This window comes from Maylandia zebra, linkage group LG20 (genome assembly GCF_041146795.1).
Source record: "Maylandia zebra isolate NMK-2024a linkage group LG20, Mzebra_GT3a, whole genome shotgun sequence".
NCBI classification, from domain to species: domain Eukaryota; kingdom Metazoa; phylum Chordata; class Actinopteri; order Cichliformes; family Cichlidae; genus Maylandia; species Maylandia zebra.
Window position 1 is genome coordinate 13,471,207 of NC_135186.1, and position 121,896 is coordinate 13,593,102.

General features: G+C 41.2%; 2 protein-coding genes across 9 annotated transcripts; one reads left to right on the forward strand and one right to left on the reverse strand.

Annotated features, from left to right (window-relative positions):
* The first annotated feature begins 41,766 nt into the window (after positions 1-41,766).
* LOC101471640 (carbohydrate sulfotransferase 11) lies at positions 41,767-62,183 on the forward strand. Of its 4 annotated transcripts, none has more exons than XM_004570014.3 (4): positions 41,767-42,293; positions 58,590-58,669; positions 59,060-59,224; positions 59,346-62,183. In XM_004570014.3, exons 1-4 carry the CDS (start codon positions 42,200-42,202, stop codon positions 60,024-60,026), a joined length of 1,020 nt encoding a protein of 339 aa, XP_004570071.1. In that variant the 5' UTR covers positions 41,767-42,199; the 3' UTR covers positions 60,027-62,183. The 4 variants fall into 4 exon arrangements, with proteins under 4 accessions (XP_004570071.1, XP_004570072.1, XP_012779808.1 ...); XM_004570015.3 differs by having other exon boundaries at positions 59,063-59,224; XM_012924354.3 differs by having other exon boundaries at positions 58,593-58,669.
* Positions 62,184-62,435: 252 nt separating this feature from the next.
* On the reverse strand, positions 62,436-104,516 carry LOC101470785 (solute carrier family 41 member 3). 5 transcript variants are annotated; one of them, XM_076877961.1, is made up of 11 exons: positions 104,354-104,516; positions 101,686-102,011; positions 85,139-85,246; positions 81,129-81,200; positions 80,668-80,812; positions 79,263-79,409; positions 77,323-77,467; positions 75,723-75,802; positions 71,035-71,169; positions 70,291-70,439; positions 62,436-67,024 (listed from the first exon to the last, which is right to left on the reverse strand). In XM_076877961.1, the coding sequence occupies exons 2-11, from the start codon at positions 101,995-101,997 to the stop codon at positions 66,851-66,853; spliced, it is 1,467 nt and encodes a 488-aa protein (XP_076734076.1). In that variant the 5' UTR covers positions 101,998-102,011; positions 104,354-104,516; the 3' UTR covers positions 62,436-66,850. The 5 variants fall into 5 exon arrangements, with proteins under 5 accessions (XP_076734076.1, XP_076734074.1, XP_004570067.3 ...); XM_076877959.1 differs by having other exon boundaries at positions 101,686-102,041; positions 104,354-104,515; XM_004570010.5 differs by lacking the exon at positions 104,354-104,516 and adding an exon at positions 103,510-103,656 and having other exon boundaries at positions 101,686-102,041.
* Between the last annotated feature and the right edge of the window lie 17,380 nt (positions 104,517-121,896).

The following is a 121,896-nucleotide window of genomic DNA, read 5'->3' on the forward strand; positions in this document are numbered from 1 at the left end:
TGTGTCACTGAAAATGTCTGATGGTGTAAAAAATAAAAGAGCCAATATGCCAAATGTAAATATCTGTAGTTAATATTAACTAATATTACCCACCATAAGATAATCTCAAGTTTAGCAAGGCTGTGTTTTATCAATTATGAACAGAAAGGGGAAGGTTTTCATGTTTCATTGGTAAGAAGTATAAAAGACATACATATGGACAAATTAGGTTTAGACTGATGTGTAGTCCATATTCCACAAGATCAATTAAGAGGCATTTCCACTGTAAAGTAAAAACTCAAACAAACTAAGACGACACAAAACCAGAAAGAGTAACCTGTACGAACATGTACCAAGCTTCTCTATTATATTTTTGCTGCAAATATTGTACTTTTGTACTCCATACTATTTCTTTTAAAGCTTTAGTTACTTACTATTTTGCAGATAAATTGCAATATACCCAGGAATAAAAGAAATAAAAATCACCAAGAGTTGCAATGATTCACTAACATAAAGAACATGAATCTGAAAAGTGCTTCTACATAATGAGTACTTCCTTTAAATACATTTTAATTATCCAACTCATGCACTACTAAAGTACTTAAAGAAGATTATTTTACGTAATTAAAAAGTCTAAAAACTTTGTTTTCCTACTTTACAACAAACGGATCCAACACACAGCCTGAAAATCATGTTTATGCTTTTTGATGCCTGTCACTGATTGAACACTGAGGAACAGTTTTCACCACCAAAGTTACTAAAGTCACAGCTGTGGTCTACTACAACAGCTGGGGAACAGTCTGTTGTACCTTTGTGCTTCTTCAGGTATTAAAAACTGTTTATTATTATGCTTGTGGGAAAAGTGAACTATAGAAAATACTTTTATTATGTATTCCGTGACTGCTGGCTTAACAATATAACGGGTTCTCCTTGGCATAGCACAGTAATACTTGTAAGAAGATGTAACACTTTGAGGTAAGTATTGGGTTTAAGAACAGTGTGTCAAACATAAGGCCCGGGGGCCAGATTTGGCCTGGACAGCTTTAGAACAAGGGAAGGAGAGGTATACATTTTGGACCTTTAGCTGTATTTTTTCACTGATAAAGACCTCCACCAAGCAGTGTTGCCAACTTAGCGACTTTGTCGCTATATTTAGCGAGTTTTCAGACCCCTTAGCAACTTTTTCTCTAAAAAAAGTCGCTAAAAAAAGACGTGAAAGCGCGTATCGCTTTTACTCTCAACAAGCAGTGGGTGCTGTAACGCAGTCAGTTCTTCTTTTACTCTTATGCTGTTTTGTGGATCACATGGTTTTAAACTACTTATTTAGCATGTTAGATAAATTCATTATTCTTAGTGAAGATTAAACAGAACTCCTTATTTTCACTAAGTGGAGGCACCGCCAACATTAAGATTTCTAAGTACAAAGGTTAAAACTGGTTAGCTATCGTTTCTCCTGTTTACCAATAAAATAAGTAACGTACCCAGGGCCCCGCTCAGAGTACTATCACCATCTTAACCGAGGGTTAATCCAGAGCTACTTGAGTTGGGTGCTACACTTATAAACACACACAAAGTAACTCCACCAGAGTGCCTATTTCGTGTCACTTTTGCCGGTCCAAGCCGGGGTAAAGGAGCAGGGTTGGAATTGTGACATAAAAAAAAAACAATAATTGCTAAAAGAAATTTAATTTGTAGTTCTAAATAAACTCTAAATGCATTTAGGACGTTTTTTACTCACTTTATGTCTCTTCCACGATGTTATTTCTCTCTCCAACAACATAGGTTAATATTAGATTAGCATGACCAATTATGCAAATTAGGCAATGACGTCATTTAGCGACTTCTAGCGACTTTTAGGACAACCAATAGCGATTTTTTTTCCCCTCCTTGAATTGCTACCTTATCGTGGTGGAGGGGTTTGTGTGTCCCAGGGATCCCAGGGGCTATGTTGTCTGGGGGCTTTTGCCCCCTGGTAGGGTCTCCCATGGCAAATTGGCCCTGGGTGAGGGACCAGACAAAGAGCGATTCATAAGACCCTTATGAAAAGGACACCGAGAGAACAGTTTACCCTGCCCGGGATAGGGTTACCGGGGCCCCGCCCTGGAGCCAGGCCCGGGGAGGGTGCCCGAGGGCGAGCGTCTGGTGGCCGGGCCTTAATCCATGGGGCCCGGCCGGGCACAGCCCGAAGAGGAGACATGGGCCCATCCTCCCGCAGGCCCACCACCCGCAGGAGGCGCCATAGGGGTCGGGTGCATTGTGTGCCGGGTGGCGGCCAGGAGCGGAGGCCCTGGCGGACTGACCCCCGGCTGCCAAGACTGGCAATAGGGACATGGAATGTCACCTCTCTGGTGGGGAAGGAGCCTGAGTTAGTGCGTGAGGTTGAGAGGTACCGGCTAGATATAGTCGGGCTCACCTCTACACATGGCTTGGGCTCTGGAACCAGTCTCCTGGAGAGGGGCTGGACTCTGTCTCAGTCTGGAGTTGCCCCTGGTGAGAGGCGGCGGGCTGGGGTGGGTATTCTAATATCCCCTCGGCTTGCTGCCGGTACGTTGGGGTTTTTCCCGGTGGATGAGAGGGTTTGTTCCCTGCGCCTTAGGGTCGGGGAACGGGTCCTGACTGTCATCTGCGCTTATGCGCCAAGTGGCAGTTCAGAGTACCCAGCCTTCTTAGAGTCCCTGGGGGGGGGGGGGGGTGCTGGAGGGTGCTCCACCTGGAGACTCTGTTGTCCTGCTGGGAGACTTCAATGCTCACGTGGGTAACGACAGCGAGACCTGGAGGGGCGTGATTGGGAGGAACGGCCTCCCTGATCTGAACCCGAGCGGTGCTTTGTTATTAGACTTCTGTGCTAATCACAGTTTGGCCATAATGAACACCCTGTTCGAACATAAGAGTGTCCATAAGTGCACGTGGCACCAGGACGCTCTAGGCCAGGGGTGCCCAATCCCGGTCCTCGAGAGCTACCGTCCTGCAGCTTTTAGATGCATCCCTACTCCAACACAGCTGAATCAAATGGTTTGATTACCTCTTCAGCATGCCATCGTGTTTGGCAAAGGCCTGATAACAAGCCATTCATTTGATTCAGCTGTGTTGGAGTAGGGATGCATCTAAAAGCTGCAGGATAGTAGCTCTCGAGGACTGGGATTGGGCAGCCCTGCTCTAGGCCGTAGGTCGATGATCGATTTTGTAATCGTATCAGCAGACCTGCGACCATATGTTCTGGACACTCGGGTAAAGAGAGGGGCTGAGCTGTCAACTGATCACCACCTGGTGGTGAGTTGGATCAGGTGGCGGGGGAGGACGCTGGACAGACCTGGTGCACCTAAACGCGTAGTGAGGGTGTGCTGGGAACGTCTAGCAGAGGCCCCAGTCCTTCAACGCACACCTCCGGCAGAGCTTCAACAGCATTCCGAGGGAGACTGGGGACATTGAGTCCGAATGGACCATGTTCAGCGTCTCCATTGCCGAAGCTGCTGCATTGAGCTGCGGCCGCAAGGTGGTTGGTGCCTGCCGTGGTGGTAATCCCCAAACCAAATGGTGGACACCAGAGGTGAAGGGAGCCACCAGGCTGAAGAAGGAGTCCTATCAGGCTTGGTTAGCCTGTGGGACTCCGGAGGCAGCCGACAGGTATCGACAGGCCAAGCGGAATGCGGCTCGGGCAGTGGCTGAAGCAAAAACTCAGGTGTGGGAGGAGTTCGGAGAGGCCATGGAAAAAGACTTTCGGACTGCCTCGAAGAAATTCTGGCAAACCGTCAGACGTCTCAGGAGGGGAAAGCGGTGCTCTACCTGCACTGTGTATAGTGCTGGTGGAGCGCTGCTGACGTCGACTGAGAAAATTGTCAGGCGGTGGAAGGAATACTTCGAGGACCTCCTTAATCTCACTGACACGTCTTCCGAGGAGGAAGCAGAGTCTGGGGATGAGGGGAATGACCCGCCAATTTCCGGGGGCGAGGTCACTGAGGCAGTTAAACAACTCCTTGGTGGCAGAGCCCCTGGTGTTGATGAGGTCCGCCCCGAGTTCCTGAAGGCTCTGGACGTTGTAGGGCTGTCCTGGTTGACACGCCTCTGCAATGTTGCGTGGAGATCAGGGGCAGTACCTGTGGACTGGCAGACCGGGGTGGTGGTCCCCATCTTTAAGAAGGGGGACCGGAGGGTGTGTTCCAACTACAGGGGGATCACACTCCTCAGCCTCCCTGGGAAAATCTATGCCAGGGTGCTGGAAAGGAGAGTTCGTCCGTTAGTCGAACCTCGGATACAGGAGGAACAATGCGGTTTTCGTCCTGGTCGCGGAACACTGGACCAGCTCTTTATCCTCTCCAGGATACTTGAGGGTGCATGGGAGTTTTCCCAACCAGTCTACATGTGTTTTGTGGACTTGGAGAAGGCATTCGACCGTGTCCCTCGGGGTGTCCTGTGGGAGGTGTTGCGGGAATATGGGGTGTCTGGCCCATTGCTACGGGCCATTCAATCCCTATATAACCGTTGCAAGAGCTTGGTTCGCATTGCCGGCAATAAGTCGGACTCGTTCCCGGTGGGTGATGGGCTCCGCCAGGGCTGCCCTTTGTCTCCGGTTCTGTTCATAATTTTTATGGATAGGATTTCTAGGCGCAGCCAAGTGGCGGAGGGCTTTCGCTTTGGTGGCCTCAGAATCTCATCTCTGATTTTTGCAGATGATGTGGTTCTGTTGGCTTCATCGGGTGAGGGCCTCCAGCTCGCACTGGAACGGTTCGCAGCCGAGTGTGAAGCAGCGGGAATGAGGATCAGCACCTCCAAATCTGAGGCCATGGTTCTCAGCTGGAAAAGGGTGGAGTGCCCACTTGGGGTTGGGGATGAGTTCCTGCCCCAAGTGGAGGAGTTCAAGTATCTCGGGGTCTTGTTCTCGAGTGATGGGAGAAGGGAGCCGGAGATCGACAGACGGATTGGGGCTGCAGCTGCAGTAATGCGGACGCTGCACCGGTCCGTCGTGGTGAAGAGGGAGCTGAGTGTAAAAGCGAAGCTCTCAATTTACCGGTCGATCTACGTCCCTACCCTCACCTATGGCCACGAGCTGTGGGTAGTGACCGAAAGAACGAGATCCAATCCAGTAATTTAGGTCAGTATCGGACCCATACGTAATATCGGATCGGTCCATCTCTAGTGTCTACACTATCTTTGGTTAGAAACGGGGACATGTACTTCCTGGATGATGGCCTCACTACTGCCCCTAGAGACTGAAGAAAATGATGCATGTACTAAGTGTTAGCGCAGGTGTTTTGAGTGAACCCATTGTTGTTTTGTTTTTACTAGCTTTGTATCGCTATGCCCTGAAGAAGGCACACCAGATATTCTCTTTTTTTATGTTTTATGTTAGAATTGTGTTCTCAGATGTTCACCCACCGTTGGAGAGGTAAGAGCTCCCTTTCTGATTTTTTTTTTTTTTTTTGGCCTTTTTAGCCCTTTCTGTATTGTGTGGGATAAATCTAGAAATTAGCAAAAACTAAAAGTGCTTTCCTAGCATTATTTTTCCACAAAAAAAAAAAAAGAAAAAATACTTGGCTTGATCCCACATAATGGCTTTTCCTTGCACAACATAACTTTTAGTTGTAAAGTCAATTGGTAAACTTGATTTATTTATTTTTTTTAATTATGTGTTTGTCTAGTTTTGTTTTGTTTTTTTTATTGGTTTTGTCTTAACTAGGGGTAGAAAATGTAATGCGTTGATTGTGATTAATTAATGAAAAAAAATAACTAGTTGAAAATAGAGCAGGGCGATATGGCCAAAAATATTTATCACGATATATATATTTGAAAATTTGCGATAACGATATAACCGACGATATAATTGATGCGAGACAAAATACAACTCCACAACATTACTAGCGCAAAAAGACAACCTTCCATTTATTTTCACTTAAACAAGAAGCTGGTTTTTATGTACATTAAAGCTTTATAAAAATGTAACAGTGCAAATGCAAATTCCTTGCTGAAAGTTTAACCAAAAGGCATTTCCAGTAGAAATGGGCTGACATATCCTGAGCATAACCATGTATAATATCCACTGAAGTTAAAAAGAGGTGCTTTGCAACATTAAACTGCAGTGTGCAGTACGCATTTTTCGGACCATAAGGTGCACGGGATTATAAGGCACATTAAGCGAAACAAAGCAGTCAGATAAATCAAACTTTATTAAACTCATTCTTCTTGCTTCCTCCACTTCTGTACCATTGATTCATTAATGTTGAATTCTCTGGCAGCTGCTCTATTCCCATGTTGTTGCAGTATATTAATGACTAACCTCGTATTGTGGATGGATTATCTCAGTTGTTCTCCTGACTGAAGTTTGGTCCGTTTACAGTATCCTGCCATGCGATTGCATTTGTCTCTAACCATGAAGAACCTTCACGTTAACTTTTATAAGTGGAAAAGTGTTAGTGTTCGTCCTCCAGCTTCACTGTTTATGTTATGCTAACATAGCTGTGTCGCTAGCGATCACGTAGCACATCATTATATACCAGCTAGCCCAACTTCAGTAACCCTACAAACGTCACTGCTGTTTAGTTTCCTGTCTTCATTTATGTTGGAAGTGATAGCAGAGCTGTACGTTTGATTTTTTTCAGAAATCTCTCCGTCAGAACATGCTATATCATGCTTAGGTAACTAGCGAAACTAGCGAGCTAACTTCCGCTAGCTTCCTGCTAACTTCTAACGCCGTTAAATGTAATAACTTTTGTTTTCATGGATGCCTGGAAGTTAAACTTTATAGTTACACCTGGTAAAGCAGCAATGCTGATCGTTTTATTAAAGATGAAAGAATTTAGACAGTTTTTAACTCTAAGTGATGCTGCAGTGTTGTTTGACCTGAAGTATACGGAGTTTAGGACCCAGATTACTCCCAGATTTAAGAGCATCTTAGTCTGACAAATATGACAATAACAACGGCCGCTTGCATGTTCTGCAAAAAAATGTGCTTTGTTGTGTATCTGACGGACAAACACCAAACCAGTTCCACATCACTGAAGTTGCACCATTTTTACAAACCAATTCTGGTTCATCTGTTTCACTCAACAATCGGCCATGTGCGTATGAAAACAAAGGCACTGCGCATGCGCGTTTTACTCCCATTCTATCGCGATATTTCATTTTCCTATCGTTGCCTAACATTATACCGGTATTACCGTGAACGGTATAATATGGCCCAGCCCTAGTTGAAAATAACAACTTCTGCCACTTCTGTCCCATGTGAGTGACTGTTCTCACCTGCAAGTCACATGGTAACAAAACGGAGAGTTGCCTTGAGCTCTGAAAATGTGTACAGGCTAGTTTGTCTAAGTAACTGGCTGAAAGAGATGTACAGTAAATAAGAATTGAGATATTGTGAGTCCAATGGGTTTTTGTTTTTGCACTAAAATGTTTGATGGTAACACTGTTTTAACCTAATGTACAAAATAATTTTGGCTAAGGTTACTCAGAGTTTAAAGGTGAAGCTATTCAAGTAACCTTTTATGTTTTTGTCTTTTTTTTTTTTTCAGAAGAAAAACTGCACTTTGTGTTGAAATTTTAATTATTGTTATTTAAAAATGATACCATTTTGAAAATGTACTTAAAGTATTTAAAATAACACTTTATTTTAAAGTCTGTTATAAAGTCTGTTTCTTTTCTCTGTTTTGCATTGTAATGCAGTTTAAATGTTTTTTTTTTTTTAAATTAATAACCCTTTGGTGCTTTGGGGCAAATTTTCTTGTGCGATCAAATGTGCTTAATTAAGATTAATTAATTATGAAGCCTCTAATTTATTTTTTAATCAAGTCCCACCCCTTATCTTAACATATTTAAACAAACATTTGACAAAAAACAACAATATTTTCAATATCTTTTTTTTATTTTTTAACCGCTATTTTATTTTACGTATTCAGAGAGGGGCCCCTGCACCAGTGCATGTATGCTTTTTTACTACTTTGAAATGATCATGATACACACCAATTTAAATGATTAATTTTAAAATAAAATTATTAAGCTTTTCCTGATATCTTTCCTTTTACGTAAAACGACAGAAGCAGACCGATACGGACTGATGGTGGGATTACAGCAGAGGGCAGAACCGATGAAGGTGTGCAGGGTGAGAATGGAGAAAACAGCAAAACATTGATACAGTTGTAATTTTCATCTTTTACCCATCTTATTCTTTCTTCCTATTTTCATCCCAGTCTATCCTCTCTGCCTCCCGGTCTTCCTTCTTGTCTCCCCATCTTTCTCACTTCTCTGGGACTTCTTCACTCTCTCTATAATGCTCTGTTTTCCTCCTTGTCTCCACTCTGTCTCACTATCTTATTACCTGTCTTTCACTCTGTCCTGGGTTTTTCCCTTTTTTCCCCAGTTTACTAGAGTTGTAATAGTTTTGTGTCATATGATTAGTTTTCATTGTTATTTTGTTTTGACTTTTTCTTTTTAATTCAGTTTAGTGTAATTTAGTTTTCAGAGGGTTTTGGCTTGTTTCAGTTTAGTTTTCATTTTTAAAAAGTGTACTCTTTAGTTTTTATTATTTCAGTGTTACTTTCAATCTATTTCTTCCTTCCTCTCCATTTCTTTCTTCTTCTTCTTTTGTCCCCAGCTGGTGGTCGGCAGGGGAGGTCATCCACGAAGTGTCACGCTTTGTCCTCCAGTGAGCGGCGCGCTGCTGCAGCAGAAGGCCAAACCATTGGAGTTGTCGCTTCTGGATCAGCTGTTCCAGACCTGACCTGTCTCTCTTCCTCACTCGCATCTTGTCTTATCCGCTTCTTAGAATTCCTCTCCGCCTTCTTTCCTTGTTGTCCATCCTCTTTACATGTCCTTACTTCCTTTCTGTTTTAATCCCTCCCTGTATTCCTGTTGTACTTCGCTTTCTAAATGTCTTCTTCCCTGAGTGCCTACAATTTCCTGTCCTTCTGCTATTCCTGTCTCCCTCTCCCCTCCCTCTCTCTCTCTACCTTTTTCCCTCTGTGTAACTTTCCCTGTTTTATTCCCTCTTCCTATCTTCCTCCCTCTCCTCATGTGTTCTTCCCATCTGTCTCTTTATTCTTTCCTCTCTTCTTTCCATTTTTCTCACTCCCGTTCTGTTTTCTTCCCTCTTCTTTTTCGGTCTTCCTCCCTCCCTGTACTCCTCCTGTTATCGCCTTAGTCTTCCTCACTCTTTTCTGTCTTCCACCTTCGCTCTTCTCGCTGTCTCTTCAGTTTTCATTTGTTTTCCTCTCTATTTTTGTTTTTCTTCCCTCACCTCCACCTTCCTTTTTTCCGTTTTTCTTCCTTCCTCTTAATTTTTTCATTTTCTTTCCTTCCTGTCTCCCTCCCTTCCTTCCTTCCTTGTTGTCCTTTTTCTCTACATGTCCTCCATCTTTCCATCTTCCTTTCTCTCTGTATTCCTTTCATCCTCTCTCAATTTCTTCCTCTCTGTTGTTCATCCTCTCTGGTATCGTTGTCTTCCTCCCTCCCTTGTCCTCTTCTTCTCTTTGTCTCTGTTCACTTCTTTTTTTGTTGTCCCTCATCTCTACCTATCCTTTTTTCCTCGCTCCCACTATTCCTGCCGTCCTCCTTGCCTCAATGTTGTCTTCCCTGTCCCACTGCCTCTCTTCCTTCCTCTCTACATATTTTTCCCTTCCTTCCTTGTTGTCCTTCCTCTTGTCCTTTGTCTTCCTCCCTGTATTCCTTTCATGCTTCCTGTCTCTGTCTTCCTCCTTCCTTTGCTCTTTTACTGTCTCCCCCTCTTACTCTCCATTTCCTTCACTCTCTACCTCTCCCTTCCTTCCTTGTTGTCCTTTATCGATACCTGTCCTGTCTGTCTTCCTTCCTGCATTCCTGTCATTTTCCATCTCTTAATGTCATCTCGTTATTTTTTTTTTCCCGTTTTCATCCGTCTTCCTCTCTGTCTTTGTTTTCCCTCCCTCTCATGTCTTCTTTCCCGTCTTTCTCCCTTTTCTTTCATCTGTTCTCTCCATTTCCCTCACGTCCGCTCTGTTTTCTTCCCATTTTCTCTCTTCCTGTTTACCTTTTTTTTTTTCTCCCCTCATCTCTGCCTTCCTGTTTATTCATCCCCTTCTTTTCTTTCCTTCCTATCTCCCTTCCTTCCTTGCTGTCCTTTTTATTCTACCTGTCCTCCATCTTTCTTTCCTTTCTCCCTGTATTCCTTTCATCATCCCACTCAGTTTCTTCTTCTTTGTTGTTCATCCTCCCTGTTATCACCGCTGTCTTCCTCCCTCCCTTGTTCTCTTGTCTTCTCTGTTTACCTCTTTCCTTGTTGTCCTTCGTCTCTACTTATCCTTTCTCACTCACTCCCATTATTCCTGTAGTCCTCCTTGCATCAATGTTTTCTTCTGTCCTACTGCCTCTCTTCCTCCCTCCTTCTTTTCCCATCTTCCTCTCGCGTTTCTCTATTCTTACCCCTCTAATCAATTTTAAATCATGCTTTTTATTTGTTCTTGTTTCTAATGTCTCTGTAAAGCACTTTGAATCACCTTGTTGTTGAATTGTGCTATACAAATAAACTTGCCTTGCCTTGCCTCTATTTGTCTCCCTGTATTCCTTCTTTTCCTTTTGTCCTAGTCTTTGGCTATCCTTAGTCCTCCTCCCTCCCTGTATTCCTTTCATGCTTCCCCTCTGTCTCTTCCTCCTTCCCCTGCTCTTTTACTGTCTCCCCCTCTCTCTCAAATCCCCCCACTGTCTTACCTCTCCCTTCCTTGTCCTTCATCTCTTTACCTCTCCATTGTCTTCCTACCTGCATTCCTGTCATTCTCCGTCTTGTCTTTCATAATGTCTTACCTGTTTCTTTATTTCCTCCTCTGTTCTTTTATTGTCTTCCTTCACTCTACCCACATTTTCCAGTCCTTTGACAATTCCTGTCTTCCTTGCTTTCTTTGTCTTCCCTATAATTTTTGTTTCCCACTCTATTTTCCTCCTTGTATTCCTGCCTCACTTCTCTCTCAATGTATTATTTCCCAGCTTGTTTCCTGCATATCTGTTATCCTCCTTCTCCAGCTGTCTTACTTTCTTTCTTCTTGTCTTCTCAGTTTTCATCTGTTTACTCCTTTTCTCACTTTTCTTTCCTTCTTGTTTCCCCTCTTCCTTTTTGTCATTTTTCTTCTTGTCCTCCCTCTTTCTGTTTTCCTTCCCTCCCTCTCTCATGTCTTCTTCCCAGTCTTTCTCTCTTTTCTTTCATCTGTTTTCTTCCCTCTACCTCTTTTTCTGTCTGACCCTCACTTTTCTTGCTGTCTCCATCTGTTTTCCTCTTTCTTTTTTTTGTTTTCTCCCCTCATCTCTGCCTTCATGTTTTCTTCCTCCCATCTTCATTTATTCATTCCTTTCATTTCTTCCTTCTTTCCTCCCTGTCTCCCTTCCTTCCTTGTTGTGTTTTGTCTCGACCTTTCCTGTCTGTCTTCCTTCCTGTGTTCCTTTCATTCTCCATCTCTTAACATCCTGCCCTGTCGCTTTGTTTCCATCCTTCCTTGTATTCCTGTCATCCTCCCTTTCTCAGTGTCTTCTTTCATCTTTTCTTTCCTTCCTGTCTCCCTTCTGTCCTTGTTGTCCATTGTCTCTACATGTCCTCCATCTTCCTTTCTCTCTGTATTCCTTTCATTCTCTCTCAATTTCTTCCACTCTGTTGTTCATCCTCTCTGGTATCGTTGCTATCTTCCTCACTCTCTTCTTGTCTTCCTCCTTTGTCTCTGTTTACTTCTCTTTCCTTGTCTTTCATCTCTACCTGTCCTTTCTTCCTCGCTCCCATTTTTCCTGTCTTCCTCCTTTCATCAATGTTTTCTTTTTTCTTCCCTGTCCTACTGGCTCTCTTCCTTCCTCCTACTGTTCCATCTTCTGTCCCCAGTCTTTCCTCCTCCCTCCCTGTATTCCTTTCATGCTTCCTCTCTCTTCCTACTCCTTGCATCAATGTTGCTCTTTTACTGTCTCCCACTCTCTCCATTTCCCTCACTCTCTACCTCTCCCTCCCTTCCTTGTTGTCCTTCATCCTGTTTGTCTTCCTTCCTGTATTCCTGTCATTCTCCATCTCCTATTGTAATCTCCTGATTTTTCTTCTCAGTCTTCCTCTCTTTCTGTTTTCCTCCCCTCCCTCTGTCCTTCCCTCCCTCTCTCTCCACGTCTTCTTCCCCTTCTTTCTCTCTTGTCTTCCATCTGTTCTCTCCATTTTCCTCGCTCTCGCTCTGTTTTCTTCCCTCTTCCTCTCTACCTGTCTTCCCACTTCTTAGTTTTCTCCCTGCCTTCTTCTTTCCTTGTCCTTCATCTTTCCATGTCCTGTCTTTCTTTCTGTTTTCATCCCTCCTTGTATTCCTGTTATTCCCCCTTTCTCAGTGTCTTCTTCCCTGACTGCCCACATATTCCTGTCCCTCCACTATTCCTGTCCCCCTCCCTCTCTCCTTCTCTCCCTCTTTCCCTCTCCCTCTCTACCTTTTTGCTTCCCTCTTCATATTTTCCTTCTGTTTCCATTTTCCTGTCATTATTCTCTTTTCTTACTTCTCTCCCTGTCTCCTCTGTTTTCCTCCCTGTATTCCTTTCTTTTTGTCTTCGTCTTTGGCTATCCTCAGTCTTTCCTCCTCCCTCCCTGTATTCCTTTCATGCTTCCTGTCTCTGTCTTCCTCCTTCCTTTGCTCTTTTACTGTCTCCCCCTCTCACTCTCCATTTCCTTCACTCTCTACCTCTCCCTTCCTTCCTTGTTGTCCTTTATCGATACCTGTCCTGTCTTTCTTCCTTCCTGCATTCCTGTCATTCTCCATCTCGTAGCATCATTCGTCAACGTCTTTCATAATGTTTTTACCTGTTTCTTTGTCCTTTCTTCTACTTCTGCTGTTTTTCCTGTCCTTTCGCTACTCCATTCTTCCTCCCTTTCTGTCTTCTTCCCTGTTTTTTGTTTTTTTGTTTTTGTTTTTTTCCTGGTTATCTCCTCAGTTTTCTTCAGTCTTTTGTCTTCTGCCTTTGTTCTTCTTGCTCTCTTCTCAGTTTTCATCTGTTTTCCTCTATTTTTGTTTTTCTTTCCTCTCTTCCTGTTTTTCTTCCTCTATCTGTACCTGCCTCCCTTGATTTTAATCCTCCCTCTCTCCAGGTCATCTTCCTTCCTGTTTCTCTCTTTTCCTATCTCCCACTCTAAATGTCTTCCTCTCTGTTTTCTTCCCTTTTCCTGCTCCCGCCTTGTCTTCTTCCCCGTCTGTTTTCTTCCTTCTTTCTTTTCTTTCTCTTCCTGTCCTCTTCCCTTGTGTCGTCTCTCTCTCAGTATGCTCTTCCCAGGTTTCCTCGCTGTTGTTCTTTTTTTCCTCCTAGCACCTCTTTTCTATCCTTTATTCCCATCTTCTTCCCTCTTTCTTTTCTGTGTTAGTGTTAAAAAAAATTAGCTCTGAATGTTGTTGATTTTCTAACACTGACACTGGTGTAGAACATTTTCACACTCCTCAGTCTTACTTTAACACTGGCGATTTTGCTATCCTTTCTCTCTTCTTTCACCCCACCCCCCAATCTGTCGCGGCAGATGACTGCCCCTCCCTGAGCCTGGTTCTGCCGAAGGTTTCTTCCTGTTAAAAGGGAGTTTTTCCTCCCCACTGCTGCCAAGTGCTTGCTCATAGGGGATCGTTTGATTGTTGGGGGTTTCTCTCTAATAGGATCTTTAATTTGCAATACACACCTTGATAAATTGAAGTGAAATTGAACCAAAGCTAAAGTCTTCTAATTTGGACAGCCAACAATATACAATAAACTGAAATCAACGAAAACTCTTGGGTGCATTTTTTTTTTTCTTTCTAAGTCACTGTTCACATGGCACTCATGCAAGTTAATGACTGTGATGGAGGCTTTTGAAATTTCACATGCATTTTTGCCACAGAACAAGGACTTCCCAATTTGCCGCCATCACAGTAATGAACTTGCATGTATGCCATGTCAACATTTCATGTGCCATTCTCTTTAACTGACAAATACAACGTAGTTTATCAATTTTTCAGAGTGGTAGAATCTCCAATGATGTGATGAAAACGGATGTAATTGAAAACAAAAAGCTTGAAGGGCTGCTAATGTTAAGGGTTTTGTTTCTATTCATGTCTCCTCCTGTACGAGTTTCCTGATGTACTAAATTGTCCTTCCTCATGACACTGAACCTGTTGTTTATGATGCCATATACCAATAAATAACCAAATATGACTCATAGCATGACAGCAAATCTGTCACACACACACCAGTTTCTCATCTAAAATTTAAATCAGCCTCAGAGGTATGCTCCATCTTCGTCAGTGTTGTGGACTAAATCAGCCACCTCGATCAAAAAATAACAGTAATACGATAATAACCAATTTTTTTCCCAAGTTGTCTTTTAAAGGAAATTTAGACCAGTTCCAGAGCTTTGTTGTTTGTAGAAAACAATTATTACACTTCCTGGGTTGGTGTGACTTTTCAGTAACTGAGTGCTGCTCTCTTTCCCTTTGAAATATATCCTATGAAGCAGTGGTGCCAAAAACAAAACCAGCAGGAGCTGTTGAAGCTCGGAGAGTAGACTATTCAAATTTATTGGATCCAGTTCAACTAACAGCTCAGACCATTTCTCAGAAAAGTCAGAACTGAGCAAACCTATTCGGAATTAAGGATGCAGAATGCACAAGACGGCTTAGGAGCAGAATTATGACCAGATTTGACTTCACCTTCTGCACACTTTGACAGACATGGCTTTCTCCTTTCCTGAGGCATCCCTGGTGCCAACAGTGACCAAGTAAGTGGTGTCTGATTGGTTTCGGAGCAGAGTTCAGACTTCGTTCGGTTGGACATAGTGCAGTTTACCCCTGGGCAGGGCAGAATACTCAGAGTAACTCAACTGTCCCTGGCTGGAGAGGACCCCAGCTGACCCAAACACTAGTTTGTCCAGGCTCAGAAACTGTTAACACAGCTGGGCTCAGCACCTCTGGTGTGTAATAGAGACGAGAGCAATTGCTGAAGGAAAAGAAATAATATGAAGAGAACATGATGATTTTCACTTTGTTTTTTCTTCTTCACCAAACCATAAAATAAAATCTTTTACATGAGTTTTCATTGTAGCTTTTATTTTCTTATCATGGGCCTATCACAAAGACATATTCAGAATGTCAACAAAATTGACTTTACAGTGATGCATGTAGAACAGATAAAAACAGCAAATTTGAGAGACTGCAAAAGCCAATTAGAACTTTGACTTTTTATAGTTATAACAAAATTTTGAAAATGTTTTGTGCCAGTTGCAAAGCCCCACCAACTCTTGTCCGAACTGCAGTGAAGCGCATCTCATAGGGGCACGTCAGCCAGAACGGGTCGCCACTGCAGTGTGGTGGAGCTGGTAGAGAAGTGTCGGACGTGAATTTCTTCAGCTCTGATAATCTCTGTTGGAGACGGAAGGACATTATGTGCACATGTTGTTGGGGGCAGGTATCTTCTATTTTTTATCATTTATTTTTCCAAAGAGGAGGAGAAATGATGGTGACAGGACAGAAGGAGGCACTAAAAAGACCGTCGGTCAGCTGCCCACATAGACTCCCAGACTTTGGTGTCTAAATGCATTCACAGCTACAGCAATAAGACCATCTGAAACAGCCAACCCAGTGAGGCCCTGCAACAAAATAACAAATTCCACAGATGCGCTGTTATCTGCGATTAGATTCTATGCAACCCAGTAACGACTGATGTATTCCACCTTGTTCTACACAAGCCCTATTTTGTATTATGCATCATGTCTTACAGCTGCTGTAAAAATGCTGTAGTGACCCTTGTGAGCATTATGGCAGTTACCTAATCCATCCAGAGAAATGTGTCATCTTCCAGGTCTCTGTATACGTATAAATATGTGTGTGTCATGTTGGGTATAGCGCTAGATGGAGCAAAAAGAGATGGTGAATCATTAATCCATTAACAGATTGGCCTATCTCGTTACAGGTGACTCATACACATGCACACAGAGTGTCCCAGCTAGCTGGACTCCTGGTCTTCAGGAGCATGTTTGGTATTAGGGAGAAGCACAGAAAGACATGTAATACAGGATATAAGTGTTATTGTAGCCGTTTGAATGGAAGGGGGGTTTCTCAAAGCTACTGAAGTGTATGAGCAATCCAGCTTTGATTAGTCAATCAAGGTTCAATCAAGGTTCAATCATGAATAATAATTTTTCCCAATCGCTGTAATACAGGTATGTGCAGATACACAATTTTATTGAGCAGAATGTGTGTTGTGTTCAATCCAATAGCAATTCTTTTGTAATTATCTGTCATCCTCACTTTAATTCTTTAAATCTTTTATGTGGAACACACAAAGATGCTATCTATATCGTACTCACCAGTTATGGCATGCCGGAATTCCTTTGCCTGTAGCTCAGGAGGTAGACCGGGTCATCTGCTAATCTGGAGGATGGTTGGGTCGATCCCTGACTGCTCTAGTCTACATGCTAAATATCCTTAGGCACCAAGTTGCTCTCCCATGCATCCATTGGGGTATGAATGGGTGTGAATGGTAGATCGAAAAAGCATAGTAAAAAGTAATGCGTGAATGAGCGCTATAAGAACCAGTCCATTTACCATTTACTTTGTGATGATGCTCACATCATCAATGTACACAAAATACAGGCGAGTTCAACACCTGGTATTTGCCATGAACAGTGGACACGGCCACACCCTCGTCTCATAGCTGAGCCATCATCCATCAACCTAAAAAATGTCAAAAGGGACAACCCATGCTGTCCTCTTGTTGCGACCAGTGTTGGTCAAGTTACTTGAAAAAAGTAATCCGTAACTAATTACCGATTACTTCCCCCAAAAAGTAATCCCGTTACTTTACTGATTACTTATTTTCAAAAGTAATTAATTACTTAGTTACTTAGTTACTTTTTAAAAACACGATTTACAACCTGAATAGGTAATAAAGCGATAAATATTTCAGCCCAATTCTACTTTTTCTGCATAATCCATCATACAAAATGTAATCAAATGGAAAAGTCTCTTTTTAAAACTTCCCATATGGAAAAGATATATATAAATCTTATAAAGTTTGTACCTGTCTTGTGTGAAACTTGTATGAAAAGCATATAAGTGTGAAAACAGATATAAGATCCCTTGAAAAATTATATAATGAAACTTGTATGTTTTGGATACTTACTAAAACAATATATGAAAGTAATGAGAAAGTGGCCACTCTCATGAGTAATCACATATAAGTTTTTACTATTTCTTTTCCATATGGGTTGTTTTATCAGTTTTAACTTTTAACTTTATGCATCAAGCAAAAATGTAATTATATGCAACATTCTCTGACTGGAAGAAATTTGTTTAACATTTAAACCTATTTTCTGCACATTCCAGCACATAAAATATTTGTTTTTTTGTGTTTACACTCAGTCTTTCAAATAGATGCAAGTAAAACACAGCAGAAAATAAATAAAGTCAAAGACTAGCGGTCCTGTTGCTCTATTTTCACCTGTAAAGCAGGAGTTGGGTAGGCGGAGGTTTACCCTGGTGCAGGTGTGCCGCGGCAGTCAGTGGAAGAATCCGCGAGTTTCTCTGTGAATTTCCCATTACGTCGTAGCGCACTCGGTGCTTGCTTGGAAGTTTAGGGGTTTTTTTTCGCTGTAAAAGGAAGTTTTCTTCCCACACACAACGGACACTAATGTTTTTGTCACTTTTTATGGAATCAAACTCAAAATAAGGTCAGTACATCCACGCGTTAAACGCTGCACGCTCATACTCTCTCCCGTACTCGATATATGATCCATTGTTGATCTGCACACAGCTGTTGTCACAAACGTCGCACTCGCTTACGTCACTGTCATGAGACATTCTCGCAAAAAAATCACAGTTTTAGTAACTCAGTAACATAGCGTTCCTACGGGAAAGTAACGGTAATCTAATTACCGTTTTTACAATAGTAATCCCTTACTTTATTCGTTACCTGAAAAAGTAATCAGATTACAGTAACGCGTTACATGTTACTGCCCATCTCTGGTTGCAACCAATCAATAAATCCACAGTCATTCTTTTTTTTGGCCTTCTCGTTAAGCATCGTTGTTGTTTTGGTGCCTTCCTCCCAGTTACATCATATAAGTCAAGAAAAACTTGAGATCAACGTCTGGTCTGCCAGACAGCCATGTCACTCACTGTGCATCGTGAACAACCCAGTATGACTCCAACTCACTTCCCTGTCTTTGGTTTTGCTTCCTCTCTATTTTTCTTCTGTGCCCTCTTTGAATTCTGTAGAAGCAAATACCTTTGTTGGGGGGTCATTATTGGTTGAACCGTATGTGCAGACCACTACACACTCTCTGACAGAAGAAGTGGAGCGTCTTGAAACAACCGGGGTCTAACAAAAACACCCATCCTTACAAATGATGTAATCTAACTCTTATAAAATGCAACATAACAAAAGTCAATACAATCTCTGAAAAAACGATTTGGGGCATCTCATAACTGGAGAGCTGTGACATTCTATCACGCTAAACGTGGAAATATTAAAATTTCATTTTCTCTGTTTTGTTGTTTGTGACAGGCGGCTACCGGAGAATAATTCAACTTATTTCTATTGTTGTGACTCCGGCGAGGAATATGACAGGTTGTTTTTGGCAAGTTGCTAATAGAGTGCAGAGTGCAGTTTCAGCAGTGACAAGTGTCTCTATTTTCTGCTGCGAAGGGACACGCTTCCATTACAGATAGGACAGATCCAGATTGTCAAGGAGCCCAGGAAATATACACTTGCAATATGGAGCTATTCACATAAAAAGACTGTGAGAATACAAAAAAATAAAAGAAATCCAATAGTTTTTGTGGAAAAGAGTCCTAAGTGTGGGAAGTGGAGGAATCTTGCCACCTGGGTGTTTCTCTCTCTTGTGACTTTTCAGAGATTTGACACATTATTGTCTGTAAATGGATGACACCATAACAATGCAGCGGTTAAGAACCCCCACCTGTCAAACCGTTTTTTCTCTCTGCTGCAGCTTGAATTGAATCACTCTGAAATAAAGGACACCCACAAGAGCGGGCTTCCCTTTCTGTGGAACGGTGGGCGTAGCGATGACTCGGCCACTGCACTGTGAGCAAACTTCTTCTCCTGGGCTTTCACTGCACTGTGTAGCTGAGGACTTTGTGGGTAGACAGCCTGCAGCTGGTGGGCACTAAAGCGATACTTTGTAGCTGTGGGTTCTACAGCAACATGTGGGGTTGACCTTGTTTGACCTTGAAGAAGAGCTCAGATGTTCAAATTTTAATGGAGTGTTAACATGAACCCACTCTACACCCTTACATGGTTTTTATCAGAATTCAATGACATACACAAATGCCACCAAAAACATGGCAGCTACATGCAAACCGAAGTGGAAAAAACACTGTGTAGCTATTTGGCTCACTAAGGACTTAACTTAGCAAGCCGATTGGGAACGTACTACTGCAAGTCAAAAAACAATTGAACATAGTGGAAAAAGTGATATATTTCAAGACTTTTTTTTTTTTTTTTTGCCTGTCCCGTTTGGGTTTTTTTGCCCTCAGAATTGTTGTCTAAAGGCAAAGAAAGATGCCCAACGGATTTACTTTACCAAATTGACCATCCCAGCCTTGCCGTAATGGTCCATTTGATTCACCTTTTATTGTTTATTTTATTTTACCTTGCTGAATACGGGACAGACTTGACTGGGGAAAAGAAGGGGAGAAAGAAAGAGGGAAAGAGAAACAGCTGAGAAGAGGGACGGGGAAGAAGGGCAAAAAACAAAAACCAAGAGAATGAGCAGAGAAAAAAAATGCATATATCGATCACCTGGATCACCTGTTGAGAAAGAAAAAAGAAAACAAGCAGAAGAGAACAAGAGTAATAGAATAAACAACATCACAATGATATATGGGAATATGACAGTAAATACTAAATATTAAACATTATTGTGCAGCACATAAGATCAACAGAACACAGTGTGCTTTGAGGTAGGAGCCAAAAAGGGTGTAGTTTGTGGGTGTGATCACCCGTGTGTACACCTGTGAGCATGAGCACGCTTGTATTTAAAAGGTTCCTTCATGTAATGATCTGCTAGAGGGTGTGGGGGGGCTACTGCCCCGTCCTCCAGGGTATGAAGCAGGTATGGAGGAGATCAAAACTCCAGACATCCAGAGGCCCCCAGAACACAAGAGACCAAGGAAGACCAACAGAGGGGCAGCCGCGCCACTGTCCCAGAAAGAGCTGAGGAGAGTCCCAGATGAGGGGTCACTCAGCAGCCTCGGAGCAGAAGCCAGGGGGAGTTGCAGTGACGCGCCCGTGAGCTCCGCCGGCAGCCAGCCGTGCCTGAGTGACCGAGCCCCAGGCCGAGAGGCCGGGGGCACCCCACCTCCGAAGTGGCCCGAGCGAGCCCCAGGCTCCAGGCCCCGATAAGCAGCCGCCAAGGAGTGAGCTGGTGTGTACCTGGACGCCCATCCCCGGACACAAAGAATCACCAACGCACCGATGTCTGAGGGACATCGGTGTGCTGTACCAATGTACCTGCACATGTGATGTGACAATAAAAGTGATTTGATTTGATTTGATTTGATTTGATTTGACTTGATTTGATTTGATTTGATTTGGGAGTCCGCCACCGGCAGGGGAAGTGGTGGTAGGGGGAGATAGGCCTCCAAACCTTGGAGGGCCTGAGATGTCCCCAGAGAGGTGGCGTCTGATACCCAACCTGACATATAGACACAGACATACAGGCAGATACAAACATCCATTCTCACCCTCATGCTCTCATATGCACTCACTCCACACTCAACCAACGTGGAGACAGACATAAAGAGACGCTGTACACACGATCACACTCCCCAAGCGTACTCTACGAACCGGGTCTAGGTACCCTTGCCCCTGAGGGGGGAACTGCACCCAGACCCAGGTGGTGTTACCCTTTTCCCTGCGGTGGGGGGAGGCAGACCGCCCCGACTCCGCAGCAGCAGGAAGGCTCCACACTCCAGACCGCAGCCGGACGGCCAACTCCTCCTCCTAGCCTCCCCGCTCCAGCAGGCCGCAGAGAATGGGGGTGAGAGAAGACTCCAAACCTCCCTCCACCCGCTCATTGTAGTGTTGATGCATGTGTGTTCTAAGGTGCATTTAAAACCCAGGAGGGCATGGAGCTACCTGCCAGAGAGAAGCAGGTAAGCGCAATATCCCTCCTGCTAGCCCTCAATGTCTACGTGTATTTAAAATTGAGAGGTGGGCAGCGACGCCAGGGGTGAGGTGTACACCCTGATGGTAATTTGGACTCCGTGTATCGTGCCCACCCCCAAGATCCTATATGTATGTGTAATGAGAGTGTGAGTAATGTGAATGTCTAAGTTGTGGGATAAAATTGAGGCAGAGGCAGCCAGAAGGGGACAGAGGGGGGGTAGCCTCCTCTGCACCCTGGTGACACACCCCTACTCCACGGCCCTGCATGTGTGGGTGGTTGTGGTGGAGCGGGAGGAGGGAGGCAGCTAGAGATGGGGAGGGAAGGAAGGGAGGGGCAAGTGACCCCTCCCTGGGGCCAGCTCCCCCGCTGACCCCAGTAGGCATTATTTTCATTTTCAAAATTTCACATTATTTGAACATTCCATTTAGTATTTGATTAAATTGCAATTCAAACAGTATGAACAGTGTATAATTCACAGGGTGGAAGTAATTTTAATAATTTATTCTATGTGTTTTATGGTTTACTTTTATTAGTGTGTGTGTTTTTATGTTTCGCATGTTTTCATTTGTGGTGAAGATTTCGGACTTCTGCCCAACCCTGGTGAGTACAGGCTCCCATCATTACTCAGACCACAGTGAAGTGGCTTGGGCTAGTCACTGCCACTAGTTCTCTCAGACAGGCAGCTTCATGAGGGGGGACACTTTCCGTCCACTAAAACTTTTTTATTGGACTAATAAGGGGACTTTAATTCCTTCTTTTAAAGTATCGTTTTAGGAGGCTGTCAGGCCCTTGAATATTAAGACTTTTGGTTCAGTCACTGGCGTGAGCTCAACAGTTTTGGCTTTTGTAAAACTAGTCCTAGAGTGTGTTTTTGATATATCTGTTTTTTCCTGGCCTGGGCTGGTTTATGGCTTTATGGGTTTTATTGTTTAAATGTAAATAAATTACTTTTTAGAACTGCTGAGGACAATGGGTAAACTGCAGTTTCCATCCTTTCGTTTACCATCATGTGCATGCTGCTGCACCACAGAGGTAGTAAGCATCCTGGGCATTAGCCAAATGAATATCATCATCTCCATGTTGACAAAGTAAAGAATGTTAACAGCACCAATTCTGTCTAAATGAGACTGTAGTTTAACAGATTCAGTCCCTTGGGCTAACACCTATTTACTGTTTAAATGATCGTTTCTATTTGTCCTAAAATTGCTGCTGTTTGTAGATATTTAATAATATTTGAATTCTGCATAGGGCCTGGAGAAAAAGTCAAGCCTGTAGTCTCACAGTTGTTTAAAATGAAAACTTCCCAGCTAACAGCTTGTTGTCTTTCCTACCTAGCTAATGAAGTTAGTTAACTGATCACTTTACAAAACATGCATTAAACTTGCGTTAAATCGCCCAAAAAGTAAGTCAGTCCCTCGGGTCCCTTAAGTTAGTTAGTCCAGTTTACTCCAGAGCACATTGCTCTTCAGTTTGCAGCACACGGTAGTGGTTATGAAAATGCTGGCTCTCCTCTTAGCATCCTGCTCCATCTGCAATCAATCAAGACACTATGGGCCAGTTTTATGGGAAGTTAGTGAATAAAATCAAACTTATGAGAAAAGCTGCGCCCTTGAACCTAAAAAATGATTGCACAAAGAATCTTTAGGAAAGAATTTATGTGAGGTGAACTTGTTTTACTTTGACCCCTAGTCCATCTGCTAACATGTACAGAGCTGAGTTAATGGTCTATACTTCAAACAGACAGCAGGGTTTTACTTCATAGTTGTCAGTTTTTGTTGGTTGGACTAAAAAACATCACCTTACATTGCACTGCAGGATACCAACTGTACATGGTCGTTTTCACTGATTTCTGATGGAAACAATATAATCAACTGGTGCCATCTGCTGGCTGACATAGAATGTGATGTTAAAACACATATATACTCTCTATACTCTACTCCGGCTGTTTTATTTATGCCAAAAGAGTCTCTTTTTTCTTTTCTTTTTTTTAACCCTGGTGGCTGTTTTCTTTATGATCAGCAGAGGTCATAGTTTACCAACATTTATGACTGCTGTTGTAAACTAATCTGAGACCAGTCCTATAAATTGAAGGATTTTCTGTGAGTGTAAACAGATTTTTGTGTATTCTGTTAATCCAAATAAATCCCCATACAGTATCCTTCGGATTTTCCCAACTCATTATTAGCTCTCTTTTCTAGTTTTCAGCTGTTTTCTCAGTTAAATGGCACATGTGCCCATGTGTGCCTTTGGGGGGAAAATGTTGAAATCTCATGTTTCCTGCCTTATAAATCAGATTTACTGTGATGATATATGTACTTCTCTGTACTTTTATAGTCAAAACACATCTTAAAACTTTTATGACAGCTTTTCAACCACTAAAGGCAAAATATTCTTAATATTAAAAACATGCTCACAGCAACAGATCCAATGTCTGCTTCTCTTCTATTTGTTCAGCAAAGTAAGCGGATTTAAAATGGCACCATGCAGGTAACATTAGATGCAGACTTTTGTATATTTTGAGCCGATGCCTTTGCTTGCCGAACACTTTTTCCATATGTGACACCATCTTTTTTGCGCCACAGAAACTAAAGGTGAAGGTTTTGTCAGATGCAAAATGAAAACAAAAAAAATGTCAGCAGGTGATTTTTTTTTCACTTATCTAAAAATATGCACGTTGTCAGAAGGACAGTTGCCAAAATGGTGCAGACAAAGCTGCATATGCAGAAAATCACATGTCAATGTTTAACTGTGCACTGCCCAGGAGGTGTGGAAGTCATGGCCCAATAACAGCTGTGCTGCCTCACGTTAAAAAGCGACTGCAGAGTCTTCTTAATGTGGGACAGATGTGCTCAGTGACACTGCTGTCTATTCAGGCAGGGAAAACAGTAAATCAAAATGTATTAAGAGCCAATTGATGTGAAGCAAAATGTGTGGATTCCTTGCTCCTCTTGGCTGTTGAAACACAAACCGGAGAGCTATTTAGAAGTGTGAGGAGATGGACTGAAGTGTGGACAGATCCCTCATGACTGATCACCAGCTTTCTGGAGGCCACATGGAGTCTGTGTTGTGGTCTGTAATGTGTTCTGACTTTGGCTACTCAGCTAAAGTGCAGCCCTGTATCTTCATTCTGTGTAACAGTGATGTGTGGATCGATACTGAAATATCGATTCCTCCGATACCAGTCATTTATGTTCTAGAATCGATTCTCATATTAAAATATCGATATTTTAGTAATGTAGGGTAAATTTGTAGTTTATCATTAAGAGGAACAGAGTGGAAAGAAACTATACCATTTGGATTGTCTACATTGGAAGGAACTACTTCCTCTTCCGCCTTTAATAGTCGTGTGCGAAATACAGCTGTATAAATGTGTTGCAGCCCCTTGGCGTGCGCACTCACAACAATGGCTGGGTGTAAATGGAGTAATGTGTGGACGTATTTTACCTCCACAAACAGCCAAGATGCGGTTTGTGATACATGTGGCAAGAAAGTGAGGTGTTCTGGCAACACCATTTACCTCGTCAAACACCTCAGAGTAAATCATATCACAGAATATGACGAGGCAAACTGAAGACGAGGAGAGGGACAGGTGCTGCTAGGGCGAGACAAACGTCTCTCGAGGAGTCCTTTAGTGCTGCAGGCAGGCAACATGCTCAAATGGCACACAACTTCAGTTTTCTGTATGATAATTCTGCATTATTAAGTGATAAGAACAAGTAATCTGAAGTCCTGTAATCATTATGAATCTATAATTTGAGATAAAATAAAGGATAAAGTTAAAAAAAAGTTTTTGTACAAAGTATCAGTATCAGATCAGTATCGCTGATACCACCCTGAATTTTACGTGGTATCGGATCGGAAAGCAAATCAGTGGTATCGCACATCACTGCTGTGTAATACTGTGTAATACTGACAGAGAGTGATCAGGGAAGCTACCAGCTAACCGCGTTTAGTTTAATGAGTACTGGAGCTTTTGCTGAGTAGTTGATGGTGTCTGTGTGGAACAGGAAATTGGCTGGTGCCTGTAATGCTCAGCTGGCACATGATAGGACAGTACTATCTGCAGATTCAGTTTGGAAAGCAATCTTACTTAAATCTCATCATCTCTGTAACAGAGTCTACCGGGATTGAGTGTTTAGGATGAGCAACAGTGCCTCCTGGTGGGGCAATCCGATTCCTGCATCCACTTTTAAAGGGAACCTGTTACTCCCATTTCCAGCTCCATGTTTTTCTTTGACTCTACTACAGCAGATTTGCATGATTCACAGTTCAAAATAATCTTTATTTGTCGAATATTGGCTGTCTGTGCATATAGCTAACACAGCTTTGTGCCTGAGGTCACCTGATCTCAATGTCAACATACAGAGCCAAGAGTACAAAAATCTATCTCAGAAAATGTTTAGATCTGAAGTTTGATCAGTGAGACTTACGATGACACTCATACAGAGGCTGACTTCATTATTTGAAATTTGGTAAAAGGACCTCATCTCTTCACTGAGCCTCACCGTGCACATGATGTGCCTGATATCATCGTGTTATTGATGGGCGCAGCTCTTCCTGTGGTAGTAGAAGTGCTGAGCGGCAAAGCTAAGATGATGCGAGATAGAAGGCTGAAACACAGAAAAGCATCCACATCTGAGTCTGGTGCTCTGTGAAACCACAAGTAGATGTGCTATTATTGTTTTTCCAGACTTAGCAGAATTTCTTTACCTTTTTTTTTTTTTTTTTTTTTTTTAAACAACCATGATCAAGAGAACTCGATACAAGCGTTCAAAAAAGCAACACGAGACAGCTTTCACAGTTGGTTAGGTTTAGGCACTAAACTAGCTTTTGTCAAATGTGTTAAAAAGACTGCAAAAATAAGGTGTCATGAGGGATTCAACAGTTAGTCGCTTTTACCTTTTTTTTAGCTTACTTTACAGTTTGATGTTAATTTCAAGAGCCAACAGTGACAGCTGTCAAAGTTGATTCTGTGTCTTTTGCTAATTTAAATGTTTATATCTAGTTCTCTTGGTCTGGCTTGGAGTGTCTCGCAGTATTAATTAGACTCAGGGTGGCGCAGTGTGTCGAGCACTTTCTGTTACACCAGAGAACGACTCATCAGGTTTGCAGAGGTTATAAAATGGAGCACATTTGTGTGAGTTCTCTGCACGTTGTTGTTGTTGCAGTAGAAGCTGCAGTGAGGCATTTCCTGTGGTTGGTTTGTGTTGTGTTAAAAACTATAGTTGCAACTTGTAAAACCATCAAGTTCCAGAAGTGTTCATTGGGGAGTAGTAAACCTGTTGACCACAGATCCACTCTTCAGTCTTTTCACATATGCACAAACTCCAGTACTTGAATGATGGCATGTTTTTTTAACCTAAATTTTATAACTATTTACTAACTAATACTTACACTTTCACATACAAAAATTTCAACAGGACTCTGAACTCCTTTCACAGATGAGAGTCCTGACATATCCTATGCAAGTCCACACTGTAATCCATCCATCCATATTCTTCTGCTTATCTGGGGGCAGCAGCCTAAGCAGAGAAGCCCAGACCTCTCACTCGCTCGCCACCTGCTTCAGCTTGTCCGGGGTCTGCCCCAGGGCCTCTTCCCAGTGGGACATGGCCAGAACACCTCGCCCAGAAGGAGCCCAAGAGGCATCCTGGTCAGATGCCCGAACCACCTCAACTGTAATCAAATCAATAGAAATAAAATCAACACCGTCCAGCACTGAAGGTTACAAAATTTGAAACAAGCATATGTCAGCATTCGCGATGTTATTTTGTTGGATACCACCATAGGGTATAAATAGCCGTCCTAGAAGACAAAATTAGTTTCACTCCCAGGTCCCCCAGGACTGTTAAATATTTAGTAAGCAGTGTCTTGATGCATGCTCAACCAATCAGGTAAGGAAATCACAAAAAGGTGATTCTGTTCATCTGGACACGATGTTTTCAGTGAGAGAAACGTTTCATCACTCATCCAAGTGACTTTCCAGTCTCCGTCCCAGAATCAACTTTTTGATATTTAGTAAGCAGCAGGCAGGTACCTTAGTTCTCTATACAGACTGGGAGCCGGTGACCTGAATCCATACTGGAGTTTTTTGTATGGCCATGATGCCAAAAGTGTGGGTTGCTGCACCCCGGTGGACCACGAGAATTCATTTAACAAACAGGAAAATGTGATTTAAAAACTTTGAGAACATTTTATTTTATTGGAAAACAGGACTTACGTAGAGAAAATCTTTACAAAAGTAACATGGTGTAATTAATACAATTCTCTATCATTTTTCCATTAAGTACCTTTGGACTTAATTGTAGTTACTATTTGTTAAGGGTTATTAGTCCATGCCATAGCGTCCTCCTTCTCTCCTTATTAAGGTTCTCTGTTTATTCATTTCCTCTTTTATTTTGCTAATTCGTTTTCTCTTGTGTTTACTTTGACTTTAATTAGTCTCAGCTGATCCTTTTCCCCACCAGTTTCCACTTCTGTTGAGCGCACTCAGTGTGTCTTTGTGTATAAATAACCCGAGTTTCCTTTTGTCCCTTGCTGCAGTTTGTTATCCTTTGGCTTTTGCTGTTTACGTGCCACTGTGGATTTTGTGTCTTCTGTTCATCCAGTTTTGACCTAGTTGGAGCTTTGTTCTTATTCACTTTGTTTTGTCTGCGAGTCCTGCTTTTGAGTTTTTTTGTCACACCCATGACACCTGCCTTTTATCTTATTGTTAGCAGGACAGAATTTAAAATGCAAAAAAGTGCTGTTGGAAGAGCTCAACAACAAGCATGAGATTAAAATGAATGAATGAAAATAGGAAGGAAATGTGTAATAATATATTTGTGTGAATAAAAGGTTGGGTGTGCCACAGAAGATTTCCTGAAGTTTGGAAAGAGCTGTTGAATGGAATAAACCAAGAAAATAATTCATATTTGTTAGTAATATTCAGACCTGCTGTTAGGTGGGTTTTGGTATTATTTTTTTAGTAACAATGCTTTCATGTTGCCTTCAGCGAGACAGTGAATATTAGACTTTAGAATATTAGAACGTTCCAGATTAATACTAATGCTGCTATGCATGCTGGATGTGAAGGCAACTGCTTTTTTTGTTTGGTTGTTGTTGTTTTTTAGTAATTAAAGAGGCATTTCATGCATTTCCCAAATGTGAAACTTCTTCTTTGACCAATGGTCAGACTTACACACTTTCACTGGATAAAGCAAGAGTCAAACTAGAAAGTTCTGCTTTTGTAATAGAAAGCAAAAGTCTGTTTGCGGCACTACAAAGAGGAAGAAGACTTTGAAGACAGAAATTGGCCAAATCAAGCTGATCCACGTAGCGTACCTGTGTCATGCCTCATTTGCATTTTTTTTTTTTCTCTACCCACAGTTCATGGTTTAATATTTGTCAGTTTCTTGTCTTAGGATATGGAAAGTAAACCCAGGAACAGAAGCAGCATCATGACCTCAGCTCTGTATCCTTATTTCATTTTTTTCTGCCTACCCTTCTGAGGTAGTTTTTCTCACCATGAGAGTTTGGCAAGAAAAAACGTCTGTCTGTAATGATTGAGTTTTGTGGTCATTTTTTCCGCCTTGAATGTAAAAAGAAATCCACATTTCTCTGTTTTATTTGAGCTACCATGGTGCCCTAAATGCCTCAACCTCAGCAAAGGTGGACTGTTTGGGCCTGAGTGCCACATGAGTGGATTTTTATACTCTTGGAACATTTCAAGTGGTTTCCCTGTGGTTAGACAACTCATTTGCAATCAATTCTCTGTGGTTTTACCTTTAAACTAGACTGAAGCAGGAAAGCCAAAGCTTTAGGAAAGGAAAGTCAGTAGCATTCCTCTGCCATGAGCTCCTCCAAATATTTGGAAACATACAAGTTCTACAATAATTTGCAGCGTCTGTGCCGATAAAGGACCAGGCATGCCTCGCTGCTCAGCTTCTCCTGCAGTGACCACGTGCAAAGAAATAATATATTACAACTTCTGCAAATTTGGTTGGATCAATTTAATTACAAACTCTGTGTCTTTTTGATGTGGTACTTTAGAAAGTACTCGGGACATGACTGCCAGGATTTGGGCTCTTATGTAGTCCTTCATGCATTTAACTAAGTGTGTGCTGCTGTAGCTAAAGACCAGCACAGATTCATTCTGTGTGACCTGCGTCTTGGTGTCGCTGTACACTTTGTTATTGAGGTGACAGATCAGCAATAGCACCAGTTTATAATGCTGCTTTGGGTACGGCATGGTGCACAGGCCATCCAGGGCATGCCACATACGAACCCAGTGTGTGCCCAGGCATTATAAAAACCCCACATCACACTGTTTAGATTCAATCTTATAATGTCTGCATGCATATGAACTGGCATTAGTAGATTTTACAGTGTTATCCACAGATATATGGTGTTATCAGCCAGTTGTAAGGTTTCTGACAATCAATGTTTTTTGCCCGATGTGGCTCAATAACATAAAATGGAACCACACTATTGCCGGGGAAAATAGAGAGCGAGGCTGGGGAATTTATTTTCCACTCCCAGCTGGAAAACAAAGAAAGTACCCTTGAAAGAGCCTTGTTTACATAATTGCCTGATAATTAGTGAATATAAGTGGAAAGATAAAGCTGTTAAGGAACATTTGCTTGTTCTTCTTTTTCCTTTTTTTTTCCCATTTAGGACTGCAAGATAATAGATGCTACATAAGAATAATGTTATATAAATCAATGTCTGTGAAGGTTCTCAGTCATCCATTGCAGTCTAAGGAGCTAGGAAAGAAAAGCATCTGGACATCTTTAAGTTTCCTGAAGACGTTTCACTTCCTATCCGAGAAGCTCTACCTAATCCTCGAGCCACACTCCTTTTCACACTTGGACTCATGTGAATAAATAGTGGTCTATGACCACCTTGGGGACACACCCATAGGGCTTAAATCCAGGACTTGCCACCAATTACTCTTAGAACTGAAGAAGCTTCTCAGATAAGAGGTGAAACATCTTAAGAAACTTAAAGAAGTCCAGACGCTTTTGTTTTCCAAGCTCCTTAGAGTATATAGTTTGTAAATATTACTGTCGTTGAACTCATGTGAGGAAAAATCTCTTACATTTAGGTTTAATGCTTGCAACTGGTCCTGGCATAGAAGGCAAAGTTGTCCGTGGCCAGTAATGTCTTCAAATACTTTAGCACAATGTTGTGTTCTGTGTTTGCTTCCTTACCGTACAAATGGTCCCACTTTGGGTGCATTTGTTTCATTAATGTGAGCAATATCTCTGAAGAAGTGTTTGTTTAATAGTTTCATCTAGCATCACCATCCCTTCTGAAGGCGCACATGGCTTGTAAAATGTTGAGCTCACATTTGGCACATACAAGTTCCCCAGTCGGAGAGCAACTGTTAAAAGTCACATGTTTGGCCAGTCAGTGTAATTGCATTTATTTTGTGCGGTAATGTTTTTTGAAGTGAGGTGGAGCAGATGCAGAGGATCTGTTGATTTAATCGTAAAATACATGAGTGCAATGGTTTGTGTACTCGTAGCCTCCAAATTACCCTGTATTCTTATTTTTAGTTTCACCTACCTTGTGTATCTAGCGTCTATAAAGCATTTTTCCACAAGTATTGCCAAAGGGAAATAAAAATTTCACAAGCAAATGCTATTCGTAGCTTTTAAAAGAAACACTGTAAAACGTGTCAAACCTATCCTTTCATTAAGGGTGAAATTTTCCTCCTGCACAACGCCAATCATCCAGATAGCAGATAATATACAGCGGCTTGCAAAAGTATTCGGCCCTCTTGAACTTTCCCACATTTTGTCACATTACAGCCACAAACATGAATCAATTGTATTGGAATTCCAAGTGAAAGACAAATACAAAGTGGTGGACACGTGAGAAGTGGAATGAAAATCATACATGATTCCAAACATTTTTTACAAATAAATAACTGAAAAGTGGGGTGTGCGTAATTACTCAGCCCCCTGAATCAATACTTTGTAGAACCACCTTTTACTGAAATTACAGCTGCCAGTCTTTTAGGGTATGTCTCTACCAGCTTTGCACATCTAGAGACTGAAATTCTTGCCCATTCTTCTTTGCAAAACAGCTCCAGCTCAGTCAGATTAGATGGACAGCGTTTTTTGAGCAGCAGTTTTCAGATCTTGCCACAGATTCTGGAATTGTGGAAAAGTTCAAGGGGGCCGAATACTTTTGCAAGCCACTGTATATATATGGAGAAATCTCTGTGCGCAAAGCTGAAAATAAATTCTGGGTACTGATGATCTTTGGGCTCTCAGACAGCACTGCAGTACAAACAGGCGTGATTCTGTCATGCCTCTGCAACACTTACCCTCAGCTGTCTGTGAATACATTTTGCTGTGCCATCCACACATCCAGGTTTAGGTTCTTTTAAAAGTTCAATAAAACGCTTGAACTAAAAAAAAAAAAACCAAATACCATTACAAGAAAGAATAAAATTGCATGTACAGTCATTACAATCATAAAAGATATCAAGTGTAAAAGCAGTAGATTATTCATACATCCAGTTGTACAGTAGGGGGAGAGGGGGCTCAAGGGAAGCTTTTCAGTATGCACCTGACTGTATTATAAAAGCTTTTCCCCAGCAGAGCGGTGCAGTATTTTAAAGCCCTGTAGTTCCTTTCTGAGGGCAGCAAGTCAAACAGATGATAAAATGGGTGAGTGCTCAATGACCCTCTCCGTCCTACAGCTTAGAAAGTCCTTATCCATAGTGCTTTGTTATCCAGAGCAGTTGTCCAGGCCAGACCGCATGAGTCAAACTAGTCATCAAGGCAGGACCTACAATGTAAATTTTAAGCTGTGGTTCAGCTTAAAAAGCTGAAGTCAGAGTAGACGCTCATTATGTAGGAAAAGTCTGACCTTTGGCTCTTTGATCGCAAATGGAGCAGATCTCGTGGGCTTGTAAGTTCCTTTTAGTGGCATCAGCGATGTTGATGAGTGGTAAACAAAGTCTGACTTGAAATAATTTTTGTCAAAAAACCTCACAGAAAACAGGCGTCTAAGAATACAAAATGTTCAGATTGTGAAAAAGAGTGGATGTTTAAAGCATGTGACGTGTTGTGACGTGTTACAGGAAAGGTATTTTCATGTGTTTCAGACAGGCCTTCTAAACACAAACTTAACAATGTGGTGTATGCTGTACAGTGCAGCGAGGAATGCTCAGACCTCTACATTGGAGAGACCAAACAGCCACTTCACAAGCGCATGGCACAACACAGAAGAGCCACCTCCACAGGACAAGACTCAGCAGTCCATCTGCATCTTAAGGATAAAGGACACTCTTTCGAGGATGCCAATGTTCACATTTTGGACAGAGAGGACAGATGGTTTGAAAGAGGAGTGAAAGAAGCCATCTATGTCCACTGTGAGTGACCATCTTTGAACAGAGGCGGGGGTTTACGACACCAACTCTCTGCCATCTATAAACCAGTTTTGAGATCCCTTCCCAGACGCCTTAACGCCCACTCACATCCTGGGCCATCTGACCTCAGGAATTCGCATGATAAGGTGGGGCCAGGTTTCACAATGAACTCACCCGAAACTCTGGCTGATTGGGACCCACGCCCAGTTTCACACCTTGGCTCAGGCGATTAGAGGATCATCAGGGGGTCCTTTTGTCCCTCTGTGGGGGGTCACTCCCACTAGGTTTAAATCTGGGACTCTCCACCATTTGACCTTAGAACTGAAGAAGCTTCTCGGATGAGAGGTGAAACGTCTTCAAGCAACTTAAAGAAGTCCAGACGCTTTTCTTTGCAAGCTCCTTTGACTACGATGACCTGGATGACTGAGAACCTTCACAGACCTTCTAAACTTATTTCCTTACATCTCAAAACTGGCTTATTGTACCTGCCTCTGCTGCATGCTGGGCTCACATTCACAGGCTATTTAGCTAAGCAGAACTCAGAAAGAAAAATGTTTTTATTGATTAGGTACAATACAGTTGGACTTAAAAACTCCCTTTTTCGACAAGAAGAAACCTTCTGCATAACCAGGCCCATGGAGGGACAGCCATCTGGGGATGAGAAGATCTCCATCCAGGTTATCCTCAGTAGGTAGATGGGTCAGTAGGTAGAGTGGTGGTTCCTTGATCGGAAGGTCGGGGGTTCAAATCCACTTGAATGGCTACCCTGAGGTACCCCTGAGCAAGGTACCATCCCTACACACCGCTCCCTGTGCGCCTAATTGAAAATTGCTTGCATTTAAAACCGCAAAGGGAATTCAAAAAAAGAAAGAGCTTTATTCAAATGTAAATAACTACAGAAAAAAAGCCAATAAAGTGCCTCTTCACCACAGTCAAGGAAAAGAAATGTTTTGCCTTGGATCTCACAAAGTGCCATTGAATCAAACTTGTCAGCTGACACTGGGAAATAAAAAGGAACAGAAGAGAATTATCTTTACTTACGTAATTACCCCACTGAAATTTCTGAAGGCCCCTTTCTTCCACTGACATCTTCTTCCGTAACACAATCACATTACATATGCAGTCAGACTGTCAGGTTTAACTCACCAAAGAAACTATCCATAACAAACTACTGACCAACAGACATTCTCGCATGCATACTCAGTAGGTGCTATGGCTTGATGTGAGCTAACTAACGTGCCCAGCGGGCAGCTTCATCAAATTGTTTGATGACCAAAAAAGACTGACGCGGCTTGGCGCTTCAGAGAGAGTCTGGTGTGCGGTGTAAAAGCCGTTATTTTCCATCTTCCTCAAGAAACGTCACATGATGTCTTGGTTTGTGATGGATGCTTTGCACCTCTCCAGCTGAGTTTCAGAAAGTGTTTTGGCATCTTTTGCCAGTACCACACTCTATTAAGATCTTTAATGATGGTTCTTTTTCTTTTTTTTTGCTGAATTTCTGCAATTTTAAACATGTTTTTCAGAAAACTTTGAGAAAAGGCACCTAATAATTCTTACCAAAAGTATCCAGGGGAGTTGTTTGCTTACTTTCCTCTGCATGTACCATTACACCCATAATATCTATAAGGAAATGAGTGGGCACACATCCACAATGAATCATGATTTCCATGGTGCATAATGGTTCAATTAAAGTGTTTGAGCAGTCTAATATTCTCCTATAGGGTTACAAAACACTCTCATCAGACAAAACAGAGTGAGAAACAAGACACCCAGTGTCACAACAACCAGGGCGGGCGTTCTAAATTTGGGGGTTGGGAGGGACTTCACACCAACTCCACTGACTTAAAAAAAAAAAAAAAAAAAAAAGATGTACTTTAACTAAATTTCATTGGTGCAGACTGAACCTGCATTACACTATTTTAAAACTTACTTTTATCATCAGCAGTTTGGAATTTTGCAAGAAGCAGCTTCATAATTAAAAATTCTGATGCTGCATTATTAACAGCTCAAAAGTATTCACTTCAACATCCCCCATCACCCCCAAAATGGAACTTTAACCAAAGCAAAAAGAAGAAAAAATGTTACAACTATACATATGTAAACTGCTATAGCATACAGTAGCATTAGTCCACACACACCATGAAGTCAAGCACTGATGCAATACAGGCAGATCAGCAGTTCCTGCTGCCAGCCAGTATCAGCTGATTCTCAGATCCTACATCCTTCCATACATCCAAATAGGAACCATGTCATGCAGGGAATCCAGTTTAAGGAGTTTTAGCCTACCCACATTAGCTGCACATCTGCAAGCTGCTTTGGAACCCACCTCCACTTGAACTCCTTCTTTAACAATGAAGATAACGAAATTGGACTAATTATATTTTTTGCCATTGATCCCTGCTATGTTCTGTACTGGGATCTTGCAGCTGCTCTTTCCACCTCATATTTCATGGGTGGGGTGGATCAGGAGGTACAGCATGTCATCCACTAATTGGCTGCTTCAATCTGCTCGCCAACGTATCCTTGAACTGAGCCCCAAGTTCCTCTCCAGTGTGTTCATCAGAGCATGAAGAATGTTAGACAGAAAGCACTGAATGTGTATGACTGGGAGTGAATGGGTTAAAGAGGCCTGTGCTTTAAGTGCTCCAGTAGAGTAGAAAAGCACTATATAAGAATCCATCCAATAGATAGATAATAGATGGATAACTCTTTAATGTCATTGCACAGTCATTCATAGTACAATGGTACAATCAAAATGGAAAACTGTCCCACGTCGGCACTACATACAACACAACACGACACAGTAACTTAACTTTGACACAGTAACTTAACTTTGACCATATACATGTGTGGAAGGGTAGAACAAAGCCTCCAAATACAAATGACTGCAGATGTAAAATAAAGACAAATTTTTATTATAGTGGTTCAGACTGAACTAATACTTTATTTAGACTGTTCATTTATCCTCATAGAATTATAAAACTTTACATATATAAATAATTTTCATAATACTGATCCACCAGGACCATCCATGTGACTGTAGTCAGTAGTGACTGATTGCTGTACTACTGCTAACACATTATTCTGCTTTAAACTTACCAAGTGTTTTGGGGTTTGGGTTTTTTATTTTGCTTTTTGTTTTGTTTTTTTACTTCAAGGCAGTAGATTTGATATAGATGGATTGGATGATGACCACCTTACTGAGCTAACTAGTCAACACAGTAAAGGATCACACTCCTGCAGTGGGGACAGGGGATTTACATGTAGATGTCCATAAATATCACAATGACAGAGTGATTTCTGGACTGGACCTTCTACATGGATACTGTGCCCGATGCATGTTTTGCCTTTCTACCATGACCGATTTTGACTGAGGAGATAACATAATAATAATGTTTGCATTTATATAGCACTTTTCGAGACCCTTAAAGTGCTTTACAATTCCATTATTTACTCACTCTCACATTCACACACTGGTGGAGGCAAGGTACAGTTGTAGCCACAGCTGTCCTGGGGCAGACTGATGCGAGGCTGCCATATTGTGCAGTAGGTGAAGAGTCTTGCCCAAGGACACAATGACCAAGACAAACAGAGCTGGGGATCGAAACTTCCGGTTACAAGATGAGCTTCCCAACCCCCTGAACCACGGTCACCCACACCATCAATGTTTCTGCCATATTTACTGGAAATCCCTTTCTTGGACCTCTTTTTTTAAGGTCCCATTACAAAGTATTTCTGAAACAAAACAGTATAGAAGGAAAATAAAGTAGTAAAAACAACAATCTCATTTGGACTAAGTATCAACTAACATTTTACCAGAGATGCATGGACAGCAGACAGTATGTAGTGCTGTATGGCAGCTCTACAAAATGCTCTCTTTGCCTTTCTCACTAATGTGGTTTGCTGCAGTATATCTGCTGCTATGAAACAAGCTGATAATATGTATTTGGTATATTACAGGCTGAGTTTGAAACACTCACTCAAAATCATGTAGTGGAAAATGTACCTTCATGTTGTGCAGCGCCCTGTTATTGTCTTTCAGTTTTAGAGTGCATGGCTCTACACTAGGCCGAATCATCCCAGCCCATCCCTGCACCGCAAACAGAAAACCACACGGAGATCAAAGCAATGGTAATGATGCTAAGGGCATGTTAGAAGGACAACTGCAAACGTTTACTTTCCTCAAGTCCCATCAGTCACTAATTAAATCAATTTATTTTAGGACTGAGATTCCTTCCAGCCTGCATTCATTTACCTGCAATCAGTGCACCCCAAACACAAAATCACCAAAAATCCAGACTTTCATTTCAGCCTGCTTGTTATTGAGACATTCACAAAGCCAAATGTGTTCACAGAGAATTATATGATAAGGGGGGAGAATGGAAGGCTTTCCTCGACACAGACTGTACATATTAACACAGTCAGCCCTTCTATTCAGCAGTTTTGTTGCATGTTGAAAATATAATTGCTATTTGTTTAGATATGTGTAGCTTGTGGGCGATGCACACATGCACATGGAGGTTTATGTTGTTGTTTCTGAGTGTAGACAGGATTGGAGAACATCTTTCTGACCATCAGTGCTCACATGTTATGATACTATAACTGTCTCCTCCCTGGATGTGTCTTCTGTCACGTTTTCATTCTTTCCTGTGGGACAGTTGCCCCTCTCCCTCTCTTTTTCTATTTAACTTCCATGCTATCTCTCTCCCTTATTTCAGTTTTGGCTAACGTATGTAAAAGTTATATATTTGGCTGCTCAGATGGAGTGCAGGATTTACAGAAGAACGAAAAGCTGTTTATCATCAGATCCTGACAAATCACAGTTCTGAAGTTACACAGTAATCGTGTCACCTGATCGTGAGTCCCATTAGATTATTGCAAACAGATTATATATTACAGATCAGAGAGAAGAAGGAAAGAAACACATTCAAGAGATTTGCGCTGTTGCAGAGCTGTATGCCTGCACTTGTGTTCATAATGGATCGATTTCTGATTAAAAATGAATACTGCAAATCCATCATCTCACTTTGGTTTTTGCATTGTTGCTATCCTTTGATGATCTGAAAAGAAAACTCCTGCAGTTGTATGTCTAATGAGGTCAGCTGCAAAAATAAGCGTCCATGCGCCAGATTTACTGACCCCATCCTGGCTTTAAAGACCTATGTTTGGGATTTCAAGAAGGGGCGCAGCATCAGTTTTTCTACAGAAAGTGGTGGGAACAGGTTTGACTGCATGTGTGTTTGTTTGTTTCCCCTTCATGGCACCAGATTTTGGGGGAGAATATTTAAACGAATCACATAAAGATTTGAAGCTTGCAATTTAATGTTAAATTTAACACACAAATAAAGCACAGAAAAGCTGAGAGTGCAGCGCCAAATCTTTGACTCAGTGACTCCTCATGCTGAGTGCGCACATACACACGAACCATTCAGCTGCTCCCTTATTTACAAGGGCTCGACACAGCTGGTAGCTCCGCATCTTTTGATTTGGCTGACTTTTACACCAGACGCCCTTCCTGCAATCCCCAAAGGATTTGTGTCAACTTCCAACCGGGTATCCAATCTGTCACTTTTCCTGTAAATGTGCAAACCTTTACAGTTGATTTGTGTTTGATTCTTGAAATATAACATTTGACTTTAATAAGTATCTCCAAATCATGCAGACCATAAAAAACCCCAGAGCGATTGATGCCAGTGACTCTGTAACAGTATCTTCATTAGCTCACGTTCATCTTTAGTTCTGACAGTAAATCATGTTTTCTGTTCTGCACGTCGTCCAGGTCCACTGTTATAGACAGAGTTCAGGCTTATATGGTGGGATAGTTTTCAATAATCTGGCTGTCCTCTGAATAAATCTTACACTCCACCTCAGTCTCAGTCCTCAGGACCTCACACATAGTGTCCAGCAGCTTCTGTCAAAAGACTTCCTCCATCCATCTAACCAATCCAAGGTAGTTCACCCTTAAATAAACCTCATATTGATTCTTCTTCAGCCACTTCCTGTTTGTTTCTTAACTGGTGCACTCCAGAGTACCTAGAGAAACCCACTCCAGGAATCTTCTTGCTCTGTGCATGCTAACTACCCCACTACCATGTCATCCTATTACAGATCTCTTGCCTGTCTCAGTGCAAGGGGTTACACAGTGTGAGAAATGGATCTGAACAGATTTGGGTTAAATTTGACCGAGAATAGCATTAATTTATAGTTTTCAGTTACGTGACCAACTTGCTGCCCTTGCAGGCAAAACACTTACTCCTTCAAATCAGCAAATAGTAGATAGTGGGCGGTACTGCAGAACAAAAGTGTTGTTTCTTTCGCCCGTCTGCAGCCAAGAGTATTTGGATCATTTGTCCATGGAGGAAAAATGAAGATATTAAGAGAAACTGGGAATTTTGTGGCTTTGGGATCAAAATTCTACCCCAGCAGCTTTATTTAAATTCCTAAAAGTGCCAGCTTCTCTCCCAGAACAGATGTTGGTGCGATACTCTACGCCCATCTGGCAGCAATAAATGAACATAAGTTGGTTAGTGCATCTGAGAGGTCAGCAACTATCTGGCATTATTGCTAAATTTAAACTCAAAGACATGCAAAGTATGGCTGGAGGGCAAAGGACCCTGCTACTGTTTTTGCCCTCCAGCTGGGCGTGTCCCACGAACTCTGACTTCATGTGAAAACTATGGACTGTAGTATCTCTAGAACAGCATAGATGGTTGTGTGTGTGTGTGTGTGTGTGTGTGTGTGTGTGTGTGTGTGTGTGTGTGTGTGTGTGTCTGTGTAATTTGAATCCCTTTAGGACAAGTAATCAAATTTCAGGTTTACAAATTGCATTTAGGGTATTTTTGCTGGTGTCAAATGTCAAAACAAAATTTTGCATGAACACAAGGTTTGGTAAATATTGCTCTAAATATCATGATGACAGCTTTGACTGCTCTTTTTGGAATCAATTCCAGCAATAAATGCAGTGTGAAATTACATATCATTAGTCAAACCTGTGTTTGACAAGTCAAAATATCTCCAGTGAAAGTAATTTTTTGCTCTTCATAAAGGAAAAGTTTTGGAACCTAAGCTAATTTGGTTTTCAATAGTTAAATGAATACACTGACATAACTCCCATACTGCAGTATTTTAATACATTTAAACCTGGCCTGCAAATTACATTACATCAGACTCTAAATTCATTTTTGTCCTCCTGATCATAGCTGTGGCCTTCACAGCATCAGTGCAAATACCAAAATAAGCAGATGGACACATCTTCATAGCATCTGCAGGCTATAAAGCTAGCTAACATGCAGTGCAATAGCCTTTATTCAGAACTTAAACCAGCATGCTTTTGCATATTTAAAAAAAAAATCAATAATATGTTCGAAATTAAAACTCTGTATCCTCTTAAAGATTGGTAATTAGCTGTTTCACCTGTTTTTATGATCGTTACTTGAAGCTGGCTTACTACGGCTTTATTTGCAAAAACATAAACAAAAGCACTTAGTGTAGTTACACACTGTTTATGACAATAAGTTGCCTGAAATGTTTGATTGACTGATATCTGCTATGCAAATCTGCAGGTGTGCAGATATGTGTCTGTAGCGATTATAAGTGGTGTGTCAGCTGAACTGAACTGAACTCAAGTCAGGAAATAGAGCCAGAAGAATAGAGGCATGAGCACGTCTTTTCTCTATCCTGAATACAGTCAAACGATGGGTCTCTGCTCTCTGAAGAAAAGTAAACTAATACTGCAACTGCGGTTATTAGTAGCAAATATCTGAGAGACTCTACGCTGTGTGGTAACACTTGCAGGAAAACAAATTTCTCCATACATGACCACAAACAATAGATTGAAAGTTTTAAAGATTAAATTAGAGAATGATAAAGGTGTTCTAGACGTGTTCCTCAGGCCAACTAAAAAAGCTCTGGCTGTAAGCAGCAGACATTTACCACAGTACTAGTTAGTGGGCTGGTGATGAAACTCTACTCCAAGCCTCGTGGGTGGTCAGCAAACCATGAATCGGGGAGAGTTGAGTGGTAAAAGCTAACATTGACCCCAAACAACCACATAATCTGCCAAACCATTCTTAACTATGCCTCTCTCATTCTCAAGTCTCAGATCTCTCTCAAGTGTTTCCAAGAAACCCAAGAGGCGCTGCACATTGTAGGCCTAATGATGGGCATGTGGGTAATTACAGCATTCTCAAATGTGGCAGCACGAGTGGTTATACTGCTCACACACCGACCTGGCACCTCCTCACTGTCTCAGTGTCTGCCACGTCTTTAGCCTTTGTTCGGGCTGGGTCCTGCCATAGATGTGTGCTGTTTGGAGTACTAAGGTACACTGCTGTGCTCTTTTTTTTGTGTGCATCGGCCTTTTATCTTGTTCGGGAATGAAAATGAGCTTTCTGTAGGGATGCTTTTGATAAAAATCTGTTTCGTTTATTGGACTCAAGCCCAGTTTCTATTTTCTCTTTTGATGATTTTATCTCCATTCTCTAGGTAACTAACTGAAAATATATCCACTGTAAAACTTGTAACACTCAACACACTGTACATGACATTTGAAGCAGTACTAGAACTCAGTAACTTCCCCGAGGCCTGATAGTTAAAAAGTATGTGTATGTTCAGAAGGGAAGTTTAACTAGAGTGTGAAAAAAAAAAACCTGGTGCAAAAATTGCAATTTATGGAACTCTAGATATTCAAATCTTGAGGTTCAAGAAGAGGATTTTAAAAAAAAGAAATAATTACAAGGAAGTTAATAACACATTCATGTATTCCATGTATTTTTAATACATGAGTTGTTATTCCTGGTGAAGTGATGGCAAAATACAACTCAGCCTCTTCACTATCTGTTTTGTATGTTTATTTAATCTGAGCATTTACGTATTCTTTTATTTATGTAAGTTTAGTGATTTTTTTATTTTGCTAAAAAAAAAGCCATTGAAGCTTTACTTGTTTTATCCAAATACTTCATTGAACTGTTGCCATTTATACACTAGTTGTAGTCAAAGACAGGACATGCCATGGCTGTAGTGCGATGTTGCCTTAAAATGCAGGTCGTAAGCCGAATAGAAACATTCTGCTAATTAAAAAAGTATATAAAGTTTAATGCGAATGTACTTTTTTCTGCCTGCCTTTTTTTTTTTTTACAACAGTGGGATGACACTTCTTCATTTTCATACAATACACAATACTGCGACAAGTATAACTACATTACATTAACTCAAAAAACCTCATCATGGCCAAATTGTCCTGTTGTCCCTGAATGCAGCATTGATGTGGGAGAGTACGCATGAGGAGAAGGGGGGTGTGACGTCATGGCAAGGGTACCCGGTCTCCAGTTTGGCGGAGGAGAAGTTTGTGTAGCTTCGACAAACTCTACACACCACAGGCGGGGGTAGCAAATAGAGCTAAGAAGAAACAGGACTGTTAATAACTTTTGGGGGGACTGTAATATCAACATGACATTATTTCCAATGTTATCTAAAGTGCCATTATAATTAATATTGTTGTTCTTGTTGTTTTTTTTTTTAAGTAGCGACCAGAGCGAAGTGGATTTATATCCTTGACGTTACAATTAACGGGTTTTATTACTGCGCTGTTGTTTCTCTCTGGTTGGGCGTTTGCTTCCCGTAATTAATGAATAGGTCCATATCGCTTTCAAGTGTCTCGTATCTGCCATCGGGCGGTCTCGCATGAACTGCGTAGAGGCAGCGAAGAGGGGGGGTCGGAGGCTCCGTCAGCAGAGCCGGGCTTCAGGATGAAGATGCCTCGGGGAGGACGCCTGTTTCTGGCGACGTGCCTCGGCTCGCTGTTCGTTCTCGTGCTGTACTTTCAGAGCATCACTAAACCAGGTAAGCCCACACATATATATTCCACTCACTGGGGAAACAGTGAGTGGGGTACTATTTAACGAACATTTTTTTAATGTATTTAGATACGGCAAATAAAACTGTGTTCGATATATTGTGTGGTTATCACAAGGAAGGAGAAAGCAGAGGGTCCGCACTTTATTGACGTTAGCTAAGCTAGCTCTTCTTCTCATTCGCTGTCGTGGAAAATATACGCTGGTGTAACGAGTGAAAGAAACTACAGATAATTAGGCACACACACTGGATTTAGGGTTTAGGGCAAGTGAATGACTAATTAATAGCGAGGAAAATACAAGTTATAAAGCTCTTCGTGCTTTTTGGTCTTGTGGTCTTGCTAGAGTCTGCATCCTTTGCAGTCAATTTTGCAAAACTGTGAAGTTTTAACGGTGGCATAATGAAGCGTGAATAAGCTCACATGGAAAAGGTGTAAGGGTTTGAAAGCCCTCTGCCTTTGGAGAGAGAACCCCCCCCCCCCCCCCCCCCCCCACACACACACACACACACACACACGCACACACAATTATACATACATACATACACACACATATTCCTCCACCGTGACTCTACTCTCCTCCTTTTACCTCTACTCTCCTCTGTCTTTGTTTGCTGGGCAGCACAGAGAAAAAGGACTGCAGACATCCAGGGTGAGGAGTAGGGGGGTGAAAGAGATGTCCAGATGATGGATTTGTGCCTTGCCATGCATACTGAAGTGAAGCAGCACATGCGCTTAGAGAAGAGGAAGAACAAATATTTAAATTGGTTTGTCAAGGAGAGAAAAAGCAGCAGAGCACAGAAACCAGACAAATCAGCTGTAAGCGATATTTTTGTGCAAGAGGATTTTCCATCAGTCGGTGTGGGGATTTTTTGTTTTTTGTTTTTGTTGAACAGTATCCAGGGTAACACTGCACGTATTAAGGAAATGGCAAAAGAAATAATCACATGCACCCCCTGAATATCAAAAAACACACACCTGAAACAAAAAACAAAAAAGCTTGAAATCACATTTTATGGCTTTCAGTAGCAGACACACAGACCACATGTTGCCAACTCCACAAGCAGCACACTAAAGCACTTTCATTGACCTCCCCCTTCCATCTACAGATTATATACCCTTACTGGTTGACCCATTGAGGCTTGGCTGCATTAGAACCCGCTAGTAGCAAATGAAAACCACATGAAAAGCAGGTTGCAGCCACAATAAAGAAGACTAATTAACTGGATGTCAGCAGAACATCTACTGAGCGTGAATTTAAAAACCGAGATCCAAGCGTTGTTTAATTTACCTTTTTCTGAAATGAAACAGGGCACAATCTTTAGCATCTTTAGATACTTTTCAGCCTACTCCCTTTAGATATTCATAAGGTATTGCATTTTTCCATAGTTCAGATCTGTGGTTCGATCCAGAACTCGTTCCATAAGCCCTGGTGTCACGAAGGATTTTGTGATGAGTAACCTTAAAGAACTGTTTTTCCTGCAGATGCTTAAGTAGAGAAAAAAATGGATTTAAGACCTGAAAACGTGATGATTAACACAAATGTTGCAGACAGTTAATGGGATTTCCATTGTGGCTTTGGTACAGTTACACTGACCATAAAGTCGTGTGTCATGGTGTCCTGGATCATCCCCGTGATTTCTGACAGATCAGTTAATAGTTTTATCTTTGTGCTGGTTTCCATTTCAGTTCCTTGTCTGTGTATAGTTGTTTTTTTGTTTCAGTATGTGCTTGGTCTCCCTTTCAGTGTACAGCGTATGCCTGTTAAAAATGAAGGTTAGTTCCCTATAGGGATTTTCCACTGGTACCTTCTCGGCTTGACATAAAGCAGCTCAACTCAACATTTCCCATTACTATCAAGTACCACCTAATGTGTGTGTGTGTACCACCTAATGTGTGTGTGTGTTGTTGTTATAGCAACATGGTCAAAATACCAGTGATGTCATTTGTATGTGACACGAATGCCAAAACAATGGAGGACGTCGAGGTGAAGGTACCTGCTGCTCATTGGTGGCGTTTTGTCAGACTTTGATTTTTGTGAAGGACATGCCCTCATCATCACTGACTTTAATCATTGATTGAGACTAGCTAATCAGTGGCACGCATTCTGTTGATGTCACATTTTCATATCTGCTCAGATCACTTGGATCCCCAGTTGAGCACTACTAACAAAGTGCCTGTTACCAGGTACTACCAGCTCATGGAGAATGCTTAAAAGTTGAGTCGCGTCGAGTTAAGCTGACCTCAGCCAACCCTTCTTTCCTTAGTCCCCCCCCCCACCTTGTTACCTTGAATAAGTTTACCTGTGCCTTACTGTCCTTCTCAGTTGTGTAGGTGTTTAGTCTGCGTTAGGTTATCATCGTACTTCTTCTTTTTAAGTTTCTCTACTTGTGAATGTAGAGTTTTTTTGACAACGTCACGGTTACAAAAATCTGGACTTCAGATGTGTAGCAGCGGGTTGGGAAACAGCTTAAATATGTTAGCAGCTTTGCCCCGTAGTTAATTTGCCATGTTTCAAAGTTGTTCTGTTTTGTGACTCAATAATATGTATCGAAGAACAGATTTATTGGGAGTTCAACTGTGTGAAAATGTTGGATAATTGAGGTAAGACAGCAGAAGAAACACAAACAATTGTAAACAGCTAACAGAAAGCTAACTGAGTTTATCTGTACTGAAGCACAAAGTAACATACACCCAGTACTAGGGTTTAAAAGAATCAGTACTCATGTATTAATAGTAATTTGATACTAAAATGAATATTCAATTACGATATTAAATTGCAACCACTGCAGGCAGACTTGCACATGGCTTCTTTTTTCATTAACAGCTGAAGTAATTAACGTTCATGTACTGCAGGGGGAATTTAGAGAGGTAAAGCTTCCATTTTAGCAGGTTAAGCAAGCTTAACCTGGCCACACGTTAACATTAGCAGTTTATTAGCAATTACCTGTTAGCCACATTAGCCATCTGTTATCATTAAAGTAGGGGCTAGCAGTGTGTGAGTCGCAGATAGGATATTGAGCAGTGGCAGATACACTGGCCAGCCACTTGGCTGTTTGGGAGCAATAGAGTTCTGAGTGTGGAGAACTAATCCGAGCAAATAAAGAGTGAAATTGAGAATAGAGCAGTAGAATCGGATGGTTTCAGGTTTGAAGAGCAGAGCTGAGGATGTAAAGAGCTGAAAACTGAGGTTGAGCAGTGTGAACGCTGGATGCCGGGAGATGTGGACAAAATGATAAACTTTAACTCTTCTGTTTTTACAATAATTTCTTTGAATTTATTTATTATTTTGTTCAAGTTCAAGTTCAAGGTTCTTTATTTGTCACATGCATAGTTATACAAGTATAACACACAGTGAAATGTAGCCTTACACGCTCCTCGACATGTGCAAAAATTGGGGGGGGGTGTAGAGGAAGAACATTATATATATATATATATATACACATACATATAGTATATACACTGGGTGAATGTGCAGTAGTAGCAGCAAGCAGGTGAATTCTGTACATTAATATGAATAGACATCTGACTATTTTACAGGATAGACAATATAAACATATTTAAAGTTAAAGGAATTGAAATGTACATTGTGCCTTGGTTTAGTGTCTGGAAGAGAGTCCTGTCTCAGTCAATTATAGATGATGTGAGCGGGCGGGTGTGTGTGTTTAGGGCACGGATGGCTTGGGGATAGAAGCTCCTCTTGAGTCTCTCTGTCCTTGCCCGGAAGATGCGGAACCTTCTACCAGATTGCAGAAGTTGGAACAGTTTGTTGCCAGGATGGGACGGGTCCTTCAGTATCTGCGCTGCTCTAGTCCGGCATCTCCTGGTGTAGGTGTCCTGAAGAGGGGGGAGAGCAATCCTGCAGCAGCGTTCTGCTGTACGGATCACTCTCTGGAGAGCTTTTTGGTCCTTCACACAGCTGTTCCCAAACCACGATGTCATGTTCTGTGTGAGGATGCTCTCCACAGCGCCTGTATAGAAAATCCTGAGGATCTTTGGAGAGACCCTGAACTTCCTCAGTTGTCGTAGGTGATACAGGCGCTGCCTAGCCTTTTTGGTCTGGACCTGAATGTGGGCAGCCCATGTCAGGTCTGAGGAGATGTGGACACCAAGATACTTGAAGGACTGCACCCTCTCCACTGGAGCTCCATTGATGATGATGGGCTTGTAGTCTCTGTGCTGACCCCTTCTGAAGTCCACCACCAGCTCCTTGGTCTTGCTGATGTTCAGCTGGAGGTGGTTGTCCTGGCACCACGATGCCAGATTCTTCACTTCATCCATGTAGGCCGCCTCATCATTGTTGGAGATGGCACCCAACACCACTGTGTCGTCAGCAAACTTCACAATGGTGTTGGAGCCGTGGGTGGCCACACAGTCTGAAGTGTAGAGGGAGTAGAGCAGTGGCGAGAGGACACATCCCTGAGGTGCTCCTGTGTTGATGGTGATGCTGTTGGAGAAGCACCTGCCCACCCTCACCACCTGAGTTCTGCCAGTGAGGAAGTCCAACACCCATGCACACAGACGGCTGTTAAGTCCCAGATCCCTCAGCTTTGTGAACAGTCTGCAGGGCACTATTGTGTTAAACGCTGAACTGTAATCAATTGTAGCCAGCTATGACGTCAATTTTAAAATGCAGGTAGTGAGCGGTTCAGCCTTTTACAGTATGCGCTATGTTTTATTTATTTATTTTTTAAAGCTTCTTCGTTTTAACATTACTAATTCCATAATTAATCAAAGGTTCATTTGTAACTTGTCTATAATGCTCTTCTTCTCCAGTCAAAAAACCTATTTAGATGTGTTAATACATTTTACACTAGTGGTAGGCGGATCGATCCAAATATCGATTTTATAGACACCAAGTCGTCATCGGTATCGGATCGTTACTAGCCTGGTGAGATTGATTCTTTAAGTTCTGCTCTTATTTGCAATGCTGTGCTTTCGGCAAAGACGAAACAGCCTGGTCGCCGGACTCGCCGCTCCTGTGTCAGCGCAGGAGCGGCTGTGAGGAACCTTGGGGTCACTTTTATTAAAGTATTTGGGGTATTTGCTTCAGCTGTGTAAAATACAATGCAGGTGCTTTTCTTTGTCCAGGTTTTATTTGTTTGATGTTTGAAAGTTCCTGAAAAGATGCAGTTTGTCTGGCTGTTTGACATGTAACATTCTGCTGTGTGATACCTTGGAATGAATTCTTTTGCAGAAATAAATCAATAAATCACCAATAATAGAGCAAAAGTGGGATGTCAGTCAGGAAACAAACCACACAACCAACAAGGAGCTTCTGTATTTAGCCTCACTATTTTTGCGTTTTCCCTTCGTTTTTGGAGCAGCTGATAACAGCACAGCTCTGAAAACACTTGCAGGCATGCGTTTTAACGTGAGACAATATGCCATTGATTATTATATAGATTATAGTTTTTAGTTGTAATGGTATATGATAACGATAATGGTATATGATTATAGACTTTCAACTTGTTTTCAGCTGGTTCTAAACAAAATTCTGGACCATAGCCACAGGAAATGCATTTACACACCAGGAGCATTTAACACACATTTTGACGAGATACTTAGTCTTAGATATTCTTTCTTGTATTTGACATCTGGATGTCCCCATCTGATTGTGATATCAGTGACAACAATGTGATCGGGTAGTAGAGCAGGGCGATATCACCAAAAATATTTATCACGATATACATTTGAAAATTTGCGATGACGATATAACTGACGATATAATTGACACTAGACAAAATACTTTACAATCCACAACTTTATTAGTACAAAAAAACCCATCAATGTATTTTCACTTAAACAAGCAGCTGTTTTTTATGTGCATTAAAGTTATATAAAAATGTAACAGTGCAAATGTAAATTCCTTGCAGACAGTTTAACCAAAAGGCATTTCCAGTGGAAACTGGCCGACATATCCTCAGCATAACCATGTTTAATATCCACAAAACTTAAAAAGAGGTTATACACACACAATACGGTAATATTATGTTGAAGCACAGTACGTATCACTCCGCGAGGCTCCTGCCTATGATAGCCGTAATGCTCCAACAATCCATCAAGCGGTGCGGCTTCATAGCTTAGCAAAGTCGTACTAAAACATTTGACAGATTTCGAGCACCGTGTACCACATAAAATCGGATTATAAGGGGCACTGTCGATTTTCAGAAAAATCAAAGGATTGATTTTAAGTGTGCCGTATTTTCCAAAAAACACGGTAATAACGACGGCCCGCTAGCATGGTCTACCAAAAATAGTGCTTTGTCGTGTATCTGACGGACGAAAGCTAAACCAGTTCCACACCACTGAAGTTGCAGCATTTTTACAAACCAATTCTGGTTCATCCGTTTCATTCAACAATCCACTTTCGCTCTTCTCATTCTCTGTCGCCGCCATGCTTTTTCCACCATGTGCGTATGAAAACAAAGGTACTGCGCATTAGGGCTGCCACGATTTGTCGACTAGTCACGATTACGTCGACTATCAAAATCGTCGACGACTGATTTAATAGTCGACGCGTCGTTTGAAACTTTGTACGATCACAAAAGACGCAGGAATAAGTGGCAGGATTTAAGAGTGTAATAACGGACTGAAACAGAAGATGGCAGGAAGAAGAAGAAGAAGCAGCTGTGTCCCAGAATTCATAGCGCGGCCCAGCGCAGTTTCCAACAATGGCGGCAGCTAGTTAGTTTTAATGTTACTCTTATTATTCTTTCTGGGTCACAAAATAAACGTTTAACATATTTTCAGGCGAGAATGTAGCTGTGTAAACCTCAAATATCTGCTCAGTTTATCAGGACACCACATATTTTCAAAAGCGCTCCGACGTTTTCGGAGACATCTGTTACCCACTAGCTCGTTAGCGAGCCGGGGGCTAGGCTCACTAGCGCCGTGAGAACACCGGACTCCCCGCAAATCGTTTTCAAACCCACCGCCGTCTTTCGCTACTCAGGTTAAATATATATGAGTCACTTAGATAACTTAAAATGTTATTGTTTGGCTTTTTTTTTTAGTATTTTATTTGTTCCTGAGTAAATCAGTTTGTCTGAGATTAAAGTTATAGTTTTTACACAGCTGAATAAACGTCAAGCAGACAACTGATTATCAGAAGTGAGAGATGCTGGAGAATATACTCCAGTGTCCTGTTATATTTTAGATAGCAAGGAGTTTATTAAACTTCACCGAAACAATCTGCAAATTTCATTAAAATTTAATAAACTATCATCTTGTCTTTATTTTTAGTTAGCACAGACCTTAAACACTTAAAGCTGTAAGCTAAAGATAGTTATATAAGAGCAGATGCTGCTGGTGCAATAAGCTGTAGTTTTACGTCTAATGGATGATGATCTGATTAGTCGACTAATCGCAAAAATAATCGGTGACTAGTCGACTATCAAAATAATCGTTTGTGGCAGCCCTACTGCGCATGCATGTTTTACCCATATTCTATCGCAATATTTAATTTTCTTATTGTTGCCCAACATTATTCACCGGTATTACCGTGAACGGTATGATATGGCCCAGCCCCATCGGCTAGTGACAAGATGATCGGATGGAGCACAGCGGCACCCATCAGCAGCGGCGTGCCTAAATTAGCTGGGGAGTTGTCTTAGCCTGTAGGAAGCTAACAGCAAAGTTTCATTTTGGAGGAATTTCTCCCTGACTTGATCACCAGGTTCTGTTTGCTGAAGTGTTTAATTTAACCAAAAACTGAGATCAAATGAGTTCTGATAATGATGCTTGATCTTGATGGTCTCACTATTCTTATGTTGTTTGTTTGCAGGTTTTTAGTTTGCTTACATAACCTGTTGCCACCAACTTAACTAACATTGTTTCACTACATCTGTCTCTGTGAGGTCCCCTCCACATGTGGCATGTGTGAGAGGAGAGGTGAAATGAGGTGTACTCAGAACAAAGAAAAAAAACAAGATGAAAAAAGAAAATGAAAGTAAAAGGCAGCCAGTCTAACAGAGTTGCGAAAAGACTATTTGTAATATATTTGTTGTTGTCCTTTTGTCATTTATTATCTTATTAATAAATTCAAGTTCCAGAAATTGATGCTGTCGGATTTATTTGCTTTTCTAGTTTTATTAAGTTAGGAAATTAATTTTTAAGTCGAGTCTGATGCTGCCTTACACACAAAAGACTGATTCATTTATCACAGCAAAAGGCAGATACATTTGTTACCTTAAGCCAAGGTTATCATATCAAACCAAAGCTGGATCTGGATGGTGCCCTAATAAAACCAAGACTTACAAGTGACAGACTTCCTTGTGGGAGTAACCAGGTCTTAGCTGCAGTGGAAATCACTTCCAATAATAGTGTGACTGTTGGTGAAGGATTGGGTAATCAGTGTCAAACAGTGTGGACAGTTGTGTGTGGTTGGTGTTACTTCACTGTGGTGTTTTCGTCACATTAACAGCCTTTTGAATTCTGTAACACTTTGCCATCCCAGTACAAAAATAATACTTGATCTCTACAGCTGCATACAAGATTATTGTCAGGTCTGAGCGATATGGATAAAAGTCATCTTTTTTTTTGTCATTTCAGTCAGTACTATACATTTGTATCATGATGAAGATTGAATCACTAAAATCACTACATCTGACAAACCTGAAGCTTCATTTTTGACTCCTAAGTGGGATTAGGAAAATATAAGGTGAATCTTGGTTTAAATATTTTCTATCAGAAGCTGAACATGATAAATGTACTATAACACTGGACAAGAAAATGTAAATAAATACCATGGGTACGTATAATGAACTAAAATCTAAATTCTGGCAAATTCTGGCAAAAACTTCAATTATTACAAAAACTGCCTGTGAACTGCTGTCAAACTGTTTTAAATTGTTGGGAAATAATCCCACAAATTAAAAAACATTGATAATTTTCTGCAGTATCCTCAGGACAATTTCCATAAGGTGAACATAAACCAAAGTGACATATTTGCTGAATTCTCCATGGGAGAATCTACTGAGGGCTCATGAAAGGCAGTATAGTCTCATTGAAGTGGGCGGTGACACTCATGCATGGGTCAGTTGTGTGACTTGTACATTATCTAAACACTCAAAGTCCTCATCAGGTTCCTTTTGATCCCCTGGGGTGTAATGTTCGATAACACTATGGCTAGAGTTTTCGTTCACATTCTCAGTTGTCATTTTGTCTTTTGTCTCGCTCACACTCCTGATGAACCAGTATGCAGCAGCCCAAACATTAGCACATTTGCTGCTGCCGACTGCTCCTCCAGTGCTCTGTCTTGTGTTTGTCAACCCAAAGACTTATTTCCAACTCTGTTCCAACCACATGACTCAAGAAAGTACAGTACAGTAGTCCCAGCAGCGACAGGAAGCATGGTGCATATAATTGTTGTGGTTCTATTGTCTGACTTCCTAAAACAACACCCTCGGTTGGGAGTTTAAGAAAGTAACACAAAGTCCTGTCCAGAGTGGTCTTATGAACTCATTTGCCCAAGTCATGTCATGTGTTACGCCATTAAATGCTCACTTAGTTAGGAATTTGACTGAAATGAGATTGTGATGTATATTACAAGAGGCTTAGTGTTGATGTTATGACTGACCCTTTGACATCAATGAATATATTGTGTGTCTAATTCTTGATCAGCAGTGAACTATGGTCAGGCAGTTTAGATTGACAACATACAGTGTCCATGCAGCCACTGCAGGGGGATACTTGGACAACCAGGTGATTAATGTGAAGGGACACAAAATTTAATATGATATAATTTTTAAAGAAAATAAGCAATATTTAAGATACTTACTCTAGATTGCATTGGGTTGGCCTCTAGTAAAACTGTTAGGAACCTTGGGGTCACTTTTAGAAACATCCTCTCTCAGAGTGATGCTTGTTCCTACATTCATTACTTTGCTATTGTTATCTGGTTGGTCTAAAAGTTTCTGAAAAAGCCTTCAGTTGATCCAGAATGGAGCAGTGAGAGTACAGACAGGGAGTAGAAAGAGATCATATATCTCATATTTCTTCTCTTCATTGACTCCCTGTTGAATCCAGAATTGAATTTGAATTACTTGTGCTAACATACACGGTCTGGAATATCACTCAGTGAGCAATCTCACCAAGATCTGTTAGGCAGAGGAAGTCTATATTCATCATTCCACTTTAAAGTGTGAACAGTAAATTGGTTTGATTGGTTCCAGAAGCAACATTACCATTCCCACTTACATTTTACTGTTAGCTCTCCCCCAAAAGTCAAACAAAAAGATTTGTGACACTGTTGAAATTTCCCTGACGTAACCTGTTTCCACCCGGTCTTTTTGATCAAACACATCACTGTTTGTACAAGAATAGAATTGAATCTTTTGCCACTCGTTCTTCTTTCATGTGGCTGCTCTGACCCAGCTGAGCTGCCTCAGTATCACTATGCGAGTGTCCTTTGAGCATCTAAACATGTGTGTTGTCAAACCAGGAGCACATGTGTCACCTTTAAAAGTGCTTTGAACTGCTTCTGTGGCTGCGCTAATTTAAAAGGTTTTGTGCTCTTTCAGTTTGACACAGGAAACCATTTTCTTTCATCAGCATAAAATTTACAGTTTGGTCCAATTAAAAGATGCAAAGCATCATTTTGTGTGGCCAAGTCAGTCGTCCTGCCATAGTTAATATAGGGTTTTGATTTTTTGTCATGGGATTTGCTAGAATCATCATTTCTGAACATGAATATTTTCTCCGCTCACGGTGCTGTTTGCTCTGTGTTCACCCTCGCCGGTTTTATTCCACTTCATTTGCTGGACAGCTGTATGCAACTTTGCCTGCTGTAGGGTGGTAAAGCCTCTGTGTCTGTGTTCCCTAGCTATGGGAAACAATAGCAAACTGTCTGCTCAACAGTGATGTGCCCGTGGCATCTGAACAATATGAGCTGTTCTGATTTACGTTTTAAGTCTGGAGTGGACTGTTATAGCTGCCACCACACACAGGAAACTGAATTCACCGAATGCGAAAAAGCAAACTGTCAGCCATGACTGACAGAGTTTTGAAGGCTGTTTTGACAGCCATCATTGATGCCAAATCCTCTCTGGGTCTTGTGACAGTGATGGATTCCACATCAAAGCTCTAAACAGCATCATCAGGGCCCACTCTGTCATCTCACCCACCTAAACATATTGTAGACAACCACTGTAAACCTTTGTCATTAAACACATATACAGACACAATCTTTGCATATCTATTCATACATGTAGCTTAATCAAATAAACTAAGTACACTTCTTCATTTGCATGTGTGCACACCGCCACTTATCACTAGCCACTGACACTGATAACAGTGCAGCTGCTGTGACGCAACAAGTGATGTCTTTAAGGTCTCCAACAGAGCCAACAGCTCATTAGAGAGCACATCACACCATGTGCTACACCTGTTGGCAGTTTGTGCTGTGTTAGTATTGTAATGTAAAAGGTGTTAATATGGTTAATAAGGCTAGTGTCTTAAGTACATAAAGATGAAGTTATTTATAGTCAGCTTAAACTGCATTGGTGCCATGTTTTTAGCTTTTTAGCGCTGATGTGTTTGTAACATTTAGATCTGTGTAAGAGACCGGAGTGCACTGGTCACATTGCAGAGGTTCACACAGGATTGGATTCTGTTTGTGGCAGCAGTGCGTGTACCCAAACCTTAAATTATGTTTTTTATGAACTGTTCGAGTTCATAAAAAACACAATGTCATCTTAGCGTCTGAACATTTTCTCAACAGTTGCATCAGGAGACAGAAAATTAGTTCAAACTGGAGCTGTACTGAAGTATGCCTGACTTTATCTGACATGTTTTACACAACTGTGCTACTCTGTAATTATGAATCAGACGTGTTCAGCTTCTTCTTGTGTAAGAATACTGACAAAGCCGAGCTGACGGTTGCTGGAGTTGGATGTCGAACGATGTGAGGTTTCACTGAAATTACTGGAACGTAAAAAAGACTTTTGAATGAACCGTGCTGAAACGCAGATGGGCAGAGGTGTAGAAACAATAAAGGCAGATGCATCGACAGACTGTTAGCTGCAGTGATGTCTCAGATAGATCAGTTCATTACATGCTACATGTTGTTTCAGAGAAGATAAATTTCAAGCGAACCTCAAGTCTGACATCAGATTTTTCAGGTTTTTCAGGTGAAAAAGGATGTGATGACTTACAGGAACTGGTTAGTCAGTGCATCTGCTGAATGTTTGTAAGAGGTGTGCAAGTAAAAGTAAGAAGAATAAGAGTAAAATGGAAAGCGGCTGCCAGCTCGCTAGTGTCACTTAGTGTAAAACTACCAGATCTAGTTTGTGTAATCACCAACATCTGCAGTCTGTAGCACATGAATGTTGTGACACCGTGAATCGGACTCTGCCTGGTGACACGTTAGTCTTGATAATGCTGTAGTCTTTCCTGCCTTTGTCAGCTGCTGGTGAGCCAGACTTTTATTTACTTCACATAAAATACATTACATTTCCTCTTTCTTACAGCTCATGGAAACTAATAAAGATAGGCCTTCTTTTGAAGTGCAATTAAGCTGAATTATACACCCATGCAGTACAAGTGATGCAGCATAATTTTCTGTGCCTTGTATGCATTATGATCATAGAGGTGAAGAGGTTTCCAAAAGAGGAAGCAGCTTCTTTGCCAGTAAAGCAGGGTTGTGATTTGCCTTTGTAGAGTGGGGACAAAACTGCCATTATTCCAAGTCCCACAAGGGCTTTTTGCATGTAATGAGACTGGGGCCGCTTCTGCTCCTCTTCAGCTATGGGTATGTTGTCACTTCCTGATATGAGAGGAAGTGGTGGTTTTCTGGTGGAGTGTGATAGAACACTCTACACACACATACACATAAAAAAAGAAAAAAAGAAACTAAGCTTCACAATGATCAGAGCATAGTAACCACAGATGTATTCGTGGTCATGTGATGTATTATAAAATATCAAAAAAGTTGGCCTGATAGAGGAATTCGTGATTGAACAATTTAGAGCGGACCGTATACACCCATATTTAGAAGTTATGCAAGTAAAGTGTGTGTCATGTTGACTACAAACTTGACTTAGATATTGCAACTGTGCTTATCAGCTGCAAACCACAAAAACAAACTAATGTATTGAGGGAAATGATATTTTTTGGCTGCACAGATAGCAGTGACCGGGGTTTATCTGTTCACATCAATTTGGCAGTCAGTGAATATTAAGAGTCTGTCTTAATAATAGAAAAAGAATAAAGAAACAAATGCGTCCTTGGCACAAAGAGGAAATAAATAACAGCCCGAGTCCTGTGTTTGACAGGCTGGTGAATAGATTTCTGGGATCCACAATGATTTATACAACATGTCACGATTATCCATCGAGTAGCTCTTTAAACATTACACACTGACTGACTGACTCACAGCCTGTAGTCCAGCTAAAAGTTTTATAATTTGATATTCAAATATCTGACATTTCCAGTTCTGCCATGATAGTGATACCTTGACTGTGGATATCTGCTAAGTGTGTTTTTCTGAGTAGATATGTGAGCAGTGATCTAATACTAGTGTTGAACTATAATAGCTATGCTCCTTGCTCTGAGACCAGTAATCATTCAGGTGTGTGTAAGGCAGCGTCAGAGTCCACTGAATGTTGATTGCCTAGCATTTTTAAATAAATACAAAATTATTATAAAAAGGTGATCTGAAAAAGGTGATATAAAAGGTCATGTGTGTTTTATTAAAATAATAAAACACATATTAACATTATTTAACTGAGTTATTTGCTGTTGTCTCACTTCAGCACAGTGTGAAGTGGGTTTTTAGTTTCCACATCCACGAGTCCACTTGGGCTTGTGTGACATAAATTTCATCATCAGACAGTGACTGTGTCTGTGTCAGCAACAGAGTGTAGGCTTGAGAGTGCCTATTGCATACTACTGCCATTTATGGCCATGCTAGTTTCCCCTTTCCCTGCTTTCAGTCTCACTGAGTGCATCTCCTCAGACACTTGTGTCATGTATTGAGTGGAGCTGATGATCCAGTTGTTGACATTGGATTGTGGCCTATATTTGCCATTTCCTGAGCTTTCCTCGTGACTTTGGCATGGATAGAAAACCCAAACATTTCATGTCCATGTAGCGTTTATGCTCAAAACAGACAGTAAACTATTAACAAACCCTCCACAAGTGTCTCTTGACCTACTTTCCAGCTTCCTGAGGAAGTGTCCTGGGTTTGCTGAAGGCTTATCTCCTTAATAATCGTGGACCTGTGCTGTAGACTGAGGGCTCACATGCCTTATGTATTTTAATTATAAATCTCTCGAAGTTGCTGTCTTATTTTAAAGCCTTAGTGTTTCACATCTACAGGATGCCACTTTGCAGTTAGTGTGACTTTTAGCCTGAGTGCTGACAAAAAACATCTTTACTGGTTTAGACAAAATCATATCAGAAATGACATGTTCTTTCTTTTGGCCTGGTGTGGATTTTCGTTATGTATCCAGTGAGTCCAGGAAGACTTGATGTCTATCTGTGCGTGTTGCTGATGATGTGGCACAGATTACCCAGAGGAAGTGGAGGATTTTGATGGTTCATGTGAGCTCACGCAGAGAGGCTGTGGCCCAGGCAGAGGTTGTGTCTCCACAGCCTCTGCCTGCCTTGAGCTGAGATACGCCGTCTTCTTGTTGTGTGAGTGCACATTACACATTTGCTCTGTCACCATTTGTTCTCCTTTTTGTGTTTGCTTCTTCCTCAAAATGGAAGGAAGCAGTTATGATTTACAGCTTCGTGTCAATCTGGAACATGTGACAGTGTTTTTGTCAGACCAGAATGCACAGCTGATGGGTTTTTAGAACAGCAGGGGTTCAATTTTATTTGTTTGATGTAGTTCAGTAGAAAAGAAGAGACACAGTAGGAGGGAAATGGCCTCCGTCTCCATCTGGATTCCATACTTACAGCCTAGCCATTCACCTTGCTGGTTAATATTCTTTCCATATGATGGTATGGAGACACCCCTCCCCCCAAAATGCTAAACTGCATAAAGCACACTTCCCACATCTACTTACCTCTGTCTTACTCTGGCGTTGTGCCTGATATAAAGCAGCCCTCTGCATCATTTAGCCATATGTGCAAAACAAATTTCTGTTCTCACTTTAGTGCCATTAGCTGCAGACCTAAACACTAACACTGTGTTTGCAGGGAGGGGGGGTGGAGGGTGGCATAGAGGAATGGAAGAAGAAGACAGATGTGTTTACAGAGGCTGAAGAAGGAGGAAGGGCACAAGTATCTAGACTCTCGCAGATCGTCCAGGTCAGCCTAACACCATTCGCGTCCACAGCTAACTGTTGTGTGTGTTTGTGAGCAGGTAAAGGTCTTCTTAAAGCAAAGAGAGGCTAAAAGAGATGTGTTAATAATGTAGGTGTTGGAGTTTTATAGAATCTACAGTATAAATGAATGGTGGGAGATCACATCATGACTGAACGGGACCAGCAGATGGGTGGAAAGTTGGCTCTGTCCGTAACTCCATTTGGACATCTTTACAGCGAAATTTAAACTTGTGCAAATATATGAGATGCTGTTTCTCATTAGTCACCTACATGCAGACTGAATTTTGAAAAAATAACAGTGAAGTGGTTACACTTAAATCAGTGGTTGTGGATATATGACACACCATGCAGCAGACTTGCTGCAGAACAACTCTGATCCATCAGAATGAATGCAGGACCTCTGGAGGTGTCCTGTGGTGCAGAGCGGGTCCTGTGGGTTATGGGGCAGGACCTTCATGGATTGGGTTTGTTCCAGTGCATTTATCAGAGCGGTGTATGGTGAGTTTGGAGTTTATAATCAAAGGCTTTGGCATTTTTTCTAGGCTTCATTGCTTATTTGGACAATTTTTGTTGCGTGGTGGAGCTAGGGGAGACCACAGCCTTGGGGAGTGTTAAGCAACATTAATGCACTTTTCAGTACTCATAGCCGTTAATGCTTTGAAGCGCTCACTGCTTTGTCCTCCTTTGTGACTCTGCAGAGGCAGAAATGAACGTCCTCCATTAAAATTCAGTCAGGAAATACTTTACTCAGATCACCCAAACGAGAGCTTTCACAGGTTGTTTCCACATACACTTCTACACAGTCATTCTTTGTTTTGCACCCAAATGAGTTTCCCCAATGCTGAATATTATTTAGTGCAGGTTTAAGGCACCACTGAATTACTGTCACTTTTCAGACCTGGGAGCAGAGACACTCTGGAGTATGTGATCAGCGAGATGATCAGTTTTGTCCACTTCACGTCTCAGAGGTTTCAGTGTCCATTTTAGTAAAACATGTTTGTTGTTTAAAAGCAGAAGCTGGTTTGAAGGCTGTCACCAGACCAGGGAAAAGCAGGACAAGTCCGCTGCAGACACTTTATAATGGAGACCAGGTGAGAACAATGGCACATATTGTCCCACCACACACACAATCGCACACACATAGTGTGACTTGAGGGCTACAGCTAGTAGGTAGCAAGTTTCACTTTCACTGTACAGACTGTACCAACTGCAACATCTAAAGCTCAGTACTTAACACACTGTAGTATTAAACATAATGCAAAATGAACACTTAGGCTCAGGCTTCCAGTCTCTGACGAGATGCTGCATTTAGTTAAATCACTTTAAATTTGTATCAAGCTGCTTATTAACATTCAAACATTCAAAAATCCTTGAAGGAATTAAACTCTGTACTGACAGCTGGCCTTCAGCAGTTTTTAAAAGGCTTTTGTTGAAAGTTGTTTGTGCCTCTTTTTCTCTCTCTGCATCGTCCTCATCACAAGCAGCTGGAGCTGTTGGCAGCTCACAAGTCCCTCCAAGGCCGCAGGGAGCTGCTGGAGCAGGCATGTCTGAGCCACACGAGGAAGCGCCGCGTGCTCTCGCCCGAGGATCTCAAACACCTCATTGTTGACGACATGCATGGCCTTATTTACTGCTATGTACCCAAGGTTGGTAAGCACGTACAGATGAAATGAAAGAGGTTTGAGAGAATGTGAGCGGATTGGATGATGATAGAGGGAGACAGGTGCATGTTTTTATTTCACAGGTGTTTCCTTTTCTGACTTGCAGGTAGCCTGCACTAACTGGAAGCGTGTCCTCATGGTCCTCACCAGCGACGGCCGCTACACCGACCCCCTCGCCATCCCCGCTAATGAGGCCCACGTCGCAGGTAACCTCCGCACGCTTTCGGAGTTCTCGGTCGCGGAGATCAACCAGCGCCTTCGCAGCTACCTCAAGTTCATCTTTGTGCGGGAGCCCTTTGAGCGGCTGGTGTCAGCCTACAGAAACAAATTCACGCGCAGGTACAACACTGCCTTCCACAAACGCTACGGAACTAAAATCATCCGCCGGCACAGGCCCAACGCCAAGCCGGAAGCCCTTGAGAAAGGAGATGATGTGACTTTCCCTGAGTTTGTCCAGTATCTTGTGGACCCTCGGACGCAACGGGAGGAACCTTTCAACGAGCACTGGGAGCGGGTGCACTCCCTCTGCCACCCCTGCCTGATCCACTACGACGTGGTGGGGAAATACGAGACTCTGGAGCCCGATGCTCAGGCCGTGCTCAGATTGGCCGGAGTGGAGGGGATGCTTCAATTTCCAACATCCGGCAAGACGACCAGGACAGACGGCCACATGGCGGGGCGTTACTTTAAGCACATCAGTCCTTTCTTTCAGAAAAAACTGTTCAATCTGTATCGCATGGACTTCATGCTCTTCAACTACTCCACACCAGAGTATCTCAGGACTTGATGAGCATCACTTGTCCTTTCAGGCACTTTTGTGTCGCTCCCTGCCTCGGAGTGGTCCACCACAAGCAGAGACTTGACACTGGGACTCTCCAAGGAAAACAGTTAACGGCTGTGGAGAGTGACTGGATTTTCTGGTTTCAGTAAGTGAAACTAAAAACTGCCTAAGAAGACAGATGGTGTGTGTGCTGTGATCTACTGAGTGAGGATGGAGTTTGTCTTTAGCACAGCAGACTGCAGGTGACACATCATCTCTTTACAAACAGATCCTTTTTGTGTTTGTTGCAATTTCTTGCCAAAGTTTTGCTTCATCAAAATTAGCAAGCCTTGCTTTGACTTTAGTTTGAGTGTTGTAGAGCTGGTGAAATGTGCCTCATCAGCATTTTTCTGCAGCTCTCGCTACAGATTTCTTTTCTTTGTTTTTGCATCTTCTGAGAGGTAGTGAGCCAGAAATGAAACTTGAGAAGAGCAGGTTCTCTTCTCACAGGTAAATGTGCTGACTGTGAAACTGAGCACAGTGTTGCCGTCTCTTAGGAAGGCTTTTATTTATGTCAGTATTTATTGTTTTGGAGAGCAAGGATGTCGGGCTCATTTTTTTTTCCCAGAGGAAATGATTTTCTTTTCTTAAAGAACAAAAAGCTTTTCCCTTTCAGAGTCAATATCTTTTTGCCATGTCAGCTTTTGCACATTAACCGATGCTATACCAGGAAACCGTCAGAGCGTACCACATCAGCCTCCTGCTTTAAAACTGCACAAATCTCGCAGCTCTCGTTCACACCGGCTCCCACAGATCCCAGAGTGATTTCCAGTCGTAGACGCTCCCTCATTCCAGTAAAAGTGTGTTGCCGTCCCTCATCTATCATGTGCCTGTATTTAGCTCTGAGCAGGTAGGCTGAACAAACAACCACATAGCTGTGGTCAGGGCTGCGTCCAGCCCAGGACTAGCCCTGGTCAGAGCCCCCCTTGTTGGGCTGTAGGCAAGCACACCAAGGTTTAATCCAACTACGGTCACCGAACAGGCCTCGTTCAGTAAATATGATCAATACACTGTTTGACCTTCATTAACTCTTTGAAGACAAAATATGCATTTAAGATGGACTTGAAATATTTGCCAAAGATAAAAATAACTTGTTTAAAATTCATATTACCTCAGATATTTCCTTGCAAGCACTATAAGTGAGAGACAGTTTGTATACCCATACATATCTTTTTATATCCCAGCGTCCACTTAAATTATAGGAAGATTAGATTATGCTTTAAAAATAACTCCCAAAGGCATTTCAAGGTGCCTTTAACCAACAATAATTGGGCACAAGATAAGAGATTTGGATCTCTCTTAGACGAATAAACTGAAATCAAACCAAACAGTGCTTTGATTCCTTACAATAATCTGAATATCTCAGTGCTACAGTTTATCAAGATTAAGAGCTGGGATTACTTAGTCTTTGTAGATATTTGAGACATGATCTCAAAACAACAGATGCGAACGTTTCCATAAAAAACACACCCACAGTTTGCTCAGTGTACACTGAAGCTTTGGCTGTTTATTCTTATCTGCACATCCTTCTGTTTCTTTTATAAAGTATGTTTAATTTAGTCAGACACGTGCCAACCTTTATTATTTTCCTGTAATTACGCTTTGAAAAGTGCAATATTAGTACGTGTTAAAAGTTGTCTTTATTCAAGCCTTAATTTTGTGCCATATTTTATTTTTCTATTCCAGCCATGGATTACAGGGTGTTCCTTTCCAATGCTTTCCTGCATAGCAGTTTGTAATTTAAGTCGTAATTTGTAAGAAGCTGCAACTTGGCAAAACCTGATTACACACTTTATTTTTTTCTTCTGTTTTATGATCTACTGCACAAAATGTATGTTTCACCTTTTAATTTAGAATCTGCTAAGTTTTCATCTCAGATGCCCTGACGCTGCTGTGTGGGACACAGCTAGCCAAAGAAAACCATTTTCTGTAGAAATGTTCTTTGAGTCAGATCTTTGTCATGGTGAGTCATTGTGAAACGGCAAACAGAGCACAATCTGAAAGAATCTCTCATGCACTTGTGACACCAAGCTGTGAATCTGATAACTGAAGTGCACTTGCTGATGTGATAGTGAATGACTGGTTACCTTGAAGTTTTAAAAAAAATATAAACCCACAATGACAGCGCTGTGTGTGTCTGCTTTATTATTATGACAGTTGTCCTATAGTTGAACGCCATTTGAACACAGCTGTGCAGAAACTATATTTTGTGTGGTTTTTTTGCAACTCGTGCAAAAATCACTGTTCGTGCATTCTTTACACTTTCAGCAGTAGGAATAGTAAAACTGCCCCAAACTTTAAAAACCATACACATGCTGGAGTAGCAGGACTTTTTTTTTTTCTTATTTGTATGATAATGCCACAGACAATCGGAAATTAGTCTGTTAGTTTTTTATTAAAATAGAACTGTTCATAGCCACAAAGTCACATTAACACTCACCAACAATTTTGCTTTAATCTCCAGACACATAAGACAGCACAGTGTAGGTATGGAAGCTTGAAGAACTGAACACAGCAAGATTAGAAAATAAAGGCGCTTTAAAAAGGCCCTAACGTCATAACGTGGCAGTGTCAACACTGAAGTACAGTACAAGCTCTGACAAAGGTAAAGGAAAAGACAAAGAACTGTTGCAACATTTAAATACAGATTGAGATGCTTGTAGATGAGATTTTAGTTACAACATGGTTGACATTTTTGCTTTCAAGGCAACTTCAGACTACTAATAAAACACAGTGCAAGTTTGCAGTCAGATGTTTTTGTTCCAGTTGCACTCCATACTGTCCAGTAGGGCTGGATGATACACTAAAAAAAGAAATGAATAAAATAGAGGTTTGCTTTCTTGCAAAAAGCTAGATGCAAAGACTGACCACTCTCAATTAAAAGCCATTTAGCAGTGAGCTAAGTTGAGCTAATAGCTAGCAGGTATATTATATTAGCAGTTAATGTTCGTTTTCATTGTTTATAACTTGTAGATTTTTAGGCCTCACTCACACAAGCCTAGAGACTAGTGGACAACCCTGTCTTCCCAGTTTCACTACCACCTGTCGAATAGTTTTTAAAAGTCAGCATCTTCTGGACAATTTGCTGAAGACCGCAGCAATCTGCTCGTGACTAAAGCAATTTCAAGGAGGTTTTTGGTGCAGTACCATATATCTTTCTGCAATCATTTTCATGCTAGTGACTGCACACAATACAGAGAAACCAGTTGCCAGTCGAATGCACGCTGCCCTGGTCTCTAGGCCCTTATGAAATGAGCTGAGCAAGCAACCTCACAGTGACTTCTCACAGCAATTCACAACTGATCAGAGAATACATGTTTGGTTGTTGCCAGATGGTTGCAGACTGTGTGACTAGGTCCTTAGGTTATGTTAGTGCTAAGATAAATAGTTATCACTCTAAAGTTTAAAGCAAACAAGTATTTAGCTATCTTTAACAATTAGCTAAACTGCTACCATTGCTTCACTTTAAAGGTTTAGCTGTAATTAGCAGGTGCTAGCTTACCTAAGCCAGTTAAACTTATTCTATACCTTACACATATAGCTCTATTGAGCTATACATATAAGTATAGCTCAATAGGGAGCTATACAAGCATAAAGTTATGCTAGTTTTAAGGTACAGAGTGTTTCACTATTTAAAATTCATATTACGGTGATTGCCTTTGACATAGATAAATAGTTATTTTTTTCCATTTTACAGTTTAAGCATTTAACTGGGATAAAAGGCAGCACTGTGATCAAGTTATCGCCATCACTAGAACTTGGGTCCATGTTTATAAAATTACCAAATTAAATGCTCAAGTAATGTTCCCATGTTTTTATCTGTGATTGTTCTCTTTAAACCATTTGGTGTAGTGGTCTGCAGGTATGCGAGACTCCACTTTGGATCAGAGCATTTTGTAGTTACAGGGTGACCCTCAAGTGAGGCCCAATGCAAATACCCTCTAATTTGTTATAACCTGGCAGACATCACGCCACCTACGGTAGACTACAAGAACATCATTTTATATGTCGTCCATGTGAACATGAATGAAGCGGGGGGACTACTACAACAACTCTGGCTTTACCAGCAACATCCATTTATTGGCCTTCTTATCCAAATATTTTACTCTTTTACATTTTTAGAAATGGCAGTTGAAAATAATAATTTATTAAAACACTAAACTTTTCCTTTTAACAGTTTTAAATTAAATGTGCGTCTAATTTGGATCACTGTCAAAAATTCAAACAGCAGACAATCCACAGTCAAACAAACATAATAGTCTAAAGAACTAATTTCCTAAAACTGTCATATTAACCTTAATCGTTATGCAAATGACAAATTTTAAATTATATCATCCAGCCCCTTCACCCACACTGGTTACGACTCACTTGTGTGCTGGTACAACACAATCTTAGCTGTGGTCTAAAATCTCACAGTATCACAGTTAATACACTAATCTCAGATGACTAACCTGGAATTCAAGTAGTACACGTCTATTGTTCTTATGCACCTAGTGCTTAACAGTGTTACAATAAAAGCTTTTAGCAAAGACCTATTAACACTGCAGTACCTCACATAAATGTTCACTGAGAAGACAGGTTGTTGACAGAAACACATTTATGTCTGAGGTTTACTCGAAAAGTGCATGCACGTGAAAAATGAGAAACTCTCCTTGTGTTTAATGAGTGCATGTACACACACATTCGTGTTTCAGTGTTATTTTGAAACATCATGTAAACTCAAACAGAAAGACAAGGACATAGTTTGGGCCAGTCTGATTTAGTCACCCAAATGCTGTCATGAACTTTTACCGATTCTATCTTTTATGTTTTATTGAACATTTGAATGTGCAAAGTCTGAATATAAAGCAGCTTAAACATGAATTTAACTGTTACGTGAATTAAAAAAGGGCACAGTGAACACAGGCAGAATGTGACACCAGATGCAAATTATACCAGCGTGGATTAAACGTGTCCACAAGAGTGGGATATTTCTGAACTCTGCTATTTTGGGGTTTTAAGACAAGACAAAGAAAATCAAGGATATCAAGACAGACTATGACCAAGAACTGGGGTTAAAGGTAAGTTTTGGATTTGGTCAAGAGCTGAGCTAAAACCTTAAAGTCCAATATGTGCAAAGACTTTCCATAACAGACAAAATAAGTATGCGCTCACTGCTGTAATGATGAGGTCTTCTGGTTCTGAAAAAAATCACTATGAATAGTAAGGCTTTGTTGACCCTCCATTAAAGGGATGTAATATCAAGTAGTGAGAGAATTCCAGAGGCAGCTGTCTGGTTTTTTTAAAATCATCAAGTGGCAGCACAAAGTTCACAACTATCAAAATATTGCAGAACGCTTTCTGAACATTGAGATCGTGACGCACAAGGTGAGAGGTGCACACACATTTTCACACTTCAGTGTTTAGAAACACATTTTTAACAATTTCTAGTATGATGTGAAATCTGAACAACAATCTCCTTTCTCGTAATCATTAGCTTATTGACCTAATGTGCACGCTAACGATACTGTACATTTATCTAGTGAATGTCCAACAAGAAGCTCTACATAATCTGAACATTAGATATTCAGGAGAGCGCTGTGCATCGTGGACAAGAGAAAAAAAAGATTTACAGATGTCAAACATTTAACAGTTATTATTTCTGTCCGTCCATCTGTCTCAGTATCTCAACATTATAAATCTGCACAAAGACTGGTGTCTATTTTGATTGTTAGAATCCTTATAAAGTACATTCTGTGGATTATGATAGAGATAAGAAGATTATCATGAGAACATTCCCCATTATTTTATATTCCAGTTAGTGCAGCAGTCCCCAACCTTTTTGGTGCCACGGACCCGTTTAGTGTCACGGACCCGTTTAGTGTCAGACAAGGTTTTCACGGATTGGCCTTTAAGGTGTCGCGGATAAATACAACAAAATAAAATAATATGACCAAGACAAAAACCGTGGTAAGTATAATAATAAACGCGAATTCACTGTGTAATTGTGTAACTTTATTAGCAGCATCCTTCTGAAATGGGCCAACAACATTGAGAGTAACATCCTCTTCTCTGCCCCTTAATGCTCTCTGGTCGCTATGGTAACGCATAAATATTTCTTTGAAAATAAGTCTCACAATTAAAACATGGGAAAAGACCCAGGGACACTGAGTTAACGATACATTTCACACCTGAGCCTCAACTCACGTGGCCCGTACCGAACAATTCCAGTCGGTGGCCCGGGGGTTGGGGACTGCTGAGTTAGTGTATGACATATGTCATTTATACGGTGACATATATCATCTTCTCCATCCTCCAAAATCAATGCATAGTGCAGTGCACCCAAAGACGGGCTGCTTTAAGTCTGTTCTATCCCTTAGATTTAAAAAGACAAAACAAAACCTTGCTGTCATGCCACTATGATAAGTTGCTACATATTCCACGCAGGGTAACCACATAAGGACCAAGAAACAGAGGAATCATAGTCAACATTAATTCAAAATGAAGGACATCATTTTGGCTAGGCAAAAAAAAAAAAAGATTGATTGGTTGCTAGGCTTAAAGTGGATGTGTCCAAGCAGAATAACCTATCCAGATGAATGGATGTAAATGGGTGGATGTCACCAGTGCTGTACCTCCCATCAGTGTAAAGGTTTGAATTGTGACAAATACGGATTTCTCAGGCGCAGTGGGAAAGATCCAAAAATGCTTTATTGTCCAATCAAAAGCATTTTTGTTAATGTAACAAAAATCGGGTTCAATACGATGGTGGCAGGCTAAGAGTTCAGTTCTTAATGGAAAAAAAAATCAGTTTATAGACCCAGGCTTTGAACCACTGACACGCAGCGGAAACAGAGAGCCAGGAAACCAGTGCCGAGCAGGTCTCCCAGGGCAGTCAGGTACGGGATGGAGAAGTTGTCAGGGTCCAGACTCCGTCTCCACATCAAACGGACAATTAGGTCAGCAACATAAAGGAGGATAGCCACCTGAAGAGAGAAGACAACTGGGCTGTGAGTGTCAAAATGAGTACTTGTAAAGTTAGCTTCTTTTCTAACTATTAGCTGCCAGTAATGGACAAATAATCTAATGATATACATGATTTAAACAGCTAAAAGGAAAAGATGGGCGGTTGAAAGTATGGCTAAAGGAATGAAGTTGGTGAATGTAATGGCCCAACTGTCGAAACTGAAAGACCTGTTGTAACAGTATAGTAATATTTAGCAACTGAAAATAAAATGATGGGGAATTTGAATAGTTTTCTAAAGGTTGTCTGTGAAGGTTCTCAGTCATCCAGGTCAGTCTAAGGAGCTTGGAAAGAAAAGCTTCTTGAAGAATTTAAAGAAGTCCAGAGGCTTTTCTTAGACTTTTCTAAAGGTTAAGGGAAAGTTGTAAAAATGGCTAATAGTTAAAGTATGGTTAAATCTGTCCCTAAAACAATGGTTGAAATGAGGAAATGTCAGCGAATAGTAAAGCAAATGATTTAAATAGTAACTGTAACATTATTAAGATTAAGAGAATAAACAATGGTTCAAGTATTAAATGTTAGCTCAAGCTGTTGGACAAAAAAAAATGGTTTGAGGTAATTAAATGAGATTTTTAACTGCACATCATCAACTGCTGGAACAGAAAGTAACTGAATAATCAGTTAGTGATCCAGTTGCCTAGGTGGTCCTCTAAACCATTTACTATCAAGTTATATGCCAATCAGTGCTTCCCTGGAACTTGTGAAAAGTGTATCCCAGGTCCTGATCACTTCCCATCACTAACGCTTATGTCATGCGTAGTTCCTTTTAGTTGCCCAATGTCATTCTCCATCTGTGGTCTCTGTTTGGCGCTTTGCTTCTAGTTCAGATGCAGCTTACAGTTTTTTCTGATTGCTTAAGCACATTTTTTGTAACTATTGGCTAATTTTGCAAAACTCTTCACACAAATAAGAAAACCTGTCACCCAATAATCAAAACATTGTAGTTCTCTTGCAAAAGCAAACACAGCTAGATTAACCCTTCACACCTTCGTAAAAATGGTGTTTCCGTATCAAACAGTACACACAAGCCATCATCTAGTAAGCACACAATGCGCCAACTGCACACTGATGGTATGAATACAAAACACATCTGGCTTTTGCTTTCTCTGTGCACAAGGTAGGCTATGTCAGTTTGAGCTCATACTTCTGTCATAGATCCATAAGCATAGAGGGATCCAAACTTCAAGTACTGGTGTTTATTCACACACATCAAAACAAACACAAGTATTTATTTCCAAGTATAGGATTATTTGCAATCGCCATAATGACTATATGGGTTACTTGGTCTGCAGTGAACATGCTTCCTCTGCCCCCAGCATCTGGTCATCTAGCAATTCTGTAAAGTAACAATTTCAGTATTTTTACATCAGTGGTATTGGTGTGTTTCTCATTGGCATATGGCAGTGCTACAAATCTTTGTGCGAAGTGACTGTACTAACCGATTCTCATTTCAAGTCCTTATGGTACTTGCTACAGTGTAGCGGCTCGAGTTAGGCTGGACCCGTTGGCCAGCTACCCTCAGGGTCATTCCACGGTTGATTACATGGTCCACTATTGTAGCTCTGATGTCATCAGCAATTCTATTTCTTACTCTTCCTACCCTTCCTCTCCCCCCTCCTCATCTTCCTCTCCCCCCTCCTCGTCTTCCTCTTGCTCCTCCTTGTCCTTGTCGTCCTCTTCATCCTACTTCTTCACCTCCACGTCCTCTTCCTCGGCCTCCTCTACTTCTCACTCTTTCTGCTCCCTCCATTGTACTCCGCACACACAGCTTACCTGTATTATAGTGCTTAGGCAGATTGCAAAGTGAACTAATTATTTAAAAAAGTTTTCACATGTGAAAGTGTGCCAGACAGTTGGCAAATTAGTGTTAATGATAGCCATACATGTGTATACTTTTGCTAGGAGTGTGTTGGAAATTTGGTAATTGAGTGTTGTGCAGTGAATTGTGCCTACAGTTTTGCAAAGTGTGTGTTACAAAATTGCAAACTGAGTGCAAAGCAGTTTTTGTGCTTTTAGTTTTGCAAACTCAGTGAGTGGTTTTGCTATAAGTCTGAATAGTTTTAGAGATTGTGCTACAGGAATCACAGTTAGGGTTTAAGCATTCAGAAAAAACTGTAAGACGCAGCTCTAACTTTGATAGTGAATGCTCTCTGTTTCCAGTTTGTGGCACACTTTAAGTTTCAGTATCATTCTGTGATTAGTTACCAACTGTCTGGCATCTAAACATGTGCGGCATTTACAAGCGTGCACACTGGGCGACCGCAGCAATGTGCTAGTGACCAAAGTAAGCAACAGGACATTTTTGGTGCACCACACTCTCTGAGACAGATTTGAACCAGCAACCTCAGGTGATCACGCACCAGTCAGTGGGAGAACGTGCATTTTCCCCTGAAACCGACCTGAGGGAGCGACGGGGTTTTCAACCGGTCTCTAGGCCGGTGTGACTAATGCCTAAAGTGGTAGAAGTAGAGCTGACTTTAAATAAATAAGATAAGTGGTTTAAAACAACTAAAAGTAAACAGCTTTCTAACAGTTGTTTATAAAAAAGAAAGAAAGAACAAACAGCTGTTGGAGAGGAAAAAATAAAACCTAGTGGATGAATAGTTGGAGCAGATGATTAGAATGTATATCTAAAAGTGATGGTTAAATGGTTACATGGTCTATATTGATTGTATTAAGTATTTGATTATCAGCTGAAAAATCTGTGATCCGTGGCAGTGTCCTATGAAGCTTCCTAGAAATGGAATCAACTTTTCTGGGCTTGGGCTGTTAGGAAATCTGACATCTGGAACCTCCAGGAGATTACCGAGAGTGCCAAACTATTATTGACTTGGTATCAAAGGACAAAACACAGAATTCTGTTCAGTAACACAGACTTTCCAAACACAAGATAGATGATGTTATGCTGGGGATTGCGCTGGACTTTCTGCTCTATCCTGGAGCAACTCTTTATCCCAGTGAGCTGCTCAAACACACACCTGGTACAGGTCATTTCACACTTTGGTAACAGGTGGTTGCGGCCATTTTGATCAGACTGTACAAAGTCTAAGTCTATAATGTACCTTCTGATGACTGGTTTTCACATTCTCTGTCAGACTGTCATTGGAAACTTGAGGGTCAGCTGAGAGCCAACGAGTTCATGAGAAACCGCTCAGTCTTGGCTACCATCAACAGGAAAACCCAAATGATTTCTTACAGTGTATGTGGCATGGGGCTGAATCAGTGTACCTGTATCAGAGCAGCACACAGGTAGCAGACAGTGAAGGCTATGGTGATAGGTGCCTCCTCTCCTTGTAGCAGAGAGATGGCGTAAAGGAAGACCAGGTGACCGGGTATAACGAGCATCAACAGCACCCGTGCTGACTTTGAGTTGACCCCTGGGAGACAGAAAATGTAAGAAAATAGTGCCTTTTGTTATCAACCACTGATCTGTATCACCAATCTTTTGACTCCAACTTCTAGTCTAAACTTTACTGTGATTGTATGATGTAACATAATATGAGTTATTTTACAAGCTCCACATTGTCAATATTGTCACCACTTATAGTTAATCTGACATCAACAGCTGACTTTTTACACATTCTGCAGACTCTGATTGACATCAGCATTATTGGAAGTCTTATTTGCAGTCAGCTAATAGATCAAGCCCCACATTCACACGAGCTGGCCGTTTGTCTCTGGCTGAAAATGACGATGATGGTGGTGAGACAGTGAGTTTAAAACTATGGTGTGGCGGGGCCTGTTGGGTGGCCCTGGGGCTGTAGCTCTTGGGTTTGGATTTCGTGAAGAGGCTGGCTCTTCCTGGGGTTCAGGCAGGTTGGGGTGGACTGATTCTGTGTCTAGAATGCTTGATTCCAGCCCCTCATTAGTAGAATTTGTTTTTTACCAATGCCTGTTAGGACATTTAAAGTCAGTTTCCTTAAATCGTTTAAATTTCTGGTTTAGAGAGCTTCCACCGCATGGCAGCATTACCTGAGGAGAAGAAGGTGATGCAGGGATTGGGCCAGTGCTGCCTCATCTTGTAGGGTAGCACCCCTGGGATGCTCCAAAAGTGCAGATAGGTAGAGATCCTGCTGGCCTGGATGGCTACCAAGTTGCCACCCACTCCTATGCATGGGAAGAGAAGGCAAGAGGATGAACGAGCTGAGTCAAAGATGATGTAAACAAAGCAAGAGAAACTACAGGGTGGTTACCAAAGTTCTCTCCCACAAAGAACAGTAAACACAGCTTTAGTGACGCTTAATCTCATTTATTGCTGCCGGCACACAAATTAGGCCAAATAATGACACACTCTTGGCACAGCTGTGATCCGGACAGGGTCTGCAGAGAGACGCGAGCCAGAGCAACGCTAAAGCCTGACCACTCGAGTCACAGTAACAAACATAAGAGAGATGAGTACAAAAGAGCACTGCAAAGTGTGGAGACTAGTCGCACATGCACGTGGAACACCACACAAATAAAACTGTCGGTAAAAATCAGAATGGGACAAATTCTGGCATAAATATTGTGTCAATACTGGTTGAGCATGAACTGTTTGATGAGCCATTTTCTGATTTCTAATGTGCTCCAGGTGGGTTACACAATCAAACTGGAAGATAAGATGCTGGGTGAAACGAATTTGTTCGCCCTCTTCAAAGTCGCATTTCGACACAATCAAGGACAGCTTTTGCAGATCCCGCTGCTTTTCACAGTCCATTTTCATCTGGTGTTGACAGTGATATCTGTGACAACTCGGTTATGTCAAGCACCCTTCCAAGTACTTAGCCCCACAAAAAACAAAACCAAACAAAAAAAAAAAAAGAGAGGCACAGTTGCCATTAGGATAGGGAGAGGGGTGTTTTGTGAGGAAAACATAATGCTGGTTATATTTTGCAAGCCAGAATAGGAAATTTAAACCAGATGGGAAATTTAGAAATTATAAGCGTGGCGCAAAGAGCGTACGAATTATGAAACAGCCAGAGGATGGGCAGAATCAAAATGAGAAACAGTGACAGGGAGGATCTGTGGTTATTCAAGGCCCTATGAGCTGTGACAGCACACTGGCTGTGCATCATTAGTGGTTTACATTGACTTCTCTCCTATACTCATCGGCTCTCTGCACGCATCACCTCACAGCCAAACCACTCGGCCTTAGGGCTGCTTCTTTTTTGCTTCCTCTTCTCTATGTCATGATGCAGTTTTCATTAAGGCATAAGTTTGACACACATTAAAGATGACGATCAGGTCTCTATAAGCACAGTGTGACGATCTCTCTGCTCGTCCTTATGTTTATTTGACAGGTTTATGGTACACACTGTACTACTGCGTCTCAAAAAATGTATATTTTACAGATTCAGTGCACATAAACAGAAATATTTCACCTTTTTCTTTTAATAGCTCATGAAAAGCAGGAATCCAGTATCTCAGATTTAAGTATGTCAATAAATTACTATTCAAACAGCATAAACACCTTACATCTCTCACCCTTGTTTAGCACATACAGCCGCAATCATTTGGCAAACTTCTGATTTAATGGTTACCCGGATGACGATCATTCACATCCTCCAGGAGAGGATGAACAGTGTTAAAACTGCTACCAAATGGTTCACTGACCATGTTATTACTGTCCTGCCAACTCACCTCACCTAAACTCTAAAAGAATCTTGAAGGTATTGTGAAGAGGAAGATGAAAAACACGCAGGCAGAGCTGAAGGCTGCTGTCAAAATAACACCTCAGCAGTTCCACATGCTGACTGCCTCCGTGCCACGCTACATTTATGCAGTAATTTGTGGTGATGGAGCTCCCAACCAAGTATTAACATCTTAAAGAAACATACATTTCAGAAGCTGGACATTCCTGTACTGTAAATCCTGTTTTTTTATTGATCTGAGGAGATTTTCTAATGATTTTTGGGATGCTTTTTAATGCTGGTAAGTTGGACACATGGGTACTATGGGAACCGATTGGCTTTGGGAACCAACACCAAGTGGCCACTAGATGAACTGCAGTTTTTAGCTTCATTTTTAAATTTTTGTTTGTTTTTTATGCTTGCCTCTAAAAGAGTAGCTTGACTTGCTGCATCTTATTACTCATGTATTTGCATCATTATAATGGCACAATCGAATCAACCACAAATAGTTTGCCAAGTCTACTTAGCTGCTGTTGCAACGCTCGACCTTTTCAAATTTTGTCTGTGGCTGTTTTGTTTGTGATTGTAGCTACTCTGACAGTTGGTTCTTCTTATTCTCTTCTTATTTGACACAACAGCAAAGGTGATGTAGATAAAGTCAGCATCCTCAAAAGTAAACAACCTAAGTAGAAGCTAGTAGTCCCATCAAAAGAGCATTTATTTTATTTTATTGTAAGATAATAGTATTAAGTCAAACAATATGGGAATGAAGAAACTGTAGTTCCTGTCCAGTTATGGCAAGCTCCAACACTGATGTTAAAATGGTTGATTTTAAAGCAGAAATAATATGTTTATAGCTAGGTATAAAAAAAACGAAATAAAACAAATAATATTTATACTGTAGGCAGTTATACGGTACCAAGTGCCTGCTAGGTCTTCCCAAATGGTTAGCTGATGACCTAGCATGCTAGTAGGGCTGTTCGATATAACGATATATATCGGGTGACGATATAAAAACGTCTATCGTTTCATTTTACGCTATCGTTTGTTTCGTGGTGTCGGAAAATAAACTGTTTACGGTAATATTTTTTCATTGTTTTGATGGTCACTGTAGTGGCTATATTAATTTCTTAAAGTTCTCTTTTTCTCTTTTAATATAACCACACTACGGACAGACAAGCGCCTGTTTTTATGCGTTGTGGTTAGCAACAACGACGGTAACACCATCGCGTGTCTGCTTGTTTATGTTTCACATAAACCTTTCACAATAAAGCTCAAGATCCTGTTGAGACTTTTCAAAATAAACTGAAAGAGCAGATTATTTACGGATGAGAAGTAAAAAAGAGCCGCCAGGTGCTAAAAAATAAACCTTAGACTCAAACGTTAGAACAGGCTTTTCCCCGCAGCACGCCGTGTAATAAATACTCACAAAGAAAACGGCGGCTGTTACAACTTATGTCTAAAATTGTATAGTTTCATGCATCGGTTAAAACACTCGATTCCAGCTACATGACGCGCAGCTGGAAACACTTCCCGCAAGTCGAGCTGCCCGAGATTCACAGAATTTACAGAAAATGTTACATTTTTGTGATTTATATCGTTATCGGACGATAGATGTCTTATATTGGGATATGAGATTTTGTTCATATTGCACAGCCCTACATGCTAAGCCCTTTTCCAAATATAAAAAAAAAACTAGAGTCAAGAAACCAAACTTCAAACTTTAAAACAGTCGTCCACAAACCAGTAGTTGATGTCATGCTGGCTAGGTCCATCTTTTATCTGCAGTCTATAATTTAGAACCATATCCCTGTTTGGCTGCTTCGCTTTCAATAGTTGGTCAAATAGGTGAGAAACTAGATTTATTCTTCACTCTTTTCCATTTTTAAATCACAAAATATTGCATTTTAGGTACAAGTGATTATATTTTGGTAAAAGAAGAACTCTGATTAAGCAAAATAAAACATAGAAATTGAGTTTCCAAAAGATGCACGAAAGCAGTTTGATGCCCTTACATCACGGCTCTGGTGCATAAGGAAAAAGTTGGTTCTTCTCAAATGTTCCAGTGGTTTTAAGGCTTCATTTACAGGACATTTTGGCAGTTCTTCAGGTTTTAGCCCATTAACTTCAAATCATGTGTACTTTAACATTAGGGCTGAACATTTTCCGAAGCATCACATATGATTTTAGACTGGTTTCCCGCTAGCAGCTGGTTTCAGTTCATTTCACAATGGCAATTAACATCCACTTGGAAAAAAAAGGCTCAAGTACTTGAGGAGAAGTCATCATGCATGGTAATTTAGACTGTTCTGAATGCCCCCAATTGGTATTACATAATATGTTCTTAGTGCTTTGGCGGTGAATATAAACAAAATTGTTGCCAAATTCAAAATTTTACTTCAGCAAAGTTCTTGTCCTGCTTCCTGTGTTTAGACAAGATTTTAATATTATGAGAAATATGGCTTCAGTTTTCAAATTAAATAGGATTATGTAGAAAAACACTGAACACTGATATCCAGCCAGTCTGGATGGGTCATCCACCGACCACATTTATATTTTTCTTCCGTGTTTACAGCTTTTTAATGTCAGACGTCAGAGCTGTTAAACACACAAAATAGTAGCGTTTACAGTTTTCTTGGAAGGAAATCAATAAAGAAAAATCCTTTGATCAAGTCAAAGTATTTGGATGGGGATTTTAGATGCACTCAAATCCTGGTAAAATGAAATATTTCAGCCGTGCCCCGAGAGGTGGACTGTGCTGTAAAATCTGTGCTTACTGTGGTGCTCATGCACAACAAACCCGAACATGAGCAGCTATCACTATTTCTAAATCAAATGAGAGTTTGACATTAAATTTTAAGCTCATTTGATTTAACTGCAGCACTTTTTCAAATTTTATTACTATACCCATGTGACACAGATCTCAACTTCCTACAACTTTGAGCTGGCTGACACACAGAAACTCACTGTCATCAACTACCGCACAGGCATTTGTACAGACATGTTCAAGTAATTACATGTGGCACCGTTTCATTTTAGAGACCTGCTTACCATTAATGACAGGAGTGAAGATAGCCATACCCTCGAAGTTGGGATCACTCACTGTCTTGTCCAGTATAAGGCCTCCAAAGCTGGACAGCACAAACACAAAGGCAATCACAACACAGCAATACAACCTATGTACTCATATGCTGTACATACAGCGTGATGCATGATTTCTTAGTTTTGGTCCATATTTGTCACACTTACAGAGTTCACATCATCAAACCAATGTTATTAGACCAACGTAACCCCAGTCAACACAGATGCTGTTTTTAAATGAAAAGCTCTCCAAACCTACCTGCCCTACAGACAAAAGTAACAGCCACTAATTCTAATAAGCAGCTGTGCCACCATTGGCGGTGAGAACTACAAGGAAGCATTTGTGATAACTGGCAGTGACTCGTTCCCATCGTTGTGGAGGAATTTTGGCTCTCTCTTCTTTTGCTTTTAGGATTTGTGTCACTAGACCACTCCAAAACCTTCATTTTGTCCTTTTAAGCCATTCCGAAGTGGAGTTGCTGGTGTGTTTTAGATCATTGTCCTGCTGTATAATTTGAGTGCCCTTGAGCTTCAGGGCACAAACTGATGGCCAGACATTCTTCTTCGGGATTTTCTGGTAGAGAGCAGAATTCATGGTTCCATCATGGGATTGCTTTGCTGCTTCAGTCATCCGAATCCTGAAGCAGCAAAGCAATCCCAGACCGTCACACTACACTTGGTATACCGTTCTTTTTAATTAAATGCTTTGTTAGTTTTATGCCAATCGTAACGGGACTCAAACTTTCCAAAACGTATATTTTTCCAAAAGTCTCAGCGATCATCAAGATGGTTTATGGCAAATGTGAGATGAGCCTTTGTGCTCATGTTTGTCAGCAGTGGTTTTCTCCCTGGAACTTTTTGTCAAGCGTCTTTTTTATTGTTGAGTCATGAATTCTGACCTAAACTAAGACCAGCGGTTCTTTAGATATTGTTCCGGGTTATTTTGTGATCTCCGTGATGAGACGTTGGTCTATTGCACTAGCTTTGGTAGGTCAGCCACTCCTGTGAAAGTTCACCACTGGTCCAAGTGTCCTCCATTTGTGGACAATGGCTCTCACAGTCACCTTCATTCTGTCAAAGTCCCAAAGTCTTAGAAATGGCTTTGTAACCCTTTCCAGACTGCCACTGGATATATGTCATTGATTTTGTTGCTCAGCTGTTTCTTTAGATCAGGACAAGATGTGTTGCTTGTTGAGGTCTTGCAGCTTCTTCACTCCACTTCTGGGAAGATTGGCAGTTAAGTGATGGACATCAAATTGCTGTGAAAATGACCTTATAGTATTTCCCAGATTGATGGGCAGCAACAATAGCTCCTCTCAGATGATTGTTAATGTCTTTCCACTTTGACACATGAATGATCCAGATCTCTATAAAGTTGCTCACACTTTATAGGGCTAAGCAGCAGCCTGTTAATTCTTATAGGAGAAGTAAGAGTAGACTTCATACGTCATAAAAAATACTTTTTAATAGGCCTGTATATGTGCAAGAGCCATAAACACACAAAAAACAAATCTATTCACATATAAAGTGCTGTTTATTATTATTCTAGATTAAGTGTTTGAGTGTCTACCTGCTAATGGACATGGCCACTATTACGGGCTGCCATCCTGAACGGAGAACCTCTCTGATCTGAGGGCTTTGTCGGGCCACCAACACCCAGACCGGGATGAGACAGAGAAAGACCAGACACACCATAGGTGACAGGTACCATATGTCTAAAAAAAGAGAGACAGAGAGACAAAGACATTATACTGAAGGTCTCCAAAGAAAGAAAGAAAAAAAGGAGACAAATCCAGTCAGTTATGGGCATGTCTGCATCGGTATGAAAAATGTTATTCAACACAACATTAAAGGCTTTACAGTTTTATACTACATATACAGTAAGTCTGTGATGTAAATGATACTGGCATTTTATCCCCCCTGTACACATACATGACAACCCTCTCAATTTTTCCGGGAGAATCCCGAATTTCAATGCTCCTCCCAAAAATCTCCCAGAGCCACCACTCTCTCGAATTTCTCCTGATTTTCCACCCGGACAACAGAATTGAAAAACCATATCCCAGAATTCATAGCGCGGCCCAGCCAATTCCAGTTTCCAACAATGGCGGCAGCTACTTAGAGTAATAAGAGTAATATTTAAAACTTTCTGGGTCACAATATAAACTTTTAGCATATTTTCAGGCGAGAATGTAGCTGTGTAAACTTTAAATATCTGAACCGACGAGAACAGCGAACTCCCAGCACATCGTTTTCAAACCCCCGCGGTCTTTCGCTACTCAGGTTAAACATGATATACAACTCACTTAGATAACCTAAAAATGTTATTGTTTGACTTATTTCAGTGTCTTTATTTGTTCCTGAGTAAATCGGTTTGGCTGAGATTGAAGTTATTAGATTAGAATAGATTAAATAAAACTTTATTAAACCCTTGGGAGGGTTGCTCCGGGGTTTTCACACATATGTACATTTACATCACATATGCCAAATAACTAGATGCAGAGGAACACATCTATAATCACCCTTTTTTTGTGTATCAAAATGTCTCAGGGTGTCATTTTGATACACAGTGCACACACACTACAGTGTGTGTTGTGTATACACAGTGCATTCTCACAGTGTGTGTGGAAAAAGCTGCCTTTTGCTGCCATCTTCTGGCAGAAAAAAGTCAGTTAAATCTTTCCTTCCAAATTTCAAGGGCACCAAAATACCCTGTATCACTTGTTTTTCACTTGTCACTGGCAGCCACCAGTGCTACCCCTCAGCCTCCCAGCCGAGGGCATCTATGGTATAAATTTGAAAACCTAGGCGATTTCCTTCTTCAGTTATTACACTCACAAGACTATCAGAAAAACTGACCTCTGACCTTGTCCAAGATTTCACCTCATCTAAGATTTTTAGTAGCAGCACCAATGGGATGAATTTAAAAAGCCTGTGTTGCCTCGTTTGAAGCACCGTGCTACGCAGCTCCGGGGCCACAACCGTTATCTCAAACAATAAACTGTGTTAAGGCCGTGGCTTGTAACACAACACCCATTTACTTTCTGAGAGATGTCATTTATTAACAAAAAAAGAAAAAAAAGAAAACATGCAACCAAAACAGATCAAGCACAAAGGCTGGGTCATGAAGGAGAACAAGTGGGTAGAGCTAAGGAGGCGAACAGCCACAAACCAAATACTTCACAGATCACCAGAGGGCGACACCTAGGACATCACATCCAAACAAACACACACAGACATTAACAATAGCAGTGCTAGTGATCTGTAATATTAGAAACTAATTTTATTATTATTATTTAATTTTTTTGTAAATTCTGGATGCTGATCTGGACATACTCCAAAGGTCAATTCTAAGCTGTGTGAAAAATGAAATTTTTAATCCAGCCATAGGTTTGTGAATATAAGGAAAAATACGCACAGTTAAAAGTAAAAAAAAAGCCAGGAACTTTAGTGAAACCCAGTGAGCTTGAGATCATATAGTTGCTACTGACATCTCGGCTTTTTCCTCACCTTTATACTCATAGAGCGCGCTGCTGACCCCAGCCAGCAGGGACAGGGTGATCAAATCCCCCAGACTCGCAGCAATGGGAGTGGCCACATTGTCAGGGTTGATTCCCACTTTCCTCGAGCCGATGATCACTCCAATCATCACCAGGCCTGCACAACAGAGTGTGAAGGGACAGAAACACAAAAGACGTGAGACGCTTACACTTTCAATCAACATACGGGGAAAACACAACTGTAGAAAGAAAGAGCCAATTCAGCTTCTTTCATCATGTTTGTGAGACAACAGAATGCTGACGGAAGCTTTTAGCTGGAATTTGTTCGTTTTTCTATATCAACAAAGACAACTGTCAACACGCCAACCTGTCTCACAGAGTGATAGCTGGCCTGGAAAGAGAAAAGAAAAACAAAAGGGTATGAGTAAAAAAACGAATTACAGAGAAACTGAAATGACAGTGTAGAGAGAGACAGTGAAGAGGTTTCCCCTGCAGAGCAGAAAATGAAACAAGGACAGTTTTGTTCCTTCACGCATCAGTCCTGCTTAACACCAGAACACTTAAGGTGAGCATGAACTATGGATTATTCGGGGAGTGCATGCTGAGACGGGTAATATAAGGACAAGCGCACAGATGAAAGCTGTTTGATTGAAATTTGTTTCACAACAATGAGAAGCCACCCTAAAACACTGTCAGAATAATAACATTAGCTTGTATAACTGTCAAACTGTTACGTATTGTTTGTTATAGTTACAACGAATCACATTCACACCTAGCAGCTTAAATTAAGACCTTAAAAACGGTAGCATCTGCATGGGTGTGTGTCGTTCTGTCTGTCAACATGACAGCTTGAAAAGTTTTTTGTGAATTCTGAGAAAACCTTGTGGGAGTGTGGAGTGGGGTCATGTTAACAACCTATTAAATCCACCGAGGTCTTCAAAGTCAACTTTATTTATTGGTTGAAAATTGGCAAAAAGCCTTATAGCATAGAAACTATGATTATTACACGTGTGGTGTGTATTGCCCACATATAGAAAGTCCTGTATAAAGATTAAAATATCATGACACATTTGACCTCTGACCTCAAGTTCAACAGATTGATCTGAAGGTCAAAGTGATAATAAAGCTATATAGAGCTATTTAGAACTATGTATCTTACATCCAATCAGAAAGTTCCTCTGTCAGGAGGTACTGATGGTGCCTTTTTTATGTGTCTAGTTTGACTATCATAACATCATGAAGAATGTGAGTACAGCTGGTACTCTGGAGTGAATGCTTCATCTGGTTCTTCTAGTTACAGCTTCCGATTTGACCCCTGACCCCTAAACGAAACTGTATGCTTGGGTGACTATATGCTAGAATAACTGACTGTTATTCGAATTTCCAAATAAAGAACATCCCCGCAGCTTACTTACCTAAAGACAGAGCAGCTACAAAGGCGGTGGTGATACTGCTGGCGCACAGGACAGCTGCTTGTTCCAGTTCAATGCCTCCTCTGGAAATCGCCCCTAAACAAATTGCTGCCACTGCGGCGAGGAATCCTACCACTGTGGCCTGGACCTGCCGAAACAGGACAGAGCACAGCAGCGTCAGGCCCCGGCTACAGTAGGATAGTGAATTTAACATTCAGAACACTGACGGACAGATGTTGGAAGCAGCAATTTTTATGAGTGAATATTTTTTGGCACATTTTTCTCCGAAAAATGGCTTCAGGGATCGTTTAGCCTAAAAAACTGAAGTGGAGTGAGTTTGTACTTAAACACAATGCAGAGAGCAAACTGAAGACAGGAGTCCTGAACTTCTGAACAGTGACAGTCCAGCCCATTATTTACTCTTTTCATATTTTGGGTGTAAATTTCTCCCCGGCATACCTTACCTGAATAAGTGCCAGATTGCTGCACACCATGGTCCATTGTTTATCAGGGTCATCCATTTGGCCTGTGTTAGCCTGCAAACATGGAGTCATGATTCATATGTTGAGGCAAAGGCTCTCACTCAAATAACACAGGTCTGAAAGAAGAAAGTTTTTTGTTAAGATATATATATATATATATATATATATATATATATATATATATATATATATATATATATATAGACCAATTTGCGGCATAATTTCATAGGCAATGAAAAATATCTTGCAGTAAACAGTGTGTTTTGCAACAGCATGACATAAATGATAGAGTATAATATGAAAAGGTAGATGTTTTAACATCATCATCCAATGTATCCATCGTAGCCCTATTGGTAAGTGTGTGTTTCTAAAGCAAGGGTGTCCAACTCCAGGCCTCAAGGGCCGCTGTCCTGCAGGTTTTCATTTTATTTCATTTCATTTATTTATTTATTTCACACTTGGTAAAACAGATCAAACAAACCAACCATACTTTCTATCAACAAAGCACTACAACCATGTGTGAAAAGGAGCAGGAAGAAGAAAATATTCTTATTAAACCCTGCCAGGCCTCATTACCAGGCCTCTCGTGAACTTCAAGACATGTTGAGGAGGTAATTTAGCCATTTAAATCAGCTGTGTTGGGTCAAAGACACATCTAAAACCTGCAGGACACCGGCTGTTGAGGCCTGGAGTTGGACACCCCAGTTCTAAAGCCTCTCCACCAGAGGCCTGGGAGTTTGAGGGTCCTGTGCAGTGTCTCGTTGTTCCTAGGACTGCACTAGTCTAGACAGAAACCTCTGAGTTGTGCAAAGAATCTGATGGAAGCACTCTTCCAGTTTGGGGGGTTACAGCTCCTAATGCTCCTATTACCACTGGGACCACTTTCGACTTTACCCTCTACGTCTGCCCCAGTAACTCCTTCAGCCCCTCTACTCCTCTATTGTTGCTGTGTGCTGGGATTGCCACATTTATCACAACTGCCGTCTTCTGCTGCTTGTCAAGCATCACTATATCCATCTCGTTCGCCAGGAGCTGCTGGTCCATCCAGAACTCAAAAGTCCAACATGACCTTACTCATATTGTTCTCAACCACCTTTGGTGGTGTCTCCCATCAGGAGTTGGGGACTTTTATTTCATTTATGGTACAATTATTTCTGTACACTGTCCCAATCACTACACTACAATTGGCTACAACCTTCTATTGTGTGTTGGATGTCTCTGGGTCCACATTGCACAATCTGGAACTTGGGTCCAGCTGTGTGTGTGACTCCTGCCTCAATGGATCTGGTCCTTAGGACTTGTTCTGTGCTGTCCTTTAAGATAGCCTTTTCTAGCCATTGATAGGACTTTTTAATGTTAGCCATGGTGCATCCTAGGCAGGGTCATTCATGATGGTTCCTCCTCCTTTACCTCACCAACTTCTGTCTTTAGCTGCTTGAAGCTTTCTTGTAGCAGCTCATCTAACATGTTCTGGATTATGGCTCTGACTCTCTCTCTCATCGTTGTTCGTAAAGCCTTAGGGCGCTGGACTTTGGGTGGAAACATCTATAAGTTATAAGGATTCTTTGTTTGGATTTGGCATCTACTTCCTCCTGTGGCTAGCTCATTAGTGTGACTGCTGATTAAGCATTCACAGTACTGAGATCCGAATCTTTCTTTAAACACAATTCAACACCATTACCACACGCACACACACACACACAGCAGATATTCTTCAAATATTCTAGTTTTTCATTTGCGGTTCTTCAGTTGAGACATTTAAAATGAGTCTTTTTTTTTCAAGGGATTTAAAGAATATGAGCTTTCAATATCCATTCAGATTTTTTCAACCTCTTTTTCTAATGTACATTTAAAAGCTATTCAGCTACTTTCCAACCTTGAAACTTCTTCTGTGTGAACAGCTTTCAGCAGTTCTGCACTTTGGCTTTCGGGTGAATGATTATGTGTATTTCCGCTCATTCAACAGTTTTTTCACCAAAGATTCAGCAATCATAAAAATTCACCTCAAATCACTCAACTGTCAGCATTCACACTGCACTAACATTTCTATGCTTCACTTTATTAGTACCATTTGTTGGCACAGAAGTCTCACAGAAGTTTAGGGGAGAAGCTACATGGTTCCAAAGGCACCATTCACAACATATTTTGATAATAAATGTTCTGCTCATCTTCTGAAGCTTACACCACTACCTAAATCTCAGAAATGCTCGTTTATTATGATACTGAGGTGAATCATATACAGTGGCTTGCAAAAGTATTCGGCCCTCTTTGAACTTTTCCACATTTTGTCACATTACAGCCACAAACATGAATCAATTTTATTGGAATTCCACGTGAAAGGCCAACACAAAGTGGTGGACACGTGAGAAGTGGAATGAAAATCATACATGATTCCGAACATTTTTTACAAATAAATAACTGCAAAGTGGGGTGTGCGTAATTATTCAGCCCCCTGAGTCAATACTTTGTAGAACCACCTTTTGCTGCAATTACAGCTGCCAGTCTTTTAGGGTCTGTCTCTACCAGCTTTGCACATCTAGAGACTGAAATCCTTGCCCATTCTTCTTTGCAAAACAGCTCCAGCTCAGTCAGATTAGATGGACAGCGTTTGTGAACAGCAGTTGTCAGATCTTGCCACAGATTCTCGACACCAGACAGGTCAGGGATAAAGTTATTGAGAAATTTAAAGCAGGCTTAGGCTACAAGATTTCCCAAGCCTTGAACATCCCACGGAGCACTGTTCAAGCCATCATTCAGAAATGGAAGGAGTATGGCACAACTGTGAACCTACCAAGACAAGGCCGTCCACCTAAACTCACAGGCCGAACAAGGAGAGCGCTGATCAGACATGCAGCCAAGAGGCCCATGGTGACTCTGGACGAGCTGCAGAGATCTACAGCTCAGGTGGGGGAATCTGTCCATAGGACAACTATTAGTCGTGCACTGCACAAAGTTGGCCTTTATGGAAGTGGCAAGAAGAAAGCCATTGTTAACAGCAAACCATAAAAAGTCCCGTTTGCAGTTTGCCACAAGCCATGTGGGGGACACAGCAAACATGTGGAAGAAGGTGCTCTGGTCAGATGAGACCAAAATGGAACTTTTTGGCCAAAATGCAAAACGCTGTGTGGCAGAAAACTAACACTGCACATCACTCTGAACACACCATCCCCACTGTCAAATATGGTGCATCATGCTCTGGGGGTGCTTCTCTTCAGCAGGGACAGGGAAGCTGGTCAGAGTTGATGGGAAGATGGATGGAGCCAAATACAGGGCAATCTTGGAAGAAAACCTCTTGGAGTCTGCAAAAGACTTGAGACTGGGGCGGAGGTTCACCTTCCAGCAGGACAACGACCCTAAACATAAAGCCAGGGCAACAATGGAATGGTTTAAAACAAAACATATCCATGTGTTAGAACGGCCCAGTCAGATCTAAATCCAATCGAGAATCTGTGGCAAGATCTGAAAACTGCTGTTCACAAACGCTGTCCATCTAATCTGACTGAGCTGGAGCTGTTTTGCAAAGAAGAATGGGCAAGAATTTCAGTCTCTAGATGTGCAAAGCTGGTAGAGACAGACCCTAAAAGACTGGCAGCTGTAATTTCAGCAAAAGGTGGTTCTACAAAGTATTGACTCAGGGGGCTGAATAATTACGCACACCCCGCTTTGCAGTTATTTATTTGTAAAAAATGTTTGGAATCATGTATGATTTTCATTCCACTTCTCACGTGTACACCACTTTGTGTTGGCCTTTCACGTGGAATTCCAATAAAATTGATTCATGTTTGTGGCTGTAATGTGACAAAATGTGGGAAAGTTCAAGGGGGCCGAATACTTTTGCAAGCCACTGTAGATGTTATAGAGGCATTGTATTTCTGAGGAGCTACTCTGAGCTAGAGGATGAGGGGATTATGAGGTTAAATGTTCAATTCGATTTATGCTCATACCACAGATAACATAAGATAATTTATAACATAACCCTTAGACTTTCTTACAGCGGTAGAGAGGCGAGCAGCCAAGGTCATCTCCAGGTTTCCTTTGAGTCCAACCAGAGCTGGAACCAGGATGAAAACTTCTGTGATCACCTTAAACACCTCCCAGTGCTGGAACACACACATTGTGTAATGAGATACTGAATAAACAATTACAGAGCAGTGCAAAAAATACAAAACCAAAGCAAACATTCCTACTAATTATGCCTGACATATTCCCATTATAAAAACAACTGCACCTGATTAAACTTCTTTATGGAATTACGAAAGACAATCAGATATTCTAGACTAACCCAGTAGCCTACTTTCTGTTTCCACTCCTTTGAGCATTCGCCGCCACGCCATACCGTGCAGCTTCACTGGGTTTAGAACACGTGCAGTTCACAGAGTCCGCCTCATGATGGTTTAGATCTTTAAATAAATGCGATTATACAAGAACACAGCTACAAAGAGCAGAATGATGTGAAGATGTGACAGCCACATAGGGAGGGAAGGAAGGAAGAGTGGAGGGGACTGACAAAGTAGGTCAGTAAAAGTTTGATAAGACGTTTTGTTAAATAGGTGACGTAGTCAATTATAAAATATAATATAACAGGAGCTAGATATAATATATTATTTATTGCTAGCATGTTTAAAAAAAACAGCTTGTGCTCAGTGAAGACTCTATTGTTTTATAGCAAATACATCCTTGTGTGAACTTCAAAAGATTAATTTCTGCAACAAATATAGCTCCCGTCAGAGGGGAGAAATAACCTATGCAGGTGTACAACCACCTACATGAGCTTCTTAACTAGCTGACTCAGCTGATCCTGGATGGCATGTTGAAGAAAACAGAGAAGTTATAGAATTTCTCTTTCTTGCTTTTAAACTTCAGATGTACTCGGAGCCACAGTGTGGGAACCATGAAACTATAAATCTTTAGCTCATATATATATATAGTGGGGATCGCATTCCTATAATAAACCTTGCAGAGCCTAAAGTCAACTTGAATTCAGAGTTATATGGATCCAACAGATTCTAAATTGGCAGCAAGGAGTATGATTAAGCTTGAATGGTTGTCTCTCTGTGGTACCAGGCTTTTACAGAGGACTGTGTTCAAAGGACAGAGCACAATAAGCACAAAAAATATCCAGAAGTTTATTTTAATTCTTTCTTCTCAGACGCAACATCCAAACCAATCGGTCCCCATCACATCTTAAATAACTTATAGTACCACAATATTCTAATACAGCACTTTTCCTCCAATTCTACTTTTAGAAACTCTGAGAACCAAAAGTAAACCTGCAGTCTGAGAGCAGAGATTTCAGCTTTCAGGCCTCGATTCTGTGGAACTAGCTCCTCGTTTGGATTCAGGACACAGACACCTACTCTACTTTTAAGATTAGGCTTCAAACCTTCCTTTTAGAAAATGCTTATATAGCTTATATCTTTCTATTCTTTCCTTTATCCTCTTCTCTTTCTCCTCACTCCCAACAAGTACCAGCAGAGGTCTGCCCCTCCCTGAGCCTGGTTCTGCCAGAGTTTTCTTTCAAATCAAATCAAATCAAATCAAATCACTTTTTATTGTCACATCACATGTGCAGGCACACTGGCACAGCACATGCGAGTGAAATTCTTGTGTGCGAGCCCCACAAGCAACAGAGATGTGCAAACACAACAACACAAACGAGCAAAATACAAGAATGGCCAACCTGAAACTAATAAATATATGTACAATATATAATAGTGTATGCATTTCTGGATGTGTATACTAAATATTTTCCTACGTGTGTGTGTGTGTGTGTGTGTGTGTGTGTGTGTGTGTGTGTGTGTGTGTGTGTGTGTGTGTGTGTATACACATTTTTACAAATTAAATAGTAAAAAAATAAAATAAAATAATAATAATAATAATAAAATATATAAAATATACAGAGTTGAATATGTGCAAAACAAGTGGCATTTATATACAGTGTGGAGTGCATAATGTTGAAGTTCCAGTAGTGAAGCTGAGGTGTCTATGACGTGTTCAGCAGTCTGATGGCCTGATGGAAAAAGCTGTCTCTCAGTCTGCTGGTACGGGACCGGATGCTGCAGAACCTCCTTCCTGATGGAAGCAGTCTGAACAGTTTATGGCTGGGGTGACTGGAGTCCTTGATGATCCTCCCCGCTTTCCTCAGGCACCGCTTCCTGTAGATGTCTTGGAGGGAGGGAAGCTCACCTCCAATTATCCGTTCAGAGCACCGCACTACTCGCTGGAGAGCTTTGCAGTTGTAGGCGGTGCTGTTGCCATACCAGGTGGTGATGCATCCAGTGAGGATGCTCTCAATGGCACAGCGATAGAAGGTCCTGAGGATGCGGGGGCTCATGCCGAATCTTTTCAGTCTCCTGAGAAAGAAGAGGCGCTGCTGCGCCTTCTTCACTGTTTTGTTTGTGTGTACTGACCACGTAAGAGCCTCAGCCAGGTGTACGCCAAGGAACCGGAAGCTGCTCACTCTCTCCACAGCAGCGCCGTTGATGGTGATGGGGGTGTGTACTTCTCTGCACCTCCGGAAGTCCACTATCAACTCCTTTGTCTTTGCGACGTTGAGGGTGAGATGGTTGTCTTGACACCAGTGGGTCAGGGCGCTGACCTCCTCCCTGTAAGCCGTCTCATCACCGTTGGTGATAAGACCCACCACTGTAGTGTCGTCCGCAAACTTCACAATGATGTTGGAGCTGTTAGTGGCTGTGCAGTCGTAGGTGTAGAGTGAGTACAGGAGAGGGCTCAGTACACACCCCTGTGGAGCACCAGTGTTCAGTGTGATGGGGGATGAGGTGATGCTGCCCAGTCTGACCACCTGGCATCTGTCAGACAGGAAGCTAAGGATCCAGCTGCAGAGGGAGCTGCTCAGTCCTAGATCCTGCAGTTTCCTGTCCAGCTTCGAGGGAACGATGGTATTGAATGCTGAGCTGTAATCTACAAACAGCATCCTCACATACGTGTCTCTCTTCTCCAGGTGTGACAGGGCAGTATGTAGTGTCAGGGCTATGGCATCATCAGTGGACCTGTTGTGGCGGTATGCAAACTGTAGAGGGTCCAGTGAGTCGGGTAGTGCAGAGCAGATGAAGTCCCTGACCAGCTTCTCGAAGCATTTGCTTACGATGGGGGTCAGGGCTACAGGTCGCCAGTCGTTCAATGAGGAGATGGTGGAGGATTTGGGTACAGGGACGATGGTGGCCATTTTGAAGCAGGCTGGGACTACAGACAGAGAGAGGGAAAGGTTGAAGATGTGCGTGAACACTCCAGCCAGCTGAGCCGCGCATGACCTGAGGACGCGGCCGGGAATCCCGTCCGGACCAGTAGCTTTGCGTGCGTTCACCTTCCTGAAGCACCTCCGCACATCCTCCTCAGACACAGTGTGCGCACTGACGTCATCCGCGGTGCGCACACTGTCCGGTCTCATGGTGTTCGCTGTGTCGAATCTAGCGTAGAATACGTTTAGATCCTCACACAGAGAGGCCGTGGTCTGCGGTGTGCTGGTTTTCCCTCTAAAGTCTGTGATCGTGTTTAGTCCCTGCCACATACTCCGAGGGTTGTCAAACTGTTGTTCCACCCTGTCCCTGTACTCACGTTTGGCTGCTTTGATCGTCTTCCGGAGTTGGTAATGTGCGTGTTTGTAGTCCGATGTGTTCGCGGAGGCAAAGGCGGTGTTTCTGTTAAAAGGGAGTTTTTCTTTCCTGCTGTTGCCAAGTACTTGATCAAAGGGGTCGTCTGAATGTTGGGGTTTCGGGATTTGTGAGTAATAACCTAGTGCCTATTAGATTTATTATTGCAGGATTTTGATATGTGTTGTCAGTATTTACAAAGAAAGCGCAGTGACAAGACTTAATATAAGAATGAATTTAACCTTTATTTGACTGACCCTGTTCTAGCAGAGCTTTTTTTTTTTTTTATATTCCTCTGAATTCTCTGGCTGTCATATCAAATGTCAGAAACCCAGTTCCACTGGAAGTTATGCATGTCCATCACTGCCTCTGACTTGTTTCATAAGTGATGAAGTATGTTTATGACATGCCTTCTTCACACTTTGTCATTTCGGTACAGGTCAATCTAAATACCATGCCCTTTCCATTCTTAAAGGTTATGAATCATTTCCATGATGTTCTGAACCCTACAAATGGAGCTACATATTGATGAGCAGTAATTCATTATCTCTCCTGTTTCCAACACCTGGAACACAAATATTAATTAACCCATCAGTTACTGATTACTGTGTGCCAGTTAGCTAGCTCAGTTAACCAGAGCCAGTGGTTTGTCACATACAAGAACGACCCGAACACATTTTTAAATGTTTTTTAACCATTATGAACGTGCTAACTATTGCTCTTTTAAATATTCTGCACTCTCTAGTGTTTGCAACCAATTGGATCATTTCTGCCTCCTGACCTATTTAAACAATAGTGAACAGGTGATGAAGGTGAATGGATCCAAACAAGGGAATAAGAATGTCAGTCTTGTCAATGGTAGAGGAGTGTGTGTGCTGGTGTGAGTGCATCTCTATTCATACCAATTCCTCTCAGGTTCTGGATTGCTAAATCTGGCTGACGTCTGTCATACACAGAGGCTATCTTGGGACATGTCCCACTTCTGCTATAATACTGCTGCTTGACTGTGAGTGCGAGTGTGATGGGACAAAAGCCAACATAAGCCAGCTCAGTGCTACTGTAGACTTCCAGGGACTTTCTAATGTTGGTGCTGTCGCTGACTGATTCAGGTACTTCAGACACACAAAAATGATATTTTCAGAAAATTTTACACTCAAGAAGAATTCAGTATTTTATGCTCGGTCTATAATAACAGGTTTTTCCTTTACTAACAGTATCTCTGTGTAACAAATACACTTCTTTTAGCCAATTACAAGCCAGGTCTCAAGCCAAATATTTGCTGGGGATTTGTAATGTGTTAAGTTTGCTTCATTACATTAAAAGTCTGGTTGCTCATGTTTTGTTATTAATGTTTTACTCTATAGTTTTTCTGGTCCCCTCACCACTGTGACCATTAATGACAAACTGGGTTTTAAAAACAATAGTGACATTTTAAAAAGTACAGTCTGTATTTTTAAAGAGCCCGCAGTGACAAAAAGGAGGAAGCTCAGGTGTGGGTTTTTTTGTGACCGATTCTGTTGCACATGTATTTCTGGGGGTATTATTATGAACTATCTGCAGTGTTGGGGAGTAATGGAATACATGTACCGGCGTTACGTATTTAAAATACAAAATATGAGTAACTGTATTACATTACAGTTACTGTTTAAAAAGGTGGTATTCAGATTACAGTTACTTTGTAATCTGATGTATCTAATCTTATTATAAAATCTAAATCATCCACCAGTCACCTTGACCCTCTTCCCACTCTGTTAGTTAAAGCCTGTCTTCCCTCGTTAGCTCCTCTCATAACCAGTATTATCCATTCCTCCCTGAACACTGGAATCGTTCCTGAATCACTGAAAAAGGCTTCTGTTATTCCAACTCTCAAAAAGCCTGGTGCAGACCCCAATAACTTTGATAATCTTCGCCCTATATCAAATCTCCTTTATTTCAAAAATTCTTGAAAAAGTTGTTGCCTTTCAGCTTCACTTACACCTCAATAACCATAATCTCTATGAACAATTTCAATCTGGTTTACGCCCCAATCATTTCACAGAAACAGCTTTGTTAAGGATTACTAATGACCTTCTGATGGCGGCTGATTCTGGTCTCCTATCCATCCTCATCCTTCTTGATCTTAGTGCGGTGTTTGATACCATTTCTCACAATATTCTCCTGAACCGGTTAGCATCCATTGGCATTAGTCATACCCCCCTTGCCTAGTTCACCTCCTATCTCTCAGACCGCACTCAGTTTATCCAATTTAAATCCCATTCTTCAAGTCTCCATCCTGTTTCTGCTGGTGTGCCCCAGGGTTCAGTATTAGGGCCCCTTTTATTCATTATTTACATGCTCCATCTTGGTCATATATTCCGAAAATATAATATACATTTTCACTGTTATGCCGATGACACCCAGCTCTACATTTCTTCTAACCCCAATTCATCCCTCTCACCTCCCTCCCTCTCAAACTGTCTTATCGAGATTAGATCCTGGTTCTCCTCCAATTTTCTTAAACTAAGTAATAAAACTGAAGTTTTACTCATTGGCACAGCCTCTATCTTAACCAAATCCCAAGTTTTCCCATTAACATTGAACGTTCCCCCACCCTTCCCTTCCCTCAGGTTAAGAGTTTGGGTGTCATACTTGATAATACTCTCTCATTCCAGTCCCACATTAATTACATAACCCGGTCTGCATACTTCCACTTACGTAATATTAACCAACTCCGCCCCTTCCTTACTTCCCTTAAATTCAGGGAATTTAAAATAGAAAGTAGCTCGTCCACAGAAGGACTGGTAGCTCCCCTTACGATAAGGGCTCAGATCGCGCGAACAGGTGTGGGATTAGAGCTCTGGGTAGCTCCCCAACTGGGTCTAGACTGGGTCTAGAGAGTATTTTAAATTCAGGGAATTTAAAATAGAAAGTAGCTCGTCCACAGAAGGACTGGTAGCTCCCCTTACGATAAGGGTTCAGATCGCGCGAACAGGTGTGAAATGTGTGTGTTTAGTTAGTTTGTTTGTTTGCTTGTTTTAATCAATTTTAAATCATGCTTTTTATTTGTTTTTGTTTCTAATGTCTCTGTAAAGCACTTTGAATCACCTTGTTGTTGAATTGTGCTATACAAATAAATTTGCCTTGCCTTGCCTTGCCTTCCCATGCTGCTGCCATCCTTGTCCATAGTCTTATTACGTCCCGCATTGATTACTGCAATTCCCTCTTATTTGGTCTCCCTAAAAGGTCCCTTCACAAACTCCAACTTCTTCAAAATTCTGCAGCTCGTGTCATAACTCGAACTCCGTCAAGAGCTCATATTACCCCAGTTCTTCAGCAGCTTCACTGGTTGCCCATAGAAGCCAGGATAAACTTTAAAATCGTACTTCTCACGTACAAGTATATCCATAAATCTGCTCCTTCCTATTTGTGTGACCTGCTCCATATCACCAGTGTTTCCCGCCCTCTCCGATCCTCATCTGCTATTCATCTTACTGTTCCGTCCGCACGTCTTACCACTATGGGGAACAGAGCCTTCAGTCGCTCTGCTCCTCGGCTCTGGAACTCTCTTCCTCCAGCCATAAGAAATATGGACTCTCTTCCCGCATTTAAGTCACAGCTCAAAACACATCTGTTCAAACTGGCTTATTCGCTTTGGTGCTGATTTTACCTGTTGTCAAGTTCTGCTTTGCAATTTTAACTTATTTTATGACTATTGCTTCTTTTATTAATGTTGTTCTTTTGTAAGGTGACCTTGGGTTTTTGAAAGGCGCCCTCAAATAAAATGTATTATTATTATTATTATTATTATTATTATTATTTGTTGAAATGAATGGATTACACGGCGGTCTTTTCCTGTTTCATATGTTAGACTATGCTCTTTCTATTTTTGGTAATTCCACGCCGGTGGAAACCCAAACAAAACACCAATTAAGAGGTTCTAATGCCTGTGTGTCAATCTCATGGCCCATGTCACCCCTATTTGCAGCCCGCATAATGACGTGAAGGAATATTTAAAAAAAATATTATTAAAAAAATATTTAATATGAAGGCAATAGGCAGAGTGTTACAGGCATCGCCCTAAAGAATGTAGCCTCATGGGCAGTGTAGTCCGTGCTGCAGGGAGAATGGACTGCCATACCAGTTATGTGTCTGGATCAGGTGACCCTGAACCATTCTTTATTTATGCTGCAAAATGCTGGTGATGCAAAGTTGGTACGTTCCAAGTCTGAACATAGAATGACTGAGGGGAATTCCCATAACAGTACAGAATACCAGGGATGGACATATGACAGGGCAGTGAATACACTGGAGGGTTACCTAGGTAACCAGAACTACTACCCATCAGCTTCAAAGCAATGGATGAGGAACACTTCAACTGTGACAAGGTTTTTTACTTTTAAGGAGCTTGGAAAGAAAAGTGACTGGCCTTCTTTAAGTTTCTTGAAGATGTTTCACCTCTCATCATTAAATTACTATGACCTGGATGACATAAGCCCTTTACTTTTGTTTTTACCTTTTTAAGTAAAGAACTTTGTGACAATTTCAAGGGAGATGCAGTGTATATACAAAGTCATCTCCCTCTCTGGCCTTCTTTTTCTCTCTCTCATCTCCAAACCACTTATTGAATTAACTGTTCAATGCAATCCCAAGGCTCTCGTCTCTCTCTCTGGTCTAAATCTGATTTAGAAAGCTCAGAAAGGTGGATGTAACACAAGACTCCATCTGTTAATCAGAAAAAAGCACTGTCAACAGTGAACCGGCAGAGCTGTGCACACATGTGCAATCACAACACACGCATTTCTTGTTTAACCAGTTCAGGGTTTTTCTTTTAAGGCTCTCAACAACACGGACTGAGTTCAGAAAGCAGGTCAAGTCACAAAAAAGGTAGCTGAGACAAATATCTTATATTTAACTAAGGCCAGCATTAGTCTGAACTAATTCAAGCTTGTGAATACCTGAGGGGCAGGAAAACAAAAAGGTCTTTTTCTCCGACTAGACCGTTTATCTATTCTTCACAGCAACAGCTGTCAATACGTGTCTGTACTCGGTAAGCAAATACCCACCCACCTTTCCACAACATCCCACAATCAGAATCTATAAGTGAGGTCAGTCCATTTCTCCCAAACATCCATTAACAGGACTGGGTCTCAAATTTCACTGCTTGTTTTTCAGCACTGGGAATCGAAATTAGTGAAGTAGGGAGCTTGCTCAAATATTCTTTGATCTCTTTGATATTCAAAAGTTATTCCACCTACTCCAATACAACACCACTTTCAGGTTAACCTACGAAAGATCACCTCTTTATAGAAAGAGGGAAGTATGACGTGAAGGTGGTGCCCTTGAGCAACAATCATGACACGATAATCAAAATACTTCCGATGGTACCCAACTCTACACATCTATTCACATTATTCTTGGATAATTACTTGTATAAGGTCCATAACGATACCCGCGGAGACCATTCCAAGTCCTGATATGAGGTATGGTACGATAACCTGCGCCCCAATGAGCCAAGAGCTCTCTGGTAGGAAACCATGTTCTGATCGAGTCAGCTTCCAGGTCACGCCACGTAACTTCTTGCCTTGGTAGCGCAGCTCCAACTCCAGACGAGTCACAACCATGTTGTACAGGAGATTAATCAAAGCACTTAGTTTGATGTTTAGTTATCCCATGGTAAGTGTAACTTCATTCCAAAGGAAAAAAAAAACTCTGATTAAAAATAAAAAAGGTCTGAGGGGTCAAAATAAAGTAAGGAAGTGAAATACCAAAGATGAAAATAATCAATGAGTTTGTCCTTGGTTTAAAACAGGGGAAATGTTTCAAGCAGTTCCTAAGGCTCTTCCTGAAGAAATGAGAGGCAGCATTTGGGAGCATATATATGTTCTGCTCTCAAGGGATGACCCAAAGATGACAGCTACTTCTTGCATCATTCTTGGCAGTACACAAGATAAACATTCAGCATCCCTTTGAACCAAACTGGAGATCCGATATCTATTCAAGCAAGCGAGACATTCGTCATGTTTTCATTCCTTCCAATCAATGATGTTTTCCCAGGCAGAATCACGTTTAAAAGCTTTAACTCCAACTTGAGGGAGCTGGAGCATGGCATCTTTGGACCAATGGTGAGTCAGCAGTGATGAGGTATCCATTTGCCGGCACCTCTGGGGAAAACAATCATTAACACGATTTCTGATTCATCAGTCAAATGTTCCACAAGCACAGATGATCCACATCTGCAGTCAAAGTCTTAAGTTTACCCGGCAACCTGCAAAAACTAACATTAAAAATAAGACTGGTTTATGCCAGTAAATTAATGCTGAGCTATTCAGTGGTCCTCCAGTTGTCCTGAACAACTCTAGAATCAAATAAATCCTCTGGTTGAGTTTCTTGTTTGTTGGAGTCCTCAGTTGATAAGATCCAGCTTTAAATCTACTTGACCTCCAGTGTAAAAGGCACAGCTGTATCTTGTGAACCCAGAGCTCGGAGTGACAGCTGAATGAGTGACAGGAGCAAAAAGATGAAGAACAGTCCAAAAGGTCTTGAGAGTTTAGAAGCAGGAGGAAGACTTTATATCTTTGATATACGAGCCTAATCTCTTATTTGAGCTCTGTGATGTCAATAGGAGATCCACAGATGAGATGCAGCACACAGTACCACTTGAGCAGACTAAAGTGTTCCTCTCCTCCTTTCAGCATCAGGGTAGTCCTGCTCACTCAGCTCTGCTGTGACGTAGCACAGAAAGAGGCAGGGCTGTCTGCCCTGTGCAAACTCACGAGAGAAACGACCGGCTTTCTGCCACGCACTCTCCCTCTAAGCTATTTTTTGCTGCGTGTCTGCCTCTTATCCTCCCTCCCTCCCGCGTATGGCATCCATCGTTCTACGTCGAACAGTCTTGCTGCATTTCACATCCCTCTTTCAGTCGTTTCCATATCTCTGTATCGTGACTCATTCTTTCCCTCCATCTTTTCCTTCCACTTTTACCTCTGTTCTAGCTGCTATAATCGTTTTGGAACACCGTATTTAAGAGCAAACAAACATACTGTACAACTACTGATTTCCAGGCATCTTTCAGGTCTTAAACTAAAAATCATTCCTCTCAATGCATACTGTTCACAAAAAAAGAAAAGAAAATGTTTTCATACACAATATATTAATTAATGACATGTAAAAAAAACTTTACATGTAAAATCTATAAAGTGCCACATTAAAAATAAGATTACATCATTTGAATACAAGAAATAAGGTTTTGGATTGGCTAAATAGAATTAAATAAATTGCAGTCGCTATAGTCTCAGATCACTTCGACATTGTGTAATAACACTGATGTGTTTCTTCTGGAAACTGCTGAGGTTGATTTGACAAGCAAGGCAACTGATTAGCAGCAAAAATGTAAAAAGCTTATAATTCTTCTTACAGGATGTACATTACTTTGCAAAAAAGTCTTGAGCCCCATTTCTTTATATTTTGCTTCCAAGGAGCCAAACACTTATTTTTTAAGGTCGTCTTAAGCAATAGTTCTCCAGGCTTTGTGAAGGTCTTTCAAAGTTTTCCTTCAGACATTGGCTGCCGTTTCATTTATTTTCGGTCCAGCCCTTTGAATTACAGTGAAAACTAAAACAGCAGTGGGATGGGTTTCAGTGTTTCAGTGAAGATAAAAGACACTTGCACTTACACAGCAGGGGACACTGGGTAAGACTTGTAATGACTGCTAATGGTAAACTCTTAGCCTAAATGCTGCTAGATATCAACACGATTGATGCATCACTGGCCCATTTGTTTGCTTCAAGTATTCAAAGAATTTATAACTATAACAGTTTCTGGGAGCCTGTCCAACTAACATTTAAGTCTCATTTAACCACCATAACTGTAATTTAAAGAAGTCAAATATTGCATGTTTGCAATAGTCTAATGTATGGACGATCTAATTTCACATTTTATGGAGCGAGCTTTTATAGAGCTCTAATTTGGAAGCCAACCAACAGAACAAAGAGAAGCTGACACAAATGGCACTGCCTTCGTCTGTCCATCCATCTATTCATCTTCTTCCGCTTATCCAGGGCCGGGTCGTGGCGGTAGACCTCCCTCTCCCTGACCACCTCCTCCAGGTTATCTGGGGCAACGTCAAGGCATTCCTACGCCAGCCAAGAGATATAATCTTTTCAATGTGTCTTGGCCCTAGGGCCTCCTCCCAGTGGGACCAGGCCAGAACACCTTACCGAGGAGGCATATAGGACGCATCCTTGCAGAAGCCCGAACCACTTCAGCTGGCTCCTTTCGATGTGGAGGAGCAGCGGCTCTACTCTGAGCTCCTCTCGGACGGCCGAACTCCTCACCCCATCTCTAAGAGAGAGGCCAGCCACCCTTTGGAGAACGCTCATTTCCACTGCTTGTCCCCTCATAGGTGAGAGTGGGGACGTAGATCAGCCAGACAATCGGGAGCTTCGCTTTTACGCCTCGTTCTCTCTTTACAGCGACAGACATCACTGCAGGCGCAGCACCAATCCATCTGTCAGTCACCCATTCCCCTCTCCCGTCAGTTGTGAACAAGACCCCAACAAATTGCATGTTGGATGTAATTGAAAGACAGGCCAACAGGATGTGATTGTTTAGACAATAGCTACCATCACAGGCCACAGTAACAATCGTTTTTGCTGATAGTGTAGTGTTGCTGTCTTTATCGACATTTTAGATCGGCTACTCTCCACGTCCTTGTGCGTCCGCTGTGCTTTGAGACACAGCTCCCAGCCAAGCTCATGACTAATCTTCCATCTGATGCAGGAGGGAAACTGATACTGTAGACTGCAGAGTGGGAAGAAATACTGATGAGCTACAGATGGAGTAAAGGGAAGTAGCCATATGAGGACAGACGTATGCTTAACAGTGGAGGACAGAGGGGAAGAGAGAGACCAGCTCATCATAGAGCAGACAGCAGTGTGTCTGATTTCCCTCAGCTCAGATGGCTGCAGACTATAAGCCAGGACACCTGGCACAGGACAGACACGACTAGCTCAAACTCATTATTAAATGTACTATCTCACTATTCCCACCTTATATTCCTATACTGTATCCTACAGTATGATTCTATACCATTGTGTAGAAAACAGAGCCATCAGTCAGTTATATTCTTGAGGTATTTTGACCAAGGATATTACTGACATTTAATTAAGAACTGATGGGAAGGTTAAAGGTATAGTCACAAATTTTTGAGGTCATTTAATAGAAAAAAAAAAGTATCCTATAGTCTATGTACATGTACAGCAGTGTGTAACTACATTTTCAAATAAACTGCATTCTCATAAACATGTAATGAATCTATTAATAATATATAGGAGTGAGTTTGCAGTTTCTGGAAGTCATCATTTTCTTCCAACTAATGGTGTTTTACATAAATGGTAGAGACAGGCCATGTATGTAGTATGCCAAATGGGGACTAGAAGAGAACTTGTTTTATCATCTGAGAATGGACCCCCTTCATCAAAGAGATAACACCACTTGCAACTAAATAAATCTTCATCCTCTTCCTCCTCACCTCAAGATTAATCTCCTAAACAGAACTCACACTCTAAGACATGAAAACTTGCATAAACATGCTTATTTATTCCCAATACTGTTGCAGTGACATATTGCCAGTAGATCAGACATGCGACTTTCCTGTCTCTGGAGAGTTGACAACGAGCCGGGTGAACAACAACAGCTGATTTTAAGGTAACATTATGCCAGCTAATGTTAGATTCAAGTGTCATAAAAATCACACTTTTCCTCTGATAAACATTTTGATTACATTCTCACATTCTACGAACGTTTATTCCCTAACTGTACGAGTCTAACAATGTTAAATCCACGTTAGATTCACTAGCACAAACTAAAACTATCTATCAGGATATCTTCAACAGCTCACCTTAGTATGGCTGTCATCAGTCAGAGGTGAGCTTTACTGACTGACTCGCCTGTATTGAACTCCTTTTACAGTTTTACAGCTACACATGGATGCTTCTCACCCAGCATTGACAGCTGAGATAAACAGAGGTCTGATTGCCTTCCACAGAAAGGAAAAATCTCGATTATAGGCATAAGCTGTTGTGTAGTCGTGGCAGTTATGATATAATGTACCCTAAAACATGATGTTAGGTTTTTGAACATAGTGGAATGTTTTGATCTCTCTTAGCTAACTAAAACATGTTTGTCCTACAGGAGCCAATTCAGCAAGGATTATGCACTTGAATTGGGAGAGGTAAGAAAACAGAACTGCAATACACTGATATCTAGCGCAGAAAGATTTTATACACTGTAACTATAAAGAGGGGTACTATTAAGTTATAGTAGTCTTCTAAGTTCACTGCAAATCACATTGTGCAACGTGGATCTCATACATTTGGGTAGGACATTATGTTTGATGCACATACAACATGTAATAATATTAGCCCACACACCGGCTGCTATCTCTTAACTATTGATCTACACTGTTACATGCTACTGAAGATGTAATAGTATCAACATATTCACCAGGGACAGCAGCAGCTATGCCCTGGGGTGCATTCAACTCACTCAAAAGGCTATTTTGCCCATCCAGTCAGTTTATAACTTCTGACATTACTGGCCCAGTGTACACCATGTTAACATGATCAGAGATACTTAAGTCAGAAGAAGATGGCTTTATTGCTCTGAGCCAGAAGACTATTTCAAGGTAACAAGTACACAGAAGCATACACACAGTCCCACCACCTGTAACAAAAACAAACAAAAATACACACTTAGACGAACAACCTGTTCTAACCGGTGCAGATGAGTCACTATGTCGCTCATGTTGTTATTTATTCAATACCATAAAGTCTCTGTGTACTGTCCAGTTTTTCATTATTGTGACGCTCTCTCTCCTTACGTTAACACGTTTAACGTGAGAGAGTAACCATCTGGGTCATTACTGACGTGTTTTGCTGTGCCTCTGGTCTCCTAGCTCTTAAATCTGTCAGAGATCTTTCCTTACCGGAAAACAGCCTGCCACTGTGTGCATAGATTTACTGTCTGCTAAGAGACGCCTTAATATTCTGTTGTACATTACATGTCAGACAATGTGAAAATAACTTCCCTGTACAATAAACACTTACTTATGAAGTACTTTATATGTAAAATGAAGGGAGACAAATTTTGATGTTTTCCCCCTTCACGATTTCCTATTTTGTCACACTTAAAAGTTTAATACTCTGTTAACTTAGATCTGTGAAGCCTGCAGTTCTTTAATGTTCTTCTGGATCCTTTTGTAACACCCAGGATGAGTCGGCGATGTGCTCTTATCTCATTTTGGTCAGCCAGTCACTCCTGGGAAGCTTCACCACTGTTCCATGTTTTCACCATTTATGTATAATGGCTCTCGCCGTGGTTCACTGGAGTCCCAAAACCTTAGAAATGTGCTATGATGTGTTCCTTTTTAAGGTCTTTTAACCTGCTTCACTTTGTCAGACGGTTTCTATTTAAGTAATTTTTTCATTCAACAGGACGTCCAGTAGTGGTGCAACGGATCAAAAATCTCAAGGTTCGGATCGGATCACGGTTTTAAGTCACGGATCGGATCAATTTTCAGATCAGCAAAAAAAGAAAAAGACAAAAATTTAACATTTACTTATTCACTTATTGAAGTATTTTTTGCCTGTTAAAAACATTCAACTCAAGACTCATTCCACGCAATTATTCAAAAAAATTTATGGTTCAATATAGGGCAGTACAGTCTTTGTATCTACCACTCAATTCAATTTTATTTATAAAGCGCCAAATCACAAAAACAGTTGCCTCAAGGTGCTTTATATTGTAAGGTAGACCCTACAATAATACATACTGCTCCTTATATCGCACTCCGCTGTGATATGATGAGCAGTCACGGTCACGTAGCTTTCCGTCGCTACACCCATTTGTAGTAGTTAGGGCAACAGAAGATGCCTGGGACAGTTCAGCCATAACTTTAATCTTCTCCTGCTCATACATGCTTGGAACGATTTTTCCACTAAAGTGGACGCGCAACGGGATATCATAGCGTGGCTCAAGCACGTTCATCATAGTTTAAACCCCTTGTTTAGCACAATGGAATACGGCCTCCTGTCTGCAGCTAAACACCCCAATAGCTTTTGTAATAGCTTTAGCCCGGTCAGATTGGGCAGCAAAGGGCTGCTTAAGTACCGCAAACTCCTCTGCTCCGCCACTTGGACCGCTAGCGCTGACCATAACTATCGCTTTTTTTTTTTTCTTCTTTTTCGAATCTTCGGATCACGTGCGTGCTGAACCGTGGAGTGGGATCGGTTCGGATTACGGATCAACCGTGATCCGTTGCACCACTAACGTCCAGTAATCAAGCCCAAGTGTGCTTAGTGAAACTGAACTCAGCTTTCCAAAAAGTGTGGTTAATCACAGTTAATTTATGATTTAACAAAAGGGGCCATTTTAACAGGACCAGGTAGTTTTGGGTAACTTTTCTCCCTTAATCAGTGAAATCAGCATTAAAAAAAACGGCATTTTGTATTTACTCGAGTTATCGTGGTCTAACATTAAAATGTGTTTGATGATCTGAAACATTCAAGTGTGACAAATATACAGAACACTAGGAAATCAGGAAGGAGGCAAACACTTTTTGACACCACTATACCTGTGTTTTAGGCACTAAGAAAAAAAATGGTCAGGTTTTATTCTGGGGGTTTAAAGAGGGTCTAATAATTGTATCCTTTGACATAGCTGCTACATTTACACTGGGGTAAATCTAATCATAGTTTTTGTACACCATCCCCGAAAAAAATCATCTTGGAGAGCAGTGATGCCAGCATCTGATGAGGGATTCAAATGAGCAGCCTGAAGGTTTACCTGTCAGCTAGTAGGCCCCAATATCCACTATTATGTTAACATACTTCATGCTTTTCCACTCTAAATATGTGATATCACTCTCCAAGCTACCCTAAGGACCTTACCTGTACAATGTCCAGCACCATGCCAGCCATCACCATGCCCATTCCAGCTAGCAGGTAGGGAAAAACCACCTGAAGACAGATGGCTATGGATGTCTCTTCCTCTACTTTGGCAACAGGCACTTTCTTCCTCTCCTCCGTAGACTTTTTAGGTGGAGGTTGCACGACTGGGGGGAAGATGAACTCATCTTGCCCGTCTAAAGTGCTTGCCAAGCTGGCACTAGGACTCCCAGTGGGACTCTTTCCCTTGGAGCGGGACTTCTTGGTCTTTTTCCTCTGGCGGGCCTGTTGTGGTGGTTTATCCTCCCCAGGCATGGTGACAGCAGTGGCTGTGACAAGTAGGGTTGTGTTAGTTTAATCTGGGAACACAGAATAGATAGGGACAGTAAGGGTCTAGTTTGGCACAGCTTTACCATCTAAAAATGTAGAGATAACTGCGTCCAATCTTTTGAATTCATCCACTCCACCAGGATGATGTGCCAATCAAATCAAATATGCTTTCCATCAGCTGAACAGAGGATTAGCTCTCATATTTTGCCATGGAAGGAGACAACAGTTTCTATTGGTGATCCTTCACTTTGTTATATCTAGCTCTATTTGGAAAGCATGCTGAAGTAACATATATAGTTGCACAAAGGGAGAAAAGCACCATATAGTTTGGATAAAGTGTATAGAACAGCAAGAAATGTAAGCTCTACACATTCCCACCACTGTTAAACTAATGTGGCGGGGCGTGGTCGGCGGTGCCGCTGCAGGGGAGGCAAACGCACCTGCAGGGCATCCGTAGTCACGCCTCGTCAGGTTAAAAGTGTGCTGGGTCCTGGATTCCAGTTTTGTTGTTAGTGTTCGGCTGGCAGCTGGAAAGTTTCAGCCGTGTGTGTTTGTAAACAGCGACCGATTGTGTAAATAAAGTTAATGCTGAAAAGCAGAAACATGTTGCCGGTCTGCCGTGGTTATATCACAGCTAAACTCTGCTCTTCCTTTTATTTGCCTTCTGTTTCCCCTCAGCTTTCAACTGAGCGTAACATAAGGCTGAGCCTGGTTCAGCGAGAGGTCACTTCCTGTTAAAATGGAATTCTTCCTTCCCGCCATCGCAAAGTGCTGCGTATAAGGGAGCCTCTGATTTTGGGCGCTTTCTAATATTGTAGAATCATTATCTTGCAATATACAGCTCACAGAGGCAACTGTTGCAGTGAATTGACACTATATAGACAATAGGTTAAAGCTTCCACTCTTTCTGATAGACTGATGCTCTGTTTTCAGGAAAGCTAATCAACATATTAAACACAAGGGCACAACAGAGAACTGTAAATACTATAAATAAACAGCCCCTTCTTTTCTTAATCCATGAATATCTTTTATTTTTATTATTTATATCTTTTAAACAAATAACTGAGCTGACAGCTGTATTAAACAATCTGTAGCAACCACTAGGGTAGTCAGTAATGCACTGCTAATATACCAGCTTTAATAAAAACCTTTATGTTGATAAGTTGGCACTGTTTCTCATTTCTCATCATACTGTGGTTTACAATAATTTCATAAATTAGTTTTACTTGGAGTATCAAACTTTAGAGTGAATAGCTGTCATCGTTTCTTTTAACTCTTCACTCAACTGTTTTATTCAGGAAATTTCATTATGACACTAATTACTAATTGAGAGTTTTTAAAATCATCAGTTCAAACTCGGGACCGACGAGTAGCTGGTGTGTGATACGTGGTCTCAAATCACAAAGTGCTATCATGAGTAAACGTACAAGACTGCACAGAAAGGGAAACGTTTGTCTTCTTTTAAAAAAGCAAAACTCAAACATTAGTAATACAAACATGCTCGACACGGAGTCCCGGAAACCTCCCAAAGCGCCTGAATTCATCTGCAGGTCCCGAAACCACGCCGAACATACAGCGCAGAATCCTTCTGTTGACATGCATTCCCTCACTTGGACGCTGCCATGTGCATATCCCATAATACATCTGTACCGGTAACCACGGTTACACAACCAGGTGCTTTCTGATTGGATAAACTAAAGAGTAAAAGCGAGAGAAAAAATACTGCGTAAGAGTGTAGCCCCGCCCCCTCGCGTGTAGCGCGCGAGCAGCTGCTGTTTGTAATAATGAAATTCACAGTTTTATGACTGTGAGGATGTTTAAATATTATAATATATAATGATACAGCTGTAGAAACTATTTTTGAAAAGCGTTTGGGCTGAGGAAAAGATTTATTTTTAGTTTCTTAATTTCAAAGACCAGAGAAAAATGTTTTATATCAGTTTATGTGGCGGTTTGCCTGGCGCTTAGACCTCCAGATCATCCCGGCTGTGACTTAACTTATGATTTAATAAGTTGATATGTGTCTGATATCAGACTAATGTCAAAGTCAGAAAACCTCTCTGTCTCAAACTCCCTGGTAGTTTATAGACGACAATATGAAAATCTTTGAAGGCATGGGGGGAAACACCAGTGGAATCACCAGCGAGACATTTAATTATAGCAGAGCACAGAGCAAACCAATACGTGTTACCATTTCTAGAGTCTGTACTGATCACGACACACTCTCATTGAACATAAATTCATAAAGTTCTGCTTGGACAGCGTGCTCTCTAAGGCCACAGAGCCACATTAAGCCTAGTGTATGTTAGTTTCCATATTAGATTTGATTTATCGTCCTTACCTTTGTCTCCAGCCAGTACTCGTGAAGGTTTGCGGGGAAAGCAATAAGCTCCCGAGAATAACCGTGTGTGCCCTTGCTATGCTGTGTGTATGTGCTTGAATGGAAATGCCTGTCTAAATTAGGATATGTGTATGTTCCTCTCTCGTGCATTTGCTTTTTTCTATGTGTGTCTGTGCGCTGAGCTCTGCGCGTGCGTGTTTGTGCAGGGTACGAGCTGGGGGGCACCGTCTTGAATTTCATGGCATTAGCAGATAAGGATGACCCCCCCTCACCCCCTCCTCCTGTCTCTTTCCATCTCTGTCCGGCTGGCTGGCATCTATACAGCATTTTCTCTTTTCCATTCACAGAAAGAATAACGTTTGCAACCTCACAGTTAGAGAAGCCCTCATAAGGGATTTGTGGGGTCGTGCCCACACACACACACACACACACACACACACACACACACACACACACACACACACACACACACACACACACACACACACACACCTCACTGAGGTTTTTATGAGCTTGTGTAGGAACTATAACCATTCATTACAATCAAACATCATACATGTTTAAAAGACACTATTTAATACTATTAGGTCGCCCCCTCTTCACTAACTTATGTTTTAAACTGAAGAGCCTGGTTATTTCTTTACTGTTGCTTGCAATATGACACCATGCCATGGGCATGCAGCAGTTTTTTATGGTTATGTGATGGCATGCTGGGTAATGCCTTAGGGGTCAGTGTCTAATAGTCCTGTGTTTTTGGTATCGATCTGATACCAGATAAAGACAACTTATGTAGGGTATAGCAGTGTGTCATGGCTTACAGTATGAGACGAATCATCCGTGATTTGCAAATTGTGAATATAATTGAATGACCACTCGATCATTGTGATTTCAACAGTAATAATGATTAGTTATCACAACAAAACACACCTTTTAGCTTTTCATGCATTTTGAAACTTCTTCTTGGAGACCTGAAATGTAAATGTGCCTATCCCTATCCCTAGCACTTTGAGCTCTTCTGTTGTTTAAATGTGCTATAGGTTATAAATAAAATAGACATCACAGCCAAAGATTCATCCACGCTGATGTGAAAGAAATGTGATTCATCAGACTAGCCCACCTTCTTCCATTGCTCCTGTCCATTGTGTCCATTGTTGGTGCTTTGGTCATTGGACAGGGGTCAGGATGCGCACCCTGTTCGGTCTGCAGCTATGCAGCCCCATACACAACAATCTGTGATGCCCTGTGTATTCTGACACATGTCTATCAGGAACAGCAGTAATTTGTTTTGACAATTTGAGCTACAGTAGCTCATCTGTTGGGTCAGACCGTATGAGCCAGCCTTCACTCACTGCATGCATCAGTGAGCCCTGGCTGCATGTGACCCTGTCACTGATTCACCACTGTTCCTTCCTTGAACCACTTTTGATAGATACTGACCAGTGCAGATCAGCTCACAAGAGCTGCTTTTGCTTTGGGGATGTTCTGACCCAGTCATTTAGCCATCACAATTTGTCCCTTGTCAATCTCACTGTTGCTCATTTTTCCTGCTTCTAACTCATCAACTTTGAGGACAAAATGCTCACTTGCTCCATAATATATCCCACCTGCTAACAGGTGCCATGATGAAAAGATGATCAGTGTTATTCACCTGTGAGTGGTCATAATGCTATGCCTGATCGGTGAATGTATTAGACTGGGTACATTCTGTTTAAAGTACACTACATTACTGTGACTTTTCTATTTTCCACTTTACAGTTTTTTACAGCCGCTAGGACACATTTCACAATACTTAGGCCACTTTTGCAAAACTCTTCACACAATTCTCCTAACTGACCTTCAGCTTGGCAAAGCAGTTCATTTCACATTCAAAATGCACTACAACTACCAAAGCACTTTATTCAGGTCTCAAATAAACTCATTCTTCCAGAACACTAGCAAAGGTTGACAGCCGACAAACACACTTTGTCACCCACAAAACAATGACCTAAAAAACACTAACAACATGTAGCATTACACAGTGTTTTCTTGTGTAAAACAAGGACACATCTCTGTTTATAATTTCAATATATGTTACTGGAATGAATCAGACATCATGCAGAATTCGTTAATATTTGTTTATGTATTTTTATTTTTTTGCACTAAGTAATCCCAAAATACAAGAATTTGTATACACACCATCCACTGATACACATACAATAGTAATGCTAATCTACTCGGTCTCCTCCATTTGGCCACAGGTTCTCATCCACATCACATCTTATGTCATCTAGGGCAATACACAAGAATCTTCTGGCATGGCAGAATTGAAGGAGTTGAAAAATTGAAGGAGTAACACCTGTGTAGATGTTCATCTACAATGTGAATCAGCTGTGGCTGGTTACAGTTTTTTACAGACGCTAGGACACATTTCTCAATACTTAGGTCACTTTTGCAAAACTCTTCACACAATTCTCCTAACTGACCCTCAGCTTGGCAAAGCAGTTCATTGGGTCAAATGCAGAGAAAAACAAGTAATTTCCCCATGGGGATCAATAAAGTATCCATTATTATTATTATTATTATTATTATTATTATTATTATTATTATTATTATTCCACATTCAAAATGCACTACAACTACCAAAACACTTCATTCAGGTCTCAAATAAAAACATTCCTCCAGAACACTAGCAAAGGTTGACAGCCGACAAACACACTTTGTCACCCACAAAACAATGACCTAAAAAACACTAACAACATGTAGCATTACACAGTGTTTTCCTGTGTAAAACAAGGACACATCTCTGTTTATAATTTCAATATATGTTACTGGAATGAATCAGACATCATGTATTTATGTTTATGTATTTTTATTTTTTTGCACTAAGTAATCCCAAAATACAAGAATTCGTATACACACCATCCACTGATACACATACAATAGTAATGCTAATCTACTCAGTCTTCTCCATTTGGCCACAGGTTCTCATCCACATCACATCTTATGTCATCTAGGGCAATACACCTAGGAAAGAATCTTCTGGCATGCCAGAATTGAAGGAGTTGAAAAATTGAAGGAGTAACAACTGTGTAGATGTTCATCCACAATGAGAATCAGCTGTGGCTGGTTAAACTGCATTTTTAGATTTAAAATATGTTTCAATAAAATATTGCCGTTGGATTTTGCTGTCTTTTCAAGTTTTGCATTGTGTTATTGTTTTGACCATGAGTTTAACAGTTTTGAAAACAGTATGTAAGCACATGCAAAATGTCCTGTCCGTACAAAGGTTTTTGGCAGTTGTTGTGTCTGAGTGAGAAGATGATTCATGTAATTTGAGAGATGTAGTCATTGAATGCATTTTGTGCCAAAACAATGATAACTGGTCCTCAGTTTAGCCCACATAGACTTCTGTTGTGCTCACTGTGTGAGGAGTTTTGCAAACGTGACCTAAGTATTGAGAAATGTGTCCTAGCGTCTGTAAAAAACTGTAAACTGCATTTTTAGATTTACAGTTTTTTCTGATTGCTTAAGCACATTTTTTGTAACTTTTGGCTAATTTTGCAAAACTCTTCACACAAATAAGAAAACCTGTCACCCAATAATCAAAACATTGTAGTTCTCTTGCAAAAGCAAACACAGCTAGATTAACTCTTCACACCTTCGTAAAAATGGTCTTTCCGTATCAAACAGTACACACAAGCCATCATCTACTAAGCACACAATGCGCCAACTGCACACTGATGGTATGAATACAAAACACATCTGGCCTTTGCTTTCTCTGTGCACAAGGTAGGCTATGTCAGTTTGAGCTCATACTTCTGTCATAGATCCATAAGCATAGAGGGATCCAAACTTCAAGTACATCAAAACAAACACAAGTGTTTATTTCCAAGTATAGGATTATTTGCAATCGCCATAATGACTATATGGGTTACTTGGTCTGCAGTGAACATGCTTCCTCTGCCCCCAGCATCTGGTCATCTAGCAATTCTGTAAAGTAACAATTTCAGTATTTTTACATCAATGGTATTGGTGTGTTTCTCATTGGCATATGGCAGTGCTACAAATCTTTGTGCGAAGTGACTGTGCTAACCGATTCTCATTTCAAGATGTCCTTATGGTGCTTGCTACAGTGTAGCGGCTCGAGTTAGGCTGGACCCGTTGGCCAGCTACCCTCAGGGTCATTCCACGGTTGATTACATGGTCCACTATTGTAGCTCTGATGTCATCAGCAATTCTATTTCTTACTCTTCCTACCCTTCCTCTCCCCCCACCTCATCTTCCTCTCCCCCCTCCTCGTCTTCCTCTTGCTCCTCCTTGTCCTTGTCGTCCTCTTCATCCTACTTCTTCACCTCCACGTCCTCTTCCTCGGCCTCCTCTACTTCTCACTCTTTCTGCTCCCTCCATTGTACTCCGCACACACAGCTTACCTGTATTATAGTGCTTAGGCTGATTGCAAAGTGAACTAATTATCTAAAAAAGTTTTCACATGTGAAAGTGTGCCAGACAGTTGGCAAATTAGTGTTAATGATAGCCATACATGTGTATGCTTTTGCTAGGAGTGTGTTGGAAATTTGGTAATTGAGTGTTGTGCAGTGAATTGTGCCTACAGTTTTGCAAAGTGTGTGTTACAAAATTGCAAACTGAGTGCAAAGCAGTTTTTGTGCTTTTAGTTTTGCAAACTCAGTGAGTGGTTTTGCTATAAGTCTGAATAGTTTTAGAGATTGTGCTACAGGAATCACAGTTAGGGTTTAAGCATTCAGAAGAAACTGTAAAATATGTTTCAATAAAATATTGCTGTTGAATTTTGCTGTCTTTTTAAGTTTTGCATTGTGTTATTGTTTTGGCCATAAGTTTAACAGTTTTGAAAACAGTATGTAAGCACATGCAAAATGTCCTGTACGTACAAAGATTTTTGGCAGTTGTTGTGTCTGAGTGAGAAAATAATTCATGAAATTTGAGAGATGTAGTCATTGAATGCATTTTGTGCCAAAACAATGATAACTGATCCTCAGTTTAGCCCACATAGACTTCTGTTGTGCTCACTGTGTGAGGAGTTTTGCAAAAGTGACCTAAGTATTGAGAAATGTGTCCTAGCGTCTGTAAAAAACTGTAATATGTTGTTGATAAATCTGTAACTGGTTTGCTTTAATTAATACAACAATAAATCTGAGACTTGCAATTTTCAAATAGCTATAATTCAGAACAAGTCCCTTCACAACAATTACAGCTTTGAGTTTTCTTGGATAAAATATAAGCTTTGCACACCTGGCCATTATTATTGGCAGATCCATTTCGGTCAAGTTGGACGTCAGCCATCCAAAAACTGCCATCTTCAGTTCTTTTTGGCTGGAACAGTTAAGGGCAGCCAGAGACCTCTTCTGAAAGTATTCCAACGTTGTACTGGCTGCTCTCTTTGGTTCACTGTCATCCACCCTGTCTCAGGTTGCACATTAGCTGGGTGGATAGCAGTGTCTGGTGTTTGTCAGACATAATGCTTGCATTTTCATTCTTAAGACATGGGTATACTTTTTTGTCTCCACATGATCTCATAGTTCTTTCAGTGCTGCCTGGCAAACTCTAAGTGGGCAGCATTGTTCCTTTAGATTCTTCTTCTGTCTAGTCCCATACAGGCCTCACTGATGAAGCGCCGCTGACTCTTTCTGGCAGGCTCTAGTATATCTGTAGAAGACTGTTGCAGTTTTGTCACAGTGGCCACTCGGTTCATGGGGGTTGGGGTGAGGGGTGAACAGGACAGGATAAAAGACACACTATGGAAGAGAACCAGACATTAACAATAACTAATGATTAAATGCAACATAGTGCAATACTTTTGCCCTGAGCTTTACATTATGGAAATTCTTTGTCTATACTTGCCACAGTTGAGGTTTTAGACATTTTAAGGATAATTCAATATTCGGAAGAATTGTCTGTCATCTTGATCTTGATTGCCTTCAAAATCCAATCTCTTATGTCTTATGGGGAAGAAAACCAGGCAAAGATTCACAAAAACTTGAAAGAAGAAACCAGTTTTGAAACAAATTTCTATGGACTGGCGAAACAAAAATCAGCCTCAATCAAGAGATGGAAAAAAAGAAAGTGTGGATGAAAAAAAGAAAAAGAAACAGCTCATGACCTCATTTGTCAAAGTGGCTACCAATGGAACTGGCAGTTATTGATGATTTCGCTGCTGAACGAAGTAGCAGACCGAATTCAGAAGTGTACAGGAGGTTTCTGTCTGTGTTTTCAGCCCGAGGCATAAAATCTCACTGGATGACATTTCATAATTCAGTGCAGATTAAAAGCAGACAGACTTTACAATACCCAAGAGCTGAAGATGTCTGCAGGAAAGGTCTGAGGGAGTATTTGACAAAGTATTAAATATGTGACCATGTGGTGAAAGTTCAGTTACGTAGTTAACTCCATTACCAGATCTTCCTTCTGACATTATACATAATAAAACATTGGCTGTAGATGGACTGACACCCAAAGAACTGAACACACCATCCTTAGTATACAGTAAACAGTTTTTCATGTTTTTTTTTAAAGGAACTTATACTATTTAGTTTAAGTTGGAGTCCTCAATATAACCACTAGGTGGCAGCATGGATTAATGAGAAACAAAACAGCAAAAGGTTTTGTTCACATCATTAGAACTTTTAGAACTTTCTAAAATAGGCAGCTACCTTGCAGATTTCTCACCCACTTGCAAAATTATGCTGAACCTAAAACCCGACCCCAGCAGAGAGACTTTGTTTCTATAAAAACTCTGTTCTCTTTAGGCCTGCTCAACTGATGCAATCAAAACAAAGCAGGCTTGTAAAAATGTTCCACTTATTAAAGTTGACAAGAACGAAGAGTAATTTTCCAAAATGCTGAGAAAAAAAAGAAAGAAAAAAAAGCATTCAGGTGCAGTGGATTTTGGTGGTATCAAATACATGGTGGTCTGTTAGGATGATCTGTCTCTAACAGCCTTTAAGTCCAGGTCTTATTTAAGTTTATAGTAATATGATCCATGTTGTAGTTATGGATTCCTTTATGTCCCTTTTCAGAGGTGGAAAGCCCCTGGAGGTTATAGAAATATGGTTTCCAGTTGCTCAGTGTTTATTTTCAACTCATATTAACTATAATCAAAACCAGAAATGGCCGAGATTCGCCGTGCACGTGCATTCCTATATGTTCTGCCTTTTGTGCTTTTTTAATGTGTACAGCACATGGTTTGTGGTGTTCTTTGGCTTCAGATCATTAGGGCTGTGTGAGCCCTGGCAGTTTCAGCACCTCATTAACACCTTCATGCACATACAGTACAGTCACATACAAAGATGCATTTATTAAACTCTTTCAGAAATAATATTTACTGCACCTTCAGGGATACAATGGATTGTCGCTGGAGTAATGCAGTTTAACCCTTTAGAGGGTACCCTTTGCAGAGAGCACTTTTAAAAACTGGTGACTGTTTTCACTTTAAAGTAATGTCAATAAAATGAATCGCTAGAGATCTTGAGGTGTTGTATTGGTATTCATTCATTGGCATTAGTTTAGCACTTGTCTAGACTTGCTTACCACTCAGACAGCTTTATCTATCCAAAATCTGAGGCTAGAGCCAACTTTGAATCTCACATTATCCTAACATACAAGTGTCAGAACTACAGTAAATGGTGTACCTTTTTTAAACTGAGACCACTTTTTACTGCAAGTCTCATTCATCCATTCGCATGCAATCATACTGTGTTTTTATCTATGCTTAAGCACTTTTCATAACATTTACACACACACTCGCAGTCTGATGGATGCACAGGGGGAAACTCTGGGTTCAGTATCTTGCCCAAAGACACTTCATCATGCAGACTGGACGATTGAGAATTTATCCCCTGCCCTTCTGATTGTTAGATGACCCACTCTACCATCTGAGTCTAGAAAACCTACAGCCACTCACTGTGGGATGAAACTAGAGAAAATCTATAATGCACACCGAAAATGGTCATATACCTTTGTACTTCTTGGAAAGGCATCTGTGTTTTGGCCTTTGATGAGGACGCAGAGTTAGCTCAGGAGGTATACAGTATGTACTTCAGTGAGTTAAAGTAATTATTATGACTTTATCAGTCTTTCACATTTCTTCAGTTCATTGTAGTTTGCGGGCATTCATTTAGATCCAGCTCTCTTAAGGTCCCACCTCAGCATTTCAATCAGGTTGAGGTCTGGGCTATGATTGAGCCACTGCAGTACCTTGATTATTTTCTTTTTCAGCCACAATGCTATTGATGTGTGGTGTGTTTGGGATCATTGTCCAGTTCAGTGACTCACTTTAGACCAACGTCTAACTGTCACACAGATGGGCTAATTTCTAAGTGTATAATATGTTGATGTAAGGAGGAATTGTGTCATCAGAATGGCTGTAAGGTGCACGTGTCTTGTGACTGTAGAAGCCATCACCACTTTGCATGACAGTTGGCATGAAACATTTTTGCTGATATGCTTTTTGTTTTGTTTGGGGGTTTGTTTATAGCCAAACATTTCCACATTTGGTCTATAAAAAGGAAATTGTTTCAGAAATCATCTGGTTTGTTCAGATGTAACATTGCAAATCTAAGCTGTGCTGTGCTCTTTTAGGACAAATAAGCATCAGTAGTTGTTCAGCTTTTTTCTAACTGTACTGTCATAGAAATGTGACGTGCTAACTGAGGTCTGTAGAGTCTGAGATGAAGCTTTTGCTTCTTTTTTTTGCAGTTTAGCTGAGCATTGCACAGTCTGACCTTGGGGGGAATTTGTTTGGGAGATTATGACATTGTGTCACAGACCAGCCAACTGCCAAAACCTCCATTAAGGGTGTGCTTAGTTTTTCACAGGGCTGTAAATAAATGCACATATTTATCAAATATTTCTTCAGTTGATTACTTTATTAGCTTAATTAATACACAATACCAAACAAACAATCAATAAGAAAAAGCCATTTAACCAGAGTCACAGACGTGCTGACAGAGATCCCTCGCGAACAAGTTGGACGAATTGAGATTGCAAATAGCAGCGAATAACTTCATCAAAGACTCATGGATCCTTCTTATCACTGAATCCTGGCTACATCAATCCATTCCAGACTCTGCTATTGAGCTAGCAGGCTATACCACACAGCGACATGACCGAACAGTGGACTCCGGTAAGCGCAAAGGAGGGGGGCTCTGTATGTATGTGAACAACAGCTGGTGTACCAACACAGTGATAATAGACCGTCACTGTTCACCGGACATTGAATATCTGACTGTTAAATGCAGGCCCATCTACCTACCTAGGGAGTTCACCGTTGTCATAATAACAGCTGTTTACATACCACCAGATGCTAATGCTAACTCTGCGATCGCACTCCTGCATACAAACATCAATAATAAACAGAGCACTTACCCTGACGCTGTACATATCGTAGCAGGGGACTTCAATCACGCAGACTTAAAAAGAGCAATCCCCAAATTCCACCAGCACGTCAAGTGTGCCACTAGGGGTGACAAGATTCTGGACAAAGTTTATTCCAACATCAAAATGGGCTACAGGGCCAGACCTTTGCCACATCTGGGTCAGTCTGACCACTTGTCACTGTTTCTAATCCCTGCATATGCCCCCCTCAAGAAAACTGCTCTTACCATCACAAAGAATATTACCATATGGCCAGAGGGTGCCTCTCAGCAGCTGCAGGACTGTTTTGACAAGACTAACTGGGATATCTTTGAACATCAGGACTTGGAAATGTTCACAGACGGTGTCCTCTGCTATATAAAACACTGCATAGACACTGTTACAGCAGTCAAACGGATCCGGGCTTATCCCAACCAAAAGCCCTGGATGACCCGGGAGGTCAGGCAGCTGCTGAAGGAGAGGAACATTGCGTTCAGGTCTGGCAACAGGGATTACTACACCACAGCCCGATCCAACCTGAAGAGAGGCATCAGAGAGGCAAAGGGGGACTATAGGAGGAGGATCGAGGACCATTTGAAGAGTAATACCAGCCGGCAGGTGTGGCAAGGCATCCAGCACCTAACCAACTATAAGATCAATCTCGGAGCTGCGGACGGTGACCTGGAGCTGGCAGAGGAGCTGAATATCTTCTTTGCCCGCTTTGAGACCAGGGTACCGGAGGTATTGGAGCCACAGCAGCAACACGCCACCCATAGCAGCACCACCCTCACCCTGGAAGAGCACGAGGTGAGGCGCATGCTGCAGGCTGTTAACCCGAGGAAGGCGGCGGGTCCTGATGGTGTGCCAGGTCGAATATTGAGGGATTGTGCAGGACAGCTGGCTGGGATCTTCACCAGGATTTTCAACAAATCCCTCGCACAGGCGACTGTCCCACTCTGCCTGAAGTCCTCCACCATAGTCCCCTTGCCTAAGAAGCCCCACATCACCGGCCTGAATGACTACAGACCGGTGGCACTCACCCCAGTGGTAATGAAATGCTTTGAGAAGCTGGTCCGCAGACACATCACAGCAGCCCTGCCCCGCAGCCTGGATCCACACCAGTTTGCCTACAGAGCAAACCGATCCACGGAAGACGCTGTAGCCACAGCACTCCATGCTGCATTAACTCACCTGGAAGAGCATGGTAGCTATGTGCGGATGCTCTTCGTGGATTACTGCTCAGCTTTTAACACCATCCTTCCACACAAACTGGTGGCCAAGCTACAAGACCTGGGGCTTCCATACAGCACCTGCATGTGGATCAATAGCTTCCTCTCGGGCCGTAGACAGAGAGTCAGAGTTGGCCATCACACATCCTCAGCCCTGAGTCTCAGCACTGGCTCACCCCAGGGCTGTGTGCTCAGTCCACTGCTCTACTCTCTCTACACACACGACTGCACTCCTCGCCACCACAGCAACATCTTTGTGAAATTTGCAGATGACACCACAGTGGTGGGGCTCATTTCCAAGGGAGACGAGTCTACGTACAGAGACGAGGTGGAGCAGCTGACGTCATGGTGTAAGGCCAATAACCTCCTCCTCAACACTTCAAAAACCAAAGAACTCATAATAGACTTCAGAAGGAAAAAGGCAGAGATCCAACCACTATTCATAAATGGGGACTGTGTAGAAAGGGTGGCAAGCTTCCGCTTCCTGGGAGTCAATATAGAGGAGAACCTTTCCTGGAGTGTGAACACCTCCGAGCTGCTGAAAAAGGCCCAACAGAGACTGTACTTCCTGAGAATTCTCAGGAGGAATAACATCACACAGAGACTGCTGGTGTCCTTCTACAGAGCCACCATTGAGAGTGTTCTAACTTACTGCATATGCATCTGGTACACTAGCTGCACAGGGGCTCAGAGGAAAGCACTCCAAGGGATCATTAACACCGCCCAAAAGATCACTGGCTGCCCTCTCCCCACACTGGAAGTTCTACACAACGCCCACTGTTTTAAAAAGGCCCAAAACATCATAAAAGACACCTCACATCCTGGCCACTCCCTGTTCGAACTGTTGCCCTCAGGCAGACGGTACAGGGCAATCAGAGCAAGGACTAATAGACTCAAACACAGCTGTTATCCAACTGCAATAACACATCTGAATACTACAAAAAAATGTCCATCACGCCACTCTTGTGTTAATCTATGCACGGTCTGAAGCATGTGTGTGGGAATGTATGTGAATGTTTTACTGTTATATCTTATTAGTATTTTAAGTATTCTATCTATTTTATTTATTGAATTTTATTGTTTTATTTATATTTTGATATTGCTAGGGATGATGCAATGATCGGGGACCATTCTTAATTTCGTTGTTCTCATGACAATGACAATAAAGTTTCTGATTCTGATTCTGATCTGATTAAGATTGCTCTTGCTACTCTGGCTAGCTAGGCTTTTAGCCAGCCTAGCTAAATGTGTTTTAGCATCGCTAAATATTAGAAATGTTTGGTGTTGCATTTTTCTTTGACTTATGATCAAAGTAGTATCATGGAAAATATAAAGAGTTATTTAAAAGAGAAAGTGGATAAATAATTAAGATTTTAATACTAAATCTTTGCTAAGAATGCCTTTTGACGTTTTGCCTTATGATTGTGAGTTTGCTACCCAATTATTGTGCCTGTCCCCCAAAAATTAATGATTCTACACCAGTGCTACCATTATATAGCAACACCCCTACTTATTATAGAAATGTTAGTTTTTGTAGTTTGGCTAATATTACAGACTAAAACCACAATATTCTTGCCAAAGGTGGAAGCATTACAAAGCATGCCAGCACCACATCATAGACTGCAATGTTTCAAAGCAGCTTTTTACATACCATACTCTATGCTACATCTGATTTTTGTACCAAGTGAATGATAGTTCAGCATTTGCCATTAGTGTGTTGGTGAGAGAGCAGCTGATTTCACCATGATAATTACATACATTGTTATATTCCCCAGAAGCATGCTGACATTGTAACATGAGCGGATAATGAGTGTTGTACCCCATATATACGTATGCAAACCCTCTTGACTGCACTAGTGATATCATCTACAAGGAAAACTAAAAGGAATGACTAATGTGTGATTCAGGTTCATGCAGTGTTTTATAAGCTGCTGCCGACAGAAGTGCTTTGGTACCCGTGCGACGATATGCACAGTGGTTGATAGATAGCTATGTGCTTCCAGGGTCCCTGGACTGTGTGGTGGAAACTATCATGGAAATTCGTAATGTTGCTATAAATAAATGACCCTATCCTCTGTTGCCAGCCACACTATCAGTCCTTTAGTCAGTCAGCAGACTGTGTTCTGTCCTGCCTTTCTTGTTGGGATACTTGTTTTTCAGCTGTCTATCTGGCTTAAGTTGGGCTAAATGGTTTTTAATGCTAATGCCTAATATCCTTTAACTATAATGGAAGATGAAGATATTAGCTGCAGCTGGAGAGTAAGACTATATCTAAAGCAGGCAGTCAGTGTAGGTGAAACTGTCACAAAAGACATCTCGTTTTGACTGACTTATATTCTCTGGTGCACCTCTGATGTATCTTGGAGCACCTGTCGCTGGTCACACGGGCAGCTGTTGGCCTTGTGAAACTCCCACTGCATACACTCTATCACCATCTCTTTTCACACTCACGCACATTACTGTTCTCTTGTGTCAACTAATATTTCTAACCTAAATCTGTGTGAGTGTTCTCTGTGGAAAGGAAGGAAAAGATAAAATAATCTTGAGAAAATAAGTAATTTTCTGTAATTATTAGTATTAGATTAGCATTAGCAGTAGTAAAGTACTGCGTAGGCTTTTTTTTATTCAACAGGATTAATGAGCAGAATTAATGATGATACTGGTATCAATAAAGATGTACCATGTCCCATTTTTACCCCACAGTCAGTCTGTTATATTACTGAAAAGATTTTAGGAACATACAGCACTGTGCAAAAGTCTCAGTGCCACCCCTCATTTTTTTAATATTTTGCTAGACAAATTGGAAAATGGGGCAGTGATTTTTGAAATATAAGGTATATACTTGTACAATTCTAAGAAGCTTGAAAGTGAATATTTGGTATGACCACCTTTATTCTTTAACACAGCCTGAACTCTTTCTAATTTAAGTAATCTTCAGCAATCGTTCTCCAGACTTGTTCAAGGAGATTCAAAGCTCTTCTTTGAATGATGGCTGCTTTTGCTCTGTTCTCTGTCAATAATAGTGTTTGATTATTTCTTCTTCTATCTATCTTTTGGTGATAATTTACAATTTTTGCACAATAGCTCCCAAATAAGTGCCTTAAGGTGTTTTGAGATGGCTGCTGAGTGGTGAGATTTGTTTCTAAGAGGACTTTGGTCTTATTTGTGTGTGTGTGTGTGTGTGTGTGTGTGTGTGTGTGTGTGTGTGTGTGTGTGTGTGTGTGTGTGTGTATATATGTTTTCAGTTTGTATTTGGACACTGTGTAAAACTCCATGAGCTAGAGTTTCTGATCGTGACCTCACCAGTTCTGAATTTGAACCCAGAGACGATGAACTCTAGGTTTATGCTATCTATCTTAACTAAAGTCAAACAAGTTGATGATTCAGCCCAAACGTGGAAAACAACTCTCAGACATTTTGGATACATATATATAGATACTGTAGCCAATATAACCTATTAGCAAGGGGCTGTGTTTAGTTGGAAAAAGCTACAAAAATGAGTCTTTCATGTCAATAATAGAGACTGAGATACCAGAGAATCTCAGACTTGAGGTGTTTGTACTCATCACTGTGTTGTCAAATAATGCAATAATGGCAACATGTAGACCCACTAGGATGTGATAAATGTATTTGCTTATTTTCTAATACTTGTATTAAGGCATTATATAAAGGTTCGCTGGATGTTCGCACTCTTGACCATACAAGAAAACATTTCTTTGTGAGTCATTTTCCATGTATGGAAATTCCACAATGTGGTGCTGACGCTCTCTGCAGATGTTTCTTCTCTCTGTTTTTGTTGTGAACAGTGAAGAAACGACAGAAAAGCAGAGGGAAGACATATGGCATAGGTGTCAAAATCTGGCCCGAGGGCCAAATTTGGCCCGTGGCCCAATTACATTGGGCCCGCGAAGCCATACAAAATTACTATTAGAGCTGGCCTGCTGGTGTTATACAGTTCATGTACGGCTAATACTACAATTCCCAGAATGCTCTGTTGGTGTTTTGGCGCGTCAGTCATGACAGGACCCATTAGCACCCTCTCCTCTGTTGACCATAGTCATAGCAACCATGCAAATACTGCCATACTACCTATCCCAAAATGGCAAAAAGAAAGGCAGAAAACAAGCTTTCTGGACAGGTGGGAGAATATGATGAAAATCTGATAAATGATAAAATGATAAAATTTAATTCAGAAGGCTGCAAATACAATTTTTATTTAAGAAATTAATTCCACTGATGTGTTATTTAATTGGAATTTCGATTTTGCATGTGTGCAACATTAAGTTAAATATCTGTTTATATAAGTTATATATATTGTTTAGTATTAAGCTTTGCTTGTTCCATACTCAGTTTTTCAGCAAAACTTGTTTGAGTCCATAGGAAAAGATTCCTTGTTATATTTGGAGGAAGATTTTTTTTTCAATGAATATTAATGTTAGCCCGCAACTTTGATCCAGTTTTGAATTTTGGCCCACTGTGTATTTCAGTTTGACACCCCTGACATACGGCAAAGGGCCATGGGTCAGACTTGAACCCAGGCCGGCTGTGCTCAGCCCTATAGCATGTGGCCACCTGCTCAACGCACTGAGCTAAACCAGCACCTTTTTTTTTATTATACTTTTTGTCTTCTCTGCAGAAAGTTTTGTCTCAGCTGCATCAGAAGGGAAAATGAAGTAAGGAAGTTTTCACATCTACTATAACTTAGGAGTGAAGGAGTGCAGGGATGGGGCAGAGATGGAAATGGGAGGATGAAAGGAGGGAGAAAGCAGAAACCGTTAAAAGTTGGAGTAGGTGAATGATAGAGAAGAAGAAAAAGTAGAGATGAACCTCAAACTTTGTGTTGCTGGGACACAAAGCTGCTCTTTGTTCTTAGCTTTCTTATCCTGCTTTTTTGCCCTCCTCATCTCTTTTAGGTTTTTTCTTTTTTTTAGCATCGTGTTTTTGCTTCTTTTTTGCTTCCAATCGCTTCAAAGCTCTCCTCTTCTAGTGCTTTCTGGACTTCCAACAATTTATTCTTTATACTTGTATATATTTGTAACAAATCATTTCAAACTGGAATTTTTCCAGACAAAATGAAAATTGCCAAAGTGATCCCATTATATAAAACCGGTGATAAACAGATTGTGTCAAATTATAGACCCGGTATCTTTACTGCCTCAATTTTCGAAGATTTTTGAAAAATTTGCAAACGAACTAGATTCTTTTATTGATAAATATGATTTATTAAATGATCATCAGTATGGGTTCAGAAGAAATCGTTCAACATCTCTAACTGTGATGGGAATTTATTGAAAATATTGCAACGGCTGTGGACGAAAAACAGTTTGGAATAGGTGTGTTCATTGATTTACGTAAAGCCTTTGATACGATAGATCATCCTTTACTTTTACAGAAATGTGAAAGGTATGGTTTAAGAGGTGTTGTACAATTTTGGTTAAATAGTTACTTGAATAATAGGTTCCAATATGTGAGTATTACAGTTTTTGCCCACTGCTTGAACACATTTTGCAAAACCCCGCTCGCTGTGCCAAAACTGTACACACAAGTACACATGACACAACACTGGGAAATATACCATTCACATCTGTGCCAAATTGGAACTCTACTCCCAAAACCTAAACTCTGCTGTCAAAACCTAACATTCCTTTGTCAAAATGTAACTCTGTTGCCAAAATGACACATACCTGCACCATATGCAAACACTCACAGATCAGGGGGAACACACTAGTCTGCTGTACATAAAACACTGCAGTCCTTGATTCCCATTGTTTATTCAGAAGGCACATTTACAGGGGACACATTTCCAAACAACCATAAACGCAAATAGACCTACTCAATACTGCACATTGCAGTACCATGAATACAGGTAAAGCAAATAAAACAACAACAACACAATAGTACTGCAATAGAAAAAACACTATACTGTAAACACAAAAAACCATGACAATTGTGCATAAGTGGGCTCATGGATCCCGCCGTCTGTTGGGGTCTGGCCACAGGACCTCATCAACATCGCAAGCAATGTCCTCTCCCGCTAGGCACCGGGGTAAATATCCTCTTGCTCTCCCTCCATCCATGCTTGCAAAGTTCTTGGAATGGCTACGCTGAGGGCTTTTTGTAGTTGGCTAATTGGTGTTCGGTTTTGCAAGTAGGTGCCTTCAGGTGTGTATTTGAGTGGTTGCAATTACCCGATGTGTTTTGTATTTTGGATACATGTGTTTTCCGAATGGGACCCTGAGATTTCATTTTGTGAGCGAAGTGTCTTATGTATGAAATAGAGTGTAGCATGCAGGACCATGTGTGTTGCATGAGGGAGTAGGTGTGTTGCATAATTGGTACTGGGGTGCAAAGCAGCGCTTTTGTTTAAGGTAGGGGTACATGTGTTTGAGGTATGGTAACAACAGCTTCACGTTGTGTTACTTTAGTCTAAGCATGGGTTTATAGTGTTCAAGCAACGGGCAAAAACTGTAATAACATGAAATCTAAACTTAGAAAAGTAACTTGTGGAGTTCCACAAGGATCTGTTTTGGGACGCAAGTTATTTTTACTTTATATAAATGATATTTGTACAGCCAGTGATACTTTAAAATATGTGATGTTTGCTGATGATACAAACTTATTTTTCTCTGGAAATGACATAAAGAAATTACTGAAAACAGTGGAAGCAGAACTCATGAAGTTAAATAGATGGTTTGTATTTAATAAACTATCATTGAATGAAAGTAAAACTAAATTTATGTTATTTGGAGGTAGTAAAAATAATATTAAAGTAAAATTGAATTTAAATAATGTTGAAATTGAAAGATTACATGGTCCACTATTGTAGCTCTGATGTCATCAGCAATTCTATTTCTTACTCTTCCTACCCTTCCTCTCCCCCCACCTCATCTTCCTCTCCCCCCTCCTCGTCTTCCTCTTGCTCCTCCTTTTCCTTGTCGTCCTCTTCAT

Bases quoted from the DNA above. Each gene is read 5' to 3' on its own strand.
- LOC101471640 (XM_004570014.3), top strand. From the start codon at position 42,200: ATGAAGATGCCTCGGGGAGGACGCCTGTTTCTGGCGACGTGCCTCGGC. The intron at 42,294-58,589 runs GTAAGCCCACAC...GTTGTTTAAAAG, and splicing joins TCAGAGCATCACTAAACCAG to CAGAAGCTGGTTTGAAGGCT. The intron at 59,225-59,345 runs GTTGGTAAGCAC...TCTGACTTGCAG, and splicing joins TTTACTGCTATGTACCCAAG to GTAGCCTGCACTAACTGGAA.
- LOC101470785 (XM_076877961.1), bottom strand. From the start codon at position 101,997: ATGCCTGGGGAGGATAAACCACCACAACAGGCCCGCCAGAGGAAAAAG. The intron at 81,201-85,138 runs GTAAGAAAGTCT...CCATGTTTGCAG, and splicing joins CTGCTCGCCTCTCTACCGCT to GCTAACACAGGCCAAATGGA. The intron at 70,440-71,034 runs GTAATGCTGCCA...TCTGTCTCCCAG, and splicing joins CATCACCTTCTTCTCCTCAG to GGGTCAACTCAAAGTCAGCA.